General features: G+C 52.4%; 17 protein-coding genes across 17 annotated transcripts; 6 read left to right on the top strand and 11 right to left on the bottom strand.

The window, feature by feature from the left end:
• Positions 1-2,647: 2,647 nt before the first annotated feature.
• TGME49_261940 (hydrolase, alpha/beta fold family protein) lies at positions 2,648-8,316 on the bottom strand (the record flags this gene model as incomplete). The annotated part of the gene is made up of 7 exons (XM_002365275.1): positions 2,648-2,916; positions 3,275-4,112; positions 4,766-5,218; positions 5,577-5,779; positions 6,328-6,477; positions 6,883-6,976; positions 7,789-8,316. 7 exons carry the CDS (start codon positions 8,314-8,316, stop codon positions 2,648-2,650), a joined length of 2,535 nt encoding a protein of 844 aa, XP_002365316.1.
• Positions 8,317-12,866: 4,550 nt separating this feature from the next.
• On the top strand, positions 12,867-16,781 carry ATPB (ATP synthase beta subunit ATP-B). Its single transcript, XM_002365276.1, has 4 exons — positions 12,867-13,585; positions 14,346-14,434; positions 14,798-14,939; positions 15,232-16,781. The coding sequence occupies exons 1-4, from the start codon at positions 13,213-13,215 to the stop codon at positions 16,308-16,310; spliced, it is 1,683 nt and encodes a 560-aa protein (XP_002365317.1). The 5' UTR covers positions 12,867-13,212; the 3' UTR covers positions 16,311-16,781.
• A 2,479-nt stretch (positions 16,782-19,260) lies between these two features.
• TGME49_261955 (hypothetical protein) lies at positions 19,261-34,568 on the top strand (the record flags this gene model as incomplete). Its single annotated transcript, XM_018781276.1, has 20 exons — positions 19,261-20,750; positions 21,402-21,459; positions 21,936-21,973; positions 22,827-22,965; positions 23,851-23,901; positions 24,417-25,227; positions 25,945-26,023; positions 26,713-26,770; positions 27,738-27,809; positions 28,376-28,423; positions 28,848-28,925; positions 29,537-29,595; positions 30,043-30,250; positions 31,022-31,123; positions 31,386-31,456; positions 32,178-32,245; positions 32,440-32,476; positions 33,030-33,106; positions 33,472-33,590; positions 34,311-34,568. The coding sequence occupies 20 exons, from the start codon at positions 19,261-19,263 to the stop codon at positions 34,566-34,568; spliced, it is 3,921 nt and encodes a 1,306-aa protein (XP_018637111.1).
• Positions 34,569-35,936: 1,368 nt separating this feature from the next.
• Positions 35,937-39,563, bottom strand: TGME49_261960 (hypothetical protein; the record flags this gene model as incomplete). The annotated part of the gene is made up of 1 exon (XM_002365277.1): positions 35,937-39,563. One exon carries the CDS (start codon positions 39,561-39,563, stop codon positions 35,937-35,939), a length of 3,627 nt encoding a protein of 1,208 aa, XP_002365318.1.
• A 4,602-nt stretch (positions 39,564-44,165) lies between these two features.
• Positions 44,166-46,453, bottom strand: TGME49_261970 (hypothetical protein; the record flags this gene model as incomplete). Its single annotated transcript, XM_002365278.2, has 2 exons — positions 44,166-45,138; positions 45,417-46,453. 2 exons carry the CDS (start codon positions 46,451-46,453, stop codon positions 44,166-44,168), a joined length of 2,010 nt encoding a protein of 669 aa, XP_002365319.2.
• Positions 46,454-47,700: 1,247 nt separating this feature from the next.
• On the bottom strand, positions 47,701-52,986 carry TGME49_261980 (gorasp2-prov protein; the record flags this gene model as incomplete). Its single annotated transcript, XM_002365279.1, has 9 exons — positions 47,701-48,188; positions 48,691-48,753; positions 49,099-49,161; positions 49,519-49,714; positions 50,113-50,545; positions 50,963-51,108; positions 51,351-51,553; positions 51,970-52,069; positions 52,810-52,986. 9 exons carry the CDS (start codon positions 52,984-52,986, stop codon positions 48,142-48,144), a joined length of 1,428 nt encoding a protein of 475 aa, XP_002365320.1. The 3' UTR covers positions 47,701-48,141.
• A 2,453-nt stretch (positions 52,987-55,439) lies between these two features.
• On the top strand, positions 55,440-62,088 carry TGME49_261990 (zinc finger, C3HC4 type (RING finger) domain-containing protein; the record flags this gene model as incomplete). The annotated part of the gene is made up of 5 exons (XM_018781277.1): positions 55,440-58,270; positions 58,736-59,429; positions 60,093-60,517; positions 60,671-60,731; positions 61,338-62,088. The coding sequence occupies 5 exons, from the start codon at positions 55,440-55,442 to the stop codon at positions 61,398-61,400; spliced, it is 4,074 nt and encodes a 1,357-aa protein (XP_018637112.1). The 3' UTR covers positions 61,401-62,088.
• A 1,161-nt stretch (positions 62,089-63,249) lies between these two features.
• Positions 63,250-67,906, top strand: AP2VIIB2 (AP2 domain transcription factor AP2VIIb-2; the record flags this gene model as incomplete). The annotated part of the gene is made up of 4 exons (XM_002365281.2): positions 63,250-65,213; positions 66,054-66,270; positions 66,766-66,811; positions 67,159-67,906. The coding sequence occupies 4 exons, from the start codon at positions 63,250-63,252 to the stop codon at positions 67,356-67,358; spliced, it is 2,427 nt and encodes an 808-aa protein (XP_002365322.2). The 3' UTR covers positions 67,359-67,906.
• Positions 67,907-68,982: 1,076 nt separating this feature from the next.
• CAM2 (calmodulin CAM2) lies at positions 68,983-71,761 on the bottom strand. Its single transcript, XM_002365282.2, has 4 exons — positions 71,325-71,761; positions 70,768-70,865; positions 69,889-70,018; positions 68,983-69,343 (listed from the first exon to the last, which is right to left on the bottom strand). The coding sequence occupies exons 1-4, from the start codon at positions 71,334-71,336 to the stop codon at positions 69,155-69,157; spliced, it is 429 nt and encodes a 142-aa protein (XP_002365323.1). The 5' UTR covers positions 71,337-71,761; the 3' UTR covers positions 68,983-69,154.
• A 2,264-nt stretch (positions 71,762-74,025) lies between these two features.
• Positions 74,026-82,546, top strand: TGME49_262030 (ALG6, ALG8 glycosyltransferase family protein). Its single transcript, XM_018781278.1, has 7 exons — positions 74,026-76,670; positions 76,947-78,203; positions 78,780-78,884; positions 79,159-79,740; positions 80,210-80,988; positions 81,663-81,749; positions 81,996-82,546. Exons 1-7 carry the CDS (start codon positions 74,924-74,926, stop codon positions 82,188-82,190), a joined length of 4,752 nt encoding a protein of 1,583 aa, XP_018637113.1. The 5' UTR covers positions 74,026-74,923; the 3' UTR covers positions 82,191-82,546.
• TGME49_262020 (hypothetical protein) lies at positions 74,040-74,936 on the bottom strand (the record flags this gene model as incomplete). Its single annotated transcript, XM_002365283.1, has 1 exon — positions 74,040-74,936. The coding sequence occupies one exon, from the start codon at positions 74,934-74,936 to the stop codon at positions 74,040-74,042; it is 897 nt and encodes a 298-aa protein (XP_002365324.1).
• Positions 82,547-84,257: 1,711 nt separating the features above from the next.
• TGME49_262040 (SAC3/GANP family protein) lies at positions 84,258-85,792 on the bottom strand (the record flags this gene model as incomplete). The annotated part of the gene is made up of 2 exons (XM_002365285.2): positions 84,258-84,695; positions 85,421-85,792. The coding sequence occupies 2 exons, from the start codon at positions 85,790-85,792 to the stop codon at positions 84,258-84,260; spliced, it is 810 nt and encodes a 269-aa protein (XP_002365326.1).
• A 2,315-nt stretch (positions 85,793-88,107) lies between these two features.
• Positions 88,108-90,791, bottom strand: ROP39 (rhoptry kinase family protein ROP39). Its single transcript, XM_002365286.2, has one exon. The coding sequence runs from the start codon at positions 90,537-90,539 to the stop codon at positions 88,773-88,775; it is 1,767 nt and encodes a 588-aa protein (XP_002365327.1). The 5' UTR covers positions 90,540-90,791; the 3' UTR covers positions 88,108-88,772.
• A 1,844-nt stretch (positions 90,792-92,635) lies between these two features.
• TGME49_262060 (hypothetical protein) lies at positions 92,636-98,990 on the bottom strand. The gene is made up of 8 exons (XM_018781279.1): positions 98,082-98,990; positions 96,959-97,595; positions 96,212-96,308; positions 95,306-95,462; positions 94,274-94,587; positions 93,642-93,963; positions 93,172-93,370; positions 92,636-93,033 (listed from the first exon to the last, which is right to left on the bottom strand). The coding sequence occupies exons 1-8, from the start codon at positions 98,968-98,970 to the stop codon at positions 92,823-92,825; spliced, it is 2,826 nt and encodes a 941-aa protein (XP_018637114.1). The 5' UTR covers positions 98,971-98,990; the 3' UTR covers positions 92,636-92,822.
• A 1,981-nt stretch (positions 98,991-100,971) lies between these two features.
• TGME49_262070 (ribosomal rna assembly protein mis3, putative) lies at positions 100,972-108,131 on the top strand. Its single transcript, XM_002365288.1, has 11 exons — positions 100,972-102,141; positions 102,495-102,698; positions 103,059-103,125; positions 103,344-103,393; positions 103,848-103,988; positions 104,342-104,446; positions 104,902-105,075; positions 105,897-106,001; positions 106,672-106,725; positions 107,352-107,400; positions 107,810-108,131. Exons 1-11 carry the CDS (start codon positions 101,947-101,949, stop codon positions 107,848-107,850), a joined length of 1,185 nt encoding a protein of 394 aa, XP_002365329.1. The 5' UTR covers positions 100,972-101,946; the 3' UTR covers positions 107,851-108,131.
• A 132-nt stretch (positions 108,132-108,263) lies between these two features.
• On the bottom strand, positions 108,264-112,276 carry TGME49_262080 (hypothetical protein; the record flags this gene model as incomplete). Its single annotated transcript, XM_002365289.2, has 2 exons — positions 108,264-109,710; positions 110,427-112,276. 2 exons carry the CDS (start codon positions 112,274-112,276, stop codon positions 109,341-109,343), a joined length of 2,220 nt encoding a protein of 739 aa, XP_002365330.2. The 3' UTR covers positions 108,264-109,340.
• A 1,144-nt stretch (positions 112,277-113,420) lies between these two features.
• TGME49_262090 (hypothetical protein) lies at positions 113,421-115,208 on the bottom strand. The gene is made up of 14 exons (XM_002365290.1): positions 115,068-115,208; positions 114,849-115,006; positions 114,712-114,789; positions 114,586-114,655; positions 114,493-114,522; positions 114,388-114,435; positions 114,299-114,331; positions 114,202-114,247; positions 114,073-114,149; positions 113,992-114,010; positions 113,899-113,931; positions 113,745-113,845; positions 113,613-113,680; positions 113,421-113,556 (listed from the first exon to the last, which is right to left on the bottom strand). The coding sequence occupies exons 1-14, from the start codon at positions 115,162-115,164 to the stop codon at positions 113,482-113,484; spliced, it is 933 nt and encodes a 310-aa protein (XP_002365331.1). The 5' UTR covers positions 115,165-115,208; the 3' UTR covers positions 113,421-113,481.
• Positions 115,209-116,748: the final 1,540 nt, after the last annotated feature.

Genomic DNA, 116,748 nt, shown 5'->3' with positions numbered 1-116,748 from the left:
ACCGTCTCTCTGACGAACAAAGAAGCGTCTCGTGTTTTCTGTCAATCGACATTTTTCCGAAATTCCTTTCTCCTGCACAGTCCCCTGCTGTGTGTCCAGCACAACGCTGGCGAAAGCGGGATTTGGCGGGGGGGAGAGGGGGCGGCGCTTCGGGGATAAGAGAGATGGCGCTTCCCGGGATTCAGAAACTGTTTGCTATGCCTCTTTCTGCGCTTGCCTTGCCAGAAAGAAAGGAATTTCCTGGAGCTGACAGGCGAAACTCGACTTCGTCTGACGAATTGCATCCGGCAAGGACGCAGCGGCTTTCCGTGGAAATCCCTTTGTTGATGGCCACCTTCCACGTGGACAGGAGGGCGACTCAAACACGATCGACAGCAGGGAGTAGTGACTGTCAGCAAGAGTAGAAAGGCCGGTAGATCTCCGGCCGGCGTAGTCGATAGAACCTTCCAACAACTGTAGATTTCCGTTCCGTAGAAGCATCTCAATCCGTTTCATAGAATGTTTGCCTCAGTTCGTTCCACAGCATCTGCAACTTTATGTGTTTCACCGGATCTTCAACCTGACGTGTTTCACTGAACATTCAGAACAATCTGTTCCAACCTTCGGCTTAGCATGTTCCTCAGAGTTTTCAACTTGAGAAGTTCCTCAGAGCCTTCGGCCTAATGTGTTCCCCGGAGATTTGCAAATTGTCTAAGTCAAACATGCAGCGTAGTCACAAAGGCGGGCAACAGCTTCTCTCCATTGGGGTAGCAACCGCCTGCGGTTGAAACGCGTTGAAAAAAGCACCCGTGTGACTTGCTCCCGCACGCACCGAATTGCTGAAAGAGAAAAAGGACGTGCATCGCAAAGCTTTCCTCCCTTCAGTGAAAATCATGCAAAATGCGCACGCAAAGGGAAGTCGACAAAGAACGTCAAATCAGCAACGCGGTCGCTGACAAGTCAGCACTCACACAAACAGCAGTCGTCTTTAGCATGCATTTCCCGTCTATGAAAATAGACATATAAACAGACGTATAAATATATGCACAGACATGTATACAAACATACATGTAGACACATGTATAGGGACAACTGGCGCCTTGAAACCGGAACTTTTTAGGAACTGAAGCGCTGCAGGCCGAGTGCCTGCTTCCGAAGGAGGCAGACACCTCGATTTGGAAGCCGGGGAGAACCGCTGAGATTTTCAGGCAGCGCACATGTTCTAAGAGTGCGGTTCCCCACATGTTCTTGAAGCATTTCTCTTCAGGATTTTGTCTTGTGTCCTACGACGTATCTGTCTCGAGCCTGGTTTTCTCATCGAAGTACAAGACCGCAGAAACTAGGTTCGCAGGAATCACCTGTATGCGTCTGCTTCTTTCCTTTTCGTTTCTGCAAGGTTTGGCGTCAACTTCTCGCGCCATACGCCTCGGAAAAGACAGCAAAAGCAAAAGCGATACTTCGCTTCCATTCCTCACCCGCCCCAGCAAAGCTGAAGGCCCCTGCACGCGTCAATGCCCACGCCCCTCTCAACGTCGCAGACTGCGTCTCCAGAAATCCGTTCACGCACTAAGCAGTCCACCACCCTGCAGTCCATGTGTTTCTTTCTCAGTCTCCACTTCAGCGTCGTCTTCACCGCGTGGACAGACGCGTTCTCAGTTTCCAATACCTTCCCTTGTTCGGAGAAGCAAATGAACACGGGGGCCTCTCGTTCCATTCACCATCCCACCAAACAAAGTCTCTACACACATGCTCGTTCATCTCGGAAAAGCGTTCACCTCGTCGCGATCTCACGAGTCGCCTTCCGCTCTCTCCTCCACGTTCAAAAACCTCCCCGCTGTCGAGCCCCCAATGCCAACGCTGAATGAACATAAAAGGCACCTGCATGCGTATAACCGTCGCCCCCCTCGAGCGTCTACATCTCCCCTAGAGATTTCACCGCAGGAGAAAGCAATGCTATCTCTACTTTCTTTTTTCTCTTCACCGGCGCGGTGGGGTGGGGGGGCGCGGTAGGGGGACAGAGAAAGGAAACACCTGGGGGGAGGGAAGGAGAGGCCTCCACGAAAAGAGAGAGGCCAGCCGCGGAGACAGCACATCACTAATTTGCCTTTTTTTCTCACGCTCCCAGAGCGTGACGCTATGTAGCCCCCGCATGTCCTTTTCGAACCGGTTTCCGCATGCACAGTCCGAACGGGCCGCCTCTACTTCCCGAAAAAGCCTCTCCGCCCCGTGGACACCGCTGGGGTCTCCGCCGTGTGGGGTGTCTCCTCGCAGGGGACAGTTAGGGCGGTCTACCATGTGGGGAGGAGCTAGACTGCCTGCTCGTCTCGCCTGCATGCAAAGTGCCGTTTGTCAGGGCGATCAATAGCCAGGAGTTCTGTGGGGATTCAATTCTTGAACGAAGGAGACACGAGAGAGCTGAGACCCTCAAGAGACATCCCCGGGACCCTTTAGAAATACCCAAGAGCGAGAAAAACAAGACCGTGAACAGAGAAACCGGATCTTGAAGAGAGAAGAGAGACCCTAAAGAGTAGAAGAGGGATTCTACACAGGCTTCCGGGCCTATTTTATAAAGAGAGAAGAGAGAGACTCGAAAAGGGCACCCTAAAGGAAGCAACGAAAGCACATAGAGAGCTGTTTTGGAGGAAACGGAAGGCGGTCATGGCACGTCCTAAGAGTCGCGCGTGAGCTGGAGAGAACTGGAAGAAGACTCGCGCAAGTGTGGGGGCTGAAAGGCGCTTTGCACGGGTGCTGCGGACAGCGCTGGCACCAGTACATGGTCTGCATTTCCCTGAAGAAGAATTTCTTGAGTAGAATTGGAATCGAAAGAAAGAAGGTGAGACGTCGCAGCCGCCGCCGCAGCCATCGACGCGCTGCGGGGTCGCCGGCCGTCTGCGCGAAGATGAACTGTCTCGGAAGCCTTCTCTTCTCCCGCGCGACCTGCGCAAACAAGCGGAAGGGCCAAGAACAGAAATGGAACGAAAACACCGGGAAAAGAAGATGAGAAACGAGAGGAGGAGGAACGAATCCAAAGCAACAAGAACAGAAGACGAGAAGAACCCGCTTAGATGAGTGGAACCAGGATAAATAGGAGAGGGAAACAGACACAAAACAACAGACCTCAAACGAAAAATGAGCACAGCCGGCGCACCAGAGGCAGGCGACCAGGCGCTCTTCAGCTGCGTGTCACCGCCTACAAGGGAAACTGGAAATAAAAGCAACAAATCAAAATGTGATCACGAGTGAACGGGGTCCTCATCCAGTTCTCAGAGAAACGTTTTTTCTTGAACGGACCCACCTTCTGTTTCGTCAAGAGACTCAAGGCTGAAAAGCTCTTCTTCTTCCTCTCCTCCCAACTCTCCCTCTACATCTTCTGCAGGCCGCAGTCCCGTTTCCCCGAAGGCGTCTTCCTCGACCTCCTCTGCCTTCTTCTCTCCGCCTCCGAACTCCACACGCTCTCCTTCACTGTCTCCAACTACCTCCTCCTGTCTCTCCATTCGTTTCTCCTGTCTCTCAGCTCCCGGGTCGCCTCCGCGCTTCCCCACAAGCTCCCCTTCTCTCCGCGTCGCAGCCGCCATCTCCTCCCTCATCTGGGCTCTGACCTTCTCTCGGATCCCTACGCCGCCTGTCTCCTCTAGTTCCCTACTTGCTGATTCCTCGAGACCCTCCCCCGCTGTCTCCGTGACGCCCAGGGTCGCGCCTGCAGTGTCTCCTTTCGGTTTCGGGCGTGTCTCCGTGGAGGCGCGGCTCTGCGCGCGTCTCGGGAGGCGCTGAGGCTTGTCTGAGCTCGACAGGCGAATGGTGAACTTGGGCGAGTATCGGAGCTCGCGGAGGTAGTCTTCCGGGCAAACGCCTGGGGGCGCGCGATGGTGTGGGGGGACGTAGGCGCCGCCTGCGTCGAAGGGCAGTGCGAATTGCCACCGACGCAGGTCGCACGTCCGCGGGAAGTCGAGGAGCGCCATGATGCAGCCTATGCTCGCCTGCGCGCGATCCGCGAGCACCAGATGGGAGCAGGAAGGAAAGGCGATCAAGTGCGAGTTGGGTATCAACATGCGTAGCGCCGCAGAACACGAGAGAGGCGCGACCGTGTCCTCCTCGCCCCACAGCAAAAGGACAGGCTTTCCTGTCTCGCCCAGCTGGAAACGCGAAACGCAAGCACAATGGAAACAAGGCCAGCGAGCACAGTTGAGAAAGGCGAGAGCGTGTCAACGCGTCGGGTGCAGGTCTTCGGAGGAACGAAACGATGCTCACCACGCGTCTGAATCGGCGACGACAGCACACCAAAGCCACTACGAACGTCGCCCAGAGGACGAGCGCGAAGTTGACGCAGGGGGGCGGAAGAGAGAGGGAACAGGCGTGAGCTCTGGGTGAGCTTTAGGTAGCACCTTCAGGAGAGGCGAGAGAAGCAAAACCAACGCAGAACCGCGACACCGAGAAACGAGAGAACCCAAAGCGCCTGCTGCGCAGGCAGTGGAACAGGTGACTTGTCTACGACGGAAAGGAGGGAGTTCGAGAGCGGCACGAAGCACATCCAGAGGCGGCCTTTCGTCCAAGCGAAAACATGTTGACAACATACCGAGAAGCCGATGGACTTCACTCAGCTCCTGTGGCCAGAGATGCGATCAAACACTGAATTCGTGCGCCAGTTCACAGTGGAACTTGAAATTACATTCACGACAGAGTTCAGAACCCAACTCGAAATCCAGTGGTAACTCGGGGCAAAGCCGCGTTTTCACGGCGACTTCCAAAAACAAAGTTTAAGTCGAAATCGCTCTCGAAAACTGCTCACCCGCTCGTAGATCTTCCTCCCGTCCCAGAGAGGAACGTGTGTAACGCATCCGACAAAGGTTGCGACGACGCCTTTCTTGACGTAGAGTTGCCACATGAGTCTCCTCCACAGCAGTTCTCCTGGGGATACTCCACCGAGTGCGCCTCCGTATTGACTGGAAGTCTTTTCTTCTCCTCGTTGAGCGCTATTGGACTCCGAGACTGTCTCCGCGCGCCTCCTCCGCCTCTCTTGACTCGCTTGAGGGGTCGCCGTCTGCCTAGGGAGAGAGGAAGACTTCGCTTTTTCTCGACACTCTCGCGTAGCCGACATCTCCTTGTGTCCACCCTCTGGTTTTCGTTTTCTTCGCCGCAAAAAACGCTTCTTCTCCTCCTTTCCCGGATCCTCAGCCACCGAGTCGCACGCTGCGCAGACACTCGAGCGGCGCCGCTCCTCGTTCTCCTCCTCTTCGTACTTCTACAGCGCGGAAGAAAGGCGACGACAAGCAAAGAGACAAATGTGGAGATGAAACACGGGCGTCGGAGCTTCGACAGAGCGAGGACAGACGCGTGACGACCACAAAGACGCAGTTTATGTCGCCTGGACGAGCGTCCTGGTACGGTGCAGGGACGGCGAAGCTCCCGGGACTGTGAATCGACGCGAGGCGTCTTCCCGCATGAAAAAAAACTGGACATCTTAGAGACCGTTGCGAGAGTGTGGGTGGCATCGGCGAAGTTTTGCGAGGAAGAGAACGAAGTCGTGCGCCTCCCGCACAGGCACACACGCGGAAGAAAAGTAAAAAGTAAACAGAGGGAAACACAGTGCTGACATTTACCTGGATGAATCCTTTCTTGCTGAAGCAGCAACGGCAGACGCAGGTGGGGACGAGGCAGCAACACGGGGAGACACACCAGCCGCAGCGCTGAAGAACTCTGACCGGAAAAGGTTTATTTGGGAGCATGCCAGCTGGCGCAACGAGACAGATGTGATCCACGAACTCTTGCCGATGAAGAGCGTACTCCGCTGCGATCACACACCCTGAAACAAAGCGGAGGAGAAACCCCAGACAGATCCAAAGACAAGCCGCGAGGAACGGGGAGACGCCGAGTTTCGCTGGGACATTGACAAGGTCTAGACAAAGAGACACAATCATCCGGACCTCTCGCCGCAAATGTGAATGTGTTTTTGTGGCAGGTCTTGCATGTATTCTAAACCGCGTCTTAAAAATCTTGTCAACAAACATTACCGTAAAATAAATGAACAAATGAGTTCCTCTTTGTGGCATTGGTCCACCTACTGCAGGTACTCCTAAAATTGTTGCACCCATTTGTGAGCAGGATATGAAGAAAGCAGAGATTGATGGGTACCGACACAAGTGCGGCAGTGCTTTGACTCATCAACTGGCGGACGCAGAGAGCAAAAGAAGGCCGTTCTGTCCTGATGCGCGAGACAAAGGGGCGAGAGAAGCCAGTGCAAGACCAGCGGAAGAAAAAAGGACAAACGCAGTTGTGGGGCATTCCCGATCCACGCACGAACTTAGGTCCTATGCACGCGTGAGCGTCGACTGTCAACGCCGTTCCCCTTACCCATTGAAAAGCCTACGACAGAAATGCGCTCGTTCTCGAGGCCGAGATGCTCAAGAAGTTCGTCGGTCTGCTTGACGAAGAACTGGAGGCCGTACCGTTTCAGAAAAAAGCTGTATCGTGGCGACGCAGACAGCCCGTGACCGTAGAGATCTGTGGCGCATGCAACAGCAGCCAACGTATGCAGTGTAGGCGTTTTTACAGACGCTTCGAAAGAACTCGGAAAAGCTGGAAAGGAAGAAAACCACTTGCACACTCTGAGGAGTACGTGCTTGCCATTTTCAAAAAACGCGTTCGTGCAGAAATTCAGTGTGGTGGAGGCGCCAGTGAAACGCACGCCACAACGCGGTCGGCTCCGGTGTATGTACACTCAGGTGTCCCAGAGAGAACCCCCATGTTGACGCTCCGAATCTGAGAACTCAAGAAGGAAGAGGCTGAGCGCGAGCGACTGAAGAGAGGAGTCCAGTTTAGGAGATAGGAAAGGCGAAGTTCCTCTTAGGGGCAGAACAGACACTCCAGTGGAGAAGTGCAACGTTCTGTGAATGTTCTCAGGCCGACCGAAAATCAAAGTCCTGTAGCCAAAACGCGCGAGAACTTCTTGCAAGTCGAAAAAGGTTAACTGCGTCCCGTTAAGACCGTGAAATGTGACAACCTGAGAACCGGGCAGACGCGACACATCAGTGCATGCGACGTCGACGTTCAGAAACAGAGACATGATCGAACTTGAATGATTCCTTCTGTTTCCGGAGACATACAGCCCATGCACTCTTTCGTTTTTTCCAAACGAATTTCTCTGCGCAGAGACCACCAGATTCGTACCCGGCCGCCACAGTCCAGCGCGGCAGAGAGACGGAACAGACATCAAACTCTGAAACGTGTGACGTATTTGCACATCCCAAGCTCAGGAGACTCGCGCGCGGGAGAAACGGATTTTTGATCTCGACTCGAAACTGTCGCTCGCCCACCTCGAGTGTAAAGAAATGAGACGCTTGGTTTTGAACGGCGAGAACAAGAAGGAGAAGAAGTGAGGGAACAAGAAGGAGAAGGGGGTCAGAACTGTCGTTCTTGAGTTCGACAGTTCGAACGCTTGTCGCAGAAAGTTGTTGTGTACATCGCTTTCGTTACGGCTTTTTATTTAGACAAGACATTCCAATCGAGTCGACGCAAACGTTCGGATTTCTCAAAGTTGATCCATTTCTAAAATGACTAAGACGCCGGAGTGCATGCACCTGGCGCCTCGCCCTCCGGAGATGGCGTTCACTCTCTGTAGTTCTTTGAATGAACATGCAAACTCTTTTCACCGAACTGTGCATGCAGATCCACTTGCTTCAATAGAGCTGAGACTGGCGTTCCGAATGGCATTTTCCTCGAGTTTGGACTCTGTTGATTCGCAGAAATCGACACTTGGTCACGCTTCAACGGAGGAAGAGCTGCTGTCTCTTGTGTTTTTTTAGAGAACCTCACCAGAGGACTTCCAGGTGGGCCTCTCAAATCGTAGTTGATGATGCCCAGAGAGGCCTTGAAGGAACGGAAGTAGGAGAAAGGACTGCATACGCCTTGCTTTCTCAGCCACTTGGGGACGGGGTAGTCAGCGTTGCAGTCTCGGCCTGAATCTTCTTCGATGATCTGTGCGAGTCGGATTTCTGCGTCACTTGTCACAGACTTCTGCTTCGGCGCCTCGCCTCGAGAGGCGCGATGCTCGCCGCTCGCGCTCCCGCGGCTCCGAGTCGAAGAGGAACTTCCATCTCTCACCACGTCATTGCAGCTTTCCTTCTTGGAGACACACTCTGCCGCAGAAGTCACGCATGCATGCGCCGCGCGGGCGGGCGAGGTGCGTGCGTCTTCGGGGAGATCCTCTTTGGAAGAGACGCAGCTGCCAGCCGGCTCCTCTTCCTCGCCAGGAAACGAGGCACTGCACGGAGATACGTCGTGATGCGAGGCGTCTCGCGGCAGGACAGTGCGGTCCAGCTTGGAGCCGAAGCGAAGAGCCATGGCAGCAGCGGAAGGCGGCGAGGACGCAGGGCCGGCGCAGGACAGTGCAGTCTACATTTCCGGAAGGGGGACGACGTGAGGAGGGGAAGAGCGACTGGGTGTGGACGAGGAGAAGATTCGGCCGTTGCGTCGAGGGATTGTTCTCGCCGGACAGACGGAAACGAAAGAAAAGAGACGCGAGGAGGGCGACAGAGACAGAGGGAACGCTTGACACCCGGGCCAGAGGAAGCCGGAAGAGCCAGGGGCAAGGGTGAAAAGAAAACGACACAATTCGATGGTCCGGTCGGCAAAGCTGACACGGCGGCTCCTTCGAATTCGAAAGTTCCACAGAACCAAGGAGGGCGACGGGAGGACGTCGAGGAAGGATGACGGTTTGGCGCGGTTGACAAACCGGCAGTTCTCGATGGCTCTACAAAAAGGTGGGGAAGAAACGCAGTTGGATCTGGACAACGGAAACCACTGCCCTTAAAATAAAAGGTCTACTACAGAAGGAAGAGGCGCTGCCTGCTTCCCGCGGGCGGCCACCTGAAAAAGCTGCACGAGGGGGTGAACCTGCGCAGACGACCGAACTCTCTGGTCGCAAGAGAAAGCAGCTCCGCGACGACTCTACAGAACTCAGTGGAAGCCCGACCCTCACGCCCTCTGAGAAGCAGTTCCAAGAACGAGAAGAAATCTTGAGGCTCTCCTTTCAATGCCAGCTACCATCGTGGCTGAATCCAGCGAAGCAAATAGAGAGGAAGAGCCAAATGTGGACAGCCGCAGGCTGCAGACACAGAGTCCGCTTCGGGAACCGCTGCTGCCGCCTCCCCTCCGGCGGGTGTACGTACACGTCACCGGTCACCTGCTGGCGTGAACCAGCACGGAAAAAAAGTGGATCACGGGGGAGAGGACCTGAGGACGATGGATGGTAACTTCGCGCTGAGGAGTTTTGAAGCCGGGCTGCTCGCAGCAGGCAACGCGTGACTCTTACTACTCTCTCAGCCTCCTCGCAGCGTCGGGTGAGTGAAGCGCCAGTTGTCTTGTCTCGCAGAGTTCGTTGCTCGGCGCACTCTAAACGAACACGAAGCTGAAAGCCTCGAGGCGCGATGAACAGCCGCATGTGGCGAGCAGATCCTGAGCGCGCAGCTTCTTGTTGGTACGCCGTACGGAAAAGGTCGGCTTCGCGGTCCGCCTTTCGACACAGGGACTTCGGCGAAACAAGAATTGTCACAAGTTCCCAGAAAGTCTTACACTGCTCCTGAAGGGAAAGGCAAGTGAAGAGAAGTTCTGCGCCACAATGTGCAGCGCACGCGAAACGCTGCTGCTTGCGGAGCGGCGTTTCGACGCCCCGGCCGCGGGTCGAAATGTTTCAGCTGTGAGCTCGGGGTCACGCAGAACGCAAAAGACGAAAGACTCTCCAGTTGTGTCCTCTCGGCTGACACACGCAGATTCAACGAAATTGTTTGTCGAAAGGGAGGGAATTTGACGGAAACGCTAGAAGCAGAGCTGCAGATCTTGCCGGCACAGCTGACCGCCAGAAATCAATGAATGACTGTAGTCTTTCCCAAGATCCCATTGCATGCGAAAGCCACTGCTGAAACAACACAGCTCTGGCAACCTTTGCAAGGACTTTATCCTTACTGTAAAAGTGAACTTCAATTCTCGAGTAGGACCTCCTCGCCGACTGTGTGCGAATCGCACGGACGGAAAGTGACGGCAGTTTCTTTCAGTCAGGGGGCGGGTACGCTGCGGACAGACTCTCGCAAAATGTCTGCAGAACCGGAAGTTTCAACTCGGACAAACGACGCTTTTCGGTGCTGGTTGAAAATGAAAAGTGGCTTCGAGGGAGCTGATTTTTGGAGAGCGTGACTCGAGGGAGCAACTCCGACCTTCGCGAGGGTTAGCCCGCGAAACCGACGAACGTCCATTCGCCACGACGTTCTGGCACCTGTTGTCACCGGCACAGTCTGCTGGCAGTCGCATTGAGCACAGTTTCTTGGCGTCAACTAGAGAGAACCGAGTGTCTAGATTGTCAGGATCTCGGAGAGCAAGTGGCTTACACGAAGCTCCATCACGTTCTTTCACGATGTGCTGCGGGCTTATAACGATAATGGATTTTGGCATGGTCTATTTAAAGCTACTGCTATACATTTCAGTCCTGTTACTGTCGATGCTATCTTGACGTTCTTTAATCATTTCCGTATTAAAAACCCAGAGGAGGCCGCTTGGAACCCCGATCAGATGTAGCCCATTCCTCTTAATGGAGAATTTCGTGTTGGAGGGATCTTCTAAAGCCAGGGTCCGTGGAGCGTTGTTGCTGGCGGTGGTTCACGGCCATGTCGCTGTTTCGAACCTGGAAAATTCCTTGGCAGTCTAGTGCACGACGTTTCGGTTCTCCCGAGATACAGATGGCGCAGCACTTTTTTTTAGGAACAACGAGTGCCGTCGATGTGCTGTTACGGTGAGTTTTCGTCTGTAACAGCCCGTTGGCAGATTGTGCCTGCACCTACGAAGTGAACCAGGTGGTCGCATGTTTTCCTCGAGGACTCACTCGGGAAGGACAGTGGTCGGGCGATGTTAGAATGAGACTGGAAGTACGCTTGGTGGCCCGTGATATGGGGTGATCTCTGTCTTTCTCCCTTTGCTGTCCTTCGTAGATGTTTTTTGCTGTGCTCCGTAGCTGTTTAATGAAGTCCACACAAAAGCAGGCGCATAAGAGTGTTATGATGCGAGTTTCCTGCTCGAATGTTTGTGATTCCTGCGCGAAACCGGAACCGAATATTCCACGTTGGTGCAGAACTGCAGACTTCGAAGATCTATTTCGCGCTCGAAAGTCACAGAAGAGCTGCCGCGTTCATTGGTCAAACTTGTGTTTTGAGTCCGTGCCTCAGTATCTGATTCAAGTGAATAACAAACAGCGGGAATTCATTTCCCCTGTACGATTTGTACCTACTGGACCACTCGGTTCACGCTGAGCTGCAGCCTACATCGAGACTAACGTCGGCAGACTAAATGGAGAGGTCTGTTAAGCCACTAGTTCACCACCAATTACCTGATAGTGGATGCATCCACACTGGCGAGCGGCGCCAGCTCTGCAGACACGTCCAGATGTGAATCTTTGGATCGGACACGAATGTGAAATGAAAATCAGCAAAAGTCACGAACCTCGTGTGACTCCAAAACGGTTTGGAGTTCACAGCAAAATGGAATTCACTTTCTGTGTCGAAGGGGGGTGTGTCTGCGCGTGGAGGTCCCGCTTTCGACGACGAGATGCGCCACAGCCTCTCCACAATTGCCCCGTCTGCTTCACGGAGTGAGAAACGGACCTACAATAACCAGGTGTACTCTTGCGGTACGCGGACGCATTGTAGAAGATCTGTATCGCTCTATCAGAAGGGAGAAAGTAGAGCGGCCGGCGTTTGAAACTCAGGTGACAGATGCCATCATCTCTGTTTCTTCAAGGATAAAGGTGTACCGTTGTGGTCAGACTTCTGTCCTGAAACGTACGGAAAGGTAGCCTCTTGTTTGCCAGGATGCAAAATTCCACAAAGACGCTTTTCTACAGCGGATTGTTCCGCTCTTCAGGGAAGAACACATCCAGGTTTTAAAACGCAGAAGCCCACACGTTCATGTTTATTCAGATGCCCCTCTATGTACTAAGGACAGTGTGTGCCTTGCCTCCCTGCAGAACTTCCCGAAACTTTCAGTCCAGTCCACCGCAGTTATCTGGTTGACAGCGACAAGGAGCTCGTGAAAAGCGACCGCTACAGTCCGCGACTGCTATCTCTACGAAGTGGCACTTTTCAGCAAAACCCTGTTTGGCATTTCAACACGCTCAAGGCTTCGTGCCGTTTCCCACGGACTGCCCCCTCACGACTGTCAGCAGATTTTCACCAGCCTTTGTCAAGTGTCAACAAGGCTGGTAGACAGGCTCGCACAACGCACAGGTTCTGTTGCAACAACTTTTCGTGTTTCAAACGGTGCTCTAAAACGTTGAGACTTGGGTTCTGAAAGGCTGCAGAACTCATTCTGGGGCGATGCCGGCACTTGCGGTTACCCCACAAAGTACGCTGTCTACTTTCAGACTTGCCCTGAATCTTCATCCGCTCCAAATCGAGATTTTCCTCGTTACACGGCTGTTCCGTGTGCAGAAACTCGCTTGAGGCACCTAAGATTTCTCGAACCCGCGACGACTGCGTGGAAAACACATTTGCTGAACAGAGAGGCGGTGTCGAGAAGACCGCACGGGGGCGAGCAGCCACGAACTTGGAAAACGCTTTTTTCCACGGAGTGTGACGACTTCCGTTGCCTTGACTTCCACCTGCATGTCTGCGGAAGAACGCATCCTACTTTATATGTGTGTGGGTGAACTCTCTAGGTCATAAAATACCCTCTGTGCTGTTCAGGGGTGCGTGCATCGCACCCCCGACCATAGGGCGGCAGCGCAGGCTTTCCAAGAGCGTTGATTTCACCTCGATTCCTGGGGGAGACACCGCTGCAGATGGACTGATCTTTCTGCAAGAAGGGGGGCAGCAGCTCTGGAGACGGTCACCACTCTTCCGCCTTCTTGTCGGGTACGACTTTGGCAGTTTGGAAGTTTCTTTCCTTTTTCCCCTGTGCCCTGCTTCCGTCTTTGCGGTTCCCCGCCCCTTCCCTTTCTTGTGGTGCGGGTGTGCACGCAACCTTCTCTGACACAAGTGTGGAGAATTCTTGCATTTTCTCGCTGGCGGGAGCATTGCGCCTTTTTCGCTTGGTTTTTTCTCCTTGACGTCTCAATCCCAAAAACCAGCGGAGCGCCGGCTCGCGGACGCTTCCAGTGAGGGGTAGGCTCACGCGCACATTTCCCTGTGCTGTCTCACCCCGTCTTGTTTCTGTCGCGAACTTCTTTCTGCGTGTCTACGGCAAACCTTTGCGAAAATGGCGTCTCCCGCACTCCAAACTTGCTGGCGAAATCTTGCGCGCCTCTCCGGCGCGCAGGTTCGGCCGAGCCACTTTGGAGCCTTTTCTCTCGGCAGCCGCATGTCTCCTTTTTCTTCTCTCCTCGGCGCCCGCGCCTCTCCCATCGCCACCGGCCGCGCCGGTCTCCGTTTTCTTTCTTCTGCGGCGCCGAATCCCGGAAAGAAACCAGCAAGCGCTGCCCCGCCAGCCGGAACGAACCACGGCCGCATCACCCAAGTCATCGGGGCCGTCGTGGACGTTCACTTCGACGAACAACTCCCGCCAATTCTCAACAGCTTGGAAGTCCAGGGCCACACCAACAGACTCGTCCTCGAGGTCGCGCAACACCTGGGTACGCGCGCGAAGAAACTCGCGTTCTGTCTCTGGACTGTGCCGTTTCTGATCTCTCCCGGCACTCTAATGCAGACAAAGAAAGGCCACTTTGCGTAATCGATGGGGAAGGGGGAGTCTGAACGGACTGCCTCGCGCGAAAACGCCTCTTCTGCAGACATGCAGGTCGATGTGTGACACAGATAGCCGGGTCAACTCCAGGTGTATGTACACCCCGTGTACCGCTGGAAGCAGGAGTGACTGCCCGATATTAATCGAAGAGAATCCACAAAAGCGTATGACTGCTGCGGCGTGTTCGCAGTTACTGCGCTCTTCACATGTGGTGTTGAATCTGTTCCTTCTCCGTGTTCAACTGTACTTGCTGAGTTCGCAGAACAGAGAAGAGTGTAACGGCTGAATACACAGTGGGGAGGAACCGCACAGCACCCCTCGCAGAACGCGGGACCGTGGCGGTGTGTGTGTTTCTCGCCTACATGCTCGCTGTTCGTTTTCTTTCGGAAACTGGAGTGTCCGAAAAGGCGTTTAAGCGGGCTAACGTAGGCCTGAACGGTGTCTCTTAATCTGATGTTCGATGCTGCACAATGGATAGGGGAGAAATGCACAAGTGCGTGGGTGCCGCGCAGAGCACCTGGTCGGCTCGATCTGGAACTCGGGTGAGGCTTCGAAACGCCACCAGGGCTGTTCCGTCTGTGTATACAGTGGCGATTGGATTCTGTACACCACATCGTCTCGTTTTCCCTGAGTGGGCGGCTGTTTCGCAGGCGAAAACACGGTCAGGACGATTGCGATGGACGCGACGGAGGGTCTCGTACGCGGACAGAAAGTCGTCGACACAGGTGCTCCCATTCAGGTGAGGCCGCGCGGAAGTCGTTTCCAGTTCCTCAGCTGAGGAAGAAGCGAAGAGGAACGCACAGCAGAGTCTTCTTTTGGTGTCTCAGCAGCTCTGACGAGCAACTCCCTTGTGCCTTTTCCCGATGCCCCGACAGGGCGTAGACCTGCCTGCCAGCTTCCCCGGAAGCTCCAACGCGTCCAGAAGGGAAGGCACCGTTGGCCTCGAGAGGTGTACGCACTCACCGCGGATTATTCGAGTATCTATGTGTGGCGAGTGTTGAGACATGTGGTGTCGTTTCTGCACTGTGGGCCGAAACAGACGCAGCAGCGATTCCATTTTTCTCCTCTGCTCTGTTCGTCCGCCCTCCTCTGGGCTTTGCAGGTGCCCGTCGGCGTTGAGACTCTGGGACGCATCATGAACGTCATTGGAGAGCCTGTGGATGAGTGTGGACCGGTTCCTGCGAAGAAGACCTACTCGATTCACCGCGCAGCTCCACTCTTTGCCGACCAGTCGACGGAACCCGGTGCGTCTTCCTATGTTGCATATTTGTCGAGAAGGGAAGAGTTTCGCGTGTCGCACGGGAGACGCAGTGTCTGCAGGTCGGCGGGAGTTCTTTTCTGCCGGGGAGGTGAACGCGCCGCATCGCATGCTTTCAGCGTTGCTCCGTGGCGCAGGCACAGATCGCGAGGTTGTGGGGAAAAGGGGGGGGAGGGGGGGCTCGTTTTTCTCACTTCTCGCGGCGGCGCGTTCTGTCTGCAGCGTGAGGTGTCGTGGGTTGCAGGGTAAGCCTTTCGCTGTTTGCTTCGTTGTTTCAGGCCTTCTGCAGACCGGCATCAAGGTCGTGGATCTCCTGGCGCCGTACGCGAAGGGAGGGAAAATCGGTCTCTTTGGCGGTGCAGGAGTCGGCAAGACTGTGTTGATTATGGAGTTGATCAACAACGTCGCGAACAAGCACGGAGGTTTCTCTGTGTTTGCGGGTGTCGGCGAGAGGACGCGCGAGGGGAACGACTTGTACCACGAAATGATGACGACTGGAGTGATTAAGCGGAAGAAGTTGGAAGATGGCAAGTTCGACTTCACCGGCTCCAAGGCTGCGCTGGTGTACGGACAGATGAACGAGCCTCCCGGTGCGCGTGCGCGCGTCGCCCTGACTGCTCTGTCTGTCGCCGAGTACTTCCGTGACGAGCAAGGCCAAGACGTGTTGCTTTTCATCGACAACATCTACCGCTTCACTCAAGCTGGCTCTGAGGTGTCTGCGTTGCTCGGACGCATTCCCAGCGCCGTCGGATACCAGCCGACGCTGGCGACCGATCTCGGGCAGCTCCAGGAGCGAATCACCACGACGAAGAAGGGATCGATTACCTCCGTCCAGGCCGTCTACGTACCTGCAGATGACTTGACGGATCCTGCGCCCGCGACAACTTTTGCTCATCTCGACGCCACCACTGTGCTGTCTCGGCAGATCGCCGAGCTGGGGATTTATCCCGCCGTCGACCCGCTCGACTCGACGAGTCGCATGCTGGCTCCGGAGATCGTCGGTCAGGAGCACTACGACACGGCCCGCGCGACTCAGAAGCTGCTCCAGGACTACAAGTCCCTGCAGGATATCATCGCCATTCTGGGAATGGACGAGCTGAGTGAGGAAGACAAGCTGGTCGTCTCGCGCGCGCGCAAGATCCAGAGATTCCTCTCCCAGCCGTTCACAGTCGCGGAAGTCTTCACGGGCAAACCCGGACGCTTCGTCGAGCTGCCCGAAACCATCAAGAGCGCGCAGACGATCCTCCGAGGCGAGTGCGACGACTTGCCCGAAATGGCTTTCTACATGTGCGGCGGCCTCGAGGAAGTGCGTTCGAAGGCCGTGAAGATGGCGCAGGAAGCGGCGAGCGGAAAGTAGTGCGAGTCACGGTGGAAAAAAGAAGCTTCCGGACCAACCTGTAGCGAATTGAGAAGCTGCACCTGTGGACATTAAACGCCGGCAGGATCACCGCCAATTCCCGGAGCACGGAACGATTTTCGACGGACCGCAACGCGCCGCTTCACTGGCTGAGGTGTATGCACACCCCGCAGAGAACGGCAAACGAGTTCGCTTCGTAGCCGGCGCGGCGCAGTCTGCGAAGTTGTCTAGTACTGTTTGTTGGAAGCCACACTAACGTGTTTCTCTAGGTTTTGTGCCTGGTCATGGCGTGTCCGTGTTTGTGACGGGGGAAACTCTCCATGCGCTGCGGAGGCGTCGAAAAAACAAATCTATTTGTGAGCTTGCACACAGGAGCGTTGCCGCAGGATCCTCTAGGACAGTCACTCCGCGCACCTTGTGCAAAGGAACTTCGGCGCTGGACGGGACTTCCGCACAGACAACGGACCGTAACCAGAGGGCGTTCATTCGCCAGTTGTGGTTTCAAATCGAAACTTGTGGCTCTCCACAATTTTCCGACAGTTTTTGCGGAGACACAGGTCTCGCTGCACACGCTAGCACAATACGGAGCAGGCGTGTCGGGGTGAAAACGCGCAGACTAAATATCACACATTCCAAGATGCTTTCGTCGTCAATGTTGAACGACGCCAGTGGAAGTGCGAAGGACAGGAATCATATGCAACAGTTTCGGGAAGGAAGCCACAGCCGAGCACATCCCGTTTGAGTGAGCACGCCAGATCAGCAACGCTACACACTATCAAAACTGGAAAACGCACCCGCGTACAGGCAAACACTTTCCGTCAGTGACCATTTTGCATCTAAAGCATGGAGCGGCAGGTATACACCCCACCGAAACGAGTTACCGTGCACCTCTTCTGTTATATCGAACTTTTGTAGCTGGTCTGACTTGCACCCTGATGTACATGGGTTTCGCTTGCACAGTGCTAAGAGGGGGCGGACGCAGATTTCCAAATGCAGCTTCTGGAAACCGTTTCTCCAAGGCAGCCCGCGACCGCCCGAGTGAACTTTAGTTCTGACGTTACAGTGAGGCCACACAATCCGCGCTCTTCCGCAAAACCTTATTCGGAAACTGAATCGAGTTCCAGTTCTCGTAGGGTTCTCATACTCGGTCCCCCGCCTCATATCCCTCCCCGCCTAGAATGCTCCATTGCTGGCGAAAGCCTTTCAGATAACTACCTTACTCTTTAGCAGACGCCAGTCTTCTCATAGAAACGCAACTGTACATATACGGACATGTTTTCATGTGGAGGTAAGCCGGTGAGCGTGACAGTGAACACCGGCTCTCCACACAGTGCCCGCGTGGACGAGCACACCGGTAAGATCGCGGGACGCATCCCGTGTTTTTCTTGCCGGCAAACCGACTGACTCTCTTGAACATCGTTGTGAAGGAAATAGAATGTTTTATTTGGTAAGGATGGATTCAAGAAGTGGTACGCATTTCCCTGCAAAGACAGACATGCAGACGTTCTGGTGACTGCCGAGAGCGCGCGGCGACAGCACAGCGTGACACCGACGGGGTTTTCTCTGAACTGAACTGCCTTTTGCGTCTTTCCTTGGTCCTTGTCGTTTTCCATTCTTATGCGATCGTTACAACACTGTTGTCGTCTAAAGATGAACTGGGGGACCCGGCGGCCAAGAAGGGTGCCTTGACTCGCAGTTCCCCCGGGGGGGTTGCCGTCAGTTTCTTCGCACGAAGGGGGAAATCCTGTCCATTCAAGGCGTTCCATTTCACCGTTTCTTGCCTCTCGCACTGTTCTCGCGCGCGCTCCTCAAGTCTCGCAAAACTTCCGCTCAACTTGCGTCGAACGTGACACGCCAAGCAAGGAACGACCTTTCGAGCTCGAGGGGGGCACAAGGGTCGCGACAGCTCGCGGCTTTCTTGTCTTGTCAAGAAAAGCAGAACAGGAGAAAGGCGCGCGTTCCCAGCTGCTGCGCTCAAGCCAGTCTGTCTTTTCCTATTCTACGACTTTCTGCAGAACTGAACTCTCTTTGGAGAGTCGATGATTTGACAAGAGAGGTGTTTCTTGAGAACTGTGTACGGTAGGGAAATCCTGCTGTGTCTCGGCGAAAACGACTCGCTCTGTCTGCGTTCGTGTGAGAAGACACGGACCGTTTAAGAAAAGGCGCCTTCTCGCCGCAGAACGATTCTTCGAATTCCAAGATTTCCTGTCTGCTCAAGTCACCGCGTCTCTCGCGTTTGACTCTTCGTCGTTACCTGCGGATCGCCGCCACACACCGTTCTCCACTTCGAGAGGCATCGACTTTGTTTCTTTGCTCATGTCGTGTCTTGAGCTTCCGGACCTTCCCCGGACCGTCTTTCTGCTTCGCGATCTATTTCCTTCTGCAGATCTACGCTCTTTCTGGAGGATTTTGCTGCTCCTGCCCCCCTCGCGCCGACCGCTGTCGTTACGCAGCGTTCTTCCATCTGTGCCGGCGCGTGCTTCAGACCAGGCGGGCCTTTACGGCATTCATTCTCATCTGCATGCAATCTAAAGTATAGCCATACATACTTAAAGTCGATATGCCGTGATCATTGCTCCGCGCCGTCCTCTTCGTCTTTTCGCGGCCGTCTCGCTTGAGACCGCCGAAGCCGCGGACAGTGGATTTCCTGACGCACGAGCCGCTTCCCCTCTTCCTCCCAAGAACAGTTTTATGCCTCCATTCTGGGACAGAAAACTCAAAAAGTGGAAAAACACAAACTCCATCAAAAATGCCCACATACGTCTCTCTCTTTCTGTACTTGTGTATATCTGTCTATATCTACTTATCTACCAGTTGCTATCTGTACATTCCTACTTGCAGGTATTTTCTGCACAAATGTTCCCTCTGCCTCTGCCTGTTCATGTCTGTACCCTCACGTAACTGGAACTCTCTCTGTTCAGGAGTCTAGACTCCTCTTTGGAGGTTCAAGATGGCATTTGCGTCGAACGACTTGTTTGTGAAGTCTCTTCGGAGTTCCGCTGCGGCGGTTCTCTCTTCTGGGCCTGCTCGCGCTCCGTCTCGTCCTTGTCGACCACTGCCGCGCCAGAGACATGCACAGTCTTCACAGCCTCTCCAGCGAGGCTCCTCCCGGTCGTCTCCTGCCTCTGTCGCGAGTGTCTGCGCGGACACCGCACAGACCCTGTCGCGTTTGAACTCCACGTCTGCTTCTGCCTCAAACACGGTCGATCGAAATCCGCGAAAACCGGATGAGGTTTCTCCTGGCGGCACACTGTCTCCTGCATCCATCTCTCTGTCTCGCCCCGGCTCGCGTTCTTCTCCCCGCAAGTCCGCTGCGGATTCGAGCTGGCGGCCGCAGAGAGACCCTGCACACTCCGCTGGATCGCCTTCGTTTGGCTTTAAAGGCGGCCCGGTCGATCAAGGAGCGTCGCATTTCCAGTCGAAAAGCGGTCTCGGATCCGTGGAAGAAGAGGACTGCCAAGGGAGAGCAGCAAACGTCCGTCCGAGGGAGGAGCTGACGCGCGTCGACTCATGCGAGGATGACGCGTGCGGGTCACCTTTCTCTCCTCGCGTTTCTCTCTGCTCTCCTTCAGGAAGGCTCTCTTCGTGTCTGCGAAACGAGGCCAAGTCGAACCGCCAGCTTCCTCGCAGAATCAAAGAAGAACGTTCCGTTTCTCCTTTCGCGCGTCGTCTTCTCCGCCCTCTCAGACCTCAGTCCAGCGAGTCTTGCATCTCTTCTGTCGCTTCTTCTTCTCCTTCTTCTGCTTCTTCTTCTTGGCAAAGTCTTCCCTCCGTGTCTGCGAGCACACATAGGTCTCAGGCGTCCGCGTTGCCTCCTCCTGTCTCAGTCGGTCGGTCTCGGTCTCCTCCCCGCTGTCTCAGTGAGGAAGAAACTGGCTTTCCAGAAGCTTCGCGAGAAACGTCTCTCTCTTCGCTTCGTCCCCGTCCGGTTTCCTCTTCTCTCGGAGGAGAACAAGCCGCAGAGGCGATGACAGAAAAAACGACGCGCCTGGTCGAAGGGGATGGCACCTCTGCACAAAAGGCCCAGAAGGAACACCCCCGCGGTTCTTCCTCTTCTTCCTCTTCTTTCTCGTCTCGGCCTTCTTCTCGACTTGACTCTTCTCTCGCATGCGTCTCAGGAGAGATGGCTAGGAGGAGACAGGAGACACGTTCATGCCGGGAGGGAGAACGAGAAGAAGCGAGAGAACGGGCGGAGGCGGGGAGGAAGAGTAAATCCGGACAAGAAGTCTCCACAGGAAAGGGAGGAGAAGGAGACACCCAGAAGGCGGGAGTTTCTCGCGCGAAACGCTGCGTGTGCTGCAGTGGAGACGCATCCGGCAAGGTCCCTGCCGCGGAGGAAGGAGACGTCTTTGCATGCCAGGCGGCTCTTGCGAGGAAGCAGGCGAAGGAGAGGAAAGCCGAGAGAACAGTAGAACAACTTGTCAACGCTTTATACGACAAGTGAGTTCGGTTTTGCGGCTCTGAAAAAGTGATAGACAGAGCGGAACGAGTGCAGAGTTCACGGGTGACCTGGCAAGAAAAGTCACAGGCGGAAACGTGGATCCTCGAAGCATGGCGGAAGAGGAATAAACTCTCAGCTGCACGCGCGGCGTCTGGCGAGGCTCCAGTGACAGACGCATCCACGGTAGAAGAGAGTGCTCGTTCATCTGCAGAGGGGGACAGGTGAAAGGAAGAGAAGGTAGAAAGAAGAACACAGAGAGGGAAGTGCGAACGACTAGGACAGAAGAAAAAAGAAATAGGCGAAGGAGAGAAAAAAAACAAGAGAATGAAGGAACAATGAAGAAGGAGCGACATCTGCGTTTTTTGGAAAACTCTGGAACGTTCGCTGACCTTTGTTTGCATCTGCATCTTCGTTTCTCAGCAGTCTCGCATTTGCTCGGAAACACACATCTGTCATGTTGTTCAAACCTCTGCCCCCATATGCATCTGCACTCTTCCACCTATCTATCAATGCATCTATCTGTCCATTTATTTATGTATATCTATTTATCTACATATATATATATCTATGCATATGTCTGAAGTCCTTCCGCAGGTGTATATAGCAATTGAGACTCTGGTTTCTGACTTTTTTCTGGTTCGGTTGTGCAGACACCGCGAAGGTCTCGCGCGTAGGCAAGTGTTGAAGTCGATTCTTGAGGAGGAGCAGGTGAGCGTTTTCTCTTCAGTTTTTGTGTTTTTATGCTGAATTTCTCTTGTATCTCTAGCTCCTGACCCTGTGATGTCTACTTAGTCTTTCACACTCTGCGTTTCTGCTTTTTCCACAGAAAAATTTCACTTTTCTTTCATACATTTTCTCGACGTTTCTACGGCTTTGATCCTCGCTCCAGAAGGAAATCTCTCTTCACCTACTCCTTTTAATCTCTCTTTTTTTCTTCCTCAGTTGTGTCTCCTGTCTTTTGTCTATTCATCTCTTGTCCAACGAAGACCTTCTCTCTCATCTGTTCTCTCGTGCTTTGTTTCTGTCGCCCTCCCAGTGTGCCTTTCTCCGGCTTTTCTCTCCGTTGCCCGCCTTCCCTCTCCGCAGCATCCGTTTTCTTTTTTTTCGCGGCGTTTCCTAGTTTCTGCGACAGGCTGTCTGTCTCTATTCTTGAAACGGTTTTAAAAAATTTCTCATCTTTGCAGATGAAAGCTTGCTCCTTCCATCCTCGAATCAACTCCCGGTACGCGCATCTGCTTGTTCACTTTCTTGCCTGCTTTGCCTTTACACTTTTTTGCCTACACATTGATATGCATGCGTATATATATATATATATATAGATATATAGATATGCATGCATGTATAGATCAAGGAAACGTACAGAAAAGACAGCAAGGCTCTATACCGCTGACCTACACCCCTTCACGTGCATCCATATCTACATGTACATATATATATACGTACTTGTATACGTATATTTACATCTTATATGTATGTTTTTTCCAACCTATATGCATCAATGCACATATATTCCTGTATGTGTGTGTAGAGATATTTGTTTGAACTCGGATGGAGAGGTAAAGAGACGCAGACGTCGTCGTGTCTCCACCAACGCAGCCGGGCATGCGCATGCATGCAGCGTTGCCAGTTTGTGCTTGTAGTGATGCAAGCGCGTAATGCGACGACTTCCATGTGCATTTGCGTCGGACTGCAATGCCTGCGCAGACGCTTGAGATTTTTTCGCGTTTGTTCTCAACGGCCTTCGACTTGCACAATCTGCTTCCTCGAGAGAGATACGCAGAGACACCCTTAGCCACCTACACCCTTCTACATGTGAACTCACGTATCATAAGTGCGTCTCCTCTTTCGTAAAAAGTCACAAAGACACCTCATTTAGTATGCATATACACATATTTATTGATATTTACATGTCTATTCGCAGAAACTATAAATGTACCTAAATACGTGTATCGACCTCTCTCTCTCTCTCTATATATATATATATATATTTCCTTGTGAGTTCGGTGCGTCAAGGAAGGAGCTGTAAAACGAACCAGTAACTGGAGAGGACAGAGAAATTTGTTTTCCTTTTTTAGAACTCCGAGAGGATCCCGAGCGTCGGTGCCCGCCCACGAGAGACTGCATGCAGAGGCCAGAAAGAAGCATGAAGCAGTTTCTCGAACGAAAGACCTCCTCGGTATCATTGAGACAAGCAGCTTTTCCTACAGACCTACGGTACGCTTCCAAGACTCCCGCAGTTGGTTTTACACTCCAAACTTCCCCGAAACTCTCTGTCGAAACTTCTCTGCTAAATGCCTCGCATTTTCCCTCGACCCTTCCCCAGGCAGACGGCATTTCAACAAGTTGACATGCAGATGTGCATTCTACGTATATTTGCGTGTCTACACCTGAGGAGGCTTCTCCATCTATTTAGTTACACACATATATATATATATATATGTATGAATATATGTATTATATGTATACACGTGTCTATATATATCTATATTTATGCATTTGTATCTGTGTTTCGCTGCGCATCTTTCTAGATCTCGTTTATCTATCTGTGTTCTGAGTATGTGAGTGTATGTATAGGTCTGTGCACCCCTCTACAGACGTACAAGCATATTTACTGGCGCCTGCATGTTTATGTTTGTTCTGTCTGTATGTGCTCATATCTCTGTATTTATCTGCACAGGTAATACACAGACATGAGAAACTATGTATATATATATATATATATGTATAAATAAGTAGTGGTGCGGGGTGGACCTATAGTTTTTGCGAACGGGAGGACTCTGAAGAGGTTTCTTGAGAATCAAATTTCGCCTTTGTGTCTGCACAGTTTTTTGGAAAAAGTGAATTTTCATGCGATGCCTGGGCGGTGTCCCCGCACCAGCAGACTAAGCTGTCTCCTCTTTCCCTGTTTCTCGACTTTGGGGTGTCCAGACACTCCACGGAGTGTCTCAGCTCCTCTGCATCGTCTCGTTTCTTTTTTCTCTCTTTCTTAACTCCGCATGTCTTTGATTTCTCTTCTCTTCAGTGCAGTGTGTGTCTTCCTGCTCGCCTTCAGCAGCATGCTTTTTCTTTTTTCGCTTCCCCTTTCTGTCGTTTGGACAGATCACCCCGCACCCTTCTCTGTCGGCAGGTCATGTGCCACTGCACAAAAGGGTATGTTTCTTTCAGTTGCATGAGCGTGCACAGCAAACAAGGTCGCTCCAGAAAAGGCTCGAGAACAGCGATGGACAAAGGCTTCTCTGTGGCTCGAACGGAGAGGAAAGGCAAAGAAAGGAACAGTGGAGGCGGCGTCTTTCCACCCAGATGCCCCGGAACTTCTCGGGAGGAACATCACAAAACGACGCACTTTTAGAGCCTCCCTGGACCGCGTCTTTATAGAGTTATTCGAGACACATGCCTCTATACATATACATATGAATATCTCCGTCTTCCTAAATATATTTATATATATACATATATATATGTATATAGCTGGAAAGGCATGTGTGTTAACGTCCATATATCTTTGTCTGTCTGTGCATACGTATAGATGTATATGTAGAAACAAGTGTATCGCGGCGCGTTCGGAGAATCGCAGAGGAGGCATGTCTCCTTCGTTTTCTGTCGTTTCTGCATCCCGAAGTTGTCTGCCTTTGTTCTGTCGCTGCCTGCGCGGGGCGTTGCCTCAGATTGAAGAGGAAGTGACGAAGAAACAAGTTTCGCTGGAGAGAATGGAGGAAAAGCAACGCCGGGCGGAACTCTCAAGCTGCACATTTGCCCCTCGGATTCTCTCGCGAAGTCGTCTCCTCGCTTCTCGCGAAAAGAACGCACACACCTCGTCTTCCTCTTCTTCCTCGTCTTCCTCTTCTTCCTCGAGTTCCTCTTCTTCCTCGTCTTCCTCTTGTTCTTCTTCAGCTCATAATGGAGCTTCTCCTCTGGAGAGAGGAAAGAGGAAGGACAGACGAGCTGCGAACGGGATGCCGCTGTCGCTGTTGGACTTTGCTGGAGAAGGCGTCTCCTCTGGGGACCGCAGTCCAGTTTTTCTTTCTTCCTTTGCGAGAAAGTCCCAGAAGAGTCTGGCGGAGACGCACAGCGCCTCAGCCCAACTCGACAGAAAGGCCGAGGAAGAGGCCAAGAAGGAGAACAAGGAGAATACGGAGGAGGCGGGAGAGGATAGGGAAGAAGAAAAAGAGAGGAAGCGTTTTGAGGAGTGCCTTCGAGATATGATTCTCGACAGAAAAAGAGAGAAAAATGCTCGAGGGGAGCTTAGGGCGACGGGGAGAAGCAGAAAGGAAAGCGCCTCTGTGCATCTGTTGATGAATTTTCTGGACGTAAAGGAACAGAGGAACCGCAGAGAAAAACTCTCCGTTCGGGCATCTCTTCCCTTCAGCCTGAGGCAAAGAAACCTCTCGCTGGCGGGGAACAGAGCAGAAGGCAATGTGCAGCGCGAAAAAGAAAAAAGAGTGTCAAAAAACGGACAAGGAGAAACCAGGAAAGAAGGTGAGGGGAAGTTACCTGAAGGAAACAGGAAACGCGATTTCTCTCTGCCAAAAGCTTATTTCAGGCACTCTCGGATACAGTAAAAATCAATTCATATAAATATATATATATATATATCAGGGCAAGCGCATAAATTTATATATATATATATATATATATATATATATATATATTCATATGTAGGCAAATATAGATGAATGTGAATAGACGTAGAGGCGTCTTTGTGTATAATGGTCAAAGATAAAGAAATATCAATATATAGAGGTAATAAGAATACATATATGCATTTTTATATTGGTGTTTTTCGAATGTCGACCGGTGCAATCGTGAAGATTTCGTGTGTTCTTTGCCTGTCGGGAGACTGAGCGTTTTTCTGAGAGGTTCTTCCGACCTTCGGCATCCCTCTTGTGCTTGTATTAAACTCATAACAAGAACGGGAGGGAAGAGAAAAGAAGAAAGACGGAGATCTGCTGAACAACTCAGATCGCTACAGAGTGACAAAGATGAAGAGGAAGAGAGAAAGAGAAATCGCGAAAAAGCAACGCAGAGAGATAGATGATGAATCGTCAACAAAGAAGAGAAGAGAAGGAAAGAACTTCAAGGGTGTTTTCGCCCGCGAAGAGCGTCGCATCCGCAAGAGATGCGAGGAAAGTTCTGCTTTATCGTAAAAAAAGAGCAGGAAATCTTCGAATATAAATTTTGGTCGTTTTTTTTCAGGCTCAGTTCTCTCAGCTCTCTCGGACGGAGCAGGGAAGAAGTCTTTTTCTTCTCTGCCTCTTCCTCCCTTTGAAGAAAGGTAAAGTGAAGAAAACAAAGTCAAGACTTCTGGAAATAAACTTTTTCTCTGTGCCTCGCGCGACTTCTGCTTTTCTGCGTGGATGCAAGGGATTTTATCTCTCTCGCGCGCTTTACGTCTTATTCCCTGGGGACCGGCGCTTCCAAGCTTCGTCCTTCTTGCACTGTTTCTCTCTGCGTCTCGCTTCTTCGCTGTCGTCCTTCCAGTTCCCTTTCTCTCTGCGTACTTCTTCGCTGTCGCTTCTCTGCTCTCTCTGGAGTCTTCTCTTCCACCAACCGCTGTCTCTCTTCCCTTCTCTGAGTCTCACTTCTCTTTGGTTCTCCGTTTCCTTTCTTATCCACTACTCTGCGTTCTGTCTCTTTTCGGCTATTCCTCGTCACTATATCTCTTCTGTTTTGTCTCCCTTTTTCTACACTGTCTTCATCGCTTTCCTTTAGTCCCTGCCTCTTTCTCTCTTTTCTTCTCTGCCTCTCTTCCACTTCGTCTGTCTTCGCTTGACCTCTCTCACTTCCTTCTTCCTTCGATTTGCCGCTTTTCTCTGCACCTTCGTTCTCTGCTTGTCGAATCTTCTTGGGAGGCAACAACGTCAAGCGTCTGTTGAGAGGTGGGCGCCCGAACGCGCGTTCTTCTCCACGAGATCCCTTTCTCTACTCACACGCGTTTTTTCCTGTTTTTCTTTCTCTTTTCAGGTTGGCCGTCTACTCCTTCGTGAAAAACAAACGCCGAGAGCTTCTCCGCCGAAAGCTGGTGAGCCTGCTAGAAACGCTTCTCTTCTCGAGATTTCCCCCGAAACTCTCAATCGGTGGAGCTCGTGCGGCCCAAGTGCTGTCGAGTCTCCACATTTTCTTACTTTTCTCTCGATATATACCAGCGTCAATTTATTTTTTCCGCCCACTCATCCGTCTTCGTCTTCTTCGTCTGATTACTCTTTCCTCGCACCGCTTCCTCCACTTCTGAGCGTTTAACAGAAGAGAAAAACGAACTACTTGAGGTTTTCGCGTCGACAGACGCACCCGGACATGCCTGTGTGATGCATGTAATGGAGAGGCTCGCAGACGTATCCGTGTCTATGCGAATTTGTGCATAGAGAGCTGAAGCTATACATATATATAGAGAGAGAGATATAGATATATAGATCTAGAAATATATACGTATTTGAATGCATGCGGTAGTGTGCAGAAGAGTGACGTATTCGTAGATAGATAGGGAGGCCTGCGACGTATGTATACAGGTCCAGATTTGTTGCCGAAAGAATGTAGATATTTAGAACCTTGTTGTGCATTCGAGGTATTTGGCGACATGGAGTTTCGAAGACGAAGAAAAAAAGGGAGACTGCTGAAAATGGATCTTTGTTCACTGGGATAGCGTCTTTCTTTTCTCTAGGGTCTCGAAGCGTCGCAGTTTTTTCGCCCACCGTCCCCTGTCTCGGTGTACAGACACCCCCGCCTCGCTTCCGTTTCTCTCGCCTGAGCCTCCGTCTCGGTGGCCAAGAATGAATCTATGCAGTTGACCCAGCCAAGTTTAGGATTCAAAAGTCGAAAAAACAATCCGTCACAGATGTGTGAGACCACAGAGGAGGCAAAAAGCGGTTTTCCTGCCGAGAAGACGAGCTCGGCGGAGCGAGAAGGAAGCGAGAAGCACAAGGGGGAAGAGAGAAGAGAAAAGCGAAAATGAGGAGGTCAATTTCATAAAATGTCTCCTTCTGTTTCTACAGGACCAAGGCGTCGTTACCTTCCGCCCAACGCTCTGTCCAACGACAGAAAAACTGCTTCTTATCCATCCTGATGTACGAAACAATTGTCTTCTCTTCCTCCCTCCCTTCTTCGTGACGCGAAATCGCCTCCTTCAGTCTCGTCTTGCTGAAACTGATCCATTCATGCAAACACATACAATACACACTCACATATACTCACATACGTGAATATCTCTATCTATATATCCATATATATCCATATATATATATCCACTCTGGGATGCATATATGCACATACCCATGTGTATACGTTCATTATATATATATATATACGTATATTACATGTGCATGTGTATATATATGTATATTTATACCTGCATGGAGTTTTCAGTTAAGACGGATTTACTAGCTTAGTGGGGCATCTGTGTATTTGGAATTCTGATCTCGTATGGTCGTAGATGGATAAAGGGATGACAATAAAACGAACGCGTTCTCTGTCTTGGATATATACGCTCGAGCATGCGCCTCTCCTCCTCCCATCTCGTTCTTTTCATTTTGAAGCCTCTGAGCTCACGCGTGTGTTCACATGTCTGTGTATGAATATGAGGATGCCCTTTTAGGATAGTTTTTTTTTTCACTGTGCATGCTGCGTTCTTCAGCGCCTCTTCGAAACTCCTGATGAGCGTCTGCACCGCTTGGCCGTCGAGGTAGGGGGAAATCTCGGAAGAAAATGAGGAAAATTCTAAAAACATCTGCGTGCTTGTCCTGTACAGATTTGTTTTGTCCGTTTCTTGTTCTTGTGGCTTCGGGGACCGAAAAAAAGACAGACAGGCAACTTCTTTTCACTTTCTTCTCCAGAGACACTCCCATGAGAAGGGTGCACGGAGAGAGAGCGCAGTCCGCCTGAGGTTTTTGCGCATGAGTTAATCTCGGTCGATTTGTTTCCATCTCGACGCTTTTCGCTTCTTGAAACACAAGCGCTGTATCCTCTTCACATGCTATGGGGGGGCTGTTTGAGCCTGGAATCCACCTGGAGAGTGACATAGAAGGCGTTCGGTTTTCTTTCTTTCTCTTTCTTCGATCTCGTGATGCTCCTACGACCGTTGTCGGCTTCTTCGCGTCTCGGTTCAGGATGTCGAGAGAAGAAGAAAAAAGCAGGAGGCACTTGCAGAACAGAAACTCTTCCCCTTCGCGCCTGAGATAGACGAGGTAAACATTTTTTCTCCGGTTCTCGCTGGTGGCTGCTCCGGGGCTCCGCAGTCTGTCTCTACTTTCTTTTTCTTGGCATGCAGTTCCTTTGACAGATAATGCGACCTCCACAGCGGCAACTCGTGGAGGAACCGATACCTCACTTAACACCCATGCACATATGCAAATTCAACCGTACTACAGTGCACCCAAACATGCTTGTAACAAATGGACACCTATATATATATATATATATATATATATAGATATGTCTTTTTCTAAGTAGGTCTGCATCGAGCTTTATCGCTGTATGTCTATCTGTTGCATGGCCCTGTTTTTTGTGTAGGTGTCTGCATGCGTCTTGCGTTTTCTATGTGCTTTTCCATACAGCCATTTGTGCGCATATATGCATAAAAAGAAAGGTATTCCTTGAGTAAGGAGGGAGAGGAGAAGGACGTACACACAGAAAAGCTGTCCATTTCGTGAGTGGGCTTTACCATTTTGTGGCGGAATATTTCTTTGCTGAGAGCGAGCGTCTCCTATGCATGCGTCTGCGAAGCTTCGAAAACAAGTCGTTCATGAAGACGAGTTCGAGAATAAAGTACAAAAGAGAATTGCGTTCCGTGTTTCAGGTGTCTCGACGCATTGCGGAGAAGCAGCGCAGGTCTTTCCAAACTCTCATCGAGACGTCGTAAGCGCGCGCCGTAGACTGCATGCGCATTGGCGGCGGCCGCTCCGATTCCTTTTCTTTGGCTTTTTCGGAGGAACTCGTCGCTTGTTTCTGCATTCTCGTCTGAGGGGCTGCGGCAAGCAGTGGAGGAGGAAACTCGGAAAAAAACAAAACAGTGCCAAGAAAGAGAAGAAGAAAGGCCAGGGACCAGCAGAGAAGCAAACGAGAGAGGGAAGCAGGAGAAACTTATAGAGGTACCCGACTTTCCGACAGTGAACGGTTTAGAAAGAACTCTCTCTAGGGAATTCCTCAGCTCTGTTGGTCACCTCCCCAGAACTGGTGTCAGGAGAACACAGGCCTGTAAGAGCTGAAGAAGCGGACATCGAGTTCGAGGAAAAAAAGTAGCAAGTTTATCTCGACTGCGGAAAACGGTGTGAGGAAATTCGGTTGCTCGCTGCTTCCTCGCAGGCAGCCCCGGCGCACAACATTTCCTGCAGTCGACGCTGTCGATTCGACAGCAGCGGCATCTTCTTGGTCTTCGTTTCCTCGTGACTCTCCTCGGCAGACACCTGAAACGACTGCTTCCTCGTCGGTTTCTGCTTCTTTCTGTGACGCGAAAAGCTCGCCTTTTCTCCCGCGCTCTCTCTCCAGAAAGACTTTCGCAAACAGACAAAGGGTGAGAAGACGACGCAGCACACCGATTGAGTTCCGGGAAGTGGATGAACTCGCTCTTGACGCGAACCGCGTTCTACGTGAGATCTTTGCGCAGGTTTCAGGAGCGCCTCTTTCAAACGTTAAAAAATGCCTCTGCAAGCCTTCCTCTTTCCTTTCCCCTCTGTCTCTCGTGATTACCTCAGAGAGCGACCCAGTGGTTCGTCGAGTGTCTGTATAGCCCAGTCTGAAGGCTTGGTGCTTCTTGCGCGAGTCGTGTACTCTTTAAGATTCTCTCGATCATTCTCTCTCGTCAACATGTCTCTCTCCAAAGAAATCACCTGTTTCCAGCTGTCACGACAGAGGCGTTTTATCCAGATGTCTCCACTGGGTCTTAGACGCGAAACGCGCCGTTCTGCATGTTCGACGCATTGTCTCGGGATTGCTCGGAAGTCGGCTCGCTTTCCTCTTCCGGAGTGCGAAGTGCATGCACTGGAAAATCTCGAGGCCAGAGTTCTCGGCAAAAAAGCCTCTGCTGCTCTCAGTCTGCGTTGCAGACGCTTTCTGCGTCGATGGAGGACACTGCATCTCCGTCTTCGAGTCTCCTGTCTCCTCTGCGCATGCAAGTAGCGCGCTCTGCAGAGTTCTTTTCGAGTGACGCTCTCAGGGCATGAACAACAAGCACACGAGGTTGGATGTACGTTCTTCCATGTCGATGCTTCTGCTGAAAGTTGAAAAGATGACGAAGAAGTCCACGCTGACGAACTCTCCGAATTTCCGTCTGCTTTGCATGCAGTCCTGCTCTGCGAGCGTCCGAGGCGAACTCGAGGCCAAGAAGAAAGCGGAAAAGAAGCGAGATCCCTATCCACACTTGCAGTCTACGCTGCATGACATGGCCGTGAGGAGACAAGGAAGAGAACGAGAAAAAGAGAAGGAGACAAAGAGAAAGAGGAACAGAGAAAGAGAAGAAGACGAAAGGTTGAAAGCGCGAAGAAGAGGAAGCGAATCAGACGTATCTGGGTGGGCTGCGACAGATTTGTGCTCGCGGAAGGCCGCTGCATGCAGGGAGTTCCAAATGCACGAAGGAGGGAGAAACCGACACCTTCAGTTTTTCTTATCTGCGTTGAAAAAGCGTCCTCTTTTGTCTCCGTCGTTCTCAGACATACATGCGTTCCGTCGAGGAGGAGAGACGCAGAAAGGCATTGGCTCGACAACGCTACAAGCAACAACTGTAAGGCGAGAACAGTCCCCGAATGCTTGAATCTGTTGCATGCGTGTGTTTCTTGCTCGCGGAAACGAAGACTCGACTTGTTCGCCTCAGGTCTCGTTGGCTTTCTCGACAGGTCTTAAGACACCGCAAGCGTCAACCCATTTTTTATTCCACGTGCATGCAAGCTACTGTCTCAAAAACTCCCAAAGCACATCAAATACCTATGATCAATGCTGTAGCAGAAGTCCAATAAAATTTCCATATAAACGTATATATATATATATATATATGCGTATTATATGAACGTATATGTATATATATAGAGATATAGATATATATATATATATATATATCATTGTAGCAGTGCGTACATATTTGTTTATACTTGTGCGTATTTGGGTGGTGTGTAAGCGTATGACAGGGTAGAAGAAGGAGAAGACTTCCTTACTGCTTCAGCCTCGAAAACTGAAAAGTCTCTTCGGAGAAGGGAGAAAAGAGTAATGCATTTTATTTGTGAAAATGTGACGAAAAGAGATCTCTATACATATATATAAAGCGTAGATACACATATGTACGTATAAAAATATACTACGCACACATACCTCCCAGTTTCGTGAGTGTGTTTCGAGACTCTTGTTGTGGGGGGCTTGTCGTTTGTCTGTAGAGGTTTCGTTTTTGCCAATGGTTTTTCCTGCGAATTTCAGCTTCCACGTCGCAAATGGTTTCTTTTCTTTTTCTCCAGAGAAGCGAAGGAAATGGAGGAGTGCACTTTTCAGCCTCGACTCCAACACAATCTGGAACCTCCCGTCGGTGAGAAGACTTGTTTCTTTGAAATGATTTTTCAAAGCTGAGGAAGAGCGTAGTAGCGTAGCGCTCTTGTCAGTTCTAAACGTTTGTTTTCTTTGCTATTTTGGTTTATTTTCTTTCGTTTTTTTATTCTGCTTTCGTTTTCGTTGTTTCTTGTCATTTTCCTTCGACTTCTTTGGTATTTTTGTTTTTCTTAGGGGAGCTGTCCTTTCTCGAAGTTAAAGGATTCAACAGGTAGGAGTTTTCCACGTGTCTCCTCTTGTTTGATTGCTTTTCTCTCCCGTATCTCCCCATGTTTTCCTTCACTCCTTTTCTCGTTTTCCTTGATTTTTTTCTCTCGGGCTCGAGCTTGGTTTTTCTCTCTCACCTGCTGTTTTTGGCGCCGTTCATCTTTCGGTCCCCTCGTGAATGCCCTGGGTCTCGTCTCTGTCAACTTTCCGCTCTCACTTGTGATTTCTTCTCTCCGCGTCTCTCCCGCGTTTTTTCCTTCCTCGCTGCGGTCGCTCTCCCAGAGAGTGTTGCTCTCAAATCGCCGTCTCCCAACGTATGCAAAGGCATATATATATATATATATATGGATAATATACAAATATATACATGTAGATATATGTCTCTGTAAGTATAGATATGTGAGGATAGACGGATATGTGCATGCGTGTGTAGACCCTCCGCAAAAAGATGTTTATCCACGCACATATAAATAAATAAATATATATATATATATAAATGAATAAATATATATAAATATATATATTTCTGTGCACAGATGGGATCTGTGTGTTTTCAGGTTTATCGAGCTCCGTTTGCTTGCACAGAAAAAGGAAGAAGAGAAGAGACAGCGGGAGGTTGAGGTCTTCGGCGCGAGTAAGCGCCTACTGAGACGAAACGAGACGGCGGAAGGGAGAGAAGAGAACAGAAAAAGGAGGAAGAAGAGACAAAGCAGAGGGAAGGAGAGGAAGAACCTGAGGAAGCGAAGGAGAGAAAAGAGAGTCTAAGGAGAGGAGAGAAAAAGAATGGAGCAGTGGAGAATTGAGATGTCTCACTCTAAGCGAGACAGGGAAGAGGCGAGAGAGGAGCTGAGGAGAGAAAGCAGAGAAGCGAAAGTGTCTGAGAGGAAGAGTCGAGAAGTATCCAAATCAAGCTTTGAAAGGACGTCTGCGTTGCGTTTGAATTTCCTTTTCTTGGTTCCAATAGAAGATACCGGCGCTGTCGCGTTCTGCTTTTTTCAGGTCGCGTATCTCCGCGGAATGTCTCTTCCCGGACAAACCTTGTGGGCATCGCCGTACCGGACTGGGGTGCGCCGCCCGCGGCTTATCAGCGAAGTGGAAAAAGAAGGTCCTCTCGACCGGTGAGAAAACTGGATCAAATCAGACGAACGCGGTGGGCGGCGAGAGAGGGGAAGCGACATTTAGGAGAGACGGAATCCTTTACGTCAAGAACAGACAAGGAAGGGAAGCGTGACGGAGAAAAGGTCGACAGACACGCACAGAGAGAGAAGGAAAGAAAGAGGGAGAGAGGATGCGAGACAAGGAGAAAGGTTATGAGAGACAGAAAGACATGGAGAGGCCCTGGAGACCGAAAGTGAGAAAACAAGGAGAGCCTGGAGAAGGCGAGGAGATGTTCTTGTGCATCTCTGTCTTTTTCTTCTGCCTCCACACAAAGGATAGGGAGGACAGGGGCAACAGAAAACAGACTGTCGACAGGGAAGGAACGTGAGAGAGACGAGGTGGAGGAAACAAGCTGGGCATCAAAGAGAAGAGAGAACTGATTCTCGCTTCTGTTTCCAAAGACAGGTCCGTCGGAAGGACTTCGAAGCGAAGACGCTTCACGGCATCCCCGAGCGGTTGTGACGAGCTTAGAAGAAGACAGTGCCGTCAAGATCTGTCTTTGTATCCTCGGTATTCGAGAGAGCCGTTTTATATGCTCCCTTTTTTGTCTGCCCTCTCTGCTTCTCTTCCTCTCTCTTTTCTTCCCTCTGTTTTCTTGTTTCTCTCTCTCTCTCCTTCCTCTCCACGCTCTTTCCTTTCCTTCATGTCTTCGTTTCTCCTGTCTTTTTCTCTGTTTTCAGGGCGGCGACTCGAAGACCGGAGGCACTCCTGCCAGGCCTTTCCTTTCGCGCGAGGCATGCGAGGATGTGCATGCAGCCGAAGAGTCTCTGGACGCGAAAAAAAGATTTTCTGAAGATTTTGAACGCGAATTCGATTTCTTCCACCAACGTTCAGACACGCCTTCTTTCTCTTCTCTCTCATCTTCTCTCGGGTCTATTTCCAAAGTTCGCAAAGAAAACAAGTTGCTGCGAAAGCGCGAAAAACCACTACTCCAGTGAAAGCAGGTTCAACTGTGTACGCTGGACAGAAGAGAGCTCTGAAAACTCGCTTCAGAAGATCGATAACAGATTGCCTCTGTTTCTTCTTAGTCTCCTCTACACACTGCACTCCAGACACCCCGTCTCCAGGTGTCTCCAAATAACTCTTCGGAACGGTGTGCCCGAGGAGAGACATGATAACATTATACAAATATATAGACATATATATATGTATATATATACATATATAAACATATATATATATATATATATACATACATACGTGTGTATATATAAATGTGAATAATGTATATATGAGTATACGTATAACAGTGTGCGTGTGTCTGTTCTGTATGCAGACACGCGTGCTATTTTTCGATGTGGGCGTTTTACCCCGGCGTATTTGTGTCGATTTGTGTCAGTTCTTCTGCGGTTTATTTTCTCTTTGCGTCTCTTTCGCGTCTTGCCGCCTTCACAACTGAAAACCTTTCCACTCGCATCCGCGGGAGACGCGCTTCCTCTCAAAAATATGGAAAAGACAACGCGCAGGTCGACGTCTTCCGTCAAAGGCGACGAACAGAAAGTGAATATTCTTGGAGACACAACAGGCCCCACAAAAAAAATTCAAGGGGGAAGTCGACGTCGAGAAGAACGTCTGAGAAACGAAAACAGAGACGTCTTTCGGGTGCCTCCAGTTTGGACAGCCGGGAGACACTCGCTTGTTCATTCTGCATGCAGAACCCCACAACCTTCTGCCCCAGCACCTCTGAAACAGCGCCTGCTCGACGTCCGTTCACGCAGAAACATACACATATATATATACAGTATATATATATATATATATATATACAGTGTATATTCATATGCACATGTATACATTATACTGTACGCATATATATATATATATATATATATAATTTTTATTACCTTTGGCATGAAAATGGAAGCAGAGCGAAGAGAGGGGATTTGTCTACAACTCAGAAATTCGAGAGAAGGAGAAGAGCGTGACTTGAGTGCTCGCAAGCTGTTGTGGCCAAACACTGCAAGAGAAGTCGCAGGGCACAAGTTAGGATCCCTTGCGATCCGAGAGAGGGCAGAAGTCGCTTGCTCGAGAAGCCTCGCCTTCGTCGAAGGGAAAAAGCAGAAACAAGGAATGGAGAGCAAACAAAGAGACCTGCTCACGTGCTCTCGCAGCAGCAAACCTGCAGCTGGCTCGACTTGTCGTCGGGTGTACGTACACCGGGGGTCTCGCCTTCATTCCTCCCTGACGGGGTGTAGAGAAGCAACAAGGGCAAAAGCGTTGCGAAAAAGTCGGAGAGCACCAGCGTGTCGCAAGCAAGCCAACGTTTTTCTCACAGAGCTGTCGCGTTCTCCCCCGCGAAAACGACCTCAGAGGAAGCGCCTGCGCTTGTGGAGACGGCCTCGATCTCTCCCTTTGCTTCTGAGACGCGGCAAGAGAGACCGGGTGTGCGACTCCTGACGCCTCTCTGAAGCCCCTTTGCATGCGCCCTCGTCTCGCTCTCGCTTTGCTGCGACCGCAAAACGCGAGACGCGATCCCCCCGAGAGCTCTGAGCCGGACGAAGGAGCCGGTGGAACGCTGCAGCCTTCGCAAAAGTCTCGGAAAGATCCGCACTGCTGCGGTCGGCGTCTCTGGCTCCGACAGAGGAGACAGCTTCTTTTCGGTGTTTGCGGCTCAGGAGGAGTTGACGCAGCAGGTGCAGAAGTTCTTCGCTCTCACGCAGCAACTGGGTAAAACACGAGCAGTGCAGATACACCACGTTGGGAGGAAACAGATCTTCGACTGTTTCCGAGGTGGTGAAGTCGAAGTCTCGCGTTTGCTCTTCTTCCTTCTTCTCTTGCTTCGTCTTCTCCGGCTCTCCTGCCTCCGTTGAAGAAATGGGTGTCTTTCCTGCGCCGCACATCTCGCGTGGAAACTCGGATTTCTTCGAGGTACACGCCTCAAGGAACGCATCGAGAGGTTTCTTCTTCGCTTCGCCCTGCCTCGCTTCCTCCCCAGCACGCAACCCCGCAGCGAGGCCTGCGGAGTCTCTCCCAATCGCCTTTGTCTTCTCTTCTTCTTCCTCGTCCACGATCAAGTCGCACAGCGCAGCTGAGTCTGCATGCATGAGCAAGTCGCCAGCCGTCACGGCGCTCTCCAGCAGCGCGATCGCCTCGTGGAGACTCTGCCGCTCTCCCCTTTTGTGGGCAGAGAGGCCAGGGCCGCCAATCTCGTCTCGGGTAACTCTTGAGCTGTTGGCGGCCATTGCTTCAACTGTCTCCGCCACCGAAAACACCGACGGCTGCAGACTCCACCTGCTACACAGCTGCTCACAAGGAGAAGAAGTCTGGAACGCATGCAGAGAGAAGGCATCTGTCGTGCAGCTGCTTCTCGTGAGGTGGGGGAGGAGGAGCGCGGCAGGGGGGGGGGCAAGACCGGTGTCTGTGTCGAAACGCATCGGGCTTCGGGAGGAAGGGCATCGCGGATCTGAGGAAGCGGCTGCGGAGGCTCGCAGTTCGTTCGTCTCTCCCTCCGACGGCGCTTGAGAGGTCGCAGGACGCGCGGGAGATAACGCACGCATGCACTCCGTTTCCTCCCTCTTCATGTCTTCTTCGATGCGTGTTTCCGAGTCACATGTTCCTTGACGCCCGCCGCCTCCTTCTGCCCGATTCTCTGCTTCTAGAGGGATCTCTGGGCTTCTAGAGGAGACGTCGCCTTTGCAGAACGCGGCTGTCTTCGAGGTTGAGGAATCGACTCCACATCTGGTCGTCACCTCGCAACCTCGCTCCGCGGAAACTGCATGCGCGCAAGTCGACGGGAGACCACGGAGCTGACGAGCAAGGCTGTTCAGAACCTCCGTCGCTTCCCACGCAACTGTTACCGCTTCCTGGAGAAGAAGCGTCTGCTGCAGTTCGTTGAAAACGATGGAGAAGGCCTCGCCGCAGAACGCGCAGCTCGACAGTGGCGCGGACGCAGCGTCCAGCAAGAGCCGAGGAGGGTCCTCGGAAGCCGCGAGCGTCGCCGCTGCTTCGGCATCTTGCGAGAGCGGACGGAGAGAGAAGGCAGAAGAGGAAGGCGCGAGAGAACACGCAGATGATCCTGTTTCGAATGAAGGCGACAACGAACCGAGGTGCAGAAACACCTCCCGAGTCAGCTGACGAAGCAGGGTCCGCTGGGACGCGCGCGCCAGTGGACACAGCCCTCCGCCAGGTGTACGTACACTCATGACGACGTCAGCTAGCGACGCCGATGGCAGCTCTGCAGCGGAACGCGCAAGCCTGGGGGAGTCGCAGCCTGGCGCGAGAGCCGCGCCGACTGACTGCGCTCCCGGAAAAGACGGAGAACGTCCGGGATCGCCTTCGCGGCCATCGACCGCGAGGCGGCTGTCTGGCTCGGCCTCGGTCCCGCGAGGTGTACCTACACCGCGTGGGTCGGTCTCGGCGAAAGCCAAGGAGCAGATTTCTCGAGCTGCCGACTCGCGTTCTAACTCGTTTTCGTCCTGAAACGCCCAAGCCCACGTGCGCAATTCCGTTTTGGTCATCAGTGGCTTCTCCTCCCAAGGATCGCCCCCCTGTTCGTTCTCGCACTCGATCTCCTCTCGCTCCTCACCCTGCGCCAAGCCCCCCAGGTCGCCGCCTCTCCCCTCCCGCGCTTCTTCGCGGCCGCCGTTCTGCTCTCCCACCTCCCCCGCACCCTCTCGCTCGGCGCCCGGCGCGCATGCGCCCTTGCAAGCAACACCCCACTCGTCAGCTAGCCAGCTCTGGAGGCGCCTTGGAAACCACGACGGGAAGTCTCCGGCCTCCTCTGCGTCGCTCGCTGCGCCGTCGCCGCGCGCCTGCTGCGCCTCCGAAGCGGCGAAGCCGCGCAGCTCCTCCACGCGCTCCACGAAGAAGGCCCGCACACTGCTCAGCGTCTCGTCGCGGCCTCCGTGGGGTGTATGTACACCCGGGCTTCCGCTGAGGCCGCCGGGCGCAAGCCGGCTCTGGAGGTGGCGCATCCGCTGGAAGACGTCTGAGGCTGCGGCGACTTGGACCCAGGCCGTGAGGCCTCCCCAGAGAGGCCGGGAAGCCGCAGCTGTCGAGACGCGCTGTCGAGCTGCGAAGCCTCTTCGTCGAGAGAAGACGCTCGCATCCTCCGTCTGCGCCAGCTGCTGAAGATCCAAGTGCATGCGCAGGTGCGCCGTCTTCCGCGCCGAAGTCGCGAAGCGCCGCGAGCAAGTGAAACAGAGGTGCGGCTTCGCCTCGTAGAGCCCGCGCAGCGCGGGAGGCGGCGAGGAGAGGAAGCGGCCTGCATGCAGGAGACTCTCGAGCAGCAGCTGTCGCTGCTTCTCCTGATGCTCGCGACGCTGGCGGCGGAGGTGCTGTAGAAATCCCACAAGGAAGAGACTCGACGAAGGCAGCAACTGCGGCGAGACGCACGCCGTCTGTGTCGGCAGGTGATACACAGGCGTCGCGCAGAGGGCCGAGGAAGAAGAGGAAGACGAGGAGATCGACGAAGAAGAGGACGACGAGGAGACCGACGAAGAAGAGGAAGACGAGGAAGATGAGGAAGACTGGGAGAACGACGAAGAAGAGGGCGTTTCCTCCCCTCTGCACGCTTGTTTTGCTGCGGCTTCATGCTCCAGTGCATGCGCGACAAGCTCACGGAACTGCGGAGGCAGGAGACTCGGGTGAAGTTGCTGGAGGTAGCGAGAGACAGGCGGGGGCGTAATCGACGAGGCTCGCTGAATCGACTTTGGAACGGAGACAGACGGACAAGAAGAGAGAGAAGGGGGAGGGGAAGAAGGGGGAGGGGAAGCTACGAGGCAGTCTTGAGAGATGCGATTCTCAGGACAAAGTCGCTTCGCAGGTCGAGAAGCCGAGACCGCGCGCACCGCAGCAACAGCTTCGCGGTTGATGTTCAGACGAGAGAAAGACGAAGGCGGCGGAGCAGCTAGCGACAGAAAGAGCCGCGAGGTGTCTGAACCTACCGGCGCCGTCGCAGTGCAGGAGTCGCTCTCCGCGCCGACCGCTGCCATCCTGTCTGTCAAGGTCTCGCATTAAGAGCAGCGTGAGAGTTGAAGAGTGAGCAAGGGAGGGAGTGCAAAGACAGTTTTGACCGCAGAGAGCAGGCCGAGTGGAAGTCAACTGGAGACAGTGTGAAGCTGAGAGGGGAGGAAGGTGGAGTACGAGATACTCCACCGACACTCGGTGAACTTGGAGTTCACTCTTCTGCAGGTCGGAAGCATGAGAACAGATGTCGATGGAAGGAGAAGAGTAGGAGGGAAACGGAGCAGACTGAAGAAACATGCACAGGACTAGGCTGCATTGGCAGAAGTTGTCCACGAAGGGTGCAAGCGGCCCCGACTCAGAAGCGCGGACAAGAGAAGGAACGTGAAAATCCGGAAATCTGCAGAGAAAAATTGAGGAGGGAAAGAAGACAGGATGCAAATACAGACACACAGTTGAGGAAGGAAACGCCCCGAAACGGAGGAATTTCACGCACTTGCACGAAAGCTGGAGGAAGAGGCGACGCCGCACATGAGCGACGGATGGTCAGAGAAGGGAGGATTTTTACAACACGAAAAAAGGAGAGAAGAGTTGACAAGTCGAAGCGAAAGACGAGAAGAAAAATCGAGGAAGGATCTCAAAAGAAAGTTGCATGTGCCCAGCGGGACCGAACAGGTTTTCCGCGCATGCAGCTCCAGGGGTTCGCGAGTTGGACGACAGTCCTCTTGTCTTGGTTTTTTTCACCCGTGCTGTCACCGAAGTCTCCGCTTGTTCCCGTCCGAATTCCTTGACGTTTGCCAGTTCTTCCCTGCGCCGCCTTCCGTCTCCAAGTGTGGAGTCGAACTGCCACTGTTCTTCGAGGCCGCGGCGACGATTTCCTTTCCTCCACTCGAGATTCTTTTTCACGGTTTTTCTGGTCTCCAACCCGCTTCCTCATCCTCGCTCCTGAAAGTGGTTTTCTTTTCTCGGGAACTTTTCGAAACGCTGTCCACAGATGAGGGTGTGTGGAGGCTAGACGCTACACGGAAAACCACCTGCAGTTCTCCAGCCGAGAGCCTGCCGCTGAAGTAGTCCATTGTACCAGTGCAGCTCGCTATAACTCAAATTGAATAGGCAGAGACATGGGACGCCAATGACGAGGAAAAGATGTTCCATGGTGCTTGAGGAGGAACGCGACTTGTCACACGATGGGCGCTGTCAGCAAGAATCGAGAACTGACATAAAAAAACATTCTCAGCATGACGTAGTCGGAAACAAGAGACACCGCAGAATGCATCTTGCATGATAAATCGGACGGACTGATCCTTTTCACTTATTCATAGTGTATGCAACTTGCAGGAGGCAGCTGGAGTCACGCACATCTCCACTTGAAGGATTTCATTAGGCTCATTGATGGTGGTCGTCTGCACGGAATCCCTGGATCCTTGTTGGTGTGGCGCCTCTGCACTGATCCCGGACTCCTTGCTACTCATGCGAGAAAGGAGGTTGCTAGGTGTTCACGTGTCTTTTCTGTAGAGAGACTGAGCGATGAGCATCGCTGCCTTGTCCCTTCAATCACCGCGTTGGCCGCGGAGAATGTACGCCAATTTGTAGCTCCTCAGCCGCAATGCGTCGTGATAAAGCTGTAACACAGCCGTGTCTACACACCGTTCAATCCCTTCAGAAAGTGGAGAGTCACCTTGTCGCGCCGGCCCACTGTGGCTAAATCCTCTCGTCAGTCTAGTTTTCAACCGCCACTCGTGGGCATTTTCGTCGCTCGAACGGGAAACACTTTGGAGCGTTGTTGTGTTTTACCGTGTCCACGTTCCGCAGGCGTCGGAAACCGCACGCCCATGAACAGGTTACAGCCGAGAGGACAGGTTACCACAAAGTGTGTAAGTTCGAGACTTGAAGACAAGAGTCTCGGAAAAATCTCCCCAGACGGACGCGTTTCGTGCCTGCGACGTTGCTTACAGTGAAGCCAGAATGACGGAACGCCACAGGGTGCCGCTGATGCCTCGGCAGGGCTTCTGATACTTTCAGATCACACTAACGGCGAGAAGGGAAGTGTGTTTCAAAGAAAAGGGATGTTTAGCCGGGAAGTTAGCGTCTAATATATATAACCGAGTATCAACGTAGATGCACAGATGGGCATCTTTTTAGCTCACTGCGTACGTTGGAGATCGCGCTATTTCTTGGGAAAACGACTTCCGAACCACCAATATACATTGGTACAAAGAAGTTAACGTATCCTCCGTACAAAGCCGGCAATCGCATTTTATAATGTGTAACAGGGAATCTAGCTTCAGTTGTTATCTGATTGGAATTGCATGCCCTGAGTACGTAAGGAAAAGGAAAGGTTGTCCGCTACCACCGGTTCTGGATGGAATTACTTTTAACACCGCATAATATGCTAGAAACTGCCATTCAGGTACTATTCGAAGTGGTGTTGCGAACCGGTTGACTGGTATTGACTTATCTGGATGTGACAGTTCCATCAAACCAAAAGCCACTTGTAAGAAGATGAATCCAATTATATATGATAGCTCTCCTGAATTTTGTTCAGTAACACGAGAGTAATGAGCCGACATGGAGGTGCTGATACAATCCGAGGATTAGAACTCCCAATATTATCTGACCTGTTAGCCCCGGCGTACCTTACAACAGCAGCAAGGCGTTCTCCGGGGAAAAAGAGATGTGCGTTCCACTCTCTGCGTCGCCAGAGAAACGGGAGGCAATGGATATGCTGTCTCTTCAACCGGTGTGCACGTTTTCCATGGAAAGATTCTCTAACGCATTTGTGCTTTTGCGCTCCTCTGTGGCAGCACACGAAAGTTAAGGGAGCACATGGGATTAGATACTGAGGAGGCTTAATTGTAAAGAACGGATACTCGGCACTGGAGGCATTAAAGAGGTAAACTCGGTACCCTAACTAACGCGTGAAGGGTTTCGCCTGAGTAGTACGCTGGCAAGGGTGAAACTCGAAGGAACTGACGGGGGCTCGTACAAGCGGTGGAGCATGTAATTTAATTTGTTACGCGATAAACCACCTCCCGTCGTGCTTTCTGTTTGAGTATTTTCCCCAGCAGCTCTCTCACTTCAGGAGGCGGGGGTCTCTGTTTGTGCGGTTTGCCTTATACCAATGTGAGCACTCAAGACCACCGAATACTGTGCTGAGCACCTGAAGAAAACGGTACACGGTGTGAACAAGCGACTCGTCAGCGTGGACTGTGCGAAGCGTGAATCAGTATCCAGACGGCTTCGACGAAATGTAAATATAAGGTGTGAATGAAGCCAAGAAGACCCTTTACAACTCGCGTTTGCATTTTCTCCAAATTCTGCACTTTTCGGAGACTGGAGAGCCTCCATCCGCGTTTCAAACGCTCGTTTTTCATGCCTCAAACCGCCAACGAACGTTTCGTGCTTTGAATCCCGGTGCGGGACTGTTCTGGTATTGCCTAGATGCTTCGTTAGAGCGGCGACACGGCATTTCAACAGGACTTTAGATTGCGGATTCAATCCTACAACCAACTGTCTCACAGTTCGGTCGTGAAGAGAGCCTTCCGAAGGCCCCCGATGGTGGCCGCCTCCCTGCACACAACGCATGCTAGACATTGTTCCTAGACTCAGCAACGCACTGCTGAATTTTGCAAATGCTCTTCACAAGTCCCGAGACAGCTGCTGCCCTGTGTCCTCGGAACGGTGACGGGTTGTCTATTCGTAAAGACTCTTCTGATTCTTCAATGGTCTGAATATTTTCACGGAGGGACCGTTCGCGAAATACGGCAAGGCATCCACAGTAAAGGCACTGCTGTTCGTCTAAGTGAACAGCGGCATCTTAGTTCTTTCTCAAAAGTGTCTGAAGTCGACTTCCCACCTGCTACGGGTCAGAAAAGTGCTTTTTAAACCTGAGCGAAAGCCCTTGATTTCCCGGAAGCGTACATCCACTAGCGCGCTCATGAAGTCTCGTGTGGCTCTCCGGGGAGGAGCGGCTTCGTGGATGTCCCCGGCAGACAACGAAAATGCGTTTCTTCGCAGCAAGCGTGCAAGGCATTATCTCGTGCCGGAAATGCAACTTCTGTTCGGTAATCGACATGCGGGCGTCCCAGGCAGATCACTTGCTGCCAGCCTCGGAAAGAACTCTTCGAGGAGAGACGCCGGCTGTCTGTGCGCCTTGCTTGTGTCCCACTGAGACTGGCGTGACAGGAAAATATGATACACACGTGAGGAACGCGCGCACTCGATACTTAATACTTTGGGACAAGACTTCGTGATGGACGCTGCGCATTACATCGCTCGTTTCTTCGCGGTAGCCGCCCGTGGAGTGCCAAGACACTTTCGAGCTGCAGCCTTTCCTCTGTTGCATGTCACGTTCAGCCGCAGTCGTTGACACGCATAACAGAGCATTCCGAGCGGATGTATCTGAGATGCCTGCGACAGAGTCCATCAGGGCGGGCATCGCTCGGAACTGTTTTGCAGAGCGTAGGCCGGCTTCCTATTTATGTGTCCGAAGCCCGCAACAAGTGGGACACACACATATACGCGCAACGACGTGAGGTTTCGCGCACCTCGATGCATTCGTGAACAGCCTCGACGTGTGAGACACCACAGCCTTCGCTTCTGCCCAGCGCTGGGTTCTTCGAGCGAAGGCGTCACTCGGGCTTCTTTTTTTTTCTCCATCGGGACCATTCAGGATTGTGCGGCGGCTTGAAGTCGTCGTCTGAGGAATCGCTGGACTCCCACGAAAGCAGTCGGTCGACGACTCGCCGCGGTTCTTCGAAGTCCTGCCCTTTTCTCAGTAGCCATCGAACGTAACGCGCACTGATTTTGTGAAGTGGAAGAGGCTGGCTCCGGTCGCGCGGCTCCCTCCACGGCCGAAATGGGGGGTACCTACGCCCCTGCTTGACTGCTCTCATTTCCCGCTTCATCCTGCGAAGAGACTTCGTAATGGCGGCATTCACGTCTCTCCGCCTGAGAGCTTGAACATTGAAATAAAACTGAACTGCTTCCTTCGTCATCCACTTCGTTGTGTACCTGCCACCTTCATGGTACACGCAGAACCAGCAGGCCCTTCCTGGCTTGCAGTTGTCAAGGTGTTGCTGCGTCGGTTCATTCGACCACGCAAAAAACCACACATGCCATGGAACAACTCCTTCCCACCACGGAGGAGTCTGTGTCTGTCCACGCTCTTGCCGGAGCTGGGCCAGCATTCTCAGCTGCGTGGGCTCCCCCGGCGTCGCTTGCCGCGTCCAACGTGGTCTCTCAGAAGATACGAATGCATAACTAAGGGCGCGCCCTCTTCCCGTCGGCCCCCCAGTGCTTGTCGACGGTCTCTCGTCATCCGCGAAAATCCCTCCTGTTCCCTGTTCGCCTCGTGCAGCTTGCATGCCCGAGGGACCTGCAGAGGCTCCTCCGACTGCTCCTGCAGAACTTGTCGAGGTGGCGAGTCCAGGGTCCTCTTCCGCTGTCGGGGTCGGCACTCCGGGGTGTCCTGCCGGTTCTGTTTCTTGCGGCAGAGCAGCTGAGCTGAACTCCAACGCACGGCGTGGACCTCGGGGCGATGTCCACCACTGCTGGACAGGCGATGCAGTTGGTTGAGAAGACGCACGTCCTCGAGCCCCTGACCTACCGCGAAGCACAGGCAACCAAAGCAGCTCTGCAGTTCTGGGTTCTGCGTGTCCGGCAAACGCTGCGCTGCACGCACGTTTGCAGATATCGGTCGTATCGCTGCGTTTCCGTGAACGACCAGTTTTCCCCCCAGTGCCATGTCGACAACGTTTTCGAGACGCGCTGACACACAAAAGGACTTCCCCTTCTCCCCCACGCCACCAGTGGACAAGGCAGATCACTGGGAAGAACGGAACTCCGACTGCATGTATGGTCACCCCGTCTGAGGAACTCACATCTGTGGGCCGCGCAACAGCAAGTCTCTAGGCGATCCTCCAGGTTCAGGATCCTTTAGCAGAGTCCTTGCCCGCGGCACCGGCTTTTGAACCGTCCAAGACGGTCCGTAAGCCGGTTTCCATGGCGATCCCGAGGCGCCGAATCTCTGGAGTGCCAGTCGCTGAGGAAAACCAGACGTCCGTGCAGCCTCTCCCGGTGAACCTTCCAGTTGCGCGGACGAAGGACTGGACCCAACTGAGCCAGCTGGCGACCCAGGGTCCAGTTCCATGGAGACCGCACTGTACGTCGAGCCCGTTGGAGACCCCGGCGCTGAAGACGCTCCTGCATCTCCCCTCGAACTCTTTCGCTGCCGCTTCCGAGGAGGTGAGGCAAGAGGAACACCCGGAAGCTCAGAGGGAGGGGAAGCCCGCGGACTGACAGCGGGAGAGGACGGGGGACTTGGAGAACCGTGAGGAGGGGGAGTAGGAGAAGAGCGAGGAGGGGGAGTAGGTGAAGAGGGAGGTGAAGGAGACTGGGGAGGAGGTGAAACAGAGGGGGGAGGAGTCGAAACGGACAGTCTTCGGCTTGCCACTCCTTCACGACGAGGGCTGCTCGATTCCGTCGATGAGTCTGGCTGTTGCTCCACGAGGAGAGCTGACGCGCGGGATTCGCAACTAAAGGGTCGCGGGAGCTGCGCGTATATTGGACACCCCCACGACACCAAGAGGAGGAGGGCAGCAAGGGCAGAGGGGTGGCATGTGAGTCGCAGGACGAACGTGCAGTTCTGCGTCACTCGCAGTACTGGGTCTTTAGCCGCCGCCACGGATACAGCGGCGGGATGGTGAAAAGCCGCAGCTGCGAGAGCGAAATGTGAGACGCGGAGTCTCATTTGTCCGTCGCTCACCCCGTCTGGTTCGCCTGACGCTATTTTTTGAGACTCGCTGACCGTCCTGCCTGGCGACAAGCGCGAACCCAGTGCAAAGTGGGGGACCACCAGCGCACACAGGGGCAGGAAGGACGAAAAGGAAACAGCGACGCACTGGCCCGTGCGAGTCATGCGTCCAAAAATCTATCACCCGGGATCCGTCGTCTAAAAGAATTGCTCTCTTTGCTTCAGCGATACTCAAAACCCACGCGTGTGTGTACCCGGCATTTTTAGGTACTTTCACACACGCGGGAAAGACCGCGCGGTGTCTGAGAGACACACGTCAATTTCGACCCGCTGCCAATGTTTTGAATCTAACCGCCGTATGTCGCGGATTCCACGTGGAAAACGACTGACCGTCGAGACGCCCGAGAGTGCCGCAGTTTCACGGACCGTTCTTTCGATTCCACCAACACCTTACGCTAGCGCTTGCTAGGAAACACACATGCGACGGCGGCTGGCGGCGAAGGGCCTGGTCGCGGATCTATCCGTAGAATGGGAGAATCGTCTGATGTCTCCACTGTCCCGCTACCGCACAGGTCCTCTACAGGCCACACCGGTAGACAGTAAGCGGCGGCGAATTCTTCACTGCGTTGCTGTTTCCGACAGACTTCGTTCGGCAGACTCGCCAGCAACCGGAAACCCGCTGGACTTTCTGCATCCCGCGTTCGTCGCAAGTTCCTTTTAGGTCCGACGCTGCGAGATCGGGCACCGACGCGTTCGCCGCCAGGCCACAACACGATTTTCTTCGTTTGTGCCGAGCCTCGGAACTGCCAGTGTCCACGTGAGGAAAAGTGGGGACCTACTATCCACCGTCAGAAACATCTACCGATGTGCAGGTGAAATGCGCTGGCGACTTTCCGTCGCGTTCGCAGTGCCAGCTTTCAAGATCTGCACTAGTGCGCAACCTCTGCAGGATCTAGGTGAGATCGTCGCGTTCAAGTGTCAGCCTCTTTTCTCTACGGTTCGGTATGCCGTCTCTGCATGTGAAAACGAACTAGGGATCGAGCGTGTAGACGCGAGCATCCTGCTGCCGGGCAAGACTGCGGCAAAAAGCTGCAGGCGTTCCTGTGCGCGGCAGGGATGTGAAAATGAAACGCCTTCAGAAAGGAATCAGTTGTCTGGCGAGAAACAAGAGAACTCCGAGGAGCCTCGTAAACGGAAAAGCAACAGAAGCTGTGCTTCCTTGAGGACGCAACTGCGGTCCTTTGACCATCAACAGGCAGACAACTCGTTCTGCACCGATCCGCCGTCCGCTTACCTTGCGCAGCCAGCCTCCCTTCTTCGCTGGCGCTCTGATCCTTATACATCCCCGTGCATTCGCCCGACCCCTCGTGCGCTCGAGCTTCTGCATGTCCTTAAAAAAGCCTTCCCTCTCGCACAGCAAAGCCTAGCCACCACCGCCTCTTCCCCTTCCCTGCAAATTTGTGCATGCACATTTACATATTTAAACCGACGTGTCTCTCTGTATATATATATATATATATGTAGGTAGAACGTGGACGTTTCTCGGACGCAACAGTTGCGCCTCTCTGAAGAGGGAAGACATTCCAAAGTGGAGACGAGCGCTCGAGTCTCCTCCCTCTTGCTCTTCGAGTCCATTCAAAACGGAGAGATGCCCACAGACGGAAAACGGCAGAGTCACGCGAGAGAAGAAAGCGCGCCCAGCCGGCGCCTCTCTCCACCACCGCACGCAGAAAACAGGACCTCTGCAGAAATCCGCTGGAAAGTTTAAAAATCCTTGTTCAGTCCCGCCTGCGCTGCTCTTGAGAGCGGGGGAACAGAGAGCAGGACAGGCGAAGTGGAAGCAAACCGAGAATTCAATGGAGAGACGGGATGGAGACGACTTCTCCCGGTCTCGGAGGCCCTGAGAGAGTGAAGAACCCAAACGCACAGAAAACGCCCACACACATCACCGAGAGCTCCAGTCTCACACACACATTGGCATGTCTCCAAATGCCGACGAAGAGATGCACAAACGCGCGCAAACCTCGCCTGGCTGCCGGAATCCGAAAGCTCCGCAGAAACGCAACCACCGACACAGTCGTTCCATATTGGCCGCAAACTTCTCTTCCACCACCCGCCCTCCCCTCCACCTGTACCTCCACACAATAGTGGAACTACCTCCTTCTTGGCTCACTACTACCGGAAACCTACACGACACCTACATACCCTATGCAGGCAAACACACACGCATGCATATAAATTTATACATATATATACATACTTATATACATATATATATATATACAAATATGTATACGTGTATGTATATGTACATGAAAGAACGCGCTGGAGGAGTTCCCAGAAAAGTCTTGACTGCGCAGATTTTCCTCGGCTTTCCTTCGTGCCTTTCCTTGGCTCCTCACCTGTAAAGACAGCCGACGTGTGGCGGGCCATCGCCGCGGCGTACGGGAAGTCATACGCGAAATCTGCCGCGGATGCGACACCAAGCAGAATACAAAGAAACCCGCTCGTCTGCCCAGACTGTCCACGGTTCACTTTTCTGTCTCGGCGGTTTTCAGACACAAAGGAAACACTCACAGCCTCCGTCACACACGACTGGATACATTGGTACACCACCTCTCCCCCTCCAATACACATATGCTCAGACGTCACATATATATATATATATGTATATATATACGTACATGTTGATGTGTCTATATCTACAGTTGTGCACACATATGTATACGTCAATACACATGCATGTCTATATATATATATATATATATACATGATGATGCATGCATGTGAGTCTATCAAGTAAAACGTACATGGGGATGCATATGCAGCCGGAGAGGCGCCGTCACTGCCTCTGTCTGAGTCTCCTTGCCGGACTGCAGAAGCACAACAGACAAGAGAGACCGGCTTTGAGTTTTCGCGTCGACTCTTGAAACTTCATTTCCTTCCTCTCTCTGTTTCTTCCCCGGAGACCGTCGCTCTCTCCACTCGTCCATGTCTTCCTCCCTCCCAGTCTGGCTTCTCTCTCCCTTCTTCTTCCCCTTCTTCAAACGAAATACGTAGACAAGCGCAGGAGGCAGCCCCCACGAGTATAAACGTTTACACCTGCGAACGGCGTTGTACGTAAGCCTCTGACTAGATGCGCGCAGAAGAGCCGACGTACGAACGCAGACGCACATTTTTATGTCTTGCTCGGAAAGGCGACAGTGAGTCTTCCGAACTCTCAAGGTTACCTTCTCGGTCGCTGCAGAGGGGCAAGGCCTCCTTGAGGGGAGAGTTTGTGACTGGGTAGAGACAGTAGTTGCGTGTTTGAAATTCAAAGTTGGGTCTGTCGAGTTCGTCTGGACAGGCAGGAAAGTCGCTGTCTTCCGCTGCGCCCACGCTCCAGACGTCTTCCTCCTCCAAAGCATGTGCGTAGGGAGGGTACGCCTACAGACGCAGAAAGATTCCGACGCTTTTCCGACGCGTTTGGAGTGAATTACACCGAAACACAGAGGCACACACGAGGCCAAATCTCCAGCAGGGCGAAGAAACAGGAGAAAAGCCGATTCGGACTTCTGAACTGCAAGCCAGACGCGACGCACTGAACACAGAGAGATTTCGGCACCGACAGCGAGAGCAGGGGGAGAGGAGAGCGGCGAAAAGAAACACAAACACAGCGCATCATCCGAGAGCTGGGGAAGAAGACACCTTCTTTCTCTTCGGAGGCATCTCGCCTCTGTCTGCTTCCTCACGAAAAAAGGAAAACGGAAACCGAAGGGAAACTCACGCCAAAGCGCCCTTTTGCCTCTTCTCAACAGTGAGTCACCGCGCTTCTGGTGCCTTACGCTCTCAAACTCGATACTCGGTGTCAGAAGAACAGGAGCTCCGTCGCTGTCGAGGATGTAGATTTCCTTGTCCTCTCTGTCTCCTGTCGCCTGCTTCCCCTCTTCTTTCTGGACCCGAAAGGCTTCTTCTCTCGCCTCGCTCTGCGCCGCGTTCCCTCGCCCTGCCGACACTGCCTCCCCCGGAGACACACTGTGTCCGACCGACTCCGACTGGGTAGATGAGCGCGCCTGCGCGGCGGCTGCCGAACCGACCGCGACCGAACCGACCGCGTCCGAAGCACCCGAAGGCGCAGGCTCTGAGGAGTCCGCGTCGGCGGCGGAGGGAGCCTGCGGCGCCAAGCTTTCTTCGCCTTTTGCCCCAGCCTCGGTGACTCGTACTCGGCGAGAGAAGGGCAATCGATGCAGATAGCCGCTGCCGAGTTTGCACCCGAGACTGAAGAAAGACAACAGATGAGAGACTCTTTTCCAGTTCGAGAGGGACAGCTTGTGCATCTGCAAGTTCACACTTCCCTCCTCAAAACGCTGTCGTTCAGAAACAGTCTCACGCGCATGGAGATCCGGCGCCGCATGAGTCCGAAGAGAGACAGAACTTTCCGCCGCATCTCTCCTGAGAACAGCTCTTCTGCAGAAAGCGAGAGGTTTGCATGCACTTCGCTTTCGTTTGCGACACAGAAACTCGAAAACGTTCGCAAGCGGTGACGAGGAACTGGCCAACCTCCACTTTTGGCGTCTTTCCTCTCTGCCTGCTGTCTCGCCTCTCTCGCCTTCTCTCTGTCTTCTTCCTCCTTCGATCTTTCTCGAGTCGCGTGCCTCCTTTTTCCTTCGTCCAGTTTCCTTCGTTCTCGCCTACCTGCCTTCTCCACCCCAGGCGTTGTTGGGGACAACCATCACCTCGCGAATGCGTTCCGTCGATGAGTTGAAGACAAAGATTTGCAGATGGCGATTCAGCGCCGCCGCCACGCTGTCGACCAAGTCGTCTACGTCTCGAAAGACTCCCTGAAAAACGCCATGAACGCGAAAAGCTCCCTCCGAGTTCAGACCCAACGGCGGGCAGAGGACTCTAAAAAACTCACTGCTGCGCATGAAGTACTCGCGCCTGAGGAACGCGAACTTCTTCCCCGCGAACTAGGTCGCTCTTCGCTCTCCGACACCACACGCAGCTCTGCTCCGAGAGAATACACCTCCCTCCCTCGGAGAAAAGCACCCTTCCTTCTCCCTGAGCTCCCCTTCTGAAGTACCTGGCTGTCGGCGAGGATCCAGTCTTCCAGTTCGACGAGGCCTGCATGCGCGGCGGGGGAGTTCGGCGCGACGCTCAACACGCGTACTCCCTCACTCATCACGTTCCCCACATCCGAGAAGGAGACGGACAGACCCAGCGAAAAGACGCAAGACGCTGCTGGACGTTGAGCATGAGAAAGAACTGCAGGTCGCAGCGTAACATCTGCAAAGGGAAGAAACCCAAAAGGACGCATCATTTACATATATACATACATAAATACATATACATATATATATATATATATGTATGTTTTACACACCAACATACAAAAAATACACACACATATATATATATATAAATATGCATGTAAATTTATGGACGTGTAGATATGCGAGCTTGCGTGCGTCTTGTCTGCCTGTATGAACGCCCGAGGAAAAAGGAAGCGAGACAGCGGAAAGATGGAGTCAGAGTGGAGCGGCTTCAGAGATCGTACGCAGGGAGAAGGCGCGGGGTCCGACAGAGAAGAGCTGTTTTTTCTCCTTTTCATTCTGCGCATCTTCGCTCGCTGCAACTCGCCACGGCAAAGCACCCTGTTTATTCCACCACGGTGGCTTCAACGAGCGTCGAAAGGCGCCTACTTCGGAAGCCGCGCATCCGCGCGTTGAACACGATGAGTTGGACCGGCTCGGGGCGCGTTGATCGATTCACTTTCGCGAAGAAGGCCTGCAGCGTCTCCTCCTGCAGAAAAGAGGAACAATCGGGATCTGTGTGAAGCTGAGAAAGACTGGGGACGCAACCTGCGAGTGAATCCAGCGAGGCGACGCAGAGCGGCGAACGCTGGAGGCCGAGAAAGTGCACTGAAGACAGCTCCCGCAGATTTTTCGAGGAAATCTGGAAGGCGTCCGCCGCTCGCCCGCGACACGCTGGTCCTCCGAGCGTTCAACTCTCTCGACTGCATGCAGCGGCTTCCAAAGAACTGAAGAAACCTCCATACACGCGGCCGCACGAGTGGATGAAAATCCGAAAGTGTCTTCGTTTCGGATGAAAAAGCCGGAGAGACAGAGGAAACAGACTCGCCGGAAGGAAAGAAACGCCCCCCAGATGGAGAGAGAAACGTACATCTCTCGATCGCGGGAGACGCAGTCTTGCGAGCTGGCAGCAGACAGTGGAGAAGTGCACAGAGAGGCGAAACAGAAAGGGACAGAAGAGAGCGAGAAACGAAGGCAGATGCGTTGAAGAACTTCAACGAAGAGTAGGGCAGAGCTACAAGGAGAAGACCCATAAAGAGAGCGACATGGAGAGGAAACGCTTTGTTATAAAAGACGCGCAAACACACAGCTACACACTCACAGAGAGAGAGAGAACACTTTGGGCGAGGTTCTTCGCTGCACAGGTGCGCATCCACTCGATGCGTCTCGGTGTACAGACACCCAGACTGTGTTGTCTCTGTTTCTCGCCTGCTTCTCGGGACGACTCACATTGGGGGAAGTGAGAGGAAGGTCGTCTATGCGAGTGATGAAGTCGAAAAAAACCTCCAGACCAGCCTCTTCTGCAGGACTCCCTCGCTGGACTTTGACAACGCGGTAGGCGCCGCCTCGCGCCTTCTCGCCGACAGCCAATGTCCCCCGCTGGTCAAGCGACGATGCCGCGCCCATCCTCGGAAAACAACGGCCAATCCCCAGAAAAAAACTGGCAGAGAGACACTACCATGTCCTCCGTACTTCTCCGCTGCCCGAAACAGGCATCTGATCGTCCAAGTCCGCGCGAGCGTGTGCCTTTTCAGTTCTCCATGAAAACGATTTGGAAGCAAACAGCAGACAGTTGCGCGGACCACCACCGGAACGAGAAAGAGGCAGCGCGCCCTGTGTAGACCCCGCAGATCGACGCGCACACCCCAGATTTCACCCGACAGAACACTCAAACGCTTCCAGACGTCAACGCATGCACACAAATATGTTCACAGATTCACGGACTTACATATAAATACATATATGTAATTTTATATAGATACATATCAATATATATACGATTATACACATATATACATATATATATTTACGTCAATAGATGTGCATGTACATGTATGTGTGCGTTTTTGTTCACACGTAGACACGCATGCGCATTTGCCTCTGGGCAGAAGACCAGTACATGTCAGGACGCGGGAGTGGAGGTGAAATATTGGCGACTCGCAGCGCTCAGAGGAGAGGCCTGAGGCGCGACGCGAAACAGCGAGGCGGTGGACGCGATGGAGACGCGGCGAGAGCGCGCCGCCGAGACTGTCAGGTCGAATGTGTGAGTTGGAGAAAGAAACGGAAGACAGCAGGTGAGTTTTTTTGCGCCGGCTCCGCTCGCTTCTCGCCACTCGCGCTCTCTCCTCGCAGCAGGAGTGCCGGAACCGGGGTCCACTCACGTGGAGCTTTTCAACACAGAAGCGAAGGAGCTTTTTCGCATTTCTCTCGATGGCTTCCCGCCCAAACAGGCGCGAGGAACTCCGAGAGCTGGTGCCGACGCGCCGAGAAGCGGGAGTCGGGGCAGACGCGTTTTTTGCCTGAGAAAAGCAGATTTGGAGGAGGTGAGTCTCCGAGAGCTTTTCAGAAAGAAGGCGGAGAGGAAGGCCGCGAAAGAACGCAAACAAAGACGAGGGGAAGGAGGAAAAAAGCAGAGACGAGAGAGTCTGCCCCGGCCGCGTCGAGCGGTGCCGACGGAGCGGACGATCCTCAGAGAAAGGCGCGGTCCGGCCGGGCCGCAGGCGCGTCGAGGAGGAGGCGTTTTTCGCGTTCGCCGTCGGAGAAAAAGTTGGGGCCGACACGCAAGTCAAGACAGATGCAAATCGAGAAACGAAAAAACGAAGAAACTCAGGAAAAACGGACGCTTCGCGCCTTCGCCTCTCGTGCGACACGCGCTTTGCGAGGGCCGCAGCTGTACCTACATCCGAAAAGCAGGGGCAAAGGCGACGCGCGCGCGCTGGCCGCGCGTTTTAGACAGCTTGCATCCTTGTCTTTTGCGGCAACGAAAAATTGCAGACAGCGCGTGTGCTTTTTCTCTTTTTTGACACACCGTGAGAGGACTCGCTCCTCCAGACATCGCGCCCCCGGTAAACCGAACCTCTGCAAGTCAGAGTCCTCAGACTTTCCAGCGAGCCGCCTGCGGCTTGTCCCCCTCCCCTCCCCCCCAATTCCGAGGCGGGACCTCGCGGATCCACATTTCTCGGAAGTCGTTGTCGTTGTCGCTGCTTCGGTGAAAGAAGCAGAGTCTGGAGGTGTGCGGAAACGCATGCTCGCCGGACGGCGGTTCTCCTGGAGTTCCCTGAGGCTTCTTTAACTTTCAGGGGAAGGCCTTTCCTCCCCGCAAAAACCTGGAGTTCCACCTGCGTGTCTCGAACGCGCGGCCCCCAAGCTCGCTCGCGGCTGGTGCTCAACAGGCCGTGACTTTGCTTGAGGCAGACGCTGGAAACTTGTCGGCGGTTTCCTCCTTGCGAGAAAAAGACAGGCGACGCCGTTTGCGTTCGCGAGAATCAAGCAAGGGTGAGGCGGGGTGGACGTCAAAAGTTCGCTCCTGCCGGTGTGTAGCCGCAACGGCCTCGCTCCGGTGTGGTGTACGAACACCTCCTGCGACTCGGGAGACACCGGAGCGTCTTCGTTCGACTTTTTCCAGTCCGTTTTCGTTTCTGCGCGAGGCCGGCGCGCCAGACGATCTTTTCGGGGGGAAGGCCTGGGAGATGCCAGGCTTCTTCGCGCTCCTCGCCTTCTGCTTTTTTCTGCCGAGCCCCCGAGGACGCGCGAGTCACGGCGAGCTCCCTTTCTTGTCTGCGCTGCCCCCCGAACTTCCCGCATAATTGCTCTTCTTCACTGTGGAGCTTTTGCGTCTCTTTTTTCTCACGCGGCAGCTGCGAAGCGAGAGGTAAGCTCCCCGGTTTCCAGCTGAGCAGGTTCTCGTTTGAACCAAGTTGTGGCTTCCTGTCGCCACAGTGGAGACGCAGCTGCTCGAGTGGAGTGCATGACGACAAGGCCAGTAACGGGTGAAGGCTCGCGGCCGACATGCAGCCGAAGACTCTTTTCCGAGCTCGCTCTGAAACGAACGTCTCTTCGCCTGCAGAGCGCCCCGACGGATGCTCGAGCCTTATAGAGACAGAGCGGAGTTCGGAGGAAGAGGAGAAGAAGAAGATCCCTCTCCGATAATGTTGAAGATGTCGCATGCAATGGTGGATCCCACAGACACCTGGAGTCGGGCCGCATGGCTGGAACGGAGTTCCCGAACGGCTTTCCTGCTCGGAGTGATGACGATCGTCTTCTATTTTTCCGGATTTCTCTCCTCCGTTCTCCTCGCGCCTCTCGCCGCGCTCTGGACTCTCTCCTGTCTGGGAGACCCTCCGGAGGCGGGAGAGTCGGCGAGCGTCGGCGGATCGACGCACACCGCGAGCGTCGGAGCAGTCGAGCTCCTCATCTCTCTCCCGCAGTTGGGCGCTCTCGGCGTCATCGTCTTCTTTGCTGCGAAGGCGCTTCAACAGGGGCAGGTGGGCGTCATCCTCGCAACGCTTCGCGCCGCGTCTGCGTCTCTGCTCCCCGGCGGAGTCCGTCGAGACAAAGACCCCACAGCAGAGACAGCAGAGCAGAAGAGAGACGCAGGAGACGAATCGGAAGAGGAAGGTGGAGGGGAAGGAGACGCAGGCGAGGCAGGCAAGCCGAGCGAGGTAGGAGATCAGCATGAGGAAAAAGAGGACGGAGACAGCCAAGGTGGAAGAGAAGCCGAAAGAGTAGAGGAAAAGGGTGGAGAACAAGGCGAACGCGAAGAACGAGGCCAAAACGGAGAAGACGTTTCTCGCGATCTGCTGCACTCGAAGGGTGGGGACTGCGACAGAACTGAGAACCTCCAGGAAGAGACTCCTTTCGAGCGAAGCCGACGCGGCCCAAGCGAGCTAGAGGGTCTTTCCTTCGATCGCACAGAAGAGCGAGATCACCTGTTTGCCTTCCTCTCCCGCGCGAGGAAGGGGAGACAGACGAACGCGGCAATGCACCAGGTGTCTCCGAAGAGGAGCCTCGAGGAGGAGACGACCGTCAGCTCGGCGTCGCAGGAGTTGCCTTTGGAGGCCGCGTTCGACAGCGAAAAAAGCGAGAGTTCTGAAGGACGATCGATTCCTTCTGTGGAAGCTGAAGCACCGAATTTGTCGGAGTCCTTCGACGTCTTTCTGGAAGCAGTCGCCTCTGAATTCTTGCGCCCTTTCGCGGACTCGTTCGTAAACCTTTTCAGTGTCTCCCTCGACGCAGTGCCCCCCGTCAGTGCGCTCGACGAAGACCCAGGGAGAGCGGGAGACAACCTAGAAAAAGATCTTTCTACAGGAGAAGACTCCTTGAGAGTCGCGCAAGAAGGACGGAACGACTCGGAGAGTGACTTCTGGACTGAACGCGCGGCCTCGGCGATTCAGACCTTCAGAGCTGTCCTCGAGTCTGCCGCTTCCTCACCCCCGCCTTCGTTTCCTGCATTCTCCAATTCAATCCTCTCATCTTGCTCTCCGTCGTCTGTCTCTGCTTCCTCTTCTTCTCCAGCTGGAATGCCGACGCGAGCTGTGAGGGGACGCACACCCTCTCCGGTTGCAGGGGAGTATCGGAGACACCTGGCCCTTCTGTGGGGAAACGGCGCGCCCATTGTTGTCCCACAGTCTTCGACGCCTCAACGGCTACCTCCTATCTTTTCTGTCTATTCTCCTGCCTCTTCTCCTCATCTATCTTCTATCTCTTCTTCTCCTGCTCTCTCAACTTCCTCTCCTCTTCAGACAGGCTCGGGCGGTGCCTGTTGGCTGGCGACGCCGTCGACGCGGGCGTCTTCTTCCTCTTCTCTGCCTCTCTCGCCTTCTCCTCTCCCTTCTCGTCATTCTTCTCTCCCTCCTGGTTCTTCTCTTCCTTCTGCTTCTTCGCATTCTTCTCTCCCTTCTCTTCCTCCTGCTTATTCTCTTCCTCCCTGTTTTTCTCTTTCGTCTCCCGGTCATTCGTTGTCTTCTGACAGAGTCGAGACAACGCCGGGGGACGCGCATGCAACGATTCGACCTGCGCGGCCTTCTCCTGTTCGTCCTGGGACAGGAGGCGCCTTGTCTCCTCTCGCCGCTGCCTTTGCTTCCTACTCGGCACACCGGACCTCTGTCACCTCTCTTGCAATCCAGTCTTGTCGCATCAATTCTTCTCCCTCTTCCTCTTCTCCCTCTTCCTCTGCCTCTCCCCCTCCATCTGCCTCTCCCTCTGCCTCTTCTCCTTCCTCTCCCCCTCCATCTACCTCTCCCTCTTCCTCTTCTCCCTCTTCCTCTGCCTCTCCCTCTGCCTCTTCCTCTGCCTCTTCCTCTTCTCCCTCTTCCTCTGCCTCTCCCCCTCCATCTGCCTCTCCCTCTGCCTCTTCTCCTTCCTCTCCCCCTCCATCTACCTCTCCCTCTTCCTCTTCTCCCTCTTCCTCTGCCTCTCCCTCTGCCTCTTCCTCTCCATCTGCCTCTTCTCCTTCCTCTCCCCCTCTATCTACCTGTCCCTCTTCCTCTTCTCCCTCTTCCACTTCTTTTTCCTCTTCTTCCTGTTCATTTGCTGCTTCCTGTTCGCGGGCATCTCCAGAATCGCGTCTGGAGAACGAGAGACGAACAGCGAGGGTTGCCGGCGCAGGAGAAAGAGAGGAAGAACACGATTCTGTCCCCGAAGAGGACAGGGAAGCTCGGGTGTATGTACACCGCGCGCGCGCCTTTCAGACAGTCTTCAACCACGCCCGCGAAAGAGGCGACGCGGAGACGCGCATCTGGCGGACGCCTGTACAGCCGATCCAGGTTAAGCACAGCGCGCCCAGTTTCTCGTTCGAAGGCATGCAAGATCTCGACAGAAACCGCGGCGAGTTGAACACCTTAGCGTCTGAGGAACGAGAAAGAACGGAGGAAAACGACGAGACGGGAGGCCTCGTCGTCCCTGATGAAAGGTGCGTCGCAGCGGCTTATGGAGACGGAAGTATTTCCTCGCCAAAACGAGTCGCTATAGTGCTCAGTGAACTTCACATATAAGTCAGAGATACCACAGTGTGCTCCTCTTCCTATTCAGAAATACTACACACATACCGAATCGACACATCTACATACATGCATATATTTATATATTTATATTTATATTTATATATATATTTATATATATTTATATATATATATATGTATGTATATGGACAATATTTATACAGAAAGAAACGTAGACGCGTCTGCTTATACGTGTATAGACGTATCTACATATGTATGTACATATGTACATGTATATATATATATATACATGTATATATGTGTATACATCTTTGAGGTGTATGCCCAGCTGTGATGTTTTGAGCCTTGACCTGCGGGTGTGGAGGTGACAGAGAGACACCTGAAGAGGACCGACTGTCTTTTTTTTGTTTTTTCAGCTCGCCGCAAGCGCCCGTTTGCTCAGCTCCTGGCCTTCAGCTTTCTCCTTTTCGTACACCGACTTCCGGCAACCGCATGCTTTCTTCTTGGCCTCTCTTGGCGCTAGGTGAGAATGTCGCAGAGGCCTCAGGTGCGACTCCTCTGCGCTCGACGTCTTTCCGGAGTTGGACGTCGGGTGTGCGTACACCCGAGTTGCATGAGGAGCAGACCTCCCCTTCTGGAGTGTCTCCGCCTTCCCTGGGACGAGCATTCCCCGCAGTTTCTTCCGCTGGTCCCTCGCTCCGTTTCTCCACTTTCTTCTCCGCTTCTTCTTCTCTCTCCCCTCGGGCAGCGGCGAACAGAGAAGCGCGCGCCGGTGTCGGAGTCGACGCGAGGGGAGAGGACCGCGAACCGCACCAGGTCAGGCGAGAAGAGGAGAATGAACGTCTCTGGCGACGCGCGGATGTTCGCCGACGAGACTCTGATGCTATGGAAAGCGCCGCGCTCGAATACGTGCATGGAAGCGAAGATGCGAACTTTGCGAGACAAAGACTTCCGGGAAGCGAACTCTCGAGGATGGATTTCGAACGGCGAGAAGTCTCAGCACTCAGAAGAACAAACATTCAACAAATCGTCGGAAGAGACGCCCCCAGTGTTGACTCCACTGCCTCCGTCCACTCCGTCGTCACATATCCCGCGTCCTCGTTGATCGATGTGAGGCTAGACATACTGCAGATAAATCTATATATATATATATATATATGTATATATATATATATATATGTATATGTATATACTTGGGGATTCATTTGCTTGCATCTGCACATGTATGCCTTTGTTCAAGCTCCTTTCAGAAGTATGTAGATGAATTTATTTCTTTTTATCTGCACATTTGCGCTTGTATGCATCGCGTCACTGTAGAAAATGTGAGGAGAAGTGAGTCCTAGGGAATTACATGACTTCGATGCGCATGCATTGGTTTATGTATGTGTATTTATTTGTATTTTGTGGGTCCTATATTTTCGCGTGTGTGTTTTCTCTGTATATGTGTGTTTGTGTATGTGCGTATCGGAGAAAGTGAGGGGGAAACAGGAAGAGAGGGAGTTCCTCTCTTGGTGGCTCTCTCTCGGTCGTTACACCGCGATTCTTGCTCTCTTCACTTCGCCGTTCTCCTCCCAGTCTGCGTCTTTCCGCTGTCTCTCCTCTGTCCGTCCGGTCTTCCTCCCTCTCTCCGTCTCTCTGACCCAGTAAGAGGTCGCTGCATGCAGAGATCGCTTCGGCCTCGCCGTCATGTTTCTTCTTTGTTTTTCCGGCGAGAGAGGCAAAGGCGTCGTCACTTGTTGGCACTTCAGTTGTCTCTCGCTTTTCTCTCTCCAGGTGCTCTTCGACTTCCTCCCGGAGGAGACAGTCTCGCGCGAGATGTGCGAACGTTTCGCGATGGTGAAGCGACGGAGGAGACACCGCGCGTTCAGCCTCCCTCTGCCCTCATCTGGTCTCGCTTCGCGCAGGGACTCAGAGACAGCGCAGGAGGAGACAGCTGAAGAAGGAGAACAAGACGCAGAGACAACGCAGGAGGAGACAGCTGAAGAAGGAGAACAAGACGCAGAGACAACGCAGGAGGAGACAGCTGAAGAAGGAGAACAAGACGCAGAGACAACGCAGGAGGAGACAGCTGAAGAAGGAGAACAAGACGCAGAGACAACGCAGGAGGAGACAGCTGAAGAAGGAGAACAAGACGCAGAAACAGAGGAAGGCGCGTTCGACTGTTGCATTTGCATGGGAGAATATGCGGTGTCTGAAAGGTACGCGGAAATTATCACACATAGACAGAGAAGAGCTGTTGGTCCGGCGTCTCGCCGTGGGGGTGAGAGCAGACACGCAGAGAGTTTTTTCTCGTCCGCGGCTTTCATTCCGCGTTGCAGAAGATCAACCTGCGTCGTCTTTTCTGTCTTCAGCCTGCGTCGCCTCCCCTGCATGCACGCCTTCCACACCAGCTGTCTGCGACGGTGGATTCAGGTAGGAAGAACTGCAAACTTCTTCTTTTCGGAGAATCTTTGCACAAGCGAGAAACGCGAATCGTTTCGCACACTGGGGTATCCCTAACAAAGCGCCCGTCGCGAAAGACAAGTTCTTGCCGGCGAGAGAGTCTCTGCAGGAGGCGCGCAGGGAGGAGGGGACTCGGCGCCAGGTCACTCGAGAGCGAACCTCGCGAAGAGATGGGTGCGCGCAGAGACAGAGAAAGAGCGAGGTACACCGGCGAGGAAACGCGCCAAGAACAGAGCGAGCGCCCACAGAGAAAAGTGAACAAGCGCAGGAACAAGAGAGGAATAGAGGAACGAGACAAAAACAGACGCAGTGGCAGACGTCTAAAAATGTAGCTATAGTGTTTTTATGGATACTTATTTATTCATGCGGAGAGACCTTCACATATATATATATATATATGTATGTATGTATAAGTGCAGAGAGATGAACGAGACTGAAGACGGTTCTCTTTGTATTTCCGAGAGAGTTAGAAATTCGACTTTTGTCTCCTTTCGCCCAGTTGATTTCGCTGTGAAAAAAAACGGGGCACACTGCACTCGGATTCATTTCTCGATGTTTTTGCTTGCTTGCGTTCAGGAAAAATCAACTTGTCCTCTCTGTCGCTTCGAACTCACGCGCATGCTCCTCCCCTCAGGCTAATCGGTGCTTCACAGTGGAGGCGCCTCTCCCCTTCGACGCCTGAATTCAAGGCTTGGAACTCTCTCCTCTCTTCTCGAACCGTTTCCTCTTGTCCGCTCGTCTCTGAAAAAGACGGAGGCGAGGAGAAGATGGGCAGACGCGAGAGTGGCGAGAAGCGTCAGAGAGAGAAGAGAAGGAGGGAGAGGAAAGGAGAAACAGAAAGAGCATGACGTGGAGAGAAAGGAAGAGATGAAGAAGAGACAGGGAGGTCGAAGGAAGCGGGGGGAGAAGAGCAACTGGAGAGTCGAAAGAGAAGGGCGTGTGCTTGCTTTCCCTTTTTCGCACTGAGTTTTAGATCTGGGGTTTTCGTTTTTTGAAGAAAAAAGTTCCGAGTTTTTTCGAGGTGACACGAAAGCGGTGCTTCTCGCTTTTGGTCTGCTCTCCACAGTCACGGGGACGCATGCAGTTCCAGGGTGTGTGTGGTGCGTGTACACTCGATCTCTGCAGTCGCCTGTTGAGCCAGGATGGTTGAATTCGAGCTCTGTTAAAAAATGCACCTGCGCAGGAAGGGTGGAGGATTCAAGCATGCAGTGATGCGCTTGCGACCGAGTATCCCACCACTCTTACCGCGCTTCATGTACAAAAAGGAAATTCACTCAAAACGAAATAACTTTTTATTCGGCCCAGCTGGATAAATGCTTTTCAATGTCGCGTTTCGTTGAGCTCTCCCTTCTTTCTGTTGAGTGCCAAGAAGCCTGTTCGAGATCTCTTTTTCGGCGTTTTTCGCGCACTACGGGAGGAAGCAATCTTTTCAGAGCCACAAGCGCTAGTGTTGTGTCGTCGGGGGGTTCTCCGGAGTGTATGCACAGCTCGACTGGACAGAGGAAACGTTCTGCTTGTCCAGCAACGATGTCTCCAGAAACAACATAAATGAAGCGTGCATGCAAAAAATGCGTTCTTTGTGTCCGAGACTTTCCTGGACAAAGACATCCTGTCTGTTCCTTTCAGTCCTCCTCTCCTGAACAGTTCTCTCTGATTCTCTGGGCTTCTGTCTTCGCTTCACTCAGTCACTCTCTTTCTCTCTAGCTTCTCCTCTCTCACTCTACTTATCTGTCACCACAACTCTCTTTCTCTCTCTTTCTCCCTCCCTTTTTCCCCTCTGTTTGTCGCTTCGCTTCGACTCTGAGCCGCGTGTCTGTTCCAGCTTCCTCCGCTTAACTTCCTTCTTCCGCGTTTCCAGGGTGCGTACACTCCAGTTTTTCCTCCACATTCTGAGCGAGAGAGTCCAGCTTTCCTTGGTCTTCTCAGTGCAAAAATACATTGACGCTCGCAAGACAGCTGACGGGGAGATTCTCGCAGAGTGGCTCTACGAGTAAACAACACGCATACGTGACCGACTTTCCTGTTTGAAGCTGCTTCTGATTCGGTGGATAAGCAAGTTCCTTTGTCTTTCGTTACGGCGCGAAAAAACGGCAACCGCCTCTCCTGCTTCGTCGCGCCTACAGAGAGCGAGTGCTTCCCTCGGTCAGACGCGACCAAATCCAGTTCCGCGCCGATAAAGAAGAACCACAGATCCGTTGTCTCTGAACGGAAAAGCTGGAAGAATGAAGAAGATGGTTTTCAGGTCTCCTAGCTTGCTTCCTGATCCTCCAAATGGGCTCTGGGCACCGTTGGGGACGCGACGGACGTTGGACATGGCACTGAAAAGAAAAGGGAGACTCGCACCTTGTCGACAAACGGCGCTGCATCTCAGTTCTCTTGTAAAACTTCTCTTATAAAACCAGCTGCATGCGTCTGTACGTTTTCTGACGTCTGGGTGTTCCAAGAATTATTTCACTGCGGAGCTTTTTCCGCGGCGAGACGCACCGAGATGACCTCGAGGAACCAAACAGGCTGGCTTCCGACACACTGCTCTGTCATCTTCGTCCTTACAAATCCTTGCAGACGCGAGTGGGGTAGTTTCTCTGAAATCGCCGTTCGACCGTCCTTTGCTTTTTACACATCCCCGGCGCATGCACCGAAAAAAGCCGGTCGTCGAGTGTATGTACACCGCGTTGGGCTCTGCGTGGCGTGTCTTTTCGCCGCTGTCCGGTCTCGCCTTTCGTCCGTTCTGTTCCGGTCCCGCGTCTCTGCGATTTCTTTTCTTGTTTCCTCTTCCATCTTCGTGTTCCGAATTCCCCGTGGTCAGCGTCCTTCCACGAGAGGGGGTTCCTGGTGGCTCGCCTCTGCGATTCGCGCGCCGTTAACTCGAAGGCAGAGGTCTCTTTTCTCGCAGCGCACATGCGGGCGTCGTTGCAGAGGAAAGGCGACAAACACACTGCCATTCTCTGTTCCGCCTCTCAACTCTTCCCCTGACGATGCTCCTTCGCGATTCTGTCCGAATCCGCCGTCTGCACTCCGAGATGTGACCGGTAGCGTTTTCCCTGTGAATGCATGCAGCTTGTCTCCTCCAAGTCGCGAGGCATTCCGCCGGAAGCAGCCCAGTCAGGCAATACAGAGGTCTCTTTTCTCGCAGCTGTGCAATCAGAGAAGCCGAGCGTCTCCACGCGTTCGCTCTGATGTGCGGTGTACATACACCCGAAAACTCGCAATGACGTCTCCAAGCCCGGCGGGGGCCGCGAGCCTGACTCGGTCGAGCCGCTGGTCCTCGCTGCGTCTCTCCCCTTTCGCTCTGTCCATCCCATCTGCTTTCTCATATCCTCCTCGCTGTCCTTCCTCGCTTTTTCTCTGGTCTTCTTCTCTCCACAGTTCTCTCCGTGCTTCTCGCCGTTCTAGCCAGTCTGCTCTCTCCCTCCGCCGCTTGTCTTCCGCGAGCGTCGTCTTTTGTCGACCTTCTCGTTCTCTCCTCGCTCCCGCCGCTCCTCTCGTCCCTGTCGAAGACTCTACATCTGCATGCGCCGCGCGACAGAGCGACCGCAGCAGGAAGAACGCGGGAGAAAAAACGTCCTCAAGAGATCTCCAGACTACTGTCTGTCCAAAACGCAGGGCACCCGGTGTGGTGCCTCAGCCCTCGTGTCGACAGCGTGTGACTCGACGCCTCTGCTCAGGTGTACGTACACCCGAGCGTCCAACTTGGCGCATTGCTGGTCAGGCGCTCTACGCACCGCAGCCGCGTCTTTCGCTGGCGCGCGCTTCGGGGACTTCCGCGTCTCTCTCCTCCAGTTTTATTCTCTCCTCTTTTGCTGCGAACTTCCCCGTCGGCCTCGCCACTTCCCGTACTTTTCCTCAAGCATGTCACATGCCGCCCGCCCCCCCTGGCGAGTCCCGGGGGTTCTTGAGTGTTTTCAAAGACTTTTCGAGCGCTCCCGCTTCGTCTGGTTGTGCACGAGGTCGCGTGCATTCTTCCTCGTCTTTCTCTCACCGTTCTCCGTCTTCTTCCGTCCTCGAGAAATGCACGAGAAGCAGAGAGAGAGACGGAAAGAGCGCTCCCGCCGCGGCCGCGGGCGGTGTACCTACACCTCGCAGCGGTGCGCGGGAGAGCGTCGCTTCGGCTTCCGGGGCCAGTGGCGCTTCTCTCTATGCGATTTTCTCTCAGACCAGACAGTTGTCTTGCGCTCACGAAGCAGAACCAGTTGCAGCGAGAAACATAGACGAAGCGGAACAGGCGAGACGACGCGACGACGACACCCGGAGAGAAGAGGAGAGGTCGACAAACGGAGCCGCTGCAAAGTGCCAGAGAGAGAAGTCCGAAGAGAAGGACAGCGAGGAGGCAAGCGAAACCGCGGCGGAAGCTGAGGACGGAGAACCCAAGGTGTACAGACAGCGGGAGGGCATGATTCAATTTGTCTTTCAGTGGGGCATCGGTAACTCCTTCCGCGCGGTCAGCGCGAACAGGTGAGGGTGCAAGAACGTTTTTTGAAAACTCTCGCGTTGTCACTCGAACAAGCGACGTCTCAGATCTAAGAATGGTCGGCACCTCCCGCGTCCTGGGGTCGTTTTCTCTGAGAGAGGGTGCGTAGCACGCAGCGTGGCGCAGCCTGACCGACATCGGTTTTTTAGAGAACTTCTTTCTCGACTAGTCCGAAATTTCAACGTTTGCTGTTGCCGACATTTCCTTGACATGTCAATGACACAAGCACGAATACACGCCTGTCTTCGATTCACGGCGTGAGGCCTTCCATTCTAAACGCGCTGGACAGACAGAAAACGTCTCTTCCAGCAGAAGCCTCGCCGAGTGTGACACAGAGAAAGAGAAAAGGCGACCGTACTACCTCGGGTGCTTCTCCTATGGCCATGCACAACTGCGTCCATACATGGATTCAGATATGCGTACAAATATATATATATATATATGTATACGTATATGTATATCTATATCTATATATTTTCGTTATATACGAGTTTTATAGTTTTGAAAGAGGAAGTTTCCTGGGTTCTTCGCAGCGAGACTTGGACAGATTTCAGACTTCCTTGTCTTAGCTGTTGTCCTCTCTGCATATTTGTGAACTCCTCCTCTTTCCGCACTCCTCGTTTCTTTTCGTCGCGTCCACTTTTGGATTCCTTTGCACATTTGTCTTTCTTCTCTCTTTTCTTCGATTTACCTGTCTTGCTTTGTTATTCTTGAGCGCCTCGCTCAGGTTGTACTTTCCTTCCTTGGCTGATCCCTTCTTCCCTCTTCCGCTTCATGGCTTTTCTCGCCTCACGAGGTGACTGCTGCCTTTATGCGCTTCGCAGATTCAGGCCAGTGCATGCAGCGCGGCCGAAGGAGGTGTCTATACACCCGAGCTACTTCGAGTCCCCGCATCCATTTGTGATCTGGGAGCCGCTGAACGAAGCGTGGGAAGTTTATTTTTACGAAAATTTGAAGAAATCCGCCAAGCCGTTCCCCGTCAAAAAGTTCGGCATTGCGAGAGCGAAGCGCGAGGCCTTGCTGTTTCTTGAACAAATGAAGGTGAGAGGCGCGCTTTCTCTAGGAGAGCACAATGCGCAAAAGTCTCCTCCAAATACAGTTCGCTTCATCGTTCTCTCGGCATCTCGAATTACATCTGCCTCTCGGTTTCCAGGTCTGTCTCTTCCTGTGTGTCTAGATTTGCATCTTGCTTCTCTGTCTCTCCAGCGTCGTTTGTTTCATTCTCTAACTGTCTCCTCACCTCTCTCTGTTTCGGACTCTCGCTCCTTCTCTTCACTCGTTTCTCGGCCTCTAACTACGCGTGTCTTCATCTGTCTCTCTCTCTTCTTCCCTTTCCGCAGCTCTCTCGTGATTCTTGTCTCTTTCTGCCTGCGAGAAAGTGTAGACGGCTCTCCGCTTTCTTCCTGGGTTGTCTTTTTAGCCTTCCACTCTTACGATGTTCAGTCTTTCGAGTGAAATTACAACGTGAAAACATCTCTCTTTCTTCTGCGCCTTCCTCCTTCTCCCTTTCCTTGATTTTATGAATTTTTTCCGCAGCTCGAAGGCAAGCTGGAGAAGCCGACATTCTCCTCCGGAGTGGACGGTGCGTCAGGAGCGCTCGACTGCCCTTGCAACTCCATTCGCATGCATAAACGCATATACAATCATTTCGGTATATCTACATATAGTTACATATATATATATATATTTATGGGACTATATATACGTTCTGTGCGCCTGTACATATCTACCTGTAGTGTAAGTAACTCTTTATCTGCAAGGTGCAACTATCTGTATACATATATATATATATATATATATATGGATGCAATTTTAATACTTTTGAGTAGAGAGAGAGGCAAGCGTGGTCTTGTCAGATTTTCCCTCGCTTCACGCCTACGCGAGGCCCCCCATTTTTTCTTATTTTCGCCGATTTTTCCTTTTTCTCAGGTGTGACCTTTGATCAAGTGACGGGGAGCTGGATATGTCGCTTCGTCGACGAAGAGGGTCGCTGCGTGTCTCGCGGATTCGGAGCAGACTTCCACGGCTTTGAGGAAGCAAGAAAACTCGCAATTGAAAGACAGGCGGAGATGAAAAAGGTGGAGGCGACCGGCCTCGGACCTCGCATGCGTCTCGTGAAGGAAAAGTGAAGAACCTTCCCTTCCTACGGAGGCAACGCGGTTTTTCTGCATGCGCTGCTTCCCAATCTTCGTGAGAAACGAAAACGCTCCTCTGTCAAATCTCTCTTCATGCCGAACGAGTCCAACTCGTGAACAACTCTCACCCACACTGACGCACTTTCTTGCACATATACATGCATTTGTCCATATACATATATATATGCATATATGCATATATATATATATATATGCATATGGATAGGTAAATAGAGAGGGATTGCGAATAGATCGATAGATGGAGAGAGGTGCTAGAACGACGAATGAGCTTCTAAGGATTTCTGTGATTCGGTGTCTGTGCGCTGAAGCGCCTACACTCCTATAAACATATTTTGCTGTACGTATCACATATATAGATACATCCAGTGCATATATATATATATGTATATATATATATATGTATATATGTATGTATATGGTTTTTTTGATGTGCGGAGACTCTTGAGATATTTCATGGAGTGCGAGGAAAGAAAGAGGAATTCGCTTTCCCCAGTTTCTTCACGCGTTAATACTGGCCCGGGAGTCGTCGGCAGATGCGACATTTTGGAAATGTCTCTGCTGCCTGGAAGCTGTAGATCTCCGCAGTTCATGCGGTGAAAGAAGACTGTGCCTGCTTTGCGGAACGAGTAGCTGCTCTGCTTGACTCTAAACGTTCTCAGGAGCACTGGCGAATCCGGGTGTCTGTACACTGCGAGGCTTCCCTCTCGCGCTTGGAAATGAATCGAAAAAAGAACATCTCAGTCTGAAACCGAGAAAATTCGCAAGCATCTGTCCTGTTAGCCGAAACTCCCCCAGAGGTGAAAAAAGACCCATGTCTCTCCACACTCCGGCAAGCGCGGAGAGTGGAGAGACAGCAAAGGCGTCGAGTTATTCATAAGAAGGCAAAGGTTTCTCACCGTTTGGGGAGCGCACTTTCGCGAAACGCGCGATTTTCCATAGCACGTCCGATTCGCCTCTTCTCTGTTCCACCCGCTGCGATGTGTACAAGAGAAGCTCTTCTCTTTTTCTGAACTTTTTGACATCCTCACCCGAGAAGGAAAAAAGTCCTTTTCTTCAGTCGCTCGTCGCACCGAAGAAGTTCGGGGATATCTTTGTCGCTCCCGACTGGCTTCCGAGCCACAACGCAGACGTCGTGTCTCCCCAGCAATTTCCAGTTCCCTTGACAAGAACGCGCCATTCGTTCACGCGCGTCAGAAAAAGAATGCATGCATACGCAAGTAAAATGCTGCACCGTCCTAAATGCACAAATATATGCATGCAAGTGTTTATACCTTCCAGTACATATATATATATATATATATGTGAGATCATGTTTGCGCATACACACAGACACGCATATATAAATAGATAGCTAGCTCTAAGTGTGTATCAGGAACTCAAACGCATACGCGTGTATATAAATATATATATATATATATATATATGTGTACATGTATGTTTTTAGATGCATACAGTGAGACGTCTTTTTTTTCAATTTTCCTGAGAATAAGTGTTGTGTGAAGTAAGCATGAGGGGTCGTTTGATGCAGCACTGAATAGTGGGCGAGAGAGAGGGTGGGGACGAAGACGACTTCCGCGCCTTTTGTAAAGCATCCTCTGCGTTCACCCTGCGTCAGCTCTCGCCTCTCTTTGGGCCTCCACGCTCGCGAGACGCCGCACGCTTCTTCAGCCTCGCGTTTCTTCCGCGTTCTTCTCTCTCGCTGGCGCAGACTGCTTGTGCGCCAGATGGCGACAGCGCGAGGCTTCCTTCTGGTTCCAGTCTCCACGGTGTCAGACTTTCTGCAGCTGCTCGACTTTCTGGGCGACGTCGGGAATGGGGACTGTGCCCTCCTTGGGGAGGCCGAGCATGCCTTGAATGAATTCCTCAGCCTCTGCCTGAGTTAATCGCTCATTGAAGTTCGTCAACAAATAGTTCAGAGACCGCACATCCACCACACCCTTCTTCGCCGGGTCGACGACCTGGAAAAGCAGAAAAAAAAAGACACAACGCCTGAGACAGTCGCTCGGTCACCCGGCGTTTCTTCGTTCAAACTCTCGCAGCTGGCAGGTCTTGACGCGGACTTTTTTTCCCCCTTTCCTCCTGGTTCCCCATGCGTTACACCGTGCTGCTTCGCCGTCCTCACTCGCCGCTTCCTCATCCTCTTTTCTCTTTCCCCGTTGTACCCTTTTCTCTTCTCGCGTTCCCTCCTTGTTCTCCTCTCCTTCAGTCTCTCCTCCCTAAGCCGCTGGTTCCTTCTGCTTCTCTGTCGTGCGCTTCTTCCACTTTCTCCATTTTCTTTCTCGCGCAAACACTGCAGACAGTTGCGGCTCTGCGGCTGGTTCTCTCTTTTTTGAGATACACCGCAAAAGCTTTCCCTCTCCAACCAGCACTCCGAGAAGCGACATTCCCTGTCTCCTCTCGCGACTTTGTGCAGGCGCGAGTTTCGGTGTTCTCCAGAGATCCCCTTTCAGCGCGCGACGGCTCTTCCTTCTGCGCAAGCTGGTGTTTCTGAGAGTCTCCTCACGGAAAAGAGAGGGACGAGTTCTGACGCAGTGACTTTCTTGTTCGCGTATGCAGCGTACAAAGCCTTGAACTGCTCCAAGTCTCCCGTGTCGCTTCCCTTCTCCTTCACCGCCTCCTGCACTTCCTCGACCCTGGACAGACAAATACACGCTCCACGCATCAGCGAGTCACCTCTCACGCTTTTCTGCATGAAAAACTATACAAATAAATACGTACATACACACATATGTATGTATATGCGCATCGCATCTGCTTTCACACATCTCTCTTTCGACTCTCCTGTCGATCTAGCGACGTCTACGAAGCGACATCAGCTCCTCGATAGATCTTTTTGGCCTCTCTGCATACATATATACATATATATACATATATATATAAATATGTATATATATGTATAGCACCATGCATCTGCCTACAGATATACACACAGAGAGATATAAGTGTTAAATACATATATACAGAGACAGATAGATACATAGATAGACCGATAGATAGAAACATGGATATAGATGGAGAGAACATTTTTTGGCAGTTGCTTGTGTAGAAGAGAGGGGAGCGCGGTAACGAAGAAGCACACGAGGGTCGATCCACTTTGTTGTTCTGTCTGGAAACGTCCACTCTTTCTCTCAGTTCTGCTGTGAAAGAGAGACAGAGAGATCCAGAGAACTGCCTTGAAAGCGAGACGTTTCTCCTGCCCAGCCCTCGACGCGCGTGAGGCGAAAAGGCACCTCGAAGCGCGGTGTCTACACAGACAGGTTTGCTCGCGTCCTTGGATCGTTCTTCTCTTCTTCATCTCTCTACGTCTCCACAGAGGCGCTGTTCCCTCGCGGAAGAAGTAAAAAACGGAAAGAACTGAGGGGAAAAGTCTCGCAAGTCTTACGACGGAGAGCAGCCGGAAGCGCCCAAGGCCTGGTGCATTTCGATGCAGGTCAACTTTCCGTCTCCGTCGCTGTCGAAGACTTTGAAGATGCTCTCCAGCTGCACAGACACCCGAAGCAGAAAGAGAAGTTCGGACCTTCGAGCCAGCACCACAGAAGAAATCCCCGCTGACAAAGAGGCGTATGGAGATGGGCAAAAACGCGTTGTTTTCGCTTGCGCGTGACGGCAAAGTGACTATCTTCCTTTCCCCTTCTTCATTCCTCACTCTTCCTCTCGTCAAAAGTGACTATCTTCTTTTCCCCTTCTTCATTCCTCACTCTTCCTCTCGTCAAAAGTGTAAGATACACATACATACAGATACATGTGTTTATATCTCTATCTCTATATCTATATATATATATATATATAAATGCATGTATATATACATGTATGGATATATATATATGTACAATATACACATTTGAATATTTATTTATAGGCTGAGTGAGAGAATGTCGGTAGCTGCTGGCTTGGATGTCAACTCCACGGGGGTGTAGGTTCACTGAAAACATGGCGTACATTGTTCGCCATTTTGAGTTGCGTTGAGGTGGAGACTTTGAAGAAAAGAGATGTTTTCCGTTTTCCTAGGAAAAGTCTCTCTTTCGCACTCGCTTTCTCTCCCTCGCTCTGTGCGCTGTCTCTCGAGGCAGAGACCCGGGTGCCGCCTCGACTTCTCTCGAACTTGGAGAAGACAGGACTTCCGTCTCAGTCTCGACCGGGGAGAAGTCGCGATTTTTCGCGAGAACGAGAAAACAGAGAATTGAGGAGAGAGAGGAAAGAGAGGAGAGAGAAGAGAAAGAGGAGAAAGAAAAGAGAGAAACGGTTCGGGGAAAACGACGCGTCAGTCGACTTTCGCGGAACAGCGTTTGAAGACCGTCCCTGGGAGCTAGCGAAGAAGACACTGCAAAGACGCTGAAAGCTCACCACAGCGAAGAGCAGAGTTCGCGGAAAAGAAACGAATAGAAAAAGAAAAAAACAAAACGGTGTCCAACACAACTCGCAAACACTCTACACCCGACGCGGAGTCAGGCAAATGAGCGACATGCTCGTCAGGCGTGACGTTGGGGTAAAGCGAAAAAATCCACTGCCTTCCGCGTTCTCGCACCAAGACTCGGCTTCCGCGTATTTTTTCTCCTTGGCAGAGTAACGCAGGACAGGCTCGTTTTATTTCGGGGAAAGGAATTTCTTCTCGGTTTCCTTCGCCTCTTCCCTCGTCTGCCAGACCAAAGAGCACGAGGCAGCGGAAGCAGAACTCGCTGCCTGGCGGCGGACTGCGAGCAAAGAGTTGGAGGCAAAGTGCGAAGAAGAGTGACTTCAAAGCGAAAGACGAACAGCGAAGAAAAAGAAGGCGAGACCGGAGGAGAGGCGTCGCTTCACATTCAGTGGAACAGGCACAAAGGCGGGGGACGTCAATTCGCGAGAGAAGGAGACAATGCCCGACGCGAAACTCTCCACTGACGCGGAACTTTGTTTGGACATCCACGCTCACTTCTCTTCATCCATTGCCTAGTCAGAACAAAGTGTAAGTGGACGTAAAATATGCAGAGACACATACATATTTGGAAATGGGTGAACGTAGAAGTGTACACCTACATAGGGACATCAGTTTGTGACTCTTGGCGACGAAATGAGAGCCTGTGTACCCCAGTGACATCACACTCACGAGCGCGTTCGCAATTATGTTCGTCTGCTTTCCATCGGTGTACACCCATCAAGAACGTCTTTGTCAAACGCGTCCAGTATGCGCAGGGTGCATGACACGAGCTCCTTTTCCAGAGAAAGAAGTCCGTGACAGTTTCTTGAAGAAAGAAAGCTTCGCCTCTTCTCACAGCAGTTTCTCTGCCATGTTCCTTTCCCGACACAAACGTTCTGCGAAAGACGCCATTTTTCTGGAGAGGCGCATGCACGCAAGTTCATGCAAGCAAAAACGCCTGCACAAGCATCTAACTATGCGAGAAAATGGTTAGCTATATTTGCTTAGAAGAATGGAAATTCCCCTCTGTAAGTGAATTCACACTTCCATGCACAGATGCCCACCTGCATATTCACACACATACATACACATAGACATGCATCATATAAACAGACATATAGATAAAGACACATATGCATATGTGTATAGGGATATATATTGCTGTGTAGCATAACGGGTAGGCACATGAATGCATATACCTACATATACATATATATATATATATATACATATATATGTTGTTCCCCGGATGTCGCGCAGATTGTGCGCGGAAGGGTTTGCGAGGAGGAATGCCTCTCCGTAAGTGCAGATACGCTTGTACAAAAATCTACGTTTATAGATGCCGATATCATCTAATGTAGATCTCTCTTTATATATATATATATATATGTCCATGTATGTGCAAACGTATACATATGTATATATGTACACTTGTATATATAGAGATTCATATGAATATCTGTTTGGATCATCAGCTCGTATATGTTCTGTTTGTCCGAAGCCGCTTTTTCATGTGCAAGGACACTGGGGAAAGGATTGAAACGCAGGAGGAGAGTCTCGACAGATGCGTCGACTTGGTTTTTCCGTTTCTCCGCGAAAGCAGAGAAGGACACAAAGTTCTCAGCTTGCTCGAGCAATCTTTGAATCTGCATGAGGACGCAAGTCTCTTGTTGGCATTCGTTCTAGCTGGCAAAGGAGCATTTCGAATGTCAGACGAGCGAGAGGCTTTGTGCCACAGCCATGAGCCAAGCGAAAGAGACGCAAAGTCGCAGCGGGAGTCGACAGCGATTTGCTCGAAAAACAGAAATTCGAGAGAGGACGCATTCTCGACTGTGAAACCCAGGACTCACCTGTAACTGTGTTGACAAGCGCCGCTGGCTACATAGAAAAAAGCATTTACATTAAAGTAGGATAAACCATCTTCAACCGCGTCGATGTCTTTTAGGTGGTGGGAAACTTTGATGTATCTCTTTCTTTTCATGCGCTCCCGTACCAGCGTATCCATATATATATATATATATATATTTATATTTACACATATTTATATGTCGACAGGATTAGAGGGATCCAGATAGAAATAGATGGATTTATAGATAGCTAGACATAGATAGATAAATGGATAGATGCGTAAAAAGGTAGATAGATCGACACAGATATGGATCTAGATATCGATGCAGATGTAGATTTTACAGATAAATATATAGATAAGATGTTGAGAGATCTATGGTGGTATTTGAGGAGAAGTATGTGGGTTGAAAGATTTATTTTTCCTGTGCAGAATGAGGCATTTGCGGTGAAAGAGGGAAGAGCGGATTCGGTGTGTCTCGGAGTCGAGTAAAGAGGCGACATGAGAGAGATGAGAGTGGGCATGCAGATAGATGCTTGTGTTGCATGCGGAACTTCACTTTCGTCGCGTTTCTTCTCCTCTTTGACACACACACACTTTCCCCCCGTTCTACCCCTTTCTCCCGCATTTTGGAGACGGTCTCGATGAAATTGAAAAGGCGGAGAAGCGAGAGAGTAGCAGACACAGAAGCACAGGCAACGGCCCACCAAGGGCAGGAGGAGCAGCCACAAGGACGCAAAAAAGGAAGAAGATCGAAAAGCAGAGGAGAGGAAGAGAGAAAGAGAAGAAAGAAAGGAAAGACATTTCTCTCCGTGCACCCTCGAGTGTCTTTCTTGTTGTGTCTAAAAAAAAGAGAACGGAGGTTGGAAGCCGTCAGAGATAATTCTTTTTTCGACAGACGGGGAGTGCCTCGTTTCTTGTGTGTGTGTTTGTTCGCTTCCACTTTTCGCTCTCCCTGTGGTCTGGTTCCGCAGAAGTCTTCTGTTGCTCCTCTGCGAATCTCGTCTTCTCTCTCTTTCCTCTGAATCTTCACTTCTTCCTTCCTCAGACCTTCTCTTCTTCCTCCTTCAAATGCTCTCCTCTGTCTCTGCCCCTCTGTTCTTCCCCCCAAATTACTGCGTCCTTCTCTCCTAACTCCTGTCTTTCCGACTGGCTTTCCGTCGCCTCTCAGCGCGCGTTCTGCTCCTCCCTCGCGTCTTCTCTCGCGTCTTCTCTTGCGCCTTCTGAGGGTGGAGGAATCTGTCTTGCTTTCGCAGAGAACTCCTTCGGCGTCGATGCTCGCCGGAGTGAAGCTGCTGGATGGTGCACTCATTCATCGGAGTAGCACCCACAAGTCCCTCTCGCCACTGTGCCAGTAATGTCCACGGAAGCGAACGAGTTTTTGCCAGCATGAGACGCCGCGACAGGGCGCAGAGGCGTCCGTCAGACGAGAACGGCGAAGCGCTTCGACGCGACTCGTCTCACCCTTCTCGCGTTCCTCCTTCTCCCTTCTCTCCACCTCTCTCCACTCTCTGCCCTCTCTCCTCTCCTCTCTTCTTCGTTCCGCTCTCGCGGCTCCCTCAACGCAACAGTCCTTCTTGTGGCTCTGCGTCGCGTTCTCTTCTTTCAGCCGCTCTCTCTGCGGCGGCGTCTCATCCGCGTACAGGAATTTTCCTCTCCCGTTGTCTCACAGAGTTGCAGCAGCTGCGCATGCACACTCGCCCTTTCTCTTCTCTGTCTTCTTTCTCTTCTTTCTCCTCTTCTTTGCCTTCGTTCTCTTCTGAGAATGGAGATCGCGTGGCGGAAACTGCGTTCCTTCCCCTGGAAAGCAGACAGCGCGAGGACTTGCTTTCTCACCTTTTCCTTGCGGTTCCTGCGGGTCTGGAAAACCTTCTCGCCTCTCAGCCTCGAGCGGAGGGAGAAGCGAACGCGTTTCAAGATGACGAGGGAGACGCCGCGACTCCGCGCGCCCTGAAAGAAAGCTGGAAAAGAAAAAAAACGGACGAACCGCAAGCGCCGCGCCAACAGAGCTGCCGGATCTGCGGCGGCTTCGCGCTCCAGGTGTACGTACACCTGAACGGGCTGCTTGGGGCGTCTCAGCGCGAGGCAGGAAAAGACGCGGGTGACGCGTTTTCGTGGCGTTCCACCGGAGGACGGAGGAACGAGGAATTGTTTGTGTCGGACGAGGCGCGTCGCGAGGAGGAGCAGCGGAACGAAAGCCAGACAGGAAGTCAAGCGAGTAAAGGAAAGGATGACACGGATGGATGCACAGATGCACAGCATCAGTTTTTTCTCCACTTCACTCTCGAAGTCTACGCAGACTATCCTTTTGAGATCCCCTGTCTTTTCTTCAGACGCCTCGTCTCCCTCTCGGAGCTCAGGGGCCTCTCATTACTCCCGAAGCCTCGACCTTCTTCTCCTCCCCGACATGCTGCTTCTCGTTCGTCTTCTTCTCGTTCGTCTTCTTCTTCTCGTTCTCCTTCTTCTGTGTCTCTGCGTGAGTGCGATTTCTGTTCGTCGACTGGTCCAAGTACTTCGCCTCGTCCGCGGCTTCTTCGCCCTCGTGTGCTCGTCGAGGAGATGCAGAAGCGGCTGGCGGCCGTCGGGAGAGACGACCCATCGGAGGTTCTTTCTCTCTCTGTTCTCGGGGAGAGCTGGCTGCCCTCCCTCTCTCTGCTTCTTCTCCTTCGGCGCTTGTGCGCGTTTCTCCTTCTGCTCTCTCTGCAGCTGAGAGAGGAAGGGGGAGACTCTATCCCGCAGGCGGCAGAGAGAAGAGACGCTCGCGGAGGACAGCCTGTTGTCGCCGACTGCGTTAGGTTCAGCGACAGGCCGAAGCAAGAAGAAAACTCTCCCGCCGAGGACGCACGCAGACCCAAGAGACGAGAAAGAGAAAGGACGAGTGACAGAAGAGAGAGAGACGCAGGCCAGGACTTCTGGCTATGTCGATCCATGCGGAGTCTCCGGAGAACAGGGAAGGCCGGGACTTGCCTCCTCCTGCTCTTCGTCCTTCTCCTGCGGGCTGCCGTCGGTCTCCACCCCTATAGCGGTGAAGGACGCATGCAAGGAGGTAAGAGTGGCGAGGCGAGCGAACAGTGTTGGACGCAGAGGAAGCGACAGAGAAGAAGAAGAAGCAAAGGAAGAACGGAAGGAGCGCTTCAGCAATGCGAGCAGCAAGAGCGAAACGAAGGTAGAGAAGAAGAACGCAGAGAGGAGAGGGAGAGTGAAGCAAGGGAGAGTGAAGCAAGTCGAGAAGACATGAAGGGGAGAACAGGAATGAAGAAATAGATCACATGATGCAAAGGCTTAACTTCGATAGAATCGTCCTTTTGCTTCGCAAATGCAGGCTACGGAGACTTTGAGGCTCAACGGCACTGGATGGAAATTGCCTTCAACCTTCCTCTCGCCTTTTGGTACACCTACGGAACGTATCTTTCTTCTTCTTCTCCGTCTTCTTCTCTCTCCTCTTCTTCTGCCGCCTCAACGGGGCGCAGAGGCGGCGGTGACTTGTCGGAGTCTCCTGAGGTGAAGACGCGTTTTCGCGAGGCCGGAAAGCGCCAAGGAATCGCCGCTGGACTGCCGACGCGCCGTACGCTATGGTGGCCGCTGGACTATCCGCCTCTGAGCGCCTTTCTCGCTCGCCTCCTCGCGCCTCTCGCCTTCCTCGTCCACCCGCCCGCAGTCACTTGGTGGACCTGGAGGCGACATGCGGCCCTGAGCGTGGAGAGTGAAACGAGAGAGAAAGGAACGGCAGGAAAAGGCGGCGGGGAGCCAGCGAACGACGGAGAAGGTTGTGAAGGAGCAGGGGAAGAAGAAGCGCCAAACGGAGAAGAGACGAAAGCAAGGAGTGAGAACGAAGGAGAAGAAGACGCAGACGGAGATGCAAGAGAAGACGCCGAAGCGAAGGAAGAAGGACTCGAAGAGGAAGCAGAAGCGACAGAAGACGTTCGACAGGAGCGAGGGAAAACGACGAAGAAAACGAGGGAAGCGAAGAAGAGAGGAACAACAGAGGAGCAGCGAGAAAGACAGAGGGACAGAACAGATGCCTCTTCAACTCGTGACGAAGCGTCGCCTTTTCCCCAGTTCCGCGGAATTGAAGAAAGTCTCTTTCGCGTCTTCATGCGATGGACTGTCATCGTTTCCAATTTCCTCGTCTTTGCTCTCGCCTCTCTCTTCTTCTTTCTCTCCTCTTCCGAAACTGAAAAGAAGGAAGACGAACAAGAGCAAGGCGAAGGAACACCCAGATACCGCAGGGAGAGAGATGAAGAAGACGAACCAGAAGAAGAGGAAAACGGAGGAGACCGTGACGTCCGGATAGGCGGGTGTGCCGAAAAGGTCGGAGTTGCCGCTTGGTTCTCTTCTCGTTTTTCGACCTTTTCAATGGGCAATTTCTTTTTCTCTTCTCTAGCACATGATCGGTCTCCTCGCTGTCCATGTGCCTCCCGCGAAACGCAGTCGACGCTCGCGCTTCTTCTCTTTCTTCTCTCGCCGCCCCTGCTCCTCATCGATGATGGTCACTTCCAGTACAACGGCGTAGCTCTCGGCCTCACGGTGGCTGCCACTGCGTTTCTCTTTCGTCAACAAGACTTCCTTTGCGCCTTCTGTGAGTTCGCTCTCCTCTCTCTCCTCTTCTCAAGCTTTCCTCGTCTTCTCGCTCGCTGCTCTCTGCACTTTTGGATCTCCTGCAGCTCCGAGGCGAACCCTCGGTCGGCGTCAACGTACATTTGAAGATTTTCATGTGAAGGAAATGGATGCAAGTGGCGTCCACTGACGACCCCAAAGCCATACTGGCAATTTCAGTGTCGACGCGTACAAACACAAATATATATATATATATATATGCTGTGAATGTATATTTTATAATTGTCCATAATATATGCATGTGTATAGACGCCGAAGTTACGATGATGTTTTGTGCAGGTGTGAGTGCATTATGCATGTGAGTGGACAGGGGGAACTCTTGTTACTACATTCTCGAGTCGGAGACGAGTTTCTCTTTGAGGTCAACAAAACGCCGCCTTCTCGGGGTCGTCTCTCCTTTATGCATCTGTCTGGATTTCTTGTTTTCCTTTCTTCTTCGTGTTTCTTTCCTTGTTCATCCTCTCCTTGTCTTTCTCTTGATCTCTTCGCCTGCCTTCTATTTCTCTTCCGTCTCCACTTCCTCTTCTTCTTTTTCCAGGTTTCACACTGGCTCTGCTGTTCAAGCAAACGAGCCTCTATTTCGCCCCTGCCTTCTTCGCAGTTCTCCTTTCTCGCGCAACGCAGCGCATCCACTTCCGAGGAGGTCAGCTACAGTCGCACATCAAAGTGAAGCTCTTGTCTATTCTCTCCCTCCAGTTTTTCTTTCCGTCACGTCGGATTGGATTCGTCTGCATTTCTCCTGAGCCAACTGCGAGTGATGTTGGGAGTGCCTGCAAGGAAGTGCGTTTCGACTCAGATTCCCCGTCCTGGAAGTTTTTGCAGCTTTCTGTTCCTCCGGTTCTTCGATGCGCAAGTGACCTGTTCATTCGCGTACGCTTGGAGATAACTCGAGTGCTTCCGCTTCCCTGTTTTTCCAGCTCTGCAGGCTCCGCGGACGTCTCGCCTGCCTCTCAGCGACTGCTTGTCGCGGCTCTTTCCTTTGGGCCTAGTCGTTCTCTCGACTTGCTTTTTCTCGCTCCTGCCCTTCGTGCTCCACCCGCCTCGAGTCCTGACGCTGCAGCAGCAGCAGAGCGACTCTCTCGCCGTACCACCCTCTGCTTTCTTCCAAGAAGCGAATGCGGCAGAGTCCCTGGACAGTGGAGCCTCGGGGCAGTCGCTACCTCTCGCCGCGGCCCTCACGCTGTGGCGGCGCGTCTTCCCCTTCCACAGAGGTCTATTCGAAGACTACGTCTCCAACTTCTGGGTCGCTGTGGCCCCTGTCTTGCGACTTCGCGGCGACGCGCTTCTCTCTGGGCGCTCTCTGCTTCTCCTCTCCCTCGCGCTCACTCTCGCGGCCCTGCTCCCTGCATGCGTCGGGGTGTACGTACACCCCACGCGCGACCGGTTCCTCGCTGCGCTCTTCGCCTCGGCGAGCGCCTTCTTCCTTTTCTCCTTCCACGTCCACGAAAAAGCGATACTCCTCCCTGCCACCGCTGCTCTCCTCTTGCTTCCGCGAAACCGTACGCTCGCAAGCACCGGAACGAACTGAACTCGAAGCAGATCGTTCACAAGACAAAGACATCCACCTATGAACATACATGTAGATGCACATTGGTGCATGTGTGTATATATATATATATATATGGATATATATGGACATATATTGATATATATGCATGAATGATATTTGTATGCGAATGTGTGCTGAGGGAAGTGGATGCTTTTTGTGAATGCGCAGCGTTATGGATACGCGTCCAGAGGGATGGGGTATTGGCGGTGTCACTGGAGAAATTTCCGTTCTTTCGAGAGCAGTTCGCCATGCCTTGTGTCGAGCGTCACTTCGACTTTTCAAGAGAGACGATGCATGTATGGCGAGGTTGCGAAAGTCATGTCGACCACAAAGAAGGCGAAGAGGTTCTTTTCTGCTGCTTGGCGCGGTGACTCACCGCAGTTTCGCAGCGGTGCTTTTGGGTCTGCGTGTTTGTCCAGCCGATTTCGGGTGTACGTACAGCCTGATGGCGACGTTTTCCCTCCTGCACCTCATGCAGAAAGACGTACTGGTGTTCCCCGCGACTCTTCTTCTCCTCGCGTTTTTCTATCTTTCGTCGCTTCTCACGCCGCACCTCCGACGGCCTGCGTGTCGCTTAAAGTTCCAGAACTCTTCTGTTTCGTCTCCCTTCTCCCAAGCCGTTTTCTTCTTCTCCACGAAGCTTTCAAGAGATAAAATTTCTCCGTCCCCTCTCTCTGCCCCGCACTATCCACTTCCTGTCTCCTCTGCCTCTTCGACTGTTTCTTCTTCTTCGTCGCCTCGTTCTCTTCTCCAGCAAGCGGACGCCTTCTCACTTTCTCGTTTTCTCTCCGACGTCTGCCCCGCTCTCCTCCAGCTCCCCGTCTTCCCGCTGCGTCGGGTGTACATACACCTGAGATTCGCGTTCAGATCGATGTGTGCCTCTCTCTTTCCCTCTTCTTTTGTGGCGTCGGTTTCGCCCGCGACGCGCCCCTCACAGCTTCGCACCTCTACGCCCTCATACGTTCCTTCGGCACTTTCGCGAAAACGCGAAGAACTCGAGGCTTTGCGCGCCAGCGAAGCTGCGGCGTACGTACACGTCGCTCGGGTGTTGACGCGCAGCGGCGCGGAAAGGAGCTTCCGTGGTCTCGACGCGGGTCGCTGCATGCCCCGGAGAACGTCTCCTTTTTCCGGATTGTCTTTGCTCTTTCTTTCTCCTTCGGGGTGGCTGGTAGCTGCCGCAGTTCTGGCGAGCTTCCAGGTGAGGAGATTCCTTCGAGACCTTCTCGAGGAATTTACGTCTCCAGATGTGTTTCCGAACTCGGAAAAAGCCTCCAAATTTCGTTCAAGAAGTTATAGCGTGGAGGGACCGTAGTGGCCGTTCTTGTCAACACTATGCAGAGGCATTTCCGTTCCGTCAAAAGGTAAACAAGGAGCCGCTTGGGAAGGCCGCCACTCCACTTGAGTCGCAGTGGTCGCCTCAATTCGCGGCGACAGCAGGGGCAGACACGATTTCGCGGCTAAACGACGACTGGCTGAAACCCCACAAGAAATCTGGTTTGAGCGATGAATAGAAAGCTACAAGAATTCAACAAATAAAGTGAAGAAGCCTGCGTTGACGTGGAGTAGATTTCGAGATCGGATGTCCCTCTGGGGACGTTTCCGCGACCTGCCGAGCGCGTTTTCCATTCCAGAAAACGCGTTTTTTCCGTGGGTTTGTTCGCGCCAAGTCGCGGGTGGTGCGAGTCCTTCGTGTCTTCATCTGTCGTCTCTCCTTTACGTCCTCTCTGTTGTTCTCTTTTCTTTCGTCTGCCGAGGACTTTCTTCTCCTTGCCTGGGTGTCTTCCGGTGTAGGTACCCGCCGTCTGGGGCCTTTCAAGCTGCTCCTTCACCCGCGGAGTTCTGTTCTTCTCTCTGTTTCTGCGCCTTTCTCAGCTGTTTGCCCGCCCGCCAGCGCGTTTCCCCTTTCTGTTCGTCTACCTGAACTGCGTTCTCCACTTCGTCTTCTTCTTCGCGAGCTTGGTAGGAGCAATGGGACACCAACATGTAGATCCATGATTTGCACAGTTTCGCAGTTCCAGAGACCCCGCCAAGAAAAACGACAGAACAATACGAATAACGAGAGGCGCAGCCGGCTGAGCCTGGAGAGCTCAGTTTGCCGAGCGAGACGAGTGCGGCGCGTTGAGATCCCTTCCTGACCAGGCACTTGAGCATTTCCTGATGAATTCAGTGATCGTTTCGCCGTACGTCTCCGCTGCCCGACTGCAGGTCTACGTGACTCTTTGCTCCTTTGCTGCTCAACCGAAACGCGGAGATGAGTCTCTTCTCGAAGCAACGCGCGAGGACATCTATCAAGAAGACTTTCCTTTTCCTTTGTCGGAAAATCCAGACCAAGGTCCTTCCGAGGTGGACTGCTCTCGCGAACTTCACACACAAGTCGAGCTTTCTGTTCCGGGGGAATAAAGAGAGCATAGACGCACAACTTGCTTCTTTGCTTTCGTCGTTTCGCTTCTTTCTGACCTGTGGAAGCCTCATTGTTTCTCCACCCTGGAAGATGGGACTGCGCTTCCTCTCACTCGCGTCAGTTGCTCCGAAAGTCTTTCCTTCTCTGCTTGCCGCAGCCTGGAAGGACGACCTTCTGTCTGACGCATGCATGCAGTGAGAAATCCAGACTCAACGCGGTTCGCTCCACTTCCTCTGTCTTGGAAAACTCCGCTGGGCAACCTCTCCCCTTCTTCCTTTCAGGGACCACGTTGACAAAAGCTGTCACTGCGTTCTGGGCATCCCCCTTTTCTATACTTAATAGATACTATATGTTTATAAATATATATGTGTATGCGCATTATATATACATATATATATATATATGTAGGGAGAGAGAGGGGTACAGATGAAAACTTTATGTTCTTCGTCAAGTAGCTGCACACGCTTGGTTCCCGTATTGTTTGAGGTGTTGATTGGCTTTTTACACGCGTTTCGCCTTAGTGCGATGTTCGACTTTTGACTTCTGTCCCCACCACTCGGCCTCTCTCTAGTGAATCCTGCAGAAGCGCCTAGATGTTCGCAGGAGGCAAGAGAGGCATCCCTGTGATCGTGCAGTGTTTTGAGGGCAGGCAAGTCTCTGTCGACTCTTCGTTCTACACCAAGTGCCACAACGCAGGCGAACGTCCCTTCAGCGTTTCGAGGGATCTGGCGGGGAAGCAAAAAGACCGGAAAACTGCGATGCTCATAAAGTCGGATTTCTAAATCTCCAGAGAACCTGGCGCCGCAGTGAATAAATGAAAACTTCAGGTTTCTTGAAACTCCGTTTTCCTGAGTCTGCACCTTCAACACTTCCCCGCTGAACTTTTTCCAGACGACCATCGCTGCACGCTTCGTCCGACGCCCCGTCCAGAGTCGACTTCTCATTTCAGAAAACTCTCGCTTTCGAGCTCACCGGAAAGGCGCTACCCGGCAAAAAAGTTCTCACGGACCCGGGCGACCGCGAAAGAGAACGGCTGCCGGCCTTCAACGCGAAGTGCACAAACTCACACAAAACTCTCCTTCGCCTCTCGATAGAAATTACGCGTCTCTGCAGTCCTTCAGTAAAATATTCGTATATGTATAAGATTAAAATACGCATGTGAGAAGATCACTGCAGCTATCTACATCTACCTTCTATGTGTACATATGGGTGTCCGTAGATAGATACGGTCATTTCTACGTATCGACATCTACCTTGGTATTTGCATTTAACATGCAAAATACATATATATATAGATATACATACATATATATATAGATATATATACATATATATATAGATATATATACATATATATATAGATATATATACATATATATATAGATATATATACATATATATATAGATATAGATACATATATATATAGATATATATACATATATATATAGATATATATACATATATATATAGATATAGATACATATATATATAGATATATATACATATATATATAGATATATATACATATATATATAGATATAGATACATATAGATAGACATATAGCGACACGTGAATGTACATGCTTACGTGTAGACTGGGATTTCCAGTGCGTCGAGCACTGCGCCGAGGTGGTGGGTTGCGCAGAGAAAAGGAAAAAGCTTTTGCAGGACAGTTGTTAAAAGAAGGCGAGAAAGAAATCCAGGAAAAACGTGAGAGCGTTTGCAGAACGCCGCTATCGATCTCGGTGACGCGCCCCCCAAACCCTGTCTCCTCTCGATTCCTTTCATCCCTCACTTCTCTCGTTTCCTCCTCCTACCCCAAACTCCCCTTCTACTCCTTTTGCCTCTTCATACACACCAACACAAGCACAGTTACACATACATACACAAATCTATAGACATATATGTATACATACATGTGCACACTTGTATGAACGACCGATGACATACAACTTCATACACAAATATAAGTATACGTGTGTATGTTTTTCTTCTCGTCGGGGGAAGCAGCCAGCGGGTGCTGCAAACGTTGCATCGGCGATGGTCGTTTCTTTCGTTTCTCGGTTTATTTGAGGAGCGTCGCCATGCAGACCTTGAGGTTTTCGGGCATCATGTATTTCTCGACCGTTTTTCGGACTGCGAGAGCTTGTCCGGCAGCGCCTGGCTTCCCGTCTCTGTTTCTGTTGCGTTCTTCACCCTCCTTCAGAGCTGCGGCCGCGAGCGACGCAGAGCCGACGACTCGGACGACTTTCACAGTCTCCCGCGAGCGTGCCGCCTCCTTTGCAGGGACGAAGACCTCCTCCACAGTCCAACCGAGATTCTTCAGCAGGCGCTCAGCTTCACTCGTCCCAGGAACGACGTTCAGAAAGGCGCACAAGTCTGCGAGGGAAAGTGCAGAGTACGTCAGCGACACGACGTCGCACACAAACCGGCGAATCGAGTCCACCAGACCCGGCGTCGAGACTACGTCCGCCATCGCAGGCTCCTTCAAAAACTCCCAAACCTGAGAGCAGAGAGAAAAGACAGACCGCACCGTGTAAGCAGCCACCTTCACGCAAACACATATGTATAAATACGTGCAGAAATGGATATATATATATATATATATGCATATATATATATATATATGCAGGTGGTTGTGTGTATGTATGTGGGGTTGCGGGTACTGTGTAGATGACGAGAGTGCACACGAGAGCAGAGGCCAGAAACAGGCGGAAGGGAGGAGAGACAAACACCCTCGGTTCTGTGCGAGAGAAAAAAGCCTGCGAAAACGCGGGAGAATCTCAGCAGGAGTTGGCGTTCTAGCACGACAAGTAACAACGAAAAAACAAATCTGTACTTCCCTTCTCTACCTCCTGAGTCAGTCTAGACATCCCTACAGAAATAAGACAAAGGACGAACCTGTATAATCCATACAGATATATATATATATATATATATCTACATATACACATCAATGCAAATATATGCAAACACATAGATAGAAAAATGTACACAGATCTACGCATGTGTACATATACATATATATACATATACATATATATACATATATAGATAAAAATATGAACGGAGACAGCGAGAATTCGAGAGACGACAGATCGAGAGGCGCTTTGTGTAGATCGCCTGCAAAGGATCAAAGTGCACCGAGTGGAGTGGCTGTCGAGAGACTGGTGGACGGTACAAGACAGGAAGGACGTCTGTCCACTGGGTGGACTGTGCGAGGCGTACCTGCTTGAAGCGACATTTCTCGAGCAGTTCCCAGAGGTGAATGGCCTCCTGAACTTTTTTCCAGTCTTTCTTTCCAGGTTGCTGCTGCAGCATGCCAACGAAGACAGCGCAGTCTTCGTTCGGGAGATTCATGATCCCCTTGACGAGAATCTTCCGCGCGAGGTCCACAGAGAAGCACTGCGGATAAAGCAGATACAGCTTGAGCACAGCAAGACACGCTTCTTGGTCGTACGTGTTCTTCGCCACCTGCTCTTCGGTGTACTGACAAAGCAGCGTGAGCGAAGAGGGGTCGTAGCGCAGCTCCGGCGCCTGCAGAAGCGCCTGGACTTGGGCGGCCAGTGGAGGCGTCGTTGCAGAAGCAGCTCCCGACATTTTGAAGGACGAGAGAGAAGGACGAGAGAGAAGGACGAGAGAGAGGAAGGGGGAAAGAGAGGAAGGGGGAAAAAGACAGGGAAGACGACAGGAGAGGAGACAGAAACAGGGAAGGCGGCACCGGAGAGGCGGAGTGTACCGAACGAGATGCGCGCGAAGGACACAGACCGGGGGAACGACGGGTTTCTAGGTCTCGACGAAGTGTAAAGTGGAAGGTTGAGCACAGTGGAGAAGATGGAGAGAAGCGAGAACTTTGGAGCAGAGCTGAAGGGAGTTCAAATCCGGAGAAGGCAGCGGAGCTGGAGGGGATGTTCTTTGTTAGAGATGGACAGACAGTTCGACGACGGCAGAATGAAGGCCAGAAATGGGCGAAACGAAAAACGCCGCGTTCTTAGTAAAGACAAAGGAGACGTGAGACAAAAGAACAGAGAAGAAAGAGCTTTTCGTCTGTATAAAAAAGGGCAGAGACGGTGCCGGGTGACCAGGGGCGGCGACCCAGAACGGAGTGGAGCATGTCGAGAGGAGACCCCAGAACGGAGACCAAAATCCGGAAAAACAGAGAAAAGGTGCAGAGAGATGCGCGAAGAATCGCAAATCGAAGAAGAGAAAAGAAACTGGGAAAAATCCAAGACCGACGACCCCTTCTGTGGGGGGACCGCGCCAGCCTCTCTTCCAAACAGCGTGCATGCACACGCAGTGGGGATAACTAGTCGAGAGAGTCCGTTGGGACTTTCTCGAATTGAACAACACAGACAGGCTGAGACACACCGAGGGAAACAAATTATTTCGAGAGTGGTTTCAGTTGTAAGGATATCCAATCTTCTCTGGAACTGTAGAGAAAAGCCTTTACGCTCACATCGACGCCAAGCGCTAGGACTCTCTGCTTGTCTCGCGCGCCTCCAAAATCTACGAACTGGACTTCTGCGTTACACATGCCTCCATTAAAGAGTCCCGAGACTGCAATTTGCGGGGTTGAAAGCGAGCCCATTCAAAACAAACCTACAGGAAAAAAAGTTGAAAATCTGTTCCATGCCTCCGTCGCAGACCGCTGGAGCGAAGAAATCCAAAATGTCATCTAATAGGGGACCTCGCCCCAAGAGTACGTTCCGTTCCGCGTATTTCTTGTCAAGAAATGTATCTACGAATGGGAGAAAGAGAGGACGGGGATGACGGACGCCTCACCTCGGGGTCTTCTTGTACTTAAACGCACTCGGGTGTGTTCTAGGAGTGACAGAACACTTCAGAGAAACCTCGACACAAACCACCCCCGGGATATCGTTGGGGTACATGTCAGTCATGTTATTGCTGGTGTTATCTTGAGCATCTTCAGTCAGGCGCAAGAGAAGTTAACGTGCACTCATCTAAATATATGTGGCTTGAGTGGAAACTGGAAGACGGACCAAATATGTGGGTACAAGATGTACAAATACCATAATGCTAACTTCGGTCAACTTCTTTTCATCGCTAGTCTGTTTTTCAGCGAACCAACGATCAACGGGGAAATAATCGGGGCTCTGTTGTAACTTGTGAGGCACTCCGTTTTCTGTTCTTAAGAGCAACACTAAATACGCTGGGCTTTTGTCACCATTTTTGCAGAAATGCGCCGTGAAGCAACTCTAGACCATGTCATCTAGATCGACTGGGGTATCTTGCGGGAGATGTCGGCTGTTGGTGGTGGAATCCGAAATGAAACAGAATGCTCTCCAGAAGTACCTCTCCGTACGCACTCTTTACTCTTGCATGTCCTTTCATTTGCTTTCTTCGTTGCACCGTTCGTTCAACTTATATCTTCCATGAGCTCTGCTTTCTTACGTTTCCTTCCGCTCACTTTGTTCACGATGCTGGTTCTACCGCGCTTTTCTTCTCTGTATGCCGTTGCACTTAGCACCTGCTGGTGGCGAACAAGCGCCTCCACGTGCAGGTTCCTTATCCTCTTGCTACTGAACAACATAAGGTTAGAAGCGCTAGTTCATGGTCTACGTGCAATAAGTGAACTCTGGTGGTTCAGTACCTCTGCAACTGGCTTCACATCGAAATCTAAGATTATGGAACTCACGGGCTCCAGGTGTGTAGGCAGTCGAACGGACCTCCACAGGAGCGATGCGGCGGTGGAGGGATTGACAACCCGGGCCAACGATGAGTATCCTTGTTCGTCTATATTGTTGCCAAGCGGGACGAAACTGGCTTTCTCAGTGTTGCCACAGATCTGGTGAGTTCTAGACAGAGGCTGTTTCGCGCAACATGTGTTCAGTCAGTGCACTGTGCAGATCTGCGCTCTTCCCGTGCACAAATCCACTCGAACGACCCGAGAAGTTGGTCCGCAAGCGTCAGACATTTGTATGCATACACATCCGCAAAACGGCCGTTTAAGCGCGTCCATGCGCTTGTCTGCGTGCAGAAGCACTCCGTGTACACTAGGTTTTGACAGTAAGGTCGGAGGATTCGGCTTTACCGGATTCAGATCTCCTCGCAGACGGGATGACATGAAACACGCAGTACGGGTGACGGTTGCCCTCTCGTCTTGCTCTATGAGTACCTCACGTAGTTTGTTAGCATGTTGCGAAATCACAAGACGCAGACGGCGCCCGCGTGACTGTTGTCCGCTTCAGCGCACGCTGATACCGCTTTCAAGGCAGTTTGGACTCGAGTGCGATTTGGCGAGCCTCGTAGAGAGATAAGGCAAAACATGGGTGCAGTGGTCGCGCATGTGGCAGCGGCCTTTGTGAGCGAAAACACGCACAAAAAACCAAACGGGCTGAAATCTTGTCAGAAATATACAGCCACAGACGCCTCACGTATTTTGGTGGGATGAGCAAAGAACGGTCTGTTCACAGAGCGTGCGTCCAGCAAAATCCGTGGGCGCATCCGTGACTGCTGCTTGGAAACGTGCGGGGGTTCCCAGTAACAGGAGGCAAAACAGCCTCAACATAACACTCCAATGGGAGGCTGGGCCCGTCCCCAAATGACGACAGCCTCAGAATTAAACAATTGACTCCCGAAGAGGCAAAATGGGAGCGCCCCGCTGTGGAGGTGACCGATTTGCCTCGTTTCGTCCTTCGTTGAAAAAGTCTGAGTGCATGTAGAAGCTTAAGACATCGAGTCGGTTTTCCGGATCAATATCCAGGAGGCGGGAAATAAGGTCTTTTATTTCACTCTCCACTCGAGGATTATCACAGCCTATCCAGTCAATGGGAGCTCGCGTGTCTACGGCAGCAGCCCGGTCCAAAAGCCCTGCGAGTACAATTGTGTTGGATGTGTCTGAGTCGTTGTTATAGTCCATACCCATGAAGGGCCAGTTGCGGCAGAAAGTGTCGTACATCAACATTCCGAGTGCCCACGCGTCTTGCGAGAAAGCCAGAGTCACCTCCTGATCAGGAGTGGTCTCTCGGCAAATCACCGTTTGTGGATCCGCGAACAGCGAGTGTGGAAGACTGCTGCAACGGACCCGGGACCCTACCTTGTGGGCTTTGTCAAAGTCTGCCAGAAACAAATTTCCGGCTTCGTCGACTAGCACATTTTCCGGTTTTAGATCCGAGTGCACAACCCCAAGCGCCTGAAGATGTGCGACGAGCTCAAGCAACTGTTTTGCTATGGCTCTCGTCATAGAAGGCTGTACGACACTCTGGGCAGCGAAGAGATCACACAGCATCGGTGGCAACACATCCATGTAGTTTAGCAGCGCATAACCGCGGGATTGTCCCAGGAGCGCAGATCTGTGGCGGATCCTCCCCGAATACAATGGAACTGCGAACCGAAAACGCGACACCAGGACATCAGGAGTTACATCTTCGGGGAACACATGCATGATGCGATCTGCCTCTGAAACGCACTTCTGGACTACTTCAGCTGCCTGCATCTCGTTCGCCACTTGACAATCGGGAGCCCCCCCCACTCGGATTCGCAGGGATACCATTTGTGGCTCGCGCCTGCCTTCCTCCCTGCCAGACTGCCCTCTGGAGCGCGAGCTCCGTCTGCCAGATGTGCCTGTCTGCTGACCGGTTTCTCCGCCGGGTGCACGCGCGGTGTTTCTTTGCCTGCCCAGCGACCCTAGCCAGTGCCCTAGCCGGAAAAACCACGACTTTATTACGAAGGCTTTCACGACGATGTTGTATCCTCCTGTGCCCGCCACAGAGCGAATTTTAAGTTTTAGGGTTCGACGCCGGTGTGTCCTGGGCTCAACAGCGGACAGCGTGATACGAGGGCTGCGGGAAAAAACGCGATCAAGGAGCAAGACCATCTCCATATTGCAGTCCTCTAGAATTTGACTTAGACGTGTAACTCTCGATAGAGCGGCGACGAAGCCGTCACGGGCATTTTCGTCTTCATCCGTGTGCCATTGCTGCAGAAACTGCCAGTCTAACCGACTGGCAAGAAGGGGGCTTCCGTCGCCTGCGTAAGGAGGCCCTCCCACCCCGCCGACTGCTTGCAGGAAGGAGAAATGCCCTGGAGAACCTACGGATGGTTCACGTTTAAAGCCGAGGTTGTTGGCCGGCGGTACGGCCACAACAGACGCCACCTGGTCGCACGGACGACCGATGCAGGGGTGATGAGGTGCAACAGCGTCCTGAAAAGCGCTCACTGGCAATGTTCTAGGTACCCACAAACTCCCCCCTACATTTAGCAAAACGAACAGGACTGTCGGCGCAAAAGCTCGTGACATATTTCCCACACGCAGCCAGTGCCTTCTCAAATTCAACACTCCACCTGTACACGATACCCACACCTGTGGGAAAAAAGGTTTGCTCATCGTCTTGACTGACAATGAACGGATTCCAGTGCCATACACCACGCCAAAACGAGGAAAGGCGAGGTCACAAGTTGTTTCTGAGCTTCAAAGATCCTAGCAGAGCCCCTAGACACGTCCTTGTGGCATTGTGTCCGTCAGGGTTGGGATGTCCGCGGTGGAGTGTATTCGTGTTCTGTCATTCCCGTCTACAAATACATCAAACAAAAAAGGTTTTTCTGGTGCAGATAAAACAGAAGATCAAGTCAACTGAACAGACGGCGGTCCACGTGTCGCACAAGAGTCCTTCTACGCCCCAGGAGGCGCAACACCAACGAAGGTGCCGCCCGTCTCACGATCCCAGGCTGGCTGACTAGCGATCCCAGCGGCAGCCGCAAGGCAAAAAACCGGCGCCTCTGTGCGCAGTGTTCAGATTGCTTTGGTGAAGGGGCGCCCGTGAGTCTCATGAATGGACGGGAGAAACTGTGTTGTGTCTCAAACAACAGAGAATCGTGCGTTCGCTTCAGATCCGCGTCTTGCGCTTTGCCTGAGAAATGACCTGACGGTGTCCTTCGTTCCCTATGAAGGCAGATCATTATTCTGCCGCCTAGTCTAATCCCTACAGAATCGGTCCGTTTGAGTATCTGCCCAAGAAGATGCGATGTGCTCGGGACCGTGAAGTGTCCGTTTCGATTTGACGCAATGATTCGGTAGATGACAGTCCTAGGTGGTTCTGCGACACACGATACTTTGGAGCTAAAATGCCAGTTCCTTCTTTCTAAAAGGAAACGGATGTAAAAAGGCATGATGCACTAGGATCTGAAGGGCGACCGCGGCCAGACAGAAAGCGACACTGAACGTCTGGACATAGCCTACGGCCACCACGCTAAAAGTCATTGCGTGACTGTCGTTCGTGGCTTTGTTCACAGTTAAACACTGACAGGAAACCGTTGTGGGGTTTCCTATTGTTCCACGACGGCTATTCCTATTATCTTTTCCAGCAGTGAGTCATTTCACAAGGGGCCTGTCAGATACTTGCATTCAAAAACGATGATTCTTGGGAACTCGAGCGACTGTAGACGTCGCTGTGCGATTTTACAAGTGAGGACCCGCAGTGCGTGGCTGCCGTTGACTGAATCCTTCCTGGTTTCGGCACTGATGACAGAGGAGGAACCATGAGACACATCGCCTTTTACCGGTGTGCTCTAATTCTAGTGTCATCACATAATTTTGGCATTTTAATTGCAACGTCATTTGTACTCCAAGAAACGCCGCAACAAGTGCGGCGACAGTTGCTTTCACGAAGCCGAGGGATCGTCAACCAGACACTAGAGCATGACCGGATTCTCAGGCGGCACCTCCTTGGCGGGTGCTTTCCGTTGGTTAGCGCTCGTAACTTCGTAGAAACGGGTGTTAGTAAAAGGAGAGACGTGCTAAACAATTCTGAGACACAGGTAGCGCGACAAAAGTGCTCCTGGAACCGCTAAAAAGCGTCTGTGGCCCGGCGACGAAGACAGGCGGTGAATGTATGTGACGACGGCAGTTCAGCAGTGAAACGAAAGCTAGACACAGCTGCAGCTCCTTCGTCCAAAAGTGTGTTTTGGATCGAGAATCGAGGTACGAGACCAGAATTATAGACATTTGCTTGTTCGAAATATCTGAGTTCAGCTCAAAAACGCGATCGATGTCACGAAAAGAAAAATGCTAGCGAACAATGCCAAATACGTCTGCCAAAACGTTCTGCCCACTAGCGTGTCTGGAGCCCAGTTCCGCACGAACTGTCCGCGAAGATGCTCTTTCGCGTCAGAATTTCAGTAGTGCATCCTACAGCCGCGAATCTACGTTTCAGTGCAAGCCGAACAACTTGCCTGCTTCCAGAGAATCTCTGCAGGCACTCCTACCCAAAGCCAAGCCAATAGAATCGAGAAAACGTTTCCGCCTTCACCATTTACATATACATATATCCTGTGTTTCCGTGGGCTACACACGTCGCAGTGTTCCAGCAAGTCACGCGTTTTTCCTGTGCTAACCCAAAAACATTTTCCAGACTCATCTTCCAGCGATGCGGCCAGTTGTTTCGTCTCTGTGTCGCCTACACACATCCATTAGGAAGACCTCTTTGATCCAATGTACTGTTCCGTTCCTCAGACGCACATTCCTATGCACTAATGTCCTGGCATTCCTCTCGTGGAAATCCACGTCAGTCTGCTGCGCGGAGGTCCCGGTCCACGTGGCGAAGGCACGCGTACACCGCGGCCCCGAGCGCTTTTTGATCCGCCGAGCAGCCAGACGGCGCCATTCACCTGACTAGCGACGGTGTACTTCGTGTTCTGACCTGTCCCGGAAAGCTTCGTTGATGAAATTCTCCACCAAGTGCAGATGCTGCAGTGCCTCCACAGCCATTCGCACGCTTTGGTTGCGGCTCGCGTTCAGTTTCCCCATCATCTCCACGAGTCGCGGTGCACGCTCAGGAGTCAAGCTGTATCGGTGCGCCGCCCCGAGAGCCACCAACACGTTTCTGCATAAAGCACCCGCATGCGCGCGCATGCACATGAGAAAACTGCGATACCGCCCGCCGCTCCTGGACGACTTGGTGCTGCGAGTCCCCTGCTGCGGAACGCGTTTCCCCGGCGCCCTCGTCGGTTGCTCGGCTTACCTGTGAGGAGCGCACGGCGCATCCAAGCACTCCGCGTACGCGTGGTTGTAGCAACACTTAGACTCCGGTTGCAGCGGTTCCCCCGAACAGTCTCGGTCGCTCGCGCAGCAGAACGTCAAGGCGCGAGTCGGACTGTACGGGTACGGAAACGCCGCTGGACACTCGCTCGCCGATGTGGCGGGTGGGACGTCCATGACAGCTGAATAAAAGCGGAGAGAAGCAGACGGGGAAGGTGACGAACCTCGGAAACAAGTGCGAGACATCCGTCCTGACACGACAGCCCAGGCAACCATGCGCATCATCGGGGGGACACCCGCACCGACGACACAGACAGCTGCAACGCCGTCGGACCGCGAAGCGAAACAACCGGAGTATGGACCAGCAGCAGCCCCCCCCCTCCACTCCCGCATTCCTCGCCACCCTACTGAAAAAGCAGAGAAGTTCCCTGACTTCCTCTTTCTCTGCCTTACCATCGTCTGCGTCCGGGTCACACGGCGGAGCGCGACACGCCACATTGTTACCGCAACACTTGGAGAGAGAGGTCAGAGGCTGGCTGTCGCAATCCAGTTTCGTCTTGCAGCATTTGTCTGCGAACGCAGAGTCCGAAAAAGGATAGGGATGGTCTGCAGGACACCGAAAGAAGTCCGTCAGTTCCTTTCGAATCAAAGCCGTCGGAAACAGAGGCGTATCGCGAGCGAGGTCGGCGGCGTCGGTCGAGCTCTGAGAGACGGCCGGCCCATCGACAAGTTCTTCGCCGAGACGCAGCACAGGTGGGTGGAAGAAAGGCGACCGCTGGATGAGGAAACGGGGAAGCACGTGGACAGGAAGTGAAACAGACAACGAGAAAACGAAATTGCAAAAGAACCGCACGCACCAAAGAAAGACAGGAAAACGCGAAGAAGCGTGCGACACGCGTACGAGAGAGGAGCACAGAGAAGCAGAGACAGCACACACGTCAACAGACACCGAAACCGAGCAAGCGAGAAGCGGAGAGATACGAGAGAAACCACGAACGAACTACGTCCTTCCTACAGCACCGGAAGGAGATCCACGGAAGTCGTGGATGTTGCTGCTACGTTCTTTGTCGCTGTGGGTGCCTTACGACTGCGCGTTTTCGCTGCCGATATCTCCGGCTTCCATAGAACACACACGTTCTTGCGTAGGCCAGGACACTCGGTCCGTTCTCCGGCGATTTCGCGTCAGTTTCTTCGAATTCAGTCAAAGCCAGCGGGAACGCGAGTGACGCCTCTTCTTCCACGTTCCGGTACAGAGACAGAAGAATGCTAGAAGCCTCTGCTGCTTTTCCTCCACCTTTCGCTCCGTCCTGGACCTGCCGTGACTCTCCAGAAATCAACACGATGCTCTCAGTCTTGGACAGATCCTCAGCCGCAGCCTCAGACGAGGACTCAGAAAGATCTGCACTCACAAAACAGAACACCCATCTTCGAGCTGCTTGTAAACACATGCATATACATGGATATATATATATATATATATATATATATATATATATGTATCGAATCATGGACACACCATAAGGCGACATATTTATGTGTGTGTGGGTGGTTTTTTATGCTTGCGTGATCATGAATCTAAATTTGTTTCCCACGGCGCGGATCCAGTGCTCCTCCAGAGTCCCTGCCTTTGGATACAGAAGTACCAGCGCTGGTGTCTGTACACTGGCGTTTGCCTCTGTAACGCTCGATTGTGAATCTGTGGCGCCACCCACGTCAAAAAACACAACAAAAATATCTCCCCGCTTCTCTAACTACAGACCGAGAGAGACAAGCGTGAGGTGATCTGTTTCCTTTGCCATGTGACGGTGTCAGTCTCAACGAACGGTGCATAACGACATTTATAGAAAACGCATGCACATGCATGCACCGATATATCTGGGTCTCAAACACACAGAGACACGCGCCACTATATATATATATATATATATATGTATGTAATGTATGTATACGTATAGGTAGATCTTTATTCATTTACATATTCTGTATATTTTCTTATTTATGTATAGTTGAAAACATTGATGTACACGTTGTAGATGTATCTAGAGCAAAGCACATGAAACAGTCGCCACATCTCGGGCGTTCTGTCCTTTCAGAAAGAAAAAATCAACTTTTCTCACCGAGAGAGAGACGGGGATCCACAAGGAGCATCTCAGGATGCACTAAATGCGACGCGGCAAGATGGAGAGCGTAGGCGAAGAGACAAGACAAAGTCCATCCGTAACCGCCTTCCGTGCGTCCGAGCACGGGATCATGAAATAGAAGGAAATCTGCAATCTGAAAAACATAAAGCAATTCCCCCGAAAACACTGACGAAAAACGGATACTTTTACATGCACAAGAGCAAATACACACTCGCAAAATAACTACATACACATATGCGGATATATATATGCAGACATGTACGTGTTTGGCGGTGTGACGAAGACTGAACGTACATTTTCTCATAGATGTCGACGCATGCACACAGGCAGTAACATGGAAAAACACCAGATATACAATGTATGTGTAGATGCATGAAGTTTCCAAATGTAGAGATACGTGAGTGTTTGATTCGAGTATGTGTGAAAGGCGAAGAAAAACAATCTGAAAAAGGTTCTTAAGAGAGACAGCGTCACCGCACGACGCGCCTTCTGACGCGAACTCGAGGGGAAAATCGAACAGACGCATGTCCGCGCCTAACCGACCCAGTGCTTTATTTCTCACGCATGAACGCAGACAAAATTGTCTGTATATATATATATATATATCCATAAACAGATGTGCACAAAGATAAGCACATGCAGCTATCGATTAAACGCCGATACATAAATGCGTGTCTCTCTCCAAATACACGAACATACAGAGGTCCACGCGGAAACACACTGGGCGTGAGAAGCATCGTTCCTGTCTCTCACAAGTGTCTCTCAACCGCTGGCAACTGCAGAGAAGAGAGATGGATGAGGAACGGTGACGGGAGGAACGAGCGGACAACCTGCAGGGAACGACGCAGAGAGCAAAGGAAACTTGAAAAATGGTTTTCCTACCAAAAAGGCGAGACGCGAAAGTCGCGAGAGAAGTTGCGGGGCCCCCCTCCAGACGTCGCCGATCCAGACGGACTGTGGCATCTTCAAACCAAAAAGCCTGAACAAAAATAACGAAACCCAACACTTTGCATCAAAAAACGCCGAACTCACGAAGCCTTCGACTCAGAAATGCACTCACTCAGCAGTACACACATCCTCTACACTCAGCCTTATCAACGTCTCTCATCGTGTGTTCCAAAGCACAGAAACGAAGACATCTATCGACATATATACATATATGCACATATACGCATATATACACAGACATATATATATGTATACATATATACATATATTCATATTCATATATATATATATATATATATTCAGTTCACACAATGATTTCAACACTCTCTATCCACAGCCACGTGTATGTCCATACACAAACATCCAGCCAAACATGCATCTCCATATATATATATATATATATATATATATAAATTTAAATACATATATATATATATATATGGAGATGTCAACAGACTTAAGCATATATGTGTTTATGAACGAAGATCTGTTTGCAGACGCATGCATAGATGCATGTTTTGACATCCCAGGGGACGGGACTTGGAGAGGTTGTGGAGTCCCCGACAGGAGGAGGTGTCTCGTTCTTTCCCCAGAACGCTCCTTCATTTTCTTGATGGCGCGAGTCCTGGCAGCACAGCCGCCTCCTGACGACGTCCAGAGACGAAGGTCTCGCTGTCTCACCGTGCGTATTCCTTGAGCGCGACTTCGCTCGTGTCGGATTTGCATGCAGTGTCTTCTTGTGCGACGAGCCAGCGGGTGCGGTTCTCCTTTTTTCCTTCAAAGGCGAGCGCAGCTCTCGCCTGTCGCCTTCTGCCGGGCGGCGCCCCGTCGATCTCCGCGCTTCTTCTCGGCGGGTGCAGGAGCGACGGCGTCAGAAGGGCAGAAGCTGGCACCTTCAGAACTTCGTCGTAGACACTCACAGTCGCTGCGACGACAGGCTCCGCGAGGAACGCGAGATCCGCCGCCTCGCGCACGCGATCCCACCGACCGTCGGGGGTCTCAGTCCCCGCCACGAAGGTGAAAATGACGAAACAGCGACTTGCATGCGTCTGCCAGTTCCGCGCAGACAAACGCGGGACATGCAGTCGACGCGAGAAAGAAGACGCGAGAGAAGGAGAGGAAGAGGAGGGAGACACACGAGAAGAAGAGTGAGAGGAGAGAGAGCGAAGGAGAGAGACACGGCGGAGACGAGACTGGAGACGGAGGGCGGCGACGTGATGGCCTTCCCAAGGCCGCAGCTGTTCACAAACAGGAGGCAGTGTGGCTGCTTCGACGCGCGGGTCCGCAAAGACGAGAAGATCGGTGATGAGTGGAGTCGCTGAAGGCAAAGCGCAGGCAGGACGGAAACAGAACATATCCTTGCGAGGAGAAGCAGCGACACTTGAAAAAGAGAAAGGGGGAGACACTTGCGAGGAGAAGAGGCGAGACCTGAAACGAGACGACGAGACAGGCGTAGGGACAGAAGTCGCTTGCCTGGAGACAAAGAGACACTTGAAAGAAGACGAGGACCGTTTCTGTGGAGCCCCTGGGAGGCGCAGCACACAGCAGAGTTTTTGCTCGGTAGGTCGACGACTTTCAGCGTTTCTGAAAGTTTCTGTGCGATGGGCACACACAGCAGCGAACCGTCCGCGTCCCGTCCTGGAACCCACCCTGGCCATTCAGTCCTTGCAGGCAAATGCATGCAGAAGCCGGCAGGCCGTTCCCTTGCGAAAGAACGCATCACCGTGGTCAAAAGATGGCACCGCCTCTTCTCAAGAGAATTCTCCTGAGAGGAAGCAGCGTTCCAGTCTTCCTCGAGACTCACAGTCGGGTGGAGACCGGAGGGTCGCGTCTCTCGCCTCTTCGTCGCTGACAGCAACCTGTCGGTGAAGAAGCGGAGACTTTAAAAGATGCGTTGAAGGCAGTTCGTCGCCAGCGACGTCCTTTCGATCCAACACACCGAAGGTGAATCTCCACGACTCGACGAGGCCGAAGAGACTCTCCACGGCTCCCTCGGTTCGCGACAGATGCGTGACGATGGCCCGTGTCTGAGGAAACGAAGAAGAGTTGGAACTCGGAAGACCGTCCTCCTCGAACGCAGACAAGCCGTCGCGGCTCTCACGCTCCTGAACAGGCAAGCCTCGCAGACTCGGCGAAGGCAAGCTGACGGAATCGGAGACGCCGGAGACAGAGGAGACGTCGGCGAGAACTGGGACGGCGAATTGCTCAGCTTCTGGAAAGAGGAAGAGACGCGTGCATGTTCGGTCAAAAAGGAACCCCGACGCTCGCCAAGCCGCAAACTCGCGAGGCTCAGCAGAGAAGCGGAAAGGAGACAGGACTTGAGACGAAGTCGCAGGAGGGGGAGACGAAGGAGCAGTGGAGAGAGGTGCGAGAGGACGGGTGTCGGAAGACTTTCCTGAGATGTCTGTCTGAAGAACTTCTCCGTTTCCTTGTGTCTCTCCGTCCTTCCTGATCAGCGCGAGAGGACTGGGCTGCGCGGACGGCGCATGAGGACTTGCATCAGCTCCTTGGCTTGGCAACGTCGGCCACGAGAGAAAGAGAACGAGACAGAAGAAGCACCAGCAGAATGAGCAGGAAGAGAAGAAAGCGGGAGAGACAGAGGAGAATGAAGAGACAGACCCCCGTCGTCGACGGAGACGTCGTCGCTCCTCATCTGGTCGACTGGCGGAGAAGACGCAGGAGCTCTCTTCCATTGGTGTCGGCCGCGAGTGCAAACGGGGAAACTCAGTTCGACAGAATTCATGTGGAGAAAGGCCGAGCAGTTCCAGTGTGCTTCCTCTCGTTCAGTGTCGCTCTAGTCCCGGGCTGTCCGCCATCTCCCCCTGCCTCTCAGACTTTTCGAGTCCGCCTTAAACGAGAAAGTCCGCAAATCACGTGAACGTCTGAAAAAAGGTTTTTCTAAAAACCAGCAGGCAGATGCAAATACGCAGACGGAACTGTACAAAGCTGCATGCGGATACACATATGGAAAGAATCGCTTTGAGCATAGTCGGAATGACAAGCTTTGAGGGTCTAGAACCTGCTGAAACCCTGTATTGAAGTGACACAGACGATCCGGGCTTCCTCGGATCCTCCTTGGCGTTACGGTGTGTATGCTCTCGAGGCTGGTGACTTCTTTTTCGTGGAAAGGTGCAGAGGGTACCTAGTTGAACACGGCAGAAGGACAGTCTTGAAGAGTGAGGGAAAAGAGGGGGAGTTCGTGAGGAACGAGTAAGACTCGCAACAGGACTTCGCCGTTTGCCGAAGACACGCCGCTGGTGTTTCTGGAGAACCGAGGGAATGTCAGGACGCGCGAAGGGGTCTAGACAAAGCGCAGACGCTGCAAAAATGTGGTGGAAAATCTTTTCAGCGAAAACCCAGTCGGGTCGCTTCCCTCATCGGAAGACTCGCCCCCTCTGCCCGCCGAAGGAGCGCCGGAGACGGTCAAGTGACAACGACTCCAGAGACGGAACAGGAATCGCATAGCTCGCAAAGGACACGAGCCTCAGAGTTCAGTTCGTCTGAGACAACGGACACTCCAGTGCACACTGACACCCATCGATTTCTTTTTTTAACGAAAAAGCGACTAGACGCTGCCACCACAAAGCAAGCAAACGCAGATAAAAAAACAGGGAAGCCTCACACGAAGCGGGAATCCTCACGATGTGCGCTTATTGTCTGAGCCGACGGCGAGAGCGGATTGTTGGGGTTTTTCGCGGAGGAAGTCGCAGCCTTGGCCAAAGCGACACTGCTAAAAGGTTGCAAAGAGCCTGACACGCGTTGTTCGAAAAAAACGTTCTTCCCTGGTGTCGATTCTTGTTCTAGTCTCGACTTCGCGATGGTCTTTTCTCACGGCATTCGTAAGCACACACACTGGCGAGCCGTCTCAGCCGGGGGGTTCTCCGGGGAATTTTTACTGGCAAAAAAGCCTTACCCACGTTTAAACACACTTCCTCGAGTCATTTCGCGTCGCGGATTCCGACAAATACGGGGAAGCCGTCTTTCTTGCACTTTCTCCGACGTTCTCGGGGTAGCTAACGACCGAAGGCGGTGTTTCAGTACCGTGTCAACGCAAGGACAAGATCCTGAACACCGGGCAGAGAAAACTCTTCTCTGCTATCTGAATCTTCCAATCCGTTCAGAGAAAATGAAATTACCCATTGGCCAGTTTGCCCAAAAAGAATCTCCGGCGGGCGTTCCTACACCGTGTTTCGGTAAATTCCCACTATACCCCGTTAGGTCACCTCCAGTTCTTGTGGCGAGCTTGGCAGCCCTGGGGCTGGCAAGGAAAAGCGAAAGTGCCAGTCTGAACTATGAAGAGAAAAGGAAGCGAATCACTGAGTTCGTTTCTCTTAGAGAAACGGGTTTTCATCGCTGTTTCACCTGACACCCGCCTCGTCAAGTTGACTCTCGCGCAGAAGTATGCTTCCCAGAGGGTACATCCGTATATAAGCCGATCACGTGGTTTGCAAGGCCTCACGAAGACTCATGCCGAGACGCTGAAAAGGGGAGACGAAGGTCTTCCTCGCATGTTGCACTTCACGAAAACGACCTGACATGTTGCTTCGTTGTCTTTCCTAACTCCTCGGCGGCGCTAGAGTCCCGCCGAAAGGCTCCTGCGCAGTCATCATATGGACAACCGTACACATACGCCGAATGTGTCTGTATGTCTACGCGCAGGAGACACGTTGAAGACACACATTTATGCCTGGTGTTCCTCTTACTGTGTTTGTAGAAGTCTGTTTCGTAGAGCTCTATGGGCCGAAAACAGCGCGCGAAGCCCCGCTAGCTGCCTTCAAGTGGACAGAGCGGGAAGAACTCTTTCTTACGTGTACACACAGCTCGTGAGCTGGCTCGCTATATCGCCGGGAGCACGTGAACCCCCTGTCTCTTCATATTCTTTGTTTTCTCTGAAAACAATCTCGGTGTTTTCCTCGCTTTCTCCCGTGTTCTGTGCAAATTGAAGGACTGCGAAGGACTTTGTCAAAAGGCAGGCAACGAAGAACCGACGGGTGACGAGCGAAAACATCAGTCCGCCATTTTTCATTCCCTAATTGGCGCGTTTTCAAAAACACTCAGACGCCTAGGTCAGGCTCAAGCACCACGACGCTGGTCACCGAGTTCCGCGAGGCCGCGTGCATGCATGCGTTTTGAGCAGCTTAAGTTGACAAAGCGTTCCCTTTTTCCTCGAACTTGTCACAGTAGTTCCGACCTTCTGGATTTTTTTCAAGGAAAAGAGAGCGGTTGTTTTCTGTTTTTCGAGTATCTTCTTTTTCCGTTTCCCCCGTCCGTCCACTGAACAGCTTCCCGGAAGCAACTGCCTGTCGGCTCCGGTTGGCATGCAGCGCGCATTCGGTAAAGGAACGTTTGACCCTCTCCGTTCGTCTCCCACTGAACATTTCCTCAACAAGAAATACGGTTTCTCCCCTGTTCGTGTCTGAAGCTTTTCCGTACCCGCATCGCGTTCAGGGTGCCTCCAGCTTTCCCCCTCCTTCCCCCTTTTTTCCGTGGTTGGTGAGAGCGGCCCGCATTGCCAGTGTTTTTCGTCCTCTGCTCTCGGTCTTTCTTGCGTGCTCTCGCCTCTCTGGATCTTCACCCTTCTCTTGCAAGCGTCTGCAAATCTCTTGCGCGTTCCGGAGTTCTTCCGTCCGCATTCTGCGTTTTCGCGTCCTCTGCGGTGCGGAACGGCAATGGAGACAAAGAAGAAGCGAGGGCAGCAAGGCCCCACGGAGGAGGAGACGGACGGACCGTCGGTGGAGGCGAAGACTGAGGAGACAGAGGGCAAGCCAGCCGCGAAAAAAGAGGGCAAGCGGGGGAAGTACAGAAGAGACAAGCCTTGGGACACCGACGATGTTGACCACTGGAAAATCGAGGAATTCAAGCCGGTAAGAGAAGGTCTCTCTAGGCGGCCGCAGTTTATCTTCACTTCCTCTCTCAGGTGCATGCACGCTTCAGCCTTCTGGATCCTCATGTGCAGACTTCTGTCGAGTTGCGGCTGCAGCGCAGGTGCAGGAGTGTCGGTCTGTTTCGTCAGTCCTTTTCTGTTATGCGTTCGCGGCGCCAGAGCGCGGAACCGTCCAGTGCCTCTCCGTCTTTCTTTTGTCTTCGCTCTTTCTCCGGCCGTTTTCCTCCCTTCTCCCTCGGCTCTCTCTTTCCCCTGCCCTTTCTGTGTCAGTCTGTTCGCCCCTGTTCATCGCGCGGGCGTCTCTCCTCTGTTGTCTGTTGCGTTGCTGTGCAGGAACACAATCCTGGGGGGATGCTTGAGGAGAGCAGCTTCGCATGTCTCTTTCCGCAGTACCGCGAGAAATATTTGAAGGAAGTCTGGCCAGAAGTGAAACGCGCGTTGGGTCAGCACTTCGTCAAGGCGGAGCTCGACCTCATCGAGGGATCCATGACTGTGCGAACGACAAAGAAAACCTTCGACCCGTACATCATCATCAAGGTACAGAGAAGCTCTTGCGGTGACGCAGTACGGAGGAAGTCGACGCAAAAGCCTCGCGCGAGAAAAGAAGGCAGAACTGGGTCCTGCGCAGAGATCCGAGAGAGGAGAGGCTACCTCGAGAGAGAAAAGGAGGAGGAGAAAAGGAGGAGGGAGGGAGAAGAGGAAGAAAAGGAAGAAGAATAGCTCACGGGGCACCTCAGGACACAAGAGGAGAAGAGAAGGAAGGAGCGGCGAGGCATGGAAAGCGGCGATTGCGATTCGTCGTGCTTTTTCCTCGGTGGAGGAACATGGTTGCTTGTCTCGCCGTACACAAGTGTCTGGAACATGGTTTCCGTTCTTCTCCTGCGGCTCTCTCGTCAGGCGCGCGACATGATCAAGCTGTTGGCCCGAAGCGTCCCGATCGCGCAAGCAAGGAAAATTCTCGATGGTGAGGCTCGACAGAGCGAAAGCGAAGAAAACTGCAAACAGCTCGGGAAGCTGAGGGAACCCCACAAGCAAGAAGGAGACAGAGACAGCAAGAGAGAAGGGAGACAGACAGAGACAGCAGACAGAAAATCTTGAGAACGAGGCATCCCTGGAGAGATCAGAGGCCGACATAAGGGTATCGGAGACGCCGTTGATGTTTGAGTTGTTGTTCTGTTGCAGATGGAATGTTCTGCGACATCATTAAAATCGGAGGCATGGTTCGAAACAAAGTGAGTTCGCTTTGAGTATTTTTCTCTTTTGCAGTTCCTGTGATTCTCATGGCTCTCCCTTTCCACTCGCGGGTGTTCTCTGTGTCTGTGTCTTTTTCTGCCTTGTTCCTCCGAGAGAAAAACGAGTTTCTCGTCTTCGTTTCCAGGAGCGCAAACGACCTTCTGTCCGTCCTTCTGAGGAACACGGACTTTCCTGTGGTTTTTCTTCACATTCTTTGCTTCTTCTCTCCCCCTTTTTGTCTTTCTTCCTCACTGTGTCCCGGTCGGAATTGACGAATGCGTGCGTCTCCGAGCAGCCGACCAATTTCTTGCTTCCTGAGAAGGACCCTGTTCTCTCTTCTTTCGTCGCGAATGCGGCGCTCTTCTCCACTCAGGGGTCGCGCGCGTCTTCTCATTTCCCTCTTCCGTGAACGCCACCTGTCTCTGAGTTGGTTTTTCTTCCTTTTGCATGCAGGAGAAATTCGTGAAGAGAAGGCAGAGACTCGTCGGGCCTAACGGCTCGACTCTGAAGGCGATCGAACTCCTGACGAAATGCTACGTCCTCGTGCAGGGACAGACTGTCTCTGTTATGGGCACCCACAAAGGAATAAAAGTTGTAAGAAAAAACACGTGCAAAGATAGACATGTACACATTTGCGCATGTATCTAAACAATTAAGTAATATACACATATATATGTATATATATATATTTATATGAATATACATATATGAAGGTTTGCAGACCTATAAACATGCATGATTATATGAATATGTATACATGTATTTATATTTATATATACATACATATTTATGTATGTTTCCTTTTCCATGGGCATGTGGATGTATGTTTTTTATGTATCCTTTTCCTGACCGTTTTTATCGTTCGTCTCAGGCTCGTGCACAGCGTTTGGAGTCGCGTCTTGCGTAGCGTTTTCGTGTTTGAAAGGATTTGTCGCTTCCCCTCTTAGGTTCAACGTCTCGTGGAAGACTGCATGAAGAACATCCACCCTGTTTACCACATCAAGGAACTGATGATTAAACGGGAGCTGGAGAAGGACCCTGCCCTGGTCGAGGTGAGTCTGTGACCGACGAGGACGCGGGAGATGTCTCCAGCTCAGGTGCACAGGCGACCATGGAAAGGCGCGAAGCGACCTTGCAAGGCCTATCTGCTTCACCTCGAGCTGCTGAGTGGAACAACGCTGGAGAGAAAGGAGGCAAACACGAAGAAACGAGAACATGAAATGAAAGAGAAAGCGAAACGAAAGAAGAGCAAGCAGTAGAATTCGAGATTTATCGGAATCGCCAGGCGACGAAAGCGAACCTGGTGTATCTGCTTCCATGAAGACTCATGGCGAATGCATTTGTCGTGTTTCGCTGCAGTAGTTGCCCACGCACGACCGCGCTTTTTTTGTGTAGAAAGTGGAAGAGAGCGAACTCGTTTCTAGTTGTTCCTCCGCGCCGTCGAGCGCTTGCTGTCCTCCACCGCGCGACGCGCCGAAGTTAGCAGCTGTCTGGTCTCTTCATTCAGGAGAACTGGGAGCGTTTTCTTCCACAGTTCAAGAAACGAAATGTGCAGCGAAAGGCGCGGCGCGCGGCGATCAAGAAGAAAAGCAAAAGTCTCTTCCCGCCGGAGCAGACCCCGCGGAAGGAGGACTTGCTTCTCGAGTCTGGCGAATACTTTGTCACTGAGGAACAGAAACAGGTAACGAGAGAATTGCAAGCAGTGGGAAAGCAGAGAGAAAGAAGGAGAGGGAAGAACAAGACCTAGAATCCGCGAACCACGAAAGGATTCTTCGTTCTTTAGGACAAGACGGAATGCGCGTCTCAAGAGCAAGAAGGTCGAGAAGAGCACACTCGCTGTTTCACAGTCTTGGACTCGCCTTCCGCTGCTTTCTTTGAACGCCTTTTCTCGGTTGACAAACAGAGCAACGCAGCTCGATTGTCTGGCCAGAGAGCCTGGCGAGAGAGCGATATGCCCGTGTGCCAAGAGCGCTGGAACAAGAGAAGCGCTCGTCGCGGAGAACTGCCTGTCCAATGTCTTTCTTCGCAGACACTCCTGTCTAGTCTCCCTCCACTAGTTCGTTCGAAAGAATTCTTTGTTTTTTTGATGCGGTGGGGTTCCTGTTCGTTTGCGTCGCACCTATTCGATTCTTCTTCGCGCAAGTTCAGAAGCGACTTCATTTCTGTGGGGGGCATGTTTTTCTTTGAACGTTTTTCTACAAACGCCTGTGGAACTGAGGGCCGACAGTTTTTTGCCAGTCAACGTTCCGAGACACAGTCAAGTTCGCCTGGGTGGCAAAGCAGCTCCTCTGTCAGAGGGTGTCTCGTTGCCATTTGAGAAACGTACTTTTCTCTACTCCTGTATCGAGAGCCGGGAACGACGCGCGAGGAAGTGGATTCTCCTGTTAGTTGCTTCCTGGTTTTTTTTGGGTTTTCTCGTCTTTTTCGCGCGCTTCCTGGATTATCGTATTTTTGTATTTTCGGTTGTCTGTTCTTCCGACTCTGCGTTGTTGTGTGGCGCAGATGAAGAAGGCGAAGGAGGTGCTTGAGAAGCGAGAGATGCGCACTGCAGAGAGGAAACGCGAGAGACAGCAAGCCTTCGAGCCGTCGGCTGAGAACTCTGCCAAGGTGAGGTCATTTTAAGTTTGACGTTTTTGCGAATTCTTTCTCCAAGCGTTCTCCCCAAGTTTTGCATATTTCCCCGAGCTTTTCAGGCTTCCTTTACGCGTTTTTCGCTCCACACCACCGTGTTTCTGCGCCGAGGTACATCGGCGTCCAGTCTGCATTGACAGCTCTTCGGGGGTGTCTGTCGTTGCCGCGCGACTGTCTTCGTGGAAGGAAACAGAGTGCGTGGAAAGAGGAGAAAGCCTTGAGGGGGGAGCGGCAGGTTCGGCAAGAAGCTGAGCAAGAACTCATCCCCACCTTCAGACGGCATAGCTTTCGTCTTTCGTTCCTAAGCAGCGCTGGAATGGACCTGACGCTGCCCAGGTGTTCGAGCAGAGTCCGTAGCGAGATGTACATTAAAACAGACCTGCATGACTGTCCCATTTTTCTAGTCGCTTCGTGGAAGCTCGTGTCTTCTGTCGCGTTTCAGACGTTTGCGAAAGAGCAGAATCTCAGATCTGAGAGCCTGCTCGTCTACATCTGGAAACCGATATCTGTGGGTGCCAGCATCATCCGGAGGTGAAAGTCTCTGGGGAACACAGAGGGATGTCGTTTCTTCTGGACGGCGGCCCTCGAGGGGACGCCGTTGGAAACTCTTCGCTTTCCTCCGGTGGCTGTTTGTGTTTCTCCTCAGAAGCGACATGCCGGCACCGCGGAGTCTGCAGGGAGCGCTGAGTCGGCCTCGCGGGTGAGAAACGATTTGTGGCGAAGCCGCCAGCTTGTACATGCTTAACGAAGACGCGCGCCACCGCATGCGCTCGACCTTCTGGCTCCTCGTTCACTGCCCTTGGCAGTGCGACGCGTCTTTCCTCGAATCGAAACGAAAGCCAGCATTCTTTGTCGAAGTCCGTGGTCGAGTGTTCGGGCACAGCGAACTGAGAATTCGCGCGAGACACACAAACACAAGCTCACCAACCGAGGCAGGGGGCCGCGTATGAGAGAGACGCGAGAGAAGTCTGTGCAGGGGACGATTTCCCCGTTGTCCTGCGACGAGAAAAACACTCAGCAGTGATTCAGAGCGCGCCACGGGGTGGAAGGCCGAAATCGCAACTCGGTCACTTCTTCTCTTTTCCCTCGTCTGCATGCATGCGTGCATACATATACACGTTCATATGTATATGCATATACATGCACACATACATACAATATATATATATATATATATATAGATTTGTTTGTGGCTATGTGCATCTCATTGGTATTCCGTAAGTGTGAGTACACGTCGTCGCTTGGAGGATTTTTAGAAGTGTGTGTGATGGGGGAAAAAAGTGATGACATAAATGCGTTTTTTCGGGGTGTGTCTTGTACCCTAAGGATTCCATTTCGGCGATCGCAGAACGTCTGCAAGTACGGACGAAAAAAGGTGAGCAGAAGAAGACAACGGACCGTTGAATGCGCGCTTTCGCCTCTCTTCCTCGTTGCCTTTTACCCAAAGCTCTTCGCCTCTCTGTGGAGCTTCTGAGTGGCATTGCGACAAGCGTCGGGGACGCAGTGGGTCGCACAACGGTGTCTCTGAATCCTCGATCACAGATGGAGTGCAACAGTTCTCGCGTCCGAGAGAAAAGACACAGAGCAAGACGCTCCACCTCGCGTTTGTTTTTCCTTTCGTGGGTCGCTCACGTTCAAATGCTCCGGAAGTTGAGTGAATGCGGATCCGGAAGTGGAAATATTCCGGGTGTACATACACTGGGAGTGGGAGTCGTGAGTGGTGGACAAGGTTTTTGATGCCTCTTAAGAAGAGACGCACGGTTTTCCTTCGTTCTTTTTTTCAGGAGCGAAGAAGTCAGCAGGAGGTGCAGCTCACTTGCTCTAAAGATGGCTTTTCTGCTCACTGCGCCTCCACGCGGTGGTGTCGCGTGCTTCTCCATCTTCACTCTCTTGCCCTCCTCTTCCCTTTGAATTCGCTCTTGCCTCCAGCTTCTGCAACGCTCTGTCTCGCACTGCTGACAGCCGCGCCGTTTTTCTTAAGGTCTATCCCTTTTCGTGTCGGCCTCTCTAAACTTTTCCTGCCTCAGATCTTCTCGCTTTCTCGCGGAGCGCTCCCCCTTAGTGGCAACCTCTCTGTCAACAGAACTCTTATCAACATGTGGCTGTACACACAAGTGTGTATACACTCTACAATGATGTCTCTCTTTCCCGAATTTTTCAATGGCTTGCAGACGACACACGCTCAAAGATCCTCAAGCGCCTGCCCGTACAGTGGCACCGAGTACACAAAAAAGTTTTACATACAAATTTATACTGTCAAGATATAAACAGATCATATGTGACATCAGTTTTGAAGTATATTATTGAACGTTTTTAATTTAGCTTCAACTGTCTATGCAGTTTGGAGACATGTTCGCTGCCCCTGTTTCCCTAGCGAACCGAAGTGACCTTCATAAAAACGCTGGTCACGCGAGCCCCGAGAGATACCGCGCTAAAAATCAGAACCTTCATCTTATCTCTCTGTTTTCTCCGTGCTCGCGTCTCTCCCACTCCCCATCGCAGTCGTCATTGGAGAAAGGTCGTCGCTTTCATCCGGCTGTACATGCACACAAACACCCCCCGTGACAGTTGAAGAGAGGCGAGGCCCTTCCACATTGGTAGAGACAGTCAAAAACACGCGTCTGAACTGGTTGGATGTTTCAGCGCTTTAAAGGACAGGCATCCGAATCGACCTCTTCGACCCTCTGGTTGCCTCAGTATTCTGGAGACTCGCTGCTCAAGTCGCCGATTCCTTTCCCTCTGTTTCTCGTCTCTTGTGCCACGTTCCCTCTCTTCTCTCTCTCTCTCTGTTTCTCTGTTCTCTTTTCTTTCTGCCTCTCACGGGTCCTAAACCCATCGTGCTCGCCTTCGAGAGCTCGCGAAAACAGAGCTACCGGGGTGCATGCAGTTGCGGTTTTTCTTGCCATTGTCGCATCTCATGAAAACAAGAATCTAAAGCCCCCTCGACAACACGGCAGGCCCCGACGGGGGGGTCACCTGCCTGAAAAGTCCGTGCGCGGAGTCGCTTCTCCGGGACTGTCGTTCCTCTCTTCTACGCGCGCGAAAAACACCTGGGGTCTCCTCAAAACAAGCCTGACTCGCTCGCGCTGCGCAAGAGCGAGGCCAAGAAAAAGTGAAACAGCAAACAGAAAAAGAACTGGATCAAAAGAAAGGGGAACCCTGGAGAACGGGGGCCCAAAGACAAGAGAAAATAACCGGAAAACGCTGAATGCGGACCTGGAAGCAAGTCGCTTCCCGTTCACGATTCAAATCTCAGTGCGACTGCTCGTAGAAAATGCTTTCTCCCCTCATTCTCTCCGCCTCTTCCCTAAGAGGTCAGAGCACCTTGTCGTGGTGGCCCGGAGACTCCCGCCGTCTGCCCCACAGTCGCGTGTCGGCGCGTCTCCTCTCGGCTTCCACGTTCGCGGAGCTGTCTCCAAACAAGTGAGACCCGTGTCTCTCTGCATGCACCTTTGCGTGCGCCTCTTCACGTGCTTTCCACGGAGACACTCCGAAGGCGTGAGTCTCGGGCAACGCTGGAAGCGGCTGGGGTGTCTCTCCCCCGAACGGCGCCAGGGAGGAGGCTGTCGGCCGCGGCTCTTCGCGGAGTCGCGGGGGAATCAGGGGCGGCGCAATGGGCTGAGAAATCCAGCTCGTGGCGTAAATCACAGCCAGCAGCAGCAGAGCTAGGCATGCGATCGTTCGCCTGAAATAAGACAGAAAGCACGAGACAGAGAACGTGGAAGACAGCAAAGCGAGGTAGAAAGGAAAAACACACCGGTGTGGAGACGCGTGCACAACAGGTAGCGACACAGGAAACATAAATCGTGGGAACTAAAGAAAAAAAATCCAGAGAGGTTCGTACTCGAAGGGCAAACGGGAACAGGAGAAAACAGCTTAGACGTTCTGGATGTACACCTCCACACCCGTGGGTTGCAGAAGACATCAAGAGCCGACACAGATATGCAACTCAACGAGGCGAACCTTGACACTACCGTTTCTCCTAATAGACCTATATCTATCTATATATATATATATGTATATGTCATAGATTTATTGATAGATATATAAATAGGTATAGGCATTGCGGCATGTGCAGAGAACGCAGGAAATGCGAGTCCAGAAGCGGTTGCGTTCCTTCTTGGAGGCGCCGAGCTTTGCTCCTTCGCCTTCGGCCGCTATGTGGACACAGCGTCACCGGAGTAGTCTGCGAGGGCCTTGTTTCGCCAGATCGCTTCCCCGCATTCACCCCACCCCCCATTTTACTGTTTATTATCAAATCGCACGACTTGCCTGCCCTTCTCACTTTCCATCCCCTACGGCGTGATCCGTTCCCTCTCGTGTCCACCTCTGCGCCGGCCCCCACTGGGACGCTGCACGAGGTGTACATACACCGAAGGCGGCGTGTTCCGCGAGTCTCACCACTCGAGACGCTGGAAGAACGCGTTGAGGACGTCTCCGACGACCGCCGCCATGACTTTGGTTCTTTCGCCGTGGCTTCCCGGCTCGCGCATCAGGCAGGTCTTCCACTCGCTGCAGGGCTGGTGGAGGTACGGCGGCAGCGGGTCGAGCGTGTCGCATCCGTTCTCGCGGTGGTGCTGGCGACAGTGAGCCGCCTCAGCCGCCGTGCGGAGCTGTCGCTGCTCCTCGCCCTGCTGAATGTCCCGGTAGAGCGAAAAGGAGAGGTGGAGAAGCAGCCAGAGAAGGACGCCGACGCAGCAGCAGCTCCAGAGCAGGCGCAGCACGCGCTGAGCAGCGTCGGCGAAGTGTGCCGTCCGTGTGTAGACAGTGACGCCTGCAGACAGCGCTGGAGAGAGCGCGAACGGCTGGGAGGCGCCCGGCGCATGCACGCAATCGCGCGGGTCGACGCCGCGCCGGCAACGTGGCGGCCATGCCGTGGATTCCGGAGGGGGAAGAGGAGCGAGACGGCCGCTCGCGAACGGAGGGCCTGGAGGGGCGCCTTCGAGGGAAGCGGAGGTGGGAACGAAGACGCCGCCTGCATGCGGGCTAGGGGCTGGGAATGTGTGCGTGCAGGCGCCCCCGGCGAGAGAGGAGCACGGACAGGTCGGGAGCGAGCAGGAGTCGGAGGCGCATGCAGCAGACGGAGACAGTTCGTAGCGAAGCGATGAAATGGACGCGTCACCATCGTTCGCTTGGGGAGGAAGGGCGCAAGCGGGGTCGGGAGCACGCGGAGTGAAGAGAGACAGGAGGAATCCGATGAAGCCGCCGATGCGACGGGGCTTCGCTCCTGGTGCCACCGGCAAGGTCGAAGGCGGAGAGTCCCCAGCTTCGTTCTCAGCCTCGGACCCTCTCTGACGGGGAGCTCGCGTTCTCCTCCGGCTTTCTGCTTGCATGACTGCTTGGGGGGCAACGCTGCAGGAAGATTCCCGAGGCGGCGCACCCCGCAGTCTCTTCATGGGAGTGGGGAACGGCATGTCCTCGTTTTTCGCGCGCACGCTGTCGCTACCTCCGCTGTCGCTGCCTCCGCTTTCGAGGAGAGCTTCTGCGGTGTCTGCACAGCTGTCTGCGACGCTTCCCTCCACCGACCGCCCGAGGCGATGCGCCCCGCCTGAGAGCCACGGGCCGTCAAAAAGACAGGATTCTTTGAACGGGTGCTCTTGTCGACGCTCTCGGTGACATTCAAGGAAGGTGAGGGAAGACCGCGTCGTCCTCCCTCTCGGCTGACCCGCAGAGCGTTCGGCAGGAGCGCTTCGAGAACACAGCAAAGGTGGCTCGTCGCTTCGGCTGCCCCCCTGCTGAGACGCCCACCGCTGAGACAGCGCAGCTTGCTCTGGAGCAGAGAGGGGAGAGACGCCGCGCCGCGACGCACTCCCTTCGTTAGAGGAGAACCGAAGAGCGCCGAAGGCTAGCGTCAGTGGCTCCTGGACGTCGTCCGGTAAAGACTGCGGGAAAAGGAGTCGCCGACTCGTTTCCAGGGAAGGGTGTCTTGATAAGGGTGTCCGCCGGGGGGCAGGAGCTGAGGTGCCAGTGCTGTCGATAGTAGATGCCTCCTCCGCAGACGGGTAAGGGAGACGATCCTCTACGGGCTGCCTGGAAAACTTGTCGCCAAGCAAAAGGCGCCGGACCATCATCGCCGAGAAGGAAAGACACGGTGCATGCGGCAAACAACTCAGTCGAGAGACGGTCCAGTTCGACACACAGTTCCTACCAAGCAACAAAAGAGCGCATGTGATGATGAGACCGTGAATGGCAAATGCACTGGGCGTTCGAATGACAAAACGTGCAGACGGAAACTTTTTGTGGACGGGCATTCACAGCGTGATTCAAGCATGCAAACACTTCCCTACGTGTCCGGCCTTACGAGGGACGAGATCGCGCCAGTCGCTAAGCGAAGCCGAAAAAAGATCCAAAAAGGACTGCATGGCTGTCGGAACGGAATTCCTTTTCCGGAAAAAAGCTTGTGTAACAACACGGTCAACACTGCGAACAGTAAACCACCGCTCGCAAGGTTGCAGCCAGGCGAGGGCCGCAGAAGCCACCAAGTGTATGGCGCTTTGCAGCGTGGCAGCACTTCCCACTTCCTGTGAAACACACGAAATCAATAAATTTTTTTTCAGGCTTTCTGTCTGGCTGATGAATTCACTGCAGGTGTGGAACGATATCCTTGTGCATGCAGCGTACTGTCATGCAAGGTACTGGGGACGTCCGTGGCCGCCGCCCGTGTCAAGGCAACGACATGCAAGACTGCGCAGCTATTACTGTTGTCGGAATCTTAAATCATCTCAAGAGCCCCAATTGGTCTGTAAAAGTCTTTTGAAACCAAATGCTAAGTCAGACTCAAACCTCTACTGGTCTACCTTTGCTTGTGTCTCTTCCCGTACTTATCTGTGTCTGGCGGGTCGGCAGTCTCTCCGGCGGCGCAAATGAGACACGAGGGGAGCCGACGCCAGCGAAGGCATCTGCGCAGAGAGGCAACAATTTCGTTCTATGTAGTTGCTCCCCATTCTCTCCAGATAATTGAATGCCCGCATACATTCTGCGCTGCTTAACGCGTAACGTTACTACTACGTCCCGCCTACGTATTACCCCAACAGTGAAGTCGTTTAAGGTCGATCCCAGGCAGAAACGGTAAAACCGAAGACCAGCTGGCTGTCACAAGGCAGCCAGCACAGGGGGTATTCAGTTCTATTTATGACATTTTTCTTTTGCAGAACAATGTGGTCTTTTTAAGATCTCGGTCCATGGGGTTTTTCTCTATGGCAATAGACTGGAGGAATTTCCTGAGCTAGAAGAACCTCCTCTCTAGAGTCCGCTCTTGAAGAAGGGCCGTGTTTCTGTAAGGAGACAGGCGAGTGTCGAGTTTCCGGTTTACCAGTCAGTGGAGGGAAGGTCCGTGTATGATGACTACAGCAAACAAACAGTGTGAAGTTTACATTTGAAAAGGAGTGAAGCACACCGCTACGGCATATGCCGTTTCTACCATTTGTCTTGATGACGTCTTCCACCAGGTGACCTTTTAGTCGTCATGGAATAAGCCTCCATCACCAACGCTGCCTTCACCTAACCCGCCATTACTGATGGCGCTTGGATCCTGATAGAGTCACACTGATAATGTCGTGTCATAAGAAAGAACATGCTAAGGTTTACCATTCCCTGTTGTAGTTCTTTCATCGCACGATCAATACGGTGAACTCTTGATGGCCTTGGTAACACGACTGGGCACGAGTGAATATTATTTTTCAGTTAGATAACGGGTCGGGAGGAAACCTGAAAACATACCATTGACGTGGCCAAAGCCACCAGTGGCGGAGTCAGCAATATCCGTCGCAATAGGCAGGTCAGAAACGAGAGTCAAAATCGATCCGGCAAGCCACCTCTGTCTGTGTGTGCGCCATAAGAACCCGCTGGCAAAACATAAGCTGGTTTTCCCGACCTATCTGGAGTCGCCTCTCGTTGCATTAGAAACCTGCAGTACGAACCAGCCTCATAAGGCCCCCAAGTTTACTAGTTTTGGAGCCCCCCTTACAGAGCTGACATCGGCGAGCCTGAGTGATGCGTGTATCATCAGGAGCTCACTTTGCCTCGACCAACAGCCATGGGGCATTACCTAGAGCCTTCATCAACTTTTTAGAATAAGGCCGCGAAACAAGCGTTTTCAGCCGCGCAAGAGCACTGTCTGCACGCCTGTGAGGTTCTGAACGCCCAGCTGCTGACTCGGCGTGAATCGTATTCATACCGGCCACCCGACAGAACGCGGACGTTGAGGGTAGCGATTTCTCTTCCTGTATCACTGGTGACCATACGCTTTCTACTAGGTTTCCGACGAAGCATACCGGTGTTGAAAATATGCCTCGCGCCGTCCATTACTGGGGAGTCATGCCAATGTTACAATGCGGCTTTGCCGTGCCCGACAGCGACCTACTGTTTTGTACGCACAGCATCACTTCTCTCATTTGAGGTGCCTTCCCACCTGAAATTCCGAATTGGTTCATGTTGTATCCCGTTACCAATGGCAGACTCCACCTACAGTCTTCAACCATTGGCAGGTCTTGTATTCCTGCACCAATAGTATTCCCCCTATCCACTCACGGTTCGTCAAACTAGCACGTCAGTCCATTACCTATGGAGGAAAGAAACGCTGTCATTCCTGCGGCAACGTTGGCGATTCGCTGAATCCACGGCGGCAAAACCTACCGAAACGGGGTATGCGGTATTCGATGTTGATGCACCATAACGCAAGACTCACGAACGAAGTGGAGAGCACAGTAGGAGCAACTGGAGGTGTGACTGGAAAAGCAACTCCTTGAGGCAGCTGTCCAGTTAGCTGCAAGAACTGATCGATTGTATCCGTAAGAGGGCATTCCAACGCGTGAGCAGTCTCACTGGAGAAGTGGCAGGCGGCACAGCTGACACCGACGGCTGTGGTGCCGTAACCGTGGGAGCCACGGAAGGAAGCTGTGGCTGTGCAGGCTGAGCAATTGCCACGGGAAATGTCGGTTTTTCGAGCGACAGCTGCTGATGTGGAGCAATTCCCACGGGTCCTGGGGGTACAAGCTCTGCGGTGAGGTAGCTAAGTCAGTGGACCACCGTCGTCATTCCTACCGTTGGTTAGCTGTACGTTCTGAGCAGGTTGGCAATGTACCTCCTGAAGCAGAACCGCGAGAGCGGCCACTGCTATGACGCCTTTCATGCGCAACATTGTGGACAGGAAGAGAAACCAGCTTCCCTAAGATACCCTAGCACAGGCCAACGACGGATGGGAAAACCAACGGCCCTACGAAGTAGCCATGTTGCGATTCGCATCGTCGGGTGTATGTACAAAACATGACCGAGACTCCTCTCCCGCGCGTCGGCATCCGTTTGCGTGGGTGGATTTCTGTCCAACAACCGCCATGACCAGGGATGGCGCGGTCACTGACATTTCGCAAACAAGCTGTTTCAGACAAGCGCCGAAGCACCGTTTCTTGCGGCGCGCTTGACCGTTCTCTTCTTTCAGGAAGATGCCTTCTCGCAAGGTAGCAAGACGGCAAACCGCTATGGATGGCTGTACGGCAGCAATTAGCAAAAAGGCAGCAGCACCCGGACGGAAACAGCGAAGTATGCCGATGTGGCGTAAATATGTCGACGTTGTTTCTGTTGACAACAAACGAGATGCTTTTAAAAGCACAACTACCAACTGTTAGACCACGGTCGTTTTTTGTTTTTGTCCGTCGCCTACCCCGCACTCTATCCCGGTACAACTCCGCTCTCAGAAGAGCTACGAAAAAACCAGATGTAAAAACCATGCTGGTGTCCGCAGTAGCACGACCCTCCTTTAAGTCCAACGGTCACTTGTATCTACGCTGTTCCTGGGTTGACTGGCGAATTTCAGCTGCACTTCGGGCGCAAAATGGATTCAGTGTTCAACAGGGGTGTCGGCGTCCAATGAATAGATTGTTGATTGTGACGTCATCCATAATCGTGGTCCTTCGTTATATATGCTACACTGCCAGACAAACACATCAACTGTGCAGAGGCAGCTGGTCGTTGACAATTCGCAGAGGATCCACCATCGCATTTTCATTCACACTGTCCTCTCGTGTGACGGAATACCCTGGTGAGCTACTTTTGCACCGCTTTATGGTATGCTTTATGGTCATATCGATGCATATGGATACATGCGTTCTAAGATGCTGAATGCTTAGTGACTCGTATACATGAGAGGGTAATTGTCACCCAGTGGATGACAGAATGACTTGCTATCTACTATTTTCAGCTGTGTCGTGCTAAGTCGTGTGTGACGCCCATTGAAACACACGGTGAGGCGGCAGCTGCGCCGCGCGAGGCTCGAAAAGAAATTGAAATACATGCATAAGCATATACGTGAATGTATTGCTACTTTTTCCTGTGACTGCGACCAAGGTAGTACCACTCGATAAGTGTGCACAGTCTCACGAGGATAGTGGACTTAGCGCAAGTAGCCGATGATGGCGTAGATTTCGTATTCCTATGCCACAGCGAACTCACTGAGGAAACTTCTACCAATGCTCATTTAATCTGGACAACACTGGCAACTATCAGGCACGAGCTGTGCGTCAAAAAGGCCAGTTGTGTGACCTGTGAGCAAGATGACCGGTGTTCACCATCCACGCTACAGATGGTGGTGCGTGATGTTCGGTCGTCTCTGGCGCTCGGTCGAAAGACAGTACTCGTGATCCAAAGGCACATTATCGTCGGAAATTCACGCGCGGAATCCGAGTCGTAATGGCGAAGAGAGCATCTGTAAATGTTCGAGGGCCTGTAC

Source organism: Toxoplasma gondii, chromosome VIIb (assembly GCF_000006565.2).
Source record: "Toxoplasma gondii ME49 chromosome VIIb, whole genome shotgun sequence".
Taxonomy (NCBI): domain Eukaryota; phylum Apicomplexa; class Conoidasida; order Eucoccidiorida; family Sarcocystidae; genus Toxoplasma; species Toxoplasma gondii.
The sequence above is the reverse complement of the archived record's forward strand: the minus strand, read 5'-3'. Positions and strand labels throughout refer to the sequence as shown.

Coding starts and splice junctions, on each gene's coding strand:
- ATPB (XM_002365276.1), top strand. CDS start 13,213: ATGGCGTCTCCCGCACTCCAAACTTGCTGGCGAAATCTTGCGCGCCTC. Junction 14,435..14,797: donor ACACAGGTGCTCCCATTCAG/GTGAGGCCGCGC, acceptor TGGGCTTTGCAG/GTGCCCGTCGGCGTTGAGAC. Junction 14,940..15,231: donor CGACCAGTCGACGGAACCCG/GTGCGTCTTCCT, acceptor TCGTTGTTTCAG/GCCTTCTGCAGACCGGCATC.
- CAM2 (XM_002365282.2), bottom strand. Junction 70,019..70,767: donor GCTTCCGGCTGCTCTCCGTC/GTAAGACTTGCG, acceptor TTGTCTGTCCAG/GGTCGAGGAAGTGCAGGAGG. Junction 69,344..69,888: donor AACTCGTCCCTCTCTTTTCC/GTGAGGAGACTC, acceptor CTGCTTTTCCAG/GTCGTCGACCCGGCGAAGAA.
- TGME49_262030 (XM_018781278.1), top strand. CDS start 74,924: ATGGTGCACTCATTCATCGGAGTAGCACCCACAAGTCCCTCTCGCCAC. Junction 78,204..78,779: donor AGACTTCCTTTGCGCCTTCT/GTGAGTTCGCTC, acceptor TTCTTTTTCCAG/GTTTCACACTGGCTCTGCTG. Junction 80,989..81,662: donor CAGTTCTGGCGAGCTTCCAG/GTGAGGAGATTC, acceptor CGCCTTTCTCAG/CTGTTTGCCCGCCCGCCAGC.
- ROP39 (XM_002365286.2), bottom strand. CDS start 90,539: ATGAGCAAACCTTTTTTCCCACAGGTGTGGGTATCGTGTACAGGTGGA.
- TGME49_262060 (XM_018781279.1), bottom strand. CDS start 98,970: ATGGAAGAGAGCTCCTGCGTCTTCTCCGCCAGTCGACCAGATGAGGAG. Junction 97,596..98,081: donor CCTCCGGTCTCCACCCGACT/GTGAGTCTCGAG, acceptor CTTTGCCTTCAG/CGACTCCACTCATCACCGAT. Junction 93,964..94,273: donor GGCAGCGAAAACGCGCAGTC/GTAAGGCACCCA, acceptor TTCCTCATCCAG/CGGTCGCCTTTCTTCCACCC.
- TGME49_262070 (XM_002365288.1), top strand. CDS start 101,947: ATGGAGACAAAGAAGAAGCGAGGGCAGCAAGGCCCCACGGAGGAGGAG. Junction 103,394..103,847: donor GAGGCATGGTTCGAAACAAA/GTGAGTTCGCTT, acceptor TTTTGCATGCAG/GAGAAATTCGTGAAGAGAAG. Junction 106,726..107,351: donor GCGCTGAGTCGGCCTCGCGG/GTGAGAAACGAT, acceptor TTGTACCCTAAG/GATTCCATTTCGGCGATCGC.
- TGME49_262090 (XM_002365290.1), bottom strand. CDS start 115,164: ATGTTGCGCATGAAAGGCGTCATAGCAGTGGCCGCTCTCGCGGTTCTG. Junction 114,790..114,848: donor TGCCGCCTGCCACTTCTCCA/GTGAGACTGCTC, acceptor CAGTTCTTGCAG/CTAACTGGACAGCTGCCTCA. Junction 113,557..113,612: donor AAGAACTACAACAGGGAATG/GTAAACCTTAGC, acceptor TGACTCTATCAG/GATCCAAGCGCCATCAGTAA.